Here is a 144,179-nt window from a genome sequence, read left to right on the forward strand (position 1 = left end):
CACCGGGGGGGACATTTGTGATAGTGGATGAACCTACATTGACTCATCATCACCCAAAGTCCATAGCTTACATTCTATGGGTTTGGATGAATGTCGATGACATGTACAACTTTCGTCCTTTCTTTTTTTCTTTTTTTTTTTTTTTTTGAGACAGAGTCTCACTATGTTGCCCTCGGTAGACTACGGTGGCGTCACAGGTCACAGCAACCTCCAACTCCTGGGCTTAAGCGATTCTCTTGCCTCAGCCTCCCAGTAGCTGGGACTACAGGCGCCTGCCACAACGCCCGGCTATTTTTTTGTTGCTGCAGTTGGCCCCAGCCAGGTTCAAACCCGCCAGCCTTGGTGTATGTGGCTGGTGCTGTAACCATTGTGCTACGGGCGCCAAGACAGGATATACAACTTTCTATTTATCCTGTCACCTGTTGGGGGTGTTCATTCCCATGTCCAGGGTTTTGAGGCATCAGGTTCTCTCCAGCAGAGGGGACTGTTGGGTCCCAGCCCCTCCTGCCTATATGGGGAAAGGGCTGCCTTGGGGAAGGTTTACTGGAACGTGGCCTGGCCTTTAGGAGTCACCTGGGCTGTTGCTGAACGGGTGTGTGTATGTGTTGTTTCGGTTTTTTGTTTTTTTGGCCGGGGCTGGGTTAGAACCCGCCACCTCCGGTATATGGGGCCGGCACTCAACTCCTTTGAGCCACAGGCGCCTCCCATTGTTTCAGTTTTTAAATAAATGTATAGACCCTTAGAACCATACTCAGAAAATGAGGAAAATTGAGGGGGAACATCATCCAGATAAATCCCACTTGCCTGTCCTATTTTAGGTTCAAGATTTTAAAATATTAGCATCTATTGGGGGAGATGGAAATGTTTATTACCTAATTGTAGTAATGGTTTCAAAGTGTATACAGGCTCATGCCTGTAATCCCAGCACTCTGGGAGGCTGAGGCAGGCGGATCACTTGAGCTCACAAGTTCAAGACCAGCCTGAGCTACAGCAAGACCCATCTCTAAAAATAGCCGAGAGTTGTGGTGGGTGTCTGTAGTCCCGGTTACTCGGGAGACTGAGGCAAGAGAATCACTTGAACCCAGGAGTCTGAGGTTGCTGTGAGCTATGACCCCACTGCACTCTACCAGGGGCAACAAAGTAAGACTCTGTCTCAAAACAAAAAAAGAAAACAAAACTAAGTGTGTACAGATGCTAAAACTCATCAAATTGCACCCTTTAAATATGTACACTTGAATTATACCTCCACAAAGCTGTAAAAAATAAAAACAAAAATAACAGCTATTGGTTGTTCTAAATTGTAAGATAGACATTTTCATTATAGAGAATTAAGAAAAGCATAATGATCAAGAAAATAAATGCCACCCACTGCTTGGAGATAGCCGTGGAGCCCTTGGTGAACCCCCTCCACCTGCTGAACCCGGGGCAGCCTCAGGACCGTACTGCCTCCCGCCTCCACAGTGAAACTCTGGGGCCACCCATCTGATGCCAGAAGCACCCAGTGTCCTTCCATCTGCGGGCACAGCAGTGTCAGCTCAGGGCTCTGCCCTCCTCACTAAGTCCCCTCAGACTCCTGGATCCCTGTCACCTCCCTGGCCAGTCCCTTCTCTGTCTCTCTGCTGCTACTTCCCTCTTAGTCCAGCCTCTGCCCTTTCTCTACCATCCTCTTGCAGGCAGGGAAGAATCTCCTGCCCTGTGGCTATGAACAGCTATTCACTGGCGACACTTCAGTTTCTGTGTGTGGTCTGATTGCTTCTGGGTGAGCCCTAGGTACCTGCAGCCTCGCGTGGGCACACCTCCTCATCCAGGGCAGTCCGCAACCCATGGTCAGCCCTGTAGCTGGCCCTCCCTCGTTCTCGACACCCTCTCCATCTGTAAGCCCCACAGCTCTACTTCCAGAATGGTCCTGGAACTCAACCCTTTCTTTTTTTTTTTTTTTTTAATTTGGCCGGGGCTGGGTTTGAACCCACCACCTCCGGCATATGGGACTGGCGCCCTACCTGCTGAGCCACAGGCGCTGCCCAACTCAACCCTTTCTTTCAGGCACCTTGCTTCTACTCAACTCTGGGTCACCAACACCTGCTACCTGGACAGCTGCCACAGCCCCCAGCTCTTCCCTTGCTCCTGCCTCTCATCTCCACCTCCCCAGAGCCCAGCAGGCTCCCACTGCCTCCCACACAGCCCCACCCAGCAGCCAGCATGGCTATTTAAATTTAAATTCATTTCTTCAGTTGCCCTAGCCACATCTTAGGTGCTGGGTGATCCCACGGGGCAGCTCATGGCTGCAGGGGTGGTTGTGCACATTACAGAACACACCCATCATGCTGGAAAGTTCTATCTGATCGTGTAGGCTTGGGCTTTCCCATGCATTAAGAATAAAACCCAAGCTTCTTACAGGGCTACAGGGCCCTGCCTCACCTCTGATCTCACTTCCAAGCACACACACTGTCCTTCAAACACTCCTACAACCTTGAAGTCTCCTTGTCCTTTAGTCTCCCTGTTTCTTTCCTTTTTTGTTCCTTTTTTTTTTGCAGTTTTTGGCCGGGGCTGGGTTTGAACCAGCCACCTCTGGCATATGGGGCCAGTCCCCTACTCCTTTGAGCCACAGGCGCTGCCCCTTTTCTTTTTCTGAGACAGTCTTAAGCTGTCCCCCTGGGTAGAGTGCTGTGTCATCACAGCTCACAGCAACCTCAAACTCTTGGGTTTAAACGATTGTCTTGCCTCAGCCTCCTAAGTAGTTGGGAATATAGGCACCCACCACAACGCCCAGCTATTTTTTTTGGTTCAGTTGTCGTCGTTGTTTGGCAGGCCTGGGCTGGGTTCGAACCTGCCAGCTCTGGTGTATATGGCTGGTGCCCTATCTTCTGAGCTACAGATGCTGAGCCTGTCTCACTGCTTCTTTTTTTTGTAGAGACAGAGTCTCACTTTATGGCCCTCGGTAGAGTGCCGTGGCCTCACACGGCTCACAGCAACCTCCAACTCCTGGGCTTAAGCGATTCTCTTGCCTCAGCCTCCCGAGTAGCTGGGACTACAGGCACCCGCCACAACGCCTGGCTATTTTTTGGTTGCAGTTTGGCCGGGGCCGGGTTTGAACCCACCACCCTCGGTATATGGGGCCGGAGCCCTACCGACTGAGCCACAGGCGCCGCCCTGTCTGTTTCTTATCCTCAGAACCAGCTTAAGTGTCACTGCAGCACCCCCCTCATCCGCAGCACGGCACACACACCTCTGCTGTGGCCTGGCTCTGACTGCCTTATCATTCCCTTCCCCCACCTGTGTCTCCCTCCTTGGGCTGTGCGCCCTCCAGGCCACACACGGGTTTGCTCCGGTGCCCTTGCACCTTGTAGCACTTGGGGGACATGCAGGAATGAGACAAATAGGTCTGTGTCCTTGCAGAGTTTAGATCTAGCTAAGACAGACACCAAATGTAGGATTACAGAGTTCAATGTATGTCTGTGGACCTTGTGACTCTTCTTGCTCCTCTGGGAGTGGGGTAGATGATAAGACAGCTCTGCAGGAATGGGCCAGAGGCTTAGGGTGGGAGCTCTTTCTGAGGAGTCCTAAGGATGGAGTAACGTCCTTGGGACCAGAAGAGGATGCCCCAAGGGAGAAAAAGCCATTGTCTGGACATGTCCTTGCACCCAACAACCAGCCATTTGTTATGACAAGAGAACAGAGCCTGTAAACTCAAACCAAACAACTTCAGAGTTTCTGAAGTGACTTTGCTTGTGTATAGTATAAAATATTTAAAGTGTGGCTGAGCTGGACTCTATGAACCAGAGAAAGTGACTTCTCACTGACAGATGAACCACCCCTCCAGAGTATGCCCCTTTCTTTCCCAGGCATTTGGTGGTACTGTGAGCCCCGATGAGTCCCCAAATCCCCCTGAAAACTAAGAGGCCTGGTCAGCAAGGGAATAAAACAGTTTGTGTTTTTAGGATTCTTTCTGCTAATGGCCAGCAAATGGGGGTTCTGGAAGCCTGGGTTTTTGCTTTGCCTGGACCACTCACTAGGGGACCTCAGCAGGTCACTGGGAGAAGGCAGCTAATACTAACCATGACCCTGTGAAGTCAGGATTTATTATACCCACTTTAAAAAACAGGCCACTGAGGATGAGAGCTCTGCTCAGAATCACAGTGCTTTCTGCCCCACTGCCCCAAAGTCAGTATCCTCATCTCAGTATCCTCCTCTGCAAAATGGGCATTTTACAGCCTGCCCTGGCAGGGAAGAGGATTGCTTGCTCCAAGACAAAGTGGCAGCAGGTGGGAAAGGCCTGCAGAGGGCAGCAGTGAGCTGTGCAGAGGCCACCCTGCCTAGAAGCCAGGCCTCAGCGTTTCAGCAGCACTCACCTTCTCCTAGGGTGCTAACATTAACAGGCCACCTTATTGGACTGTGTTCTGTGTGTGCCATTTTAAACATGGCACTCACATTTTACAGAGGAGGACAGAACCGAGGCTCACAAACTTGAAATTGGTGAACTGCGTGGCTTTTGAATTATATCTCAATAAAGCTGCTATATTACAAAATAAAAACCGACCAGGAGCAGTGGCTCATGCCTGTAATCCCAGAACTTCAGGAGGCTGAGACAGGAGGGTCACTTGAGACCAGACTGGACAACATAGTGAGTCCCATCACAGGTCACAGACTGATTCCAAGCCTAGCCCTGGGATCTGTTCCTTTAGGCTGTGTAAAAAAGCCTGTGCTCTGGGTGGCACTGGAATTGAGGGCAGGAAATGAACCTTTTACATCCACGCAGGGACAACAGGCCTGGGAGGTGGATGGTCCTATTCTCATTTTAATTCCCAGGAAACCAAGGCAGAGAAAGAAAGGTAGTCAGGAGACTCAAGCCCAGTTCTATTGCCAAATCCTGTTTCCGTTCTTCCCCTTCACTCAGCAGCCTGGTTTGGGTATTTTCAATTTTTGCCCTTTGGGGCTCCCTACACAGTGCTGTCTCCCATGTGTCTCAGATCTCTGGATGTCCCTAGAGAATGACCAATTATTTCACTCCCTGTCACTGGGGGTGTCCAAGTCTCCCACTCAGTCCTGTGGGTCAGGGTGAAGGCTGGTGATTCCCTTAGAGGGAGACTAACCCGGTAAGTTCTGACTTGGGCAGTCCCTGGAAAAGCTACGCTGGTTTCTGAGCTTACGAGAGGCCAGGGCATAAACACACAGCTCAGGACGCAGGTAGGCAGGGGTGGGTGTAGGGTGACCTCGGGAGAAATTCCTATTTGTTATCCAGCATGTCGTGTCTCTACGACAATCCCTTGAGGCGGTGGTTGCTTCATCATCCAACCAGGGATCCAATCCATATCACCAAAGGTCTGTTGGACACAGAGGCTGCTGGCGTTGGTGATCCAACCTGCCGGGTCCCGGCCCCTAGCGTGCCCACCTCTGACGGAAATGAGGAGCCAGGTGTTCCTGTTGCCAGGACCTCTGGCCTGGGAAGGTCTCTCTGTACCAGAGGAGCCGGTTTTATTTTATATGGTGGATTCCTGGGCTGCGAGTTGGAGAGTCGGTGTCGCCGCCGTCGGGGCCTCAGTTTCCCCAAGCGCGCAGGGATGGAGAGAAGGCAGCAGGTCGGTGGGGGAGCGGCCTCCGCGGCGCCCTCGCGGTTCCCGCGGCGCGGCCCCTTTAAGAGGCCCGCCGGCTCCGCCAGTCGCGCCGCGGCCACCGCCCCCCGGCCCACCCCTTCCTGCGGCGCGGAGTGCGGGCCGGGCGGCAGCGCTGCGAGAGCGGTCGGGCCGACCGTAGCGCCGGGGGAGGCGGCGGCCGCGGGGCTGGGGGGGCGTCGCGGGAGCGAGAGGAACGGAGCGCGGGCCGCCGCCGCGGGGTAGCGCTGCGGCCCCGAGCCTGGGACAGCGCCGCCCCGCGCCGCGGAGACCGCACACAATAGCGGCGCGCGCAGCCCCGCGCCCTTCCCCCTGCGCGCCCCGCCCCCTGCGCGCGCCCCGCCCCGCCCCGCCCCGCGCCGCCTCACCTGCCGCCCGGGAGGGGGCGGGCATTGTTCGCTGCCGCCGCCGCCGCTGCTGCCGCCACCGCTGCGCCGGGCCATGGGGGCCGCCGGGCACCCGGGGCCTGGCCTGGCGAGGCCCGCCGCGCCGCCGCTGAGCGCGCAGGTGAGGCCGGCCCCGCCATGGTGGACTCCGTGGGCTTCGCGGAGGCGTGGAAGGCGCAGTTCCCGGACTCGGAACCGCCGCGCATGGAGCCGCCGCACATGGAGCCGCCGCGCATGTCGGTGGGCGACATCGAGCAGGAGCTGGAGCGCTGCAAGGCCTCCATCCGGCGCCTGGAGCAGGAGGTGAACCAGGAGCGCTTCCGCATGATCTGCCTGCAGACGCTGCTGGCCAAGGAGAGGAAGAGCTACGACCGGCAGCGCTGGGGCTTCCGGCGCGCGGCGCAGCCCCCCGACGGCGCCGCCGAGCCCCGCGCGCCCCTGCCGCGCCCGCAGCCCGCGCCCGCGGACGGAGCGGACCCGCCGCCCGCCGAAGAGCCGGAGGCCCGGCCCGACGGAGAGGGCTCCCCGGGCAAGGCCAGGCCCGGCGCAGCCCGCAGGCCCGGGGCCGCCGCGTCGGCGGACCGGGACGACAGGGGGCCCCCCACCAGCGTGGCGGCGCTCAGGTCCAACTTCGAGAGGATCCGCAAGGGCCACGGCCAGCCCGCGGCGACGGACGCCGACAAGCCCTTCTACGTCAACGTGGAGTTTCACCACGAGCGCGGCCTGGTGAAGGTCAACGACAAAGAGGTGTCGGACCGGATCAGCTCCCTGGGCACCCAGGCCATGCAGCTGGAGCGCAAGAAGTCCCAGCAGGGCCCCGGGCAGGGCGCGGGGGACACGCCCAGGCCCGCGTACCGGGGGCGCGCCTCGGAGAGCGGTTGCGGCGTCGACGGCGACTACGAGGACGCCGAGTTGAACCCTCGCTTCCTGAAGGACAACCTGATCAACGCCAATGGCGGAGGCAGACCCCCTTGGCCGCCCCTGGAGTACCAGCCCTACCAGAGCATCTACGTCGGGGGCCTGATGGGGGATGGGGAGGGCAGGGGCCCCCTCCTGCGCAGCCAGAGCACCTCGGAGCAGGAGAAGCGCCTCACCTGGCCGCGCAGGTCCTACTCCCCCCGGAGCTTTGAGGACTGTGGAGGCGGCTACACCCCGGACTGCAGCTCCAACGAGAACCTCACGTCCAGCGAGGAGGACTTCTCCTCCGGCCAGTCCAGCCGCGTGTCTTCCAGCCCCACCACCTACCGCATGTTCCGGGACAAGAGCCGCTCACCCTCGCAGAACTCGCAGCAGTCCTTTGACAGCAGCAGCCCCCCGACGCCGCAGTGCCACAAGCGACACCGGCACTGCCAGATTGTCGTGTCGGAGGCCACCATCGTGGGCGTCCGCAAGACCGGGCAGATCTGGCCCAGCGATGGAGACGGCGCCTTCCATGGAGAGGCAGGTGGGTACTCGGGCCGCCATGTACGGGCGCACCTGTACCAGGGCAGAAAACCACCTGGGGGTGGGGGCGCGAAAGGGGAAGTGGTGGAGAGAGGAGTGGGTGGTACTTTGGGGAGTGATTTTTGTTCAAGTGCTGGTCTGCGCCTGATGGAACTTCAGCACCTCTTCCCTCCTGAATGCAGATTCTCAGTACTTGGAATGGCATTGGGTTGGAGGGGGAAGATGGGAAATGGCTTGTTCCTTTAGTCCGAGGAGGGCGTCTGCTTCTTGCAGGTACAGCCTGTGAGTTAGGTAGAATGCCCTGGGTGGTAATCTCCCTGCCCTGTAAGCAGTGAGGATGGTGTAAAGCTGGAGTCATCTCTGCTGCTTGGATTGGTTGCTTTTAGGAGATCCTGATTGGTATCCTGGGCAGTCCCCCACCACCCAACAATTCCTTTCCTCGATAGCTGCTTCTAGGTCATGAAAGGGTCAGGCTCTCTTGCTAGCTGCCAGCCCAGAAAGCAAGTCATCACAGGTGAAAATAGAAATTAGAAGGAAGTGAGGTGACAGGCAGTTCTGACTCAGTGGTACCCGGAGCTTCAGGGGGGTAAAGATTTTATCCAGAGCTGAAGCAGAGCCACACCCGTTGTGATTCTCCTTGGCTTTCTTTGATGGGAGTCGTCTCTCCCCATCACTTACTCACCCACAGGTTCCTCCATACATGTTAACCCAGCCCTGTTTGCTGAGTCTCCAGTGTGCTTCAAAATGATCACCCACAGGTGCTTATTTGGGGCTCCCAATCCATGATCAGGCCCTGGCCCTAGGATTAAACCTCGGGTGCATACAGACAGCATTTGTCTGTCTGGAGTGCAGGCACCATTTGTGTTTGGGGTAAGAAAAGGGTGGGCAGGCTGGGGTGTGTGAGGCAGTTGGGAATCCCTTGGAGTCCTGGCCCCTGTTGGGCTGATCTGGTTTTCTGCTCCATTGATTTTTCTTTTTCTGCTGATGAAGTTGGATGTGCTCTGTTTGTCAGAATCCTCTTGAAACAAGTGGGGCTGTTTTTGGCTGTGTGGAGCTGCCTTTTAGCGACCAGCACTCTGTCCTGTTTGTATTAGGTACTTCCAGTTTGTAGCTGGGGTTGGCTGGGCTCAGACCTGCAGCCTCATTCCCTAAGTCCCTAGTGGGCGGAGATGGTTGTCATGTTCAGCAGCCTGCTTTGCTGGTACATCAGCTCATTTGGGGGGCTGGAGGACTGCCTTGTGGTTTCTGGGCACCAGCCTTGTCCGGCCAACTGTGGGCCAGCTTGAACTGACCCCTCAGCCCCATGGTGTGAGAGAATGTTGTTAATAAAGAATAAAATGAGAGGTTTTCGTGGAGACCTGCGATCTGAAATGGTATTCTCTTGCTGGTGGGAATTCTGGGTTTCCAGAAAGTTGGGGCCCGGCCTTTCCTCCATAGATGTGGCCATGCTGCCCACCACTTCATCAGACCCCAATGCAAGTCAGCAGGTGAAAATAGGAACCGTGGTTCTCAACCTTCCTAATGCTGAGACCCTTTAATACAGTTCCTCATGTTGTGGTGACTCCCAGCCACAAAATTATTTTCATACACCTGTATTTGTACTGGTGATGTATTTGTGATGGTTTTAGGCGACCCCTGTGAAAGGGTTGTTTGACCCCCAAAGGAGTAGCGACCCACAGGTTGAGAACCACTGAATTAGAAGGAAAGGTGGCCTGGAGCCTGGAGTCACACAGGTTCTCAGGAGTCACACAGGTTCTCGGGAGCTCACTGAGGGGTTAATTTTACCCCTTGGACCCAATTGCAGGACTTTCTGGATCCTTCGCTGAATATCCCGAAGGTTCCATGTTCTCTTTCCTAATAGGTTTTGTCTTTTCCCTAAGACACTTGAGGATTAAGGTTATTTAAACATCATTTAAAAGAGATTACATTTTTCCCCTCAGTTTTTTTATAAAGGCATAATGTTTCGAGGGCACTTACAGGTTCACAGCAAAATTGACAACCGCACAGCCACCAGAGAGGTGCGTTTGTTAGAGCTCATGAACCTGCTTTGACCCATCATTATCACTTCAAGTCCATAGTTGACATTCTGGCTCACCATTGTACAATTCCGCCCCAGTTTGGATCCTGTTAGGTTTTTAAGCTCCTAGTGGTTTTAGCCCTGGGAGCCTTTACACTCTGCCCAGCCATCTCCTCTGATGTTTGACCATGTGTGGCTGGCAGGAAAAGAGGGTTCCCGCGCCGGCTCAGCCATCTGTCTCTGTCCAACTATTTACTGATGTTCTTTAGATGGCTGTGGAGCCTGCTAGGCCGAAAAGGAACAGTGAGGAAAATCCCGCTGGGGTGAGGGGGTGGAAGTCAGCCTAACGCTTTGCAGTGGCAGACCTGGCAGCCTGGCTCCAATCACTTCATAGTTAATCCGTGTCATGAGTGAGCTGTCCTGTTTCTGAGTTGAGGGCCCCTGATATTGAAGGAAAGGAGGTAAAACCATCATATGCTGCTCTTTGCTAGGTGTGGGTGCCTGATGCACGGTCTTTCACGGGATGCCTGCTGACAAAGTGGAGACAAAACTATGATGTGACAGCTGGGATTCCCAGGCCCTGTGTGAATATAGAGCCATTCTTTTTGGAATGTGGTGGTTGTGCAAGCTCTCTTCCCTGCACCGTCCAGGGATCCTTCCAGCTCCTTGCACCCAGGGCTTGCCTATGGGGTAAGACATTTGGCTATGAGCCCTGGTATGTGCAAGCCCTTCTCTTTGGATCGTGTGGGCCCCTTGAAGGGAAAGTGTGGTCCTTGCCTCTTGGGAGCTTATAAGTTAATGGGAGGGATGCGTGTATTCATGTTCAGAGGGGAGTGAAACCTGGGGGGCTTCTGGAAGCATCAGGACTGGACAAGAAAGACCCTTGATCAACCAGCATAAGTCCAAAGTCAGAAATTGGGGTGAGCCTTCCGCCCTGAGGAGCAGTATCAGCAAAGGCTTGGGGGCACCCCCATCTTCCCTGTGATTCTGAATTGTATTTTTTTTTTTTTTTACACATATGATTTCCCATTTTAACCTTTTTTTTTTTTTTTTTTTTTTGTTAGAGACAGAGTCTCACTTTATTGCCCTCGGTAGAGTGCTATGGCATCCCCCAGCTCACAGCAACCTCCAGTTCCTGGTCTTAGGTGATTCTCTTGCCTCAGCCTCCCAAGTAGCTGGGACTACAGGCACCTGCCACAATGCCCAGCTATTTTTTTTTTGTTGTTGCTGTTGCAGTTGTCATTGTTTAGCTGACCCAGGCTGGGTTCGGACCCGCCAGCCTGGGTGTACGTGGCCAGCACTGTAACCACTGTGCTATAGGCACCCGCCACAACACCCGGCTATTTTTTTGTTGCAGTTCAGCTGGGGCCGGGTTTGAACCTGCCACCCTCGGTATATGGGGCCGGCGCCCCATTTTAACCATTTTTAAACATTCACAGAGTTGTGCAGCCATCATCCTCATCCCTCTCTAAAACTTTTTCATCTTCCCCAGCTGAACTCATTAAACAGTAACTTCCGAGCCCTTGACAGCCACCATTCTTCTTTCTGTCTCTGAGTTTTTGATTCCTCTGGGTATTCACCTAAGTGGAATCCTACAGGATTTGTCTCTTTGTGGTTGGTTAATTTCCCCGTACTCATGTCTTCAAACTTCCTGCCAGTGGTAGCCTGGACAGTGTGCTTTTTGAAGGCAGGAATCTCTGGTTCACTTCCAGGTCTCCCACGGAGCCTGGCTCCAAGCCCCACACACAGCATATACAGGAAGGTCCCTTCCTCCTTTTCCTTTTCAAGGCTCATGGGGTCAGGACTGGAAAATTGTGCTGGTCTCTGGGAAGTGACTTGTCAACTCCTCCCAATTTTATCCCTGTATTTTAATTTTCCTTTCATAGGACCTCCGTGAGCCTTTTTGGGGGGGAGAAAGCTAGACAACCCAAGATCCTTTCTCTGTCTCTCTCTCTTTTTTTTCAAGAGGCTTCAGACAACAGCTATTTATTATTTCTCACAGTTCTCCGGTTGGCTAGGCAGTTCTGATCTGAGCTGACTTGGGTGAAACTGTAGCATAGGGAAGCCTCACTCCCATATTCTCTGATGATAGGCTGTTTGGTGAGGGGTGGGGGGCTCTCCTATACATTTGTCCTGTACTTGGCTTGGGGGTCAGGCAATGCACCAGACATTTCTCCTCCTTCTATTATTATTTTTAGTTGGCACCCATAATAATCATGTGTATTTGTGGAGGTAACAGTATGATATTTAGATACATACGTGTAACATATAATGATCAAAGTGGGATATTTTAGCATATTTCTCACCTCAAACATTTGTCGTTTCTTTGTGTTTTAAAGAGACAGGGTCTTGCACTTGTTCAGGCTGGTCTGGAACTCCTGAGCTCACGGGCTCCTCCTGCTTCAGCCTTCTAGAGTGCTAGGATCACAGGCGTGAGCCATTGTGCCCGGCCTTTGTGTTGGCGGTTTGAGGAATTCTCAGTCCAGATGTGTGGCCCTGTGTGCCCCTCTGTCCTTCTCCAGCATCAGCTGTGAGATGTGACCTTCACATCTTCTGTTGCTTCATGCCCTGTGTTTTCGCATTTTATTAAGCAGCTTAATTTGCCCTTTGGAGTCTGGCGGTGTGTTGGCGCCAGAATGACCATTGCTTTGTTTTCCCCTTGGGTGACGGACTGGACTGGCAGCCAGTTTGAGTGAGTAACTGGGCAGTGAAAGGTCACCCAGGGCCAGCGTCAGCTCCTCAGTCATCTCTATAGACCAGAGCCCTGTGGCTGCCTCTATAATGAACACAGGCACCTCTGCGGGAACAGAGGCAGAGTGGGCAGATCTGGGTGGGGCCCGAGACCGCTGACGTCACCAGTGGGATGGCAGCAGAGTCTAGATCACATTCTACGAGGCTTCCCCAGCTCAGGGAGGTTGTCTAGTTTGGGGAACAGAAGGAAGCATCCCGAAACATTTCACTAAAGAAGGACCTGAGGCCTGCTGGGATCGCTCCCGCCTGTAATCCTAGCCTTTGGGAGGCCGAGGTGGGTAGATGGCCTGAGCTCATGAGTCTGAGACCAGCCTGAGCCAGAGCAAGACTTCGTCTCTAAAAACAGCTGGGCGTTGTGGCGGGTGCCTATAGTCCCTGTTGCTTGGGAGGCTGAGGCAAGAGAATTGCTTAAGCCCAAGAGTTTGAGGTGGTTGTGAGCTGTAATGCCAGGGCACTCTACCCAGGGCGACATAGTGAGACTCTGTCTCAAAAAAAAAAAAAAAAAAAAGGAAAGAAAGCTGGGTGGGAGTGCTAGTGATTTGAGTGGGTCCAGTAGAGGGACATCCCTTCCCTATGCCGCCTTTTTTCTTCTGGCTTCTTTTTTTTTTTTTTTTTCAGATTAATGTGAGGGTATAAACAACTAGGTTACAGGGTTTGCATTTGTTACACAGAGTCCTCTGTGTCCTGTCTACACTCAGGAGGCGTGCCATATACCCTTACATTGTTCCCATTAGGTAGGAGCACACCCCTCCCCCTCCCTCCTCCCCTCTCACCCCCTTCTTTCTTCTTCCCCCCAAATTGACTTGAGTTTTTCCCTTATGTGGGTGTGTGTCATTAGATCATCTACTGGCTTCATTTGAGGATTGAGTACATTGGATACTTGCTTTTCTGGTTTTTTTTTTTAATTTAATTTAATTTTTTTTTTGTAGAGACAGAGTCTCACTTTATCACCCTCAGTAGAGTGCTGTGGCATCTCAGCTCACAGCAACCTCCAACTCCCAGGCTTAGACGACTCTCTTGCCTCAGCCTCCCAAGTAGCCGGGACTACAGGCACCTGCCACAACACCTGGCTATTTTTTTTTTTTTTTTTTTTTTTTGCTGCAGTTTGGCCGTGGCCGGGTTTGAACCTGCCACCCTCGGTATATGGGGCTGGCGCCCTACCCACTGAGCCACAGGCGCCACCCGCTTTTCTGTTCTTGTGATACTTTACTGAGAAGAATGTGTTTCAGCTCCATTCAGGTTAATACAAAAGATGTAAAGTCTCTGTCTTTTTATGGCTGAATAGTATTCCATGGCATATATACACATCACAGTTTGTTGGTCCCTTCCTGGGTCAGTGGACATTTAGGTTGTTTCCACATCTTGGCAATTGTGAATTGAGCTGCTGTAAACAGTCTAGTGCAAATGTCCTTATAATAAAATGATTTTTTTCTTCTGGGTAGGTGCCGAATAATGGGATTGTGGTATCTGCTTCTGGCCTTAATAGTCACTTCCTTTCCTTAGTCTGGAGTCCTGCGGCCAGGAGGGCCTGTGTATGGGACTGCAGTTAAGTTGTAAGTTCTCACCCTTCTGGGAGGAGGTAACAGCAGCTTGAGATGTCCCGGCCTGCGGGTCTGCCCTGGGGTTGAGAGGGTTCCCCATCCAGAGTGGATGAATGGGCATTTTAGAAGCCTTCTCAGGTTGCCAAACAATAGGTCTGGATTTTGGCTGAGACTGCTGCTTTTTGGATCAAGGCTCGGGGTGGTGGTGGATTAAATTAACTGAACCCCCGAGGAGTTCTTGACCCTGACTGGAATGCAGCTGTTGTGGTTCAAAGAGGGTTTTTTTCCCTTTGAAAAACGTAGTTATTTTAATTAAAATACGTTATCGACGTAACATGTTATAGGCAGTCATTTTTATTGTGGTAAAATACTATATATACTGGGTGGCCATGAAGTTTGGGTGTAGTTTGTTTGCCTGCCTTTCAAATTGCACACGAACTTTACAGCCACCCTGTAGAGTAGAAAATTTTGCCATTTTATTCTTTTTTAGGTGTGCAGTTCAGTGTGGCATTAACTACGTCACATGGTGGTGCACCCATCATATCACTGTTGATTTCTACAGCTTTTACCTTCTTCTTCCCCAAACCAAACCTCGGCACCTATCCTACACTCCCCATTGCCCCTCACTCCCAGCCCTGGGAGCCGCCACCATTCAACTTTTTGTCTCCGTGAATAGTATTTCATATAGATGAAATCATATAGTATTTGTCTTTCTTTGGCTTATTTCACTCAAGTAGGGTTTGTTTGTTTGCCTGTTTGTTTCCTGAGACAGAGTCTCACTCTGTCACCTGGGCTGGAGTGCAGTGGTATCTTCAGAGCTCACTATAGCCTCCAACTTCTGGATTCAGGTGATCCTCCTGCCTCAGCCTCCCAAGTCGATGAGACTACAGATGCTGGCCACAACACCCAGCTTGTTTTTCTATTTTGTAGTAGAGACAGAGTTGCCCTCTTTCTCCTGACCTCAAGCAATCTTCCGTCCTGGGCCTCCCAGAGTGCTGGGATTATAGGTGTGAGCCACTAAGCCCAGTCTCAAGTAGGTTTTTGAAATTCCTTGGAGCAGCACTCTAATTCTGAATGCCCCATCTCTGATCCTTAACAGGTGTCTTCTCTTTAGGAAAACACCTGTTAGTGACGGCTCTATCTCCTTGGCTTACACACCCACAGTTTTGAAATGTCCCAGGGCAATCTTTTGCTGACACTGAAGCCAAGCCAGGTGTCAAATGCTTCACTGACATGTCACTGTCCTCATCCAAAAAGTCAGGGGTTAGACTGGGTCCCTGCTGAAGCTCTTTGTTTTGATTCTTTCATTTTTTTCTTTATACTTAAAAATTATTGTTACCATTATTATTATTATTATTATTTTTTGAGATAGAGTCTTATTATGTCACCCTCAGTAGAGTGCTGTGGTGTCACAGCTTACAGCAAACTCTTGGGGATAAGCGATTCACTTGCCTCCGCCTCCCAGGTAGCTGGGACTATAGGTGCCAGCCACAATACCAGGCTATGAAAAATTATTATTTTATTTATTTATTTATTATTTAAGACAGATTTTCACCATGTTGCCCTCAGTAGAGTGCCATGACGTCATGGCTCACAGCAACCTCAAACTCTTGGGCTTAAGCGATTCTCTTGCCTCAGCCTCCCAAGTAACTGGGACTGCAGGCACCCGCCACAACGCCTGGATATTTTTTTATTTTTTGGTTGTATTTGCCATTGTTGTTTGGCAGGCCCGGGCCGGGTTCGAACCTGCCAGCTCCGGTGTGTGTGGCTGGCGCCCTAGCCGCTGAGCTACAGGCACTGAGCCTTAAAAATTATTATTAACACAACTTTTCCCATCTCTTTTCTCTTTACCCTGGTTTATGCCTCCCTTTTTTTTTTTTACCAGGCCACCACCTCTCCTCCCTGTCTGATCATTCAGGGGTATTTGTTGAGCGTCTCCTATGTGCCAGGCACGGGCTCCATGGAAATTTTTCTCTTGCCTTTATTCATGGATTTGTCTCCAAAGGCCTTGTCTTTTGAAAAACAACCAAAAAAAAAAACAAACCTTAGTAACTCGAGGCGTCTTTTAAACCTAACCGTATAGCTGCCTTCTTTAACGCTGTGTTTGCAGCTATTTCCTGTTAATCCTGTGTCTGTCTGGCTTCCTTCTTCAGGATGATGGGATCCTTAAAGCAAGCACAGTGTGTCCTGCTGTGGCGTCCTGTGGGCTGTGTGGCTTCAGCAGTATTTGATGTGATGATGATGCATCTGAGCCCATGTGGGTCTGTCAGTGTCTCAGGCCCTGTGGGTGTTGGTGGGTTGAAGATGGGATGTGAAACCACCTCTGAGGTTTTAATTTGCTTAGACTCGGGCGTCCCTGCTCTGGCCCATTGAATCCCATCTACTAAGGGGCAGTGGCTTCTGGGGCCCAGCGACACCTGGTTATGTTTCCTTTTTTGCTAAGGGTTGATCATCTCAGCCTCAGAGAGCTTGTCCATTCTCAGACTGGGGCCTGCAAGTTGCTCTCTTAGCTTGTAGAGCTTGCTGCTGTGCCCTTGCAAAATGACTGTGATGCAGATAGTGGCTGGTGCCTGAGGGAAGGGCAGCTAGGAGTGATGTGCCTGCCAGGGCCTGGGTGGGGAGCCTGGGACACCCCATAACTAATGTGTGGTCAGCCGGGTGAGGTGGCTCAAACCTGTAATCCCAGCACTCTGGGAAGCCGAGGTGGGTGGATTGCCTCAGCTCACAGGTTCGAGATCAGCCTGAGCCAGAGCGAGACCTCGTCTCTAAAAACAGTGGGGTGTGTGGCCAGCGCCTGTAGTCCCAGCTACTTGGGAAGCTGAGGCAAGAGAATCACTTGAGCCCAAGAGATGCCATGGAATGACAGGGAATGACAAAGTGAGACTCTGCCTCAAAAAATGAACAACAACAACAACAAAAAACAGGCCAGCCGTGCTGGCTCACGCCTGTAAACCTACCACTCTGGGAGGCCAAGGCAGGTGGATTGCTGAGCTCACAAGTTCGAGACCAGCCTGGGGAAAAGCGAGACCCCATCTGTACTAAAAATAGAAAATAAAACTGAGGCAGGAAGATCGCTTGACCCCAACAGGTAGAGCTGTGACACCATGGCACTCTACCCAGGGCGATAGCTTGAGGCTCTATCTGAAAAAAAAAAAAAATGTGTGGTAAATAGGACTTCCGTGGAGGTAACTTTGTGGGCCCTCAAAACATTCTTGTAAAGTCCCTGGGGCAAGATTATTGTTGTAATCACATGCTCTCTACTGATGGGGTCTGAGACAAACACACAGGCCTAGGATAACCCACCCAAGGGCAGGACGCAGAGGAAGCAGCGCTGGCCTCACTCTTCAGACTGAGCCGATTCACGAGAGCAGACGGCGTGACATGCAGAGGTAAAGAAGACCTCAGTCAGCAGCTCAGCACACACGTTTTAGGCACCTGCTGTGTCAGGCACAAGACGGTGCTGAGTAAGTACCATGACACAGCCCTCCCAGCCTGTCATCTTCAGTCTGACAGGAGACAGCCACGTAAGCCTAAGTGCCACGAGAATCATCTGATCCCAGTCTTTTTTTTTTTTTTTTTTTTGAGACAGAGTCTTACTTTATTGCCCTCGGTAGAGTGCGGTGGCGTCACAGCTCACAGCAACCACCAACTCCTAGGCTTAGGCGATTCCCTTGCCTCAGCCTCCCAAGTAGCTGGAACTACAGGCACCCGCCACAACGCCCGGCTATTTTTTGTTGCAGTTTGGCCGAGGCCGGGTTCGAACCTGCCACCTTTGGTATATGGGGCCCATGCCCTATCCACTGAGCCACAGGCACCACCCACTGATCCCAGACTTTATGCAGGTCCTGGAAAGCTTCAGCCATCTAGGGACTTGAACTCCTTTTCCTTTTTTTGCAAATCTCCCGAGACACAGATTTCCTAACTCCTGATACCTGTTTCTGGGGCATTTTGCTGAAGCTCCTCCAGCAAGCTGTGCGTCCGGGGCCCAAGAAGACAGACCTTGGAAGGGCACTACCTGCCTATCCACCTTTTCCCATCCAACAATCAAGGGCCGCGAATGTCGACCTGCTGCTGACTGTGGTCTGGCGTGAACAGGTTCTGGGAGGTTGAGGTCTGGCTGGGGAGATGCTGTGGGGATGCATAGAGACAGTCAGCTGTGTGCCCTGGGAGCCAGGTGTGTGACCAGGGAGTATCAGGAAGGAGCCATCTCTAGGCAGGCCGGGAGATAGCTGAGGGTACCCGGGAAGAAGAGAGGGAGACTGGGCAGCAGTCACAGTGGGAGGCAGCTAGGGGAGCCAGGAACAGAGCAGCCCGAGGGCCTTCTGGATTCACTGGCTGTTGGCCAGAGAAGAGCTTTTGAAGATTCACTTCACTCCGAAGGCCTGACACGTTCCCTCTCTGAAAGTGCTGCTGTGGTCACCTGGTCAGCCTGTAGAGTAGAGGGAGATTCTCTGCACAGTTGGTCAGCCTGTAGAGTAGAGGCAGATTCTCTGCACTCAGCAAGGCACCAGTGAACATTCTTGACTCAGCCTAGAGGCAACATAGGTTGACCCAGTCTGGGGAAGGAACGTAGACTCTGAAGGCAACCGATCTGGGCTTGCCTGGGAGTCCCGGCTCTTGCTGCCACATGGGCTTGCAAAGGGGCTTGGCCCTCCCTTGGCCTCTGTAAGCTGGAGAGGACGGCTCCCTCCTTGGGGGGCTTCGTGGGAGCAGTGAGCGTCAGGCCTTAGCCGCCTCTTGCCAGGTCTCACGGAGTCTTCTGCTCACACGTCTAACGTCAGTTGATAACACCATTTAGCAAGACATTTTAAGGAGAAGCCTAATTTCGTGTAGACATTTCACCTACGGCCAGTGCCTGCCCAGTGGGAGCTCCGGGGAGTCCCATGGGGCTGCCGTGGGCCTCTCACCGCCTCCCTTCTCTCTTGCCTGTCCTCGTCCTGGACTTTTCGTGGAGTGCTTACATTTTATTTATTTTGTTTTTTGAGACTTCATGGATGTGGAAAGATGTAGACAATGAGCCCACCTGCTGCTCAGCTGTGTTCTGCACTCAGCAGGGTCTCTTCTCTCTCCCTCGTTTTCACTTTTTTTTTTTAATTGTGCGAAAATCCACAACATAAAATTTCCTTTCTTAGCCACGTTTTTTTTTTTTGGAGACAGTCTCACTATGTCGCCCTCGGGAGAGTGCTGTGGTGTCACAGCTCACAGCAACCTCAAACTCCTGGGCTCAAGGGATTCTCTTGCCTCAGCCTCCCAAGTAGCTGGGACTACAGGCACCTGCCATAACGCCCTGCTATTTTTTTGTTGTTGCTGTTGCAGTTGTCATTGTTTCGCTGACCCAGGCTGGGTTCGGACCCGGCAGCCTGGGTGTACATGGCCAGCACTGTAACCACTGTGCTACAGGCGCCAAGCCTATTTTTTATTTTTTGGAGAGAGAGTCTTACTTTGTCGCCCTTGGTAGAGTGCCATGGCATCATAGCTCACAGCAACCTCAAATTCTTGGGCTCAAGTGATCCTCTCATCTCAGCCTCCCAAGTAGCTGAGACTATAGGTGCCCGCCACAACACCCAGCTATTTTTAGAGATGGGTTCTGGCTCTTACTCAGGCTGATCTCAAACTTTTGAGCTCAAGCAGTCCACCCACATCAGCCTCCCAGAGTGCTAGTATTACAGATGTGCACCACCATGCCCCGCCTTAACCACTTGTAAGTGTACAGTTCAGCAGTGCTCGGCATCTATTGTTTGTTTGTTTTTTTTTTTTTTTGCAGTTTTTGGCTGGGGCTGGGTCTGAACCTCCCACCTCTGGCATATGAGGCCAGCGCCCTACTCCTTTGAGCCACAGGCGCTGCCCCATCTATTGTTTTTTTTTAAAGGCAGAATTGGGCTGGGCTCAGTGGCTCATGCCTATAATCCTAACACTCTGGAAGGCCAAGACAGGTGGATCACTTGAACTCAGGTGTTCAAGACCAGCCTGATCCAAAGGGAAGCCCCATCTCTACTAAAAATAGAAAAACTATCTGGACATTGTAGTGGGTGCCTATGATCCCAGCTACTTGGGAGGCTGAGGCAAGAGAATCTCTTGAGCCTGAAAGACTGAGGTTGCTGTGAGCTATGGTAGCACCGTGGCACTCTAGCCTGGGTGACATAATGGGACTCTGTCTCAACAACAACAGCAATGACAACAATAAAAAGACAGAACTGATGAGAAAACACTGCTTTTCTTCAGGAGGAGTTTGTCCAGTGCTGACGTCCTACCAGATGTCCAGGGAGATAGGAGGATGGTTCAGACTCAGCCCTTGACCGGGGCGTGAGGAGCCTGTAGCCCTGGGTGAGAACAGGGACATACAGGTACCTAAAATAATCTTAACTGGGCAGATTTTGAGGCTCTGTGGAGGGGTCAGTGCCGTGGAACATGGGAAACCTCCTGTCTGTCCTGCTTCTTAGGGGAAGGGGCTGTGGAGGGTCAGCCAGCTGCCCCCTGACAGTCGTTGCTCTGTGTCTGTGGGGGACTGGTTCCAGGACCCTCCCTCAGCCCCCATGGATACCAAAATCTTTGGTTGCTCAAGTCCCTTACATCAAATGGTGTTGTATCTGCATAATGTATACCCTTCTATCTACTTTATTTATTTATTTTATTTTATTTATTTATTTATTTATTTTGCAGTTTTTTTTGCCTGGGGCTGTGTTTGAACCCACCACCTCAGGCATATGGGGCTGGCGCCCTACCCCTTTGAGCCACAGGCTCCACCCTCTACTTTATTTTTTCTAGAGACAAGGTCTTACTCTACCCAGGGCAGAGTACGGTCGCACAATCACAGCTCAAGCTCACTGCTCCTGGAACTCCGGAGCTCAAGTGATCCTCCTGCCTCAGCTCCCCAAGTTGCCGAGACTGTAGGTGTACACCACCATGCCTGGCTAATTGTTAAATTTTTTATTTTTATTTTTTTAGAGATTGGGTCTTTTGGTATTGCCCAAGCTGGTCTCGAACTCTTGGCCTCAGGTGACCCTCTCCTCTCAGCTCCCCATGTACTTTAAATAATTAAAGTAGATTACTTTAAGTAATCTAGCACTCTAGATTACTTAATGTAGTTGAGTGACCCAGAACAATGTTTCTGTTGGTTGACAGACCGCATATATAAAAGTGATTCCATTAAGACTGTATTTTTACTGTTCTTTTCTCTGTTTAGATATGCAGATATTTAACAGTGTGTTACAGTTGCCTACAGTATTCAATACAGTACATTCAATAATGTACGGGCTTATCGCCCAGGAGCAGTAGGCCACCCCATACAGCCTAGTAGGCAGCAGCACATGCCGTGGTGTTCCTAATGACGAATTTACGAATTTCTCAGAACATAATCCTGTTATTGACTGTATCTAATACAATGTAAATGCTACATAAATAGTTGTTACATTGTGTTATTGGTATTTTTTTTTTAATTGCTGATTGTTATTTTTTCCCAATAGTTTTGATTCAAGGTTGAATCTACATGTGTAGAACTATATGTGTGCTCAGAAAAGAATAGACCCCGAGGCCCGGCACGGTGGCTAACTCTGGGAGGCCCAGGTGTGTGGATACTTGAGCTCAGGAGTTTGAGACCAGCTTGAGCAAGAGCAAAACCCCATCTCTACTAAAAATAGAAAAACTAACCTGGCGTTGTGGCGGGCACCTGTAGTCCTAACCTCTTGGGAGGCTGAGACCAGAGGATCGCTTGAGCCCAGGAGTTTGAGGTTGCTGTGAGCTATCATGACGCCATGGCACTCTGCCCAGGGTGACAGAGTGAGACCCTCCCCCCCCCAAAAAAAAAAGAAAAAAAGAAAAGAATAAAAGATAGCAGACTGTGGTTGGAGAATTGGTGTATGATGTAGACAACAGAGAAGGTGAGGGTGGGTAGGAGGCTTGGGGTCATCCAGTGTAGCGTTCAGAAGACAGCTGAGGGCGCTGTGTAGGACATCACTGAAGGTCATTGAGCAGGGGAGGGGATGCCTTTGGAGTTTTACCCAAGGAAGGGGAATTTGGCATAGTGTGTGTGATTGTCCAGTGGGAGTTAGGAACCTGGGCTCGTCGTCTTGAAGGGAGATGGGAGGAGAGGGCTGGAGCTGACCAGGAGAGTGAGCTGACTGTGGGGTGGGGGTGACAGAAGAGGTGAGGCTGTTTGAGCATGGGAGGGGGCTGTGCTGGGTCTTGGAGAGAGAAGCCAAGACTGGAGAGGAAGGATAGGAACACAGCAGGGGTGGAGACAGGTGGCCCCGAGCAGGCCCAGAGGCTTTCTGTATTTGGGGGTCACACAAGAGAGAGGTGGGGGAGCTTGTGTTCCAGAAAGGCTAAAAGGAAGAGACCACTAGGAAGTCATGGTGGTAAGCGCAGAGGCCAGGTTGCAGTGGGTGAGAAGTAGCCAGTGCTGCGTGTGGCCAGCTGTGTCCAGACACCCAGCGGCAGGGAGGAGAGGGGTGTTTGTGTGATTAGTGTGTGAGGATTGGGGTCTGAGTGCTCCCTGAATGCCCAGAGGCCACGACACTGTCTGTATGCTGAGGAGAGGCCTGGGCCAGAGCCCCAGGGAGACGGTGGTCTGAGTGGGGGCTGTGGGGAGGTCGGTAGCTCCCGCAGAGAAATGGCCAAGCTGCGACAGAACAGCGGTCTTGGGTCTAAGGGCCTGGTGTGCATGTGGTAGTGGCTTGAAGATGTTGGCCTGGTGAGAGGCGAGTGAAAGGGAGTGAAAGGGTGGCCGCCAATCCCCGTAGCTGGTGGCTGAGGGCGTGTGGGGAAGAATGTGCCCAGCGCTGAGGGTGCAGTCTGGCCTCACGGTGCCGTGCAGTTGGGGTACAGCTGTGGGGTCTGGGACTGTGGTGCCCGCCAGGCCTGTGCCCACTGGCATCTTGTCGGGAAGCATTTAGACAAGCCCACTCTTGTGCCCCAGACCAGCTGAGGAGATGCTTTAACAAATACAGGTTGTGGTTATTAACCTGAATCTGGTCCTCCTCTGTGGCCATTTCTTCAGCGGCCAGATGGTGTGAGTCTCAGTGGCAGACGCTGCTGTTGGAGGGGCCGGGGGAGTCGGAGGAAATGTTGGAGACCCAGTCGGGTATGGCACGCCTGTGTCGTCACTGGGCTTCCCTGGCCGCATCAGCCCCGTGGTTGCTTGTTTGTCCCTCCCAGTCTGCTGCACTCTCAGGTTCCAGAAACTGGCAAGGAAGTCGCGGAAGGTACATGGGCTGGGACTTGGCCTGCCATCCGTCTGGGAGAAGCACTTTGTCCTGACTACTCAGGAAGCACGGGGCTCCTCCAGGAAACATCTGCTGCTTTGGGCTGGGCCCCCAGAAGGCCAGGCAGGGGTCTGTTCCCTAATCCAGGGCTGGAAACCATCTTGCTCATAAATCCGAGAGTACAGTGAAAAATGGATGTTTCTATCCTCTGTCCTTTCTCCCTGCCCCCCAACTCACTCAGATATGGGGATTAATCACTCGTTCCTAAGGGAGGAGAGTCACTTCATGCTTAATGAATTTTAAGACCAGGCATGACAGGCATGGTTGTGATCGAGACCTTGGACATCAAAGGGGACTTCCCGTGGGGAACATCCTCGCATCTGCAGGCGCCCACGCTGGCCCAGAGCAGGTGTTCTGTCCCTGGCTATTCCCTTTCCAGAGCTGTTTTGGTTTGAAGGTCCAAGGGTGCCTTTTCAAGGCAGGCTGTGGTTCATTTGGAAAAGGTCTGGGGGTTTTCATTTGGCCAGGACATCCTCAAGTCAATGCCACAATGCCCAGAGTGGTTGCAAAAAATGAGGGCATTTAGCCCAGTGGTGAGCTGGGGTAGTAGGTTCCCACCCTGGCTGCCTGTGTAGTTAAAAAGCTTCGCGCTCTCTCACCTACACACAGCTTGTCGCCCCCAGAGTCTGATTCTTGACTTTGTTCTCTTTTTTGATGTCACGGTTTCTGGACATGGCGTTGGCTCCTCCGTCCAGGTTCTCCTAAAGCTGGAGTCAGGCTGCTGGCCAGGGCTGATTCCCATCTGGGGCTCGGATCCTCCCAACTCACCCGGGTTGTTGGCAGAAGTTGTTTCCTGGTGGTTGTAGGACCAAGGTTCTGTTTCCTTTCTAGCATCAGCTGAGGGCTACTCCCAGAGCCCCCCCTTTTCATGGGCAGTTCACACTCCACCGCTTACCTCGCTCCTCCCAGTGGGTCTGGGTTTTTTGAAAAGCTCCGTGGGTCATTTTACTGTGTAGATTCAGGCTCTGCAGCCCTCTTGGAATCCACACGCATAAGCTGTAAGGTTTGTCCTGGCTTGTCAGGACACTAGGTTTTTCAGGGTCTGGAAGGTTCAGGAGACAGGTCTCTGCTTGGTGTTAAGAAGATTTAATTTTCTTTCTAACTTTATATGTGTATAATTGTGTTTAAAATTCTTTTATAGAGCTGAGATTTGGGTGTGCGGTTGGGTGTCCTACCTTTGTTAGTGAATATATTCTCTCATATTGCTGTTTTGTAACCTTTATTTTTAAGGGCTCTGTAATAGGGCTATGATTTAATTTATATAATTTTAATGAACTTTGGACTAATAGTGGTTACTGTATGTAGCTAGTTGTTAGAATGTTTCAGTGAACATCTTTTGTTTTTTTTTAACAGCTTGATTGAGATATAATTCCTATACCATATAATTAACTCATTTCAAGTAAACAATTACATTGTTAACTTCTGGTATGTTACATTATTATTTTGGTATATTATGTTTAAAATTTTGACATTGAAAAACATTTTAAGGGTGGCGCCTGTGGCTCAAAGGAGTAGGGCGCCGGCCCCATAGGCCAGAGGTGGCGGGTTCAAGCCCAGCCCCAGCCAAAAACTGCAAAAAAAAAAAAAATTTTTTTTTCAAGGAATTGCAGTGAAATACACGTAACATAAAATTTATCATTTTAGTCATTTTTTAGTATACAGTTGAGTGGTATTGAGTATATTCACTTAATTGGGCAACTGTCATCACCATCCATTTCCAAAACTGTTTCATCTTGCAGAACTGAAATTCTGTGCTCATATATTCACATTCAACAATAACTATCCATTCCCCGCCCTCTAGCCCCTGGCATTCACCTTTCTACTTTCTGTCTTTAGGAATTTAACTAGTCTGGGTACCTCAATAACTAGAATCACACAGTTTTTGTCTTTTAGTGACTGATTTTTTTTTTCCATATAATCCCCTCAAGGATCATTCGTGTTTTAGTATGTTAGAATTTCCTTTCTAAGGCTGAATAATATTCCATTGTTTGTATATAACACATTCTTTTTATTTTATTTTATTTTTTTTGTAGAGACAGAGTCTCACTGTACCGCCCTCAGGTAGTCACACGGCTCACAGCAACCTCTAGCTCTTGGGCTTACGTGATTCTCTTGCCTCAGCCTCCCAAGCAGCTGGGACTACAGGCGCCCGCCACAACGCCCAGCTATTTTTTTTTTGTTGTTGCAGTTTGGCCGGGGCTGGGTCTGAACCCGCCACCCTCGGTATATGGGGCCGGCGCCCTGCTCACTGAGCCACAGGCGCCGCCCTTTAACACATTCTTTTTATCCATCCACCTGTTGATGGGCACTTGGGTCTTTTAACCATTTTTTTTTTTTTTTTGTAGAGACAGAGTCTCACTGTACTGCCCTCGGGTAGAGTGTCGTGGCGTCACACGGCTCACAGTAACCTCTAACTCTTGGGCTTACGTGATTCTCTTGCCTCAGCCTCCCGAGCAGCTGGGACTACAGGTGCCCACCACCATAACCATTTTTTTTTAAAGATAGGTTTTCACTTTGTCACCTGGGCTAGAGTGCAGTGGCATTAACATAGCTGTCAGCAACCTCAAACTCCCAGGCATAAGTGTCCTCCTGGGTGGCACCTATGGCTCAGTGAGTAAGGCAGCAGCCCCATATACCGACGGTGGCAGGTTTGAACCCAGCCCCGGCCAAACTGCAACAACAACAACAATAGCCAGGCATTGTGGCGGGCGCCTGTAGTCCCAGCTACTTGGGAGGCTGAGGCAAGAGAATCACCTAAGCCCAAAAGCTAGAGGTTGCTGTGAGCTGTGATGCCATGGCACTCTACCAAGGGCGACAAAGTGAGACTATGTCTCTTAAAAAAAAAAATAAAACAAGTGATCCTTCTGCCTCAGCCTCCCAAGCAGATGGGACTACAGATGTACACTGCTACACTGGCTAATTTTTTCGTATGCTCTGAGACAGGGTCTTGCTTTGTTGTCCAGGCTGGCCTTGAACTCATGGTCTCAATCAGTCCTCCCACCTTAGCCTCTCAAAGTGTGAGGGTTACAAGTGCGAGCCACCATGCCCGGCCACTTTAGCCATTTTAAAGTTCTGTCACGTTACCACATACGGTAAGTATCTTTTTGTGTGTGGGATTCCACCATGACAGGGTAGACACCTGTTACTGGGTTTGCCAGGTCAGAGGATGTGGATGGTTTTAAGACTCTTGATATCTGCTGCCAGATTACCGTCTAGAAATGCTGTTCAGTTTGCCCTTGGCTTTGAGGTTAATGGTCTACTCTCCTTTAACTTCTTTCTTGTGCTTATTCTTTTTCCAGGATTTTACTGAAGCAGTTCCATTGGATGGTAAGAGGCCCAGCTGGGTGGGTCCTTGGCCTCTAATAATGCAAAATTGTGATGTGGGGCTTTCATCGTGGAAGCAGAATCTGAGGTTAGGGTTTGCTTTAGGTCACAGGGAGTCTGTGCTAGGCTGGGCCTCGCAGTAACTCCTGATTTCTTGATGACCTTTATAAACAGCCAGTCCTGGATAGGGAGGGACCCTGAGCAGGGGCCTCACTGAGGCCGCTGGCACTTAGTTGTCAGCTCCATGGTCCATGGCAGGGAAAGAACTCGCCGTCCCCTTGTCCGTTGTAAAACTTGCTAGTTTATTGCTGTTCTGGACTGAGTGTCACTGACTCTGAAAAGCAATTTGGCATCTCTTCTGTGAGCCCCGGCAGTGGGATAGGTCTGCCAGAGACCTACTGTCCAGTTAATTCTGGCTTATGGAGTTCCTGCTTGGCTTTAATTAAAGCTCCAAGGAAACAGAACAGTGTGGTAGAAAAGGGATTTTACAAAGGGAGAGAAACAAGCGTGGCTGTGCATGAACTGGGCAGCAGGGTAGACACCTGCCTGTGTGAGCACTCGTGGGGGTTCACAGGGTCCTGCAGAACTCGGACTGGGGAGGGGCAGGTACAGTGAGGCCGTATTAGGAGGGAGCACAGCATGGTGACAGGGGTTTGGGGAGGAAAGGGACGGAACGGCCACTTCTCAGCACCGGCTGGTGGACCCGCACCGTGGAGGGCACTCTGTCTTGTTTCGGACCTCGCTGCAGCCGAGAGCTCGCAGCTCAGGTTCAGCTGTCCTGGCTCGAGGCTTATAGAGTTGGGTCTCGCCCTTGCTTTCCTCCTCCGCCTCGCCCATCTTAGCGGCATCGGTGGCTGCTGTTCTGATTCTGAGAAGGCCCTGAAACTTGTGGGGCCTCTCAGTTGCCGACTGTAAGGGAGGAAGCTGAATGGGAGCAGCTTTAGGATCCCTTTAGTTTGGTGAGTCCAAGTAAAATTAAGTCGTGCTTCTCAGAGTTCCCTGCAAATTATTTGGAAACTCCCATTGGTGGGTATCCCGAAGCAGCTTCTGTGTAAGATCCTGGTTGCAGCTGGCTTCCTTCAGTGCCCACAGTGGGTCAGGAGAGCCCAGGGCGGGTCAGGAGAGCCCACGGCGGGTCAGGGGTAGTTTTGGCTCTCTGTGCAGGTTTAACAGGATCCAGGGGCTTCTTTGCCGGACGATGTGTTATCTTCCCTCACTGCCCACTGGATAGTCAGTGACTCAACTGCCAGGACTGGAACAGGTGTTCTGAGGCCTGCAGGTGTCACTTGGACCAGGGTGCTGAAATGTAGAGTGTGAGCAGCAGGGAGGCCCCACCGGCAGTATAGGAGGGGGAGAGGGCAGCATGGGGGTGTTTGGCAGGGCAGAGGCAATGGCGTCTGGCAGGTGGTCGGCAGCGGGAAGCCTGGTCGTGCCAGCTGGTGTCTTGCCAGCTGGAGCATGACTCCGTGTGGTCGGGAATGCTCATGAGAAAGGCCAGCACTGAGATGGGTAGACGCGCATGTGTGGGCCCCCATCTCGACCCCAGAGTGCGCGTGTGTGGGGCCCCCATCTCGACCCCAGAGTGCGCGTGTGTGGGGCCCCCATCTCGACCCCAGAGTGCGCGTGTGTGGGGCCCCCATCTCGACCCCAGAGGGCGCATGTGTGGGGCCCCCATCTCGACCCCAGAGGGCGTGTGTGTGGGGCCCCCATCTCGACCCCAGAGGGCGCATCTGGGGCCCCCATCTCGACCCCAGAGGGCGCATGTGGGGCCCCGATCTCAACCCCAGAGTGCGCGTGTGTGGGGTCCCCATCTCGACCCCAGAGTGTGGGAGGCACAGCAGGTACTTTGGGGCCATCGTTTCCCTTCATCGTGTGGACCCCACCTGGGATCGGAACCTAAGGCTCCCTTCCTGCAGGGAAAGCTCTCTGTCTGGGCCCTGTTAGACTTTTGTGAGCATTCTCAGTACCAGCTGGCATGGGGGCTGTCCCAGAATTGAATTGACAGCCCTGTGGGTGAGCTGGTCCGTCCAGAGGTGTGAGGGCAGGAGGGACAGCACTCCATAGGGTGCAGGAGCTTCCATGGAAGTCACCACTCTCCTGTAGAGATGTCTTGTTTGGCAGCCTTGGCCTGAGGCGGACCTCCACCACCCTGAGTTTGCCTGTGTTCCCCACTGTGGGGAGGATACGAAGAAACCGCAGCAGAGCCTGGATCTGAACCCAGGGTGGCTATTTAAGCCTCTGCTCTTTACTCCGCGGTATTGGGGTTGGCCGACCTTTTCTCAAAGGGCCGGGTTATAACTAATCTTGTCTTTGAGGCTGGAGAGGCCAAATGGAGGCTACTTTGTAGGTACTTATGTAACCATTTAGACTATAATCATTTAAAACTGTAAAAACCATTCTGAGATCCTGGGTCACATGATAACAGGTGGGGCAGTGGGCAGATTTAGCCTGTGGGCTGCATTTGACCAACTGTGTTCTACAGAGGGCTGCCTTCTAATGCCTGGGGATTAGGAAATGGATGACAAAGCTGTGTGTGGGCATTTCACGCCTGTGTTCAGGACCTTGCACAAGCTTCTCTACTGGAACCTGGGAGGCCGGTAGGTTTGGCCTTCCTGGTCCCCATGAGGACTCTTTCCTCAGTGAAATTGCTGAAGGTAGAAAAGCAGAGATGGGAGACGGTTGCTTGGTTTCCAGCTCCCACTTCTCTGCCCTGTTTCCTGCTGCTTCCCAGGTCTGCCATTCACTCCCTAAAACCAGGCCGGCCATGAGTTTAACAATCCTTGAAGCTAAACGATGGGGCTTCGTGGGCATTTATGATACTGTTCTCTACTTTTGTATTTGTTTGACATTTTCCAGGATAGAAAGTTAAGGAAATAATCATTTATTGGTCAAAGGAATTAAAAAAAAAAAGAAAGAAAGAAATCCTCCACATTTGAGAGAACAGGGTGTTGGAATCCTGAATCTTTCATAAGCCCCAAGATGAGTAAACTCTCACTCCTCTGTTTCCTGAGCTGTTCCTGAGAAAGTGGCAGCCATGCCTGAGGTGTTCCGTTATCCAGCCAGCCAGCAGTCCAGCCTCCCATTCCTCTATTCTTTATTTGTCTGCCATTCATCCAAATTGTCCATAATTCATCCATCCATCCCTCTGACATCTAATCATCCATCCGTCATTCCAGCTGTCCATTCATCTATTCTTCATTCATCCAGCCAGCCATCCGTTCATTTGTTCTTTTTTTTTATTTTTCTATTTTTTGAAACGGAGTTTTACTATGTCGCTCTCAGTAGAGTGCTGTGACGTCACAGCTCACAGCAACCTCCAACTCTTGGGCTTAAGTGATTCTCTGGCCTCAGCCTCCCAAGGTGCCACCACAACATCCGGCTGTTCTTTTGTTGCAGTTGTCATTGTTGCTTAGCTGGCCCAGGCCAGGTTAGAACCTACCAGCCTCAGTGTATGTGGCTGGTGCCATAACCACTGAGCTACGGGCGCTGAGCCACGTTCATCTATTCTTTATTCATCCCTCCATCATCCATCTAGCCGTCCACTCATCTGTCATTCATACACCGTTCATCCAAACTTCTGTCCATCATCCATCCACCAATCCATCTGTCTAACATCAGTCATCCAGCCAGCCAGCCAGCCAGCCATTCATCTATTCTTTATCTGTCATCATCCACTCATTTGTCCATCATCCATCTATCCATTCATTTGTCTGTTTGTATAATATACAGTCAACTATCCATCCATTCGTCTATTCTTTATTCATCTATCATTCATCTAAATATCTGTCCATAATCCATCCATCCATCTAACATCCAGTCATCCATCCAACCAGCCATCCATTCATCTACTCTTTAACCATCCATCCATCCAACCAGCCATCCATTCATCTGCTCTTTATTCATCTATCCATCCAACCAGCCATCCATTCATCTATTCTTTATCCATCCATCCAACCAGCCATCTAGTCATCTATTCTTTATCCATCCATCCAACCAGCCATCCATTCATCTCTTTATCCATCCATCCATCCATCCAACCAGCCATCCATTCATCTACTCTTTTATCTATCCATCCATCCAACAAGCCATCCATTCATCTACTCTTTATCTATCCATCCAACCAGCTATCCATTCATCTACTCTTTATCCATCCATCCAACAAGCCATTCATTCATCTACTCTTTATCCATTCATCCATCCAACCAGCCGTCATTCATCTACTCTTTATCCATCCATCCATCCAACCAGCCATCCTTTCATCTACTCTTTATCCATCCATCCAACCAGCTATCCATTCATCTACTCTTTATCCATTCATCTATCCAACCAGCCATCCATTCATCTACTCTTTATCTATCCATCCGTCCAACAAGCCATCCATTATTCTACTCTTTATCCATCCATCCAACCAGCTATCCATTCATCTATTCTTTATCCATCTATCCATCCAACCAGCCATCCATTCATCTACTCTTTATCCATTTATCCATCCGACCAGCCATCCATTCATCTACTCTTTATCTATCCATCCATCCAACCAGCTATCCATTCATCTATTCTTTATCGATTCATCCATCCAATTAGCCATCCATTCATCTACTCTTTATCCATCCATCCATCCATCCATCTACTCTTTATCCATCCATCCAACCATACATCCATTCATCTATTCTTCATCCATCCATCCAACCATCTATCCATTCATCTACTCTTTATCCATCCATCCATGCAACCAGCCATCCATTCATCTACTCTTTTTTTTTTTTTTTTTCAGTTTTTGGCCGGGGCTAGGTTTGAACCCACCACCTCCAGTATATGGGGCTGGTGCCTTACTCCGCTGAGCCACAGGTGCCGCCCCCATTCATCTACTCTTTATCCATCCATCCATTCGGCCATCCATCCATCCATCCATCCATCCATCCATCCATCCATCCATAACCTGTTCATCATCCATCCATCTGTCCATTCATTTCTCTATCGGTATAACATCCAGTCAACCACTTATCCATCCTCCAACTCTCCATCTGTTCATTTGAAGTTTATGTAGCACCTGCTGGGGTCTAAGCTGGACGCTGAGACCTTCACTTCATCTTTAACCCCACGGGAATCCATAGACACATAGCAACTGATAAATGGGGGCTGGGAATGAAGGTCAGAACCAAGCAGACCCTGAGAAGGGACTGACTGCTGGGTCAGTGTGAGGAGGGTTTCTTGATAGGAGTGGCCCATGAGTTGTGTCTTGAATGGACTCAGATGGAAAGGAGTGTGTTAGACCATTGTGGGGGAGGGGGAGAGGCTTTCTGAGCAGAGGCAGCACACAGGAGCGGGGTAGTGTAATGGCCTGGCCTGCCACAGGGTTCTATAGGCTGGGATAGCTGGCACATAGCTCAGGGTGAGACTGCTGGCAGTGAAGTGGAGTGGTCTAGTGTGCCCCACCCCACGGGACTGAGAGGGCTTGGCGTGGAGAATGGAAGGATCGTGGGCTATGTAGCTGCCAAAAGCCCTGCTCTGTGCACCCCACACTGTATGTTTGTGACATCTCATGGCTCATGGGCACTTTCTGGACAGCTCCTCCCCCAGCTGGGCAGCAGACAACCTGCCATTGCTCACCTTTGCCTGGATCCCTGGCTCCCAGCCTCTTGTTGGCAAGCACCTATCCAGATGGCGTGGTATTTTGGGTCTGCATGCAAAACAGACATGCTAGAACTTCAGTGTCAGTGGAGCTTCATATGTCAGCCAGCTCTTTGCAAGGCACATGGGGGCGGCTGTCCAGAAACCTCCATCAGGCCCTCTGGAATTCGTGAGAACGTGGGGCTGGAACCTGTTGGCTGGCAGGGCAGAGAGCCTCAGTCTGCTGTGGGTTAAAGGCTATGAGTCAAAGGCTGTGGGTCGAAAGCTGTGGGCTGAAGGTTGTGGGTGGAAGGCTGTGGGTCGAAGGCTATGGGTTGAAGGCTGTGGGTTGAAGGTTGTGGGTTGAAGGCTGTGGGCTGGGCTCGTCAGCCCAGAGTGCACATGGCAGACTGGGAAAGAGTCACTGGGGCTTTGTTTGTTTGTTTTGGTTTTGTTGTGTGTGTGGTAAGATACACATACCGTAAAATTTGCTCTCTTGACCAATTTAAATATACAGTTCAGTGGTGTGAAGTCCCTTCACGTTGTCGTGCAGTCATCACAAACACCCATCTCTAGAATTTTTCATCTTGTGTGATCAACACTCGGATCTGTTAACTACCCCCTCTCTTTTCCCTTCCCCCAGCCCCTGGAAACCTCAGTTCCACTTTCTGTCTCTGTGGACCTGACTATGTTCAGGACCTCGTGTGAGTGGAATAGACAGCGTTTGTCTTTTTAGCATCTGGCTTACTTTACATAGCAAAATGTCCCCAAGATGCATCATTCATTCATCATTCATTCATGTTGTACCATGTGTCAGAATTCCTTTCTTTTTACGACTGAGTAACATTCCTTTATACGTGTAAACACCACATTTTGTTTATCGGTCCATCTGCTGATGGACACTGAGATTGCCCCACCTTTGTTTGGTATCATTGGCATCGTGAGTATGAGGAACATGGGTCTACAAATTCAGTGATTTTTTTTTTTTTTTTAACATCAGAGTTTTACATTTATTTCCCCTCTCCCACCTCTAGCTATTTGTTTTCCAAACAACTCTCCTTCCTCTTTTTAACAGATTTTCTTTTCTTTTCTTTTTTTTTTTTTTTTTTTTGTAGAGACAGAGTCTCACTTTACCGCCCTCGGTAGAGTGCCATGACGTCACACGGCTCACAGCAACCTCCAGCTTTTGGGCTTATGCAATTCTCTTGCCTCAGACTCCCGAGCAGCTGGGACTATAGGCACCTGCCACAACGCCCGGCTATTTTTTGGTTGCAGTTTGGCCGAGGCCAGGTTTGAACCCGCCACCCTCGGTATATGGGGCTGGTGCCCTACTCACTGAGCCACAGGCACCACCCCCTTTTTTTTTTTGAGACAGAGTCTCACTATGTCGCCCTCAGTAGAGTGCTGTGGTGTCACAGCTCACAGCAACCTCAAACTCTTGGGCTTAAACGATCCTCTTGCCTCAGCCTCCCAAGTAGCTGGGACCACAGGTGCCCGCCACAACGCCCAGCTATTTTATTGTTGCAGTTGTCATTGGTGTTTTAGCTGGCCTGGGGCGGGGTTGAACCCGCCACTCTCGGTGTATATGGCCAGCGCCCTACCCACTGAGCTATAGGCACCGCCACAGATTTTCAATTATAGGAATTTCTGTCCACATTAGGAAAAAGAAATTTAGCGTCAAAGGTGAGAAATACATATGCATTTCTTGTAAATTATTTGTTCCTTTTGAAAAATATTAAAGACTTGAAAGATGTCATAATGTCATTTTAGGTTTGTGTGTGTGTGTATGTACACATATGTGAAAGTGTCATTTACAGACCGTGAAAGTCACTCTTTTTGTTATACGGGTCTGCTCAGTGAGTTATGACAGAGTTGTGCAACTGTAGTCAAAATACGTAGCAGATGGCCGGGCATAGCGGCTCACGCCTGTAATCCCAGGCCTCTGGGAGGCCAAAGTGGGAGGATTGCTTGAGCTCAGGAGTTTAGGGGCCAGCCTGAGCACGAGCGAGACCCTGTCTCTACTAAAAATAGAAAAATTAGGTGGGCATGATGGTACATACCTGGAGTCCCAGGTACTGGGGAGGCTGAGGCAAGAGGATTGCTGAAGAGTTTGACGTTGCTGTGAGCTCTGACTGAGAGCACTGTACCCAATGCAACAGAGTGAGACTCTGTCTCAGAAAAGGAAAAAAAATAGACAGCAGGTCCAAACCTTCCCTGGCCCGTGTTCCTTGTCGAACACCTTCCCACCTGCAGCCCGTGGCAGCCACGGATGCGCTGTCTCTCTTTTTGCTTTTGCCTGTCCCTGGACGTTGTGTGAATGGAATCGTGCATTATGTATGATTTTGGCCTCTGTCACTTGGACAGTGTATGTGGCATTTACCCCCATTGTGTGTACTAATCCTGGATGGCATGTTTCATTTCATCCCCAGAGAGGTCAGTCCTGTCCTGTCCTTTCGTGTCCTCTATTAACAGCTTTGTTGAGGTTGGACTCACACACTGTATAGCTCACCATCTAACATGCACCACCCCGTGGGGGTCAGTGTAGCCACCGACTTGTGCAGCCCTCACCACTGTCTGATCTAGAAATTCCCATCACCCCCTTAGAAAGACCCTCTGCCTGCTGCAGTGTGCACCATCCCCAACCCTAGTCCCAATACCCCCGATCTGCTTTCTGTCTCTGGATTGGACTTTTCTAGACATTTCCTACAAAGGGATCACATGGCATGTGGCTTTTGGTGGACATTGTTCCTTTTTTTTTTTTTTTTTTGCAGTTTTGGCCAGGGCTGTGTTTGAACCCGCCACCTCCGGTATATGGGGCCAGCGCCCTACTCCTTGAGACACAGGTGCCACCCGACATTGTCCTTTTCTTAGAGTTTCTTACTGCAGTCCCACCTTCCAGGCCACACCGGGTCCTTGGGATGGGGGTCGTGGAGCAGTTCTTGTCCAGTGCATCCCTAGACTGGCTCAAGGGTCCTCACCTCCAGGTTTGGGCTCCTCTTCTCAGTACCAGGGAACAACCCCCCCTGTCTTCTGGTTCTCCTCCCTGCCCTGTGATCAGGGTTCTGCCCTTCGCCTCCCCCAGGGATTTGGAGCCCAGAGAGGAAGCGTGGATGGGAGGCCTGACCCTCCTGTCTCTGAAGGGAGCCTGCCACTTTCCCAAACACGGCTCTCTTTTCTCATCCCTGGTTCTCCTTTACTGGTATGACCAGGCCTGGGAAGGGAGCTGAAGAAGAGAAACCTTCAGGGCACATGGTCAAAGGTCACTTACAGCCTGGAATCTGAGCTACGATAGGATTGGCAGGTGCTTTGGCTTGTACAGGGTCAAGACCTCACAGGGTAGGTTCTGTTCAGAGATGGATTCCTTCACTGTTCCTAGTCCTTGGGCTGAAAACTGCTGACAGGTATCCCTGGGAACTGCTGTGATATTTGGCATCTGTAGGGACACACCTACCTTGCTGTGGACTCCAGGGCCTTAGCAGGGAGTGCAGGAGTGTCTGGGAAGCTCCATACATTTGTTGCAGTGTAGATGCAGAAAACCCTCAGGCCTGCCAGGGCCTAGAGTAAGTTCCCTCTGGGCCTTTTGCCATCTGGGCCAGCCTCTCTGTAGCAGGGCTGCCAGTCTCTCCAGTGGAAGCACAGTTCTTGTCCTAGACACACAGGGAGCTTTTGGAATGAGCACCACAGACTTGCCTCTGTGGATCGTGACCTTCTGTGAGCACGGCTCTGTGTCTCCTGATACACGTAATCTCCCTGGGCCACCTGCTCTCTCGTCCTGGCAGAGAGGGGCATTTGTGACTTTGTCCTTTGGTGTGTTTCCTCATTGAAGAGGAAAATATGTGCACCTGCTTTTTGGCCAAGAGATGTGACAGCTGCATGCTGCATGCCCTGTTCTGAATAGTTACTGGACCAGGGGTGTGAATTATATTGTCATAAATCAGGATCTTGTTCGTAGAGCGCTTGGACATGTGAGGAATGGCATTTATCTGAATTGCTAGGATGGCGCCGACCTCAGGAGGGACAAGGACTGGCAGAACGGTGAGTGTTCTCTCTAACTGGGAGGCTTTCAGGCTTCTTGGTGAAAGGGAAACTTCCCAAGGAAACTTCCTTTGTCAGGTTTCGTTCTGACCGTTGGGCTCACCTGCCTGGCTGTCCTTGCTCACCTGGGTTTTGTGGCAGCCCTCCCTCTAGACAGCTGACCCCTACAGACTGCCAAGCGTCCTGTAGTTCCTCTGTGGGGAACACTCCCGGCCCTGGGTATGGCCATCGTCAGCAGGAATCTCCAGGACTCAGCCTGCCAGCCTGGGCGCTGGCTAGGCCGTGAATGACACTGATGTTGACCTGTGCTCCTGCCTGATGGTTCCAAGTGAGCACAGTGCAGGAGGCCAGCGGCTGGGCCGAGAGGTGTGAGGAGCTCTTCCCTTGAAGAATGGTTGGGCACAGGGATTCAGGGGTCCTACTTCTAGGGGACAAAGCTGGGTTCCAGACTGTGCTCTGTACATTTCCCTCACTCTAAGACTCGCTTGTCAGGCAAGGTCCCCTCACAATCCCAGTTATCATTGTATGAGGCAGAGATGCGAAATCCCGTTTTGAATTACATTGAATTTGGGGGAAATGCATGTCTGAGAATGGATGAGATACGGTAAGTTCCCTCCTCTGTAAAATAAAAACCTGAGTAGTCCTTGACTCGGGGCCTTGCCACAGAGATTAAATGAGCCGGTACGTGCGGCAAAAGCACTTAGCACAGCTCCTGGCACGCCCTGAGTGCTTAATCACTCTTTTCATCCTCATTTTATTGTTGTTATCATAGTTGCTGTTATGACAGATAGCGGGAGAGGATGTTGGCTGCTTCATGAGCTGGCTGGATGTTTGTTTTGTTTTGTTTTAAGAGGCTGAAGTGAAAGATGAAAAGCCGCTTTTTTCCACCCAAGGTGGAAAAGCCCAGTGTGTCCATTTCCAGGCAGTGATTTTTTCCATAGGGTTTTGTTTTAAGGGTAGAACTCTTCTTTTCGATTGATACTTTAGATGATATCCTAGCATGAGAAATAGAGAAAGAGGACTCACAGGTCACAAAGCTGGGCCCTACTCCACCTGCTGGGCTCTGAGGCCCCAGGTGGGAGCTGCTGCTGTTCTTGGGGTCCTGACCCAGGCCTCCTTCAGCCCCTTGGCCTGTCCTGTGTCCAACAGGATCCACGTTTTCTTCCAGCTCTCTCTCTGCTCAGGCTGATTCCCTCAAGCTCCGTATGCCCTCCCACGGCGGGGACAGGGCAGCTGTGAGGATGTTCCTTCCAGGGACAGGGGCCCTTTGTCTCAGGTGGAGTGGGCCGGGCAGGGAGCTGTCAGCCTCCCCCTCAGAGTTGTTTCTGGCAGTAAGCGTGGGGCGCCCTGAGAGGGCTTGGATCCTGCATCTGTCTCTGAGTGTGTGTTGTCCAAACTTTTTTGGAAGGGGTTAAATTAGGTGGGGGCTTTGGCTTTTTTTCAAAAACGAAACTGTGCATGATGTGAAATTTACCGCTTTAGCCATTTCTGAGTGTACAGTCAGTGGTGTAAGGACATTGCCAGTGCTGGGAGCCATCACTGCTGTCCGTCTCCAGAATCTTTTCATCTTCCCCAAACTGAAGTTCAATACCAGCAAACAATAACTGCCCCCTCCGTTCCCTAGCCCCCAGTGACCACCTTCCTGGTTTCTGTTGCCATGACTCTGCAGACCTCACCTGAGCGGAATCATACAGAACGTCTCCTTTCATGTCAAACTTACTTCACTAAGTGTGATCCCTTTGGGGTTCATCCACCTTGTAGCATGTGTTAGAATTTCCTTCCCTTTTAAGGCTGAGTAAATGTTCAGTGTATGTGTGCAGCACATTTTTTTTTTTAATCCATCTGTCAGTCGATGGACTCTTGGCTTCTGCCCTGTGGCTGATGTGAACGTAGGTCTGGGTCGGTCTGGGTCAACACACTTTCTCTCTTGCAAACAGGTCCTTGCATGAATGCCTCGGGCACGTCCAGCCCTCTGCTTGTTGGTGGGAGAGGGGAACTGTTCTCTTGCTGTAACTGGAGTGAGTAGAGCTTTCTGGAATGTAGCAGGACACTGATAAAGAGGGCAGGAGTTCTTGGAAAGGGGAGTTTCTGGCTACAAGCCCCATCTCTGTTTTCTTCCACCGTCTGTGCCAGGGGAGGTTGAGCCAGCCATTCCCCGGAAATGGTGAACCTCAGATGTCCCTCTGGGGAGATGGGGAGGTGTTTCCATGTACAGACCTGGGGGCTGGCCGTAGTTGGCCAAGTCAGTGATGAAATGAGTGGTTATATGACAGGGACCCTGTTGGGTATGACGCTGCTTTCTGAGGGGAACGACCTGGGCCGGTCGGGTCCCAGCTTTGGGGTGGGACTATGGTTCTGCATACCCTCCTTACCCCACCCCCAGTGGTTCAGGAATTGAGGCTAGAGTGTGCCTTGAGGGGATGGGCCCAGTGGAGGAGGGATGTGGGACCAGTTAGTCAAGGAGTTAGCCAGTGACTGAAACTCCAGGAATTTCACCTTTTCTGTAAACCTGGAGCATTTTCTAGAATTACCACATCCCTTTAATTTGCCGTGTTTAGGAAATCTGGCTGAGCTGGTAGTGATAAAGTCTAACTGAGAAATGTCTTCTACGTAACCTTCTGTTTCCCTCTAGAGTTGGGGAGGGGCTCCAAGTCCTTTCCTCTTTGGTCAGGCCTGAGTGGCCCCATAATTGCCGCAGTACCGTTCTGGGTCTGGGGCGGGCCTGGCCTTACCCACAGGTTCCTCTGCTTCTGCAAGACTGAGTTTACTCACAGCACCCCCCCACCCCCCCTTTTAAATCATGCTTGAAGGGTGTCTTTCTTTCTAAGTTCTGTGCCGACATTGTTCAAGAACCATTCCCGTGTTTGTAACCTCAGACCCAATAATCCCCCACCCTGGGGTATTTTCCTAAGGAAATCTCTTCCCCCTCCTTTCCTTTTTGGTGCCATTATATGAAGCTGTTCATTGTATTCATGACAGTAAATAAAGAAAAAATCTCAGAGACCTCTAACTCCTCTTTTTAAATTAAATTTAATTAATTAATTATTATTATTTTGAGACATAGTCTCTCTCTTTTACCTGGGCTATAGTGTCATGGCCTCAGCCGAGTTGGCAACCTTAAATTCCTGAGTTCAAGCGATCCTCCTGCCTCAGCTCCCAAGGAGTTGGGACTACAGGCACCTGCCACAATGTCAGGTTAATTTTTTTCTTTTTTTAGTTGGGACAGGATCTTGCTCTTACTTGAGTCTGGAACTCCTGAGCTCAAGTGATGCTCCTGCCGTGGCCTCTCAGAGACCTAGGATTATAGGCACGAGCCATGATACCTAGCCTCTAACTCCTCTTACAATCACCTCCAAATCCTGTTTCATTTCCACCGAGATTACCTTTTTTTATGTTTGGGCATGAGGCTCAAGTTTCTGCATTTCTAACTGCAGCCTGAGCTAACACGGCTGTTCTGCAAACCACACTTCATTAGAACTTACTAACACTGTGACGTGTGCCACTTGTTGTAGCAAGTCTGCGTTCTGCTGCGAACATTCGTTCTAAGCACACTTCGTCATTCTCCTCCGATTCTCCATCTGTCCCATCATTTCTCCTACTTGCGTTTTCACAATAACCTCTTTGATGTTTTATCTTTATACCCTCAAATCCTAGGAAGGCTTTTGAAAATGACGACAACAACAAAAACCCAACTAAATCTATCTTTTGTAGGGATTTCCTTCCACTGAAAACTTCTAAAATACTTGTTCTCCCTAGTATACTCATAATAAAAAAGGAAAGGTGGTACGCACATGTGAAAATGCTTGAGGACAAGCCACAAAGTTACGTTTACAGGGAGGAAAAAATCTAGTCAAAAGAAGAATTCACTTTCTTCCACATATATGAGTACCAACAACCTTTTCTAGGAAATACCAAAGTTTGGGTGTAAATAAACAAATCTTGCACCCAAAATAATCTGACATATTGCTAGACTTAATTATTTTTGTGACTATAATGCTTATGAATGAATACAAAGTGTTGTATTTGTAATGATAAACCTTAGCAGTATTTTTCTTCTCAAATCAATGAGAACATCCCTTATGATTGATAAATAACATTAGTGCAGTACATTCTCTAATATTAAGCACAATTTAATATTCCTCTTTTACTGATGCATTAAAGAAACACAGATTCTTCCATAACATGCTTAAGTACCTGGGCTTCCCGCTCCCAGGTCCAGTCTGTGATGGGGTGAGGAGCACCAGCGCTTTTCCAGGACATGCGCTACGTCTCCTTGTGTTTGCGTCTGAGAAGAGGGCATGAGCGGTGAAGGAGCATAATCCAGAGGGAAGGAGAAGTGGAGGACAACTCTAGTGCCATGAACCCCGTCTATTGGGATACAATACACAGAGGCCCAAGTAGCAGAAAAACACAAAAAGAAAAGGAAAAGGAAAAAATATGCATATGTTTCATTCATGCAAGTAGCCAATTTCCATTCAGTAAACTGGAATTAAATGTATGATTAATTTACTTCTCTATATAATTTTCGAATGCCTGATGACCCTTGTTTGCTGTTTTTTCCTGATAAATATACTTTTAAGGATTAATGACATAATACAGGTAAAGTTTATTTTTAAACGATTATTTTTGTTGACACCTAGACTTATGAATCACTCGGAACCTGTAGTCAATTGTTCTTAATGAATGAAAAATAAAACACATAATTAATGGATTTTCATGATAGATGGTAGTGAGCAAACTATTTGTAATGGTAATTAATTATCCCTCCTGCATTTCTAATGAACAGAACACATGGTGCATTTTAATTGCTTTAATGAATAGTTATCAGGTATTTTTTTTAAACTTAATTTATACCACAATTTAGATGTAATGAAAGACAAATCTATCATCAATTTAAATTAGCCATGAACAGGTTATTGTACCATTCAAATATTCAAAATAGTTGTTTCTTTCTAAAGATATATACACAAACACACAATGCATCAAATTATCAATGAATCTTTCTTTTTTTTCCTTAAAGTCCCCTCGTTTAAAGCAAATTGTTACTATTTCTTCTTATTTATATAGTCTAAAAAAAAATCAGAGTATTTACAAGGTCTTGGATAGCAACTTCAAACCTTCAAAATCCTAAGAAATAATAAACCATGTACAATCTTTCATTACACCTTTATTTTATTTGTCATAAAAGACATCAAAATTCTTCATTCTCTGTAGAGATAAAAAAGAAAACTACTTAGCCATGAATGCAGCTTTGAATTTAATGTAGGAGAGTACAGATGAGTACAACTCCACCTGACTTGTTAAACAAAACACAGCAGTTCTTTCTGCTACTGGGCCTGTCTCTCATCCCATTTGCCCATGTACACAAAAAATTAACACCAAAAATAACGGTGTTTGGCTTCCAACAGAATTTATCATATAAAATATGATGTATGAAATACGGATATACTGACAATAATAACCTTATGGAAAAAAAAGAGCATCGCAGCCCATCCTCATCCCCATCGCATGCCCCACCAGGGGCATGAGTTCTCAAAATTCACTTCCAAAACTCCCTCATATACAGAACCAAAGTCAAGATCTTGCATGACTTTGAAAATCAAAACAGCTTCATGTCATCAGCTCGATAAACCAAAACTCTTTTTTTTTTTTTTTCCTTGTGGTTTTTGGCTGGGGCTGGGTTTGAACCCACCACCTACGGCATATGGGACCGGCGCCCTACTCCTTGAGCCACAGGCGCCGCCAAAACTCTTGAATTATACCCAACAGACTTGACACACCATTTTCTTCACACACTCAATCCTATATTCCAACTCAAGAAAAAGTGTATAATTTTAATTGTGATCTCAGAGCATTCAACAAGTGGTTGGAGAAAAACGAACACAAACCCCGGCAACAAAAGGCAAAATGCAACAAAAGAAAGGGCTCAGGAAATTCAATCAGCACAGTGCACACTCTCAACTCAATTCACTATATAAAAGTAATGGCTGGGATTCTTTGATTTGGTACTATAGTTATATTATTTCTGGTAAATGCTTTTATAATCTATGGGGCAGTTTGAACGGCCAAGTCAAAGATAATTGTACACAAATGAATAAGAGGTTACCTATAGATAATGTTGGAAAATACAAAAACGTCAAACAAATTTAGAAAGCAGTCATGAAAAAATAGATATAATTTGTTTTTAAAGAATTTTTGGAGCGTCAAATTTTACATGAAATGAAAATTCCTCTCCCTGGTAGTGAAATGAGGAACAGCAGAAGTCTCCTAAATATGTACAGTGGTATCTGAAGTTGAAATATTGAACTAGTACTAAAAAGTGATTTCTTTGAATACTAGTCACAATTGCTAGGTGTGATTCAAGAAAATAGCTAAAATTCTGAATTGGGGTGGGAGTTGCATAAAGAAGTAAAATAAAAATCAGTCACTGAAGAAGTAAAACATATTCAAGTATTTCCAGGCGGTAAAAAGCAACCTCACGTAGGGCGAGTCCTGACTGCTCTAAAGAAATGTTGTATAATCTGTTATCCGTGGAAAAACCAGCATAGGTCATTTACAAAGCCTGAGGGAGATTCGAAGTACATTGATATATAAGCAGATGGGAAATACTCATGAACATGAAAATAGATCTATCAATAGTTATAACTTAATGGAAATCTAGTGAAAGTTTTTTTTTATATAGAACAATAGTAATTAAAAACATAATATAAGAAGACTCTTGAACATACGTCATGTTAGCAGGATTTTCAAGAAGCTATTGCTGGTACATAAATTCAGATTTTATTTTATGGTCATTACTATAAAAATATCTGAGATTAGAAGGAAGATAGATAAGCCATCAGCAACAGGTCATGTTTAATTTAGAGATTTGGTATTACGCAGTCTCACTCTCACTGCAGAATATTTTTTATAGAATTGTTTGATATTTTCACATGCAAATGTTTCTGTCATTGGTGTTAGGACAATTTTTCACAAATAGGGACTCACTGCTGCTACCTCTAAACGGCTAACATGGTTTAACTTATTTTTTTTAAGTGGGTAAATAAATGATACTGAAATGCACTTCAAATGATAAGATGATTAATTTTGGGAAATATCTTTTTAGGAAGTTCAGAAGAATTTGACTAGTTGGTAAATATACAACATGTACTTTGTTTAACCGATTGATATAATTTCAAAACATGAAGGACCACAAACTAGGTAAAGAAACAAGCACTTCCAACTGTTCCAGATTTTTTTTAATGTTGCCAATATATTTTATTTTATATCTCTGACCCTGATACTTCAGGTCTAAAGGAACTCTTAGAAAATATTATCCTACATCTCTTTAATTTTTTTAGTTTTTTTCTAGTAATTTTTTTCTTTTTTTGTTGAATCGTAAACACATAGATCATATATACATTAGAGCATTTATGGGGCACAACATGCTGATTTCATATAGAATTAGGAATGCTTACATCACGCTGGTTAATATACGCAAGCCTGTGTGCCTCACTTATCACTATTATTTAGACAATAAACTTTTATAGCAGAACAGGTGCACCAATATTAAGTTAAATTGAATTCAGCCATGACGTTTCATGGTTCTGGAAGCATGGCTCTGGCATACAATCAAGTAAAACTTTTCAATTATCAATGAAGAACACATTGATTATGTCATATGGGTGATGGTGTAGAGGTCTCTCTCCTAAAAAATATACATTGCTAAACATGGTTATTATTCCAAATATATTTTATTTCTGTAGCCTTTTGAGAAGAGACAGATCTGGATGCTCAGGAAGCTCATTCCCTCTTCCCTCCTCCTCGAACACGTAAACACACAGACACGATGGGTTGGGGAACTTAGAAAACCTCGGTTCATCTGCTTTGAGTTAGCTCAGTAGGACAGGCTGATTCTGTTATTTTAAAATCTTTTTTTTTTTTTAATTGTTGGAGATTCGTTGTGCATTTGTTAGGTAAAGTCCCTCTGAAAGAGGCTCACTGTATCAGAGAACTTCCATCATTACACAATTACATGCAAGTTTTTATTCACCAACTTTATAAATAGGTAAGGTTTATTTATTAAGGTTTATTAAGGTTTATTTTTTTTCAATTGAAAAGTGGACCCTAATCCAGATAGTCCGTCTCTGATTAGAATAAACTACCTAATAATACAGGTTTGGGAAATATGGTATCTTACTATATCTTTTGCTGGGAAACTTTTCCCCAGTAAACTTTACATTTGCACAAATGGCACTAGTTGTAAGTAGCTGTAACGCCTAAATAGGACAGGTGATGGCAATACAAGGATACAGACCAGTTCAATGTGCCTGGTTTTGAAAAGAGTCTCCATTTAACCCCCACACATCAAACTCTGGAGGAAATCATCCCTTCCAGGGGCTGTAGCAGATCATAGAGGAGGCTGGTGGTGAGTTTCTGCTAGTTTCCAAGTGACAACTAGAAAATCCCCCAGCTTGGAATCTTCCACAAGGGCTGTTGAGGAACCCGCCCCACACCCTGAACAGGACAGCATATGTACAATGGCTGTGAGCTCCAGAACAAGTTAGTCAGACGTACCTTACAGAGCTGGGGACCTGCCAAGGGACCAGACTCTGGGGCAGCAGCACAGAAGTCTGTCAGTCACCAAAACCCCAAGGCAAGAGGCAATTAGAAAAGGGGGGGGGGGGGGTTTCAGCAATGTCTCCAAAGCATGCAGATCGTTGAAAAACAGGTGTGTTTGCTACCAAATGAAAACCCCAGGTAGGAAGAACAGGAGAGAAGAAAAGGAGGCCAGACTATTTGGAGTTCAGAGCATTCCTGCAAGAACAGATGCGCTTTATGGCTGACCGTGGGAGGATTATAAAACCAACCGGATCAGCAATGGATTTCACAGAGAGGAGGAGGTGGAGTTTCTCAGTCTCCGCACTACTGACGTTTTGGAATAGACAATTATTTCTTTGGGTGGGCCGTTATGGGTATTACATACTTCTAAAATATTTTTATTTATTTTTAAATTAGTTTGGGTAGATAGTAGTTGTGTACATTGAAGGGCTGCACATGAGTTTTTTGTAGTTTCCTAAAGCTTTATTGTTCTGAACACTCCTAATAACCTGCTGGGGCCAGACACTGCAGGATCAAATACAGGCTGACCATGATCAAAGCTCCACTGTCCTGAGCCTCAACTGCCCCTGTGGGCTGGAGCACGGCAGACCGCATGGTAGTTATTAGAACTTTCTGAGAGGAGCAAGGGACCTGGGGATCAAAAAACAACCAAACCATACCTACCAGTAAATAAGAGTGCCCAAACCGACTAATGTCATTAGCGCTCAGAATCCCCCCTGCCAGGAAGTAATAACCTTCAGGACGATTGAACAAAACAGGATTTCGCTGCTCAGATGCTTTGAGTTTGGGAGGTGCTGGTTTCATTGACAACTCTGGTCAGGCTTTTGTTTTGTTTTGTTTTGTTTCAATCTTCTCAGGCACTTCTGCCTGACACTTCTCTGCTGCAGGACAGAGCTTCACGGGAACGGAGGCGAGCCCCGCAGCAGGCCCTTCCCGGGGGCCATGGCCACGCAGCCCGTTCTGTCGTCCACGTGTCCAGCAGTCTGCTGTGCTTCCAGCCTTCCCTCGCCGCCTCTTGTCCTCATCCAGCTCTGGCTTTGCTCCTCTGCATCTGCCTTCCTGCCTTTGTCCTTGTTCTGAAGTGCCCTTCTATCCCTTACGCCCTGCTTCTCTGCTGCCAGAGCTCCTTTTAAACAGGGAACTCCGGACCTTGGTCCACTCCATGGCCGAGAGCCCCTGTCGGGCACTGAGCCTCTTGGCTTCCCTCTCCTTGCAGAATGCCGGCAGGCCTCCCTGCTGACCCCGCCAGGGTGGGGATGGGCTGGGTCCTCGGGCGGGCCACGGCCACCGCGCAGGCCCAGCCTCCTCCCAGGCTTTCTTGTACAGCCACCGCCTTGGGACGAATGTGTCGCTTCAGGCTGTAAGTGGGAAGTTTTGATACACGCACACAATGTGTATGAATCAAATCAGGGGAATGGGGGTGTCCGTCACCCCAGGCATTTATTCCTTTGTGCTAGGAACATTCCAGTCCCGTGCTTTTATTCATTTTAAGTGTACCCTAAGTTGTTTTTGATTATATAGAATAAAACACTATTAGATGTGTGTGTGTGCTATGAAATATTGTTCATCCTCCCTATCGTACAAACTTTTCTGCTTTTCTAACTTTTTCTGCTTATTAATGATCCCCCTGTGACTCCCTGCCACCACTCCCAGCCTCTGGTAACTAGCATTCTACTCTCTTCATCATAACATCAGTTGCATTAATATTTAGCTCCCACACACGAGTGAGAACATGTGAGATTTGTTCTTCTGTGCTGGCTTACTTCCCTTACCAGAACGTCTTCCGCAGCAGCCTGGCCTCTACCTGCCAGACGCCGGTAGCATTCCTCAGGGCTGCTAACTGCGACTACCAGAAACATTTCCAGACACTGCCATGTGTCCCTACAGCAAAATCATCCCCGTTTTAGAACAACCACTACAGAACATCACTCTTCAAAAGTGACAAAAATGCATCTTTACATAGCTTTTGGGTTTTGTGGAACGTGTGTTAGAGGGTTCGGCATTTGGTACTAATGGTTTATCTAAGTAACATTATTGGTCTACCCAGGGCTAATATGCTGAAGTATTCGGTTCATTTCCTCTAGAAATACAAGCAAGAACTTTCTCACAAATTTGATCTTCCTATGACACTTCCAAATGCCTGTATGAAGTGATGTATGAAGGAAAAACATCTGGACTGACAAAGCCAGTAAAGCACCTTACCCAGCATTTCCTCTGCAAATCACTAAATCCACGTTGTAAACCACCAAGGTAATGAAACCACCAAAAAAACCCCCTGAAATAACCAACATAATTCTTTTTCTGGCTTACGAAACTACCAACTCGGCCAGCCTTTTCAGTGATAACCATGTAAGATCAGCCAGTCCCTTCTATTCAGCTATTGTAAAATGCACATGAATATACACGCTTTGCTGCGTTCTTAGGCACCCACGAGTGTTTTTTTGTCTTTTGTTTTCAGTTTTTGGCTGGGGCCAGGTTTGAACCCACCACCTCTGGTATATGGGGCCGGCACCCTACTCCTCTGAGCCACAGGCGCCACCCCGGCACCCAAGAGTGTTAAAGGAAGGATCAAGGCAACTTTTTAATTATTTTTTTTTCTTTAACCTCAGCAGATAGCTGGCTGTCATTGCTCAGACGGTGTGCACCAGGGTAAACATGACAGAGGACACAGACTTTCCTTTAGGTGACAGCTGATATCCTTGGTCTGCAGATGGTAAGCATGGGAACTACATAATAATGATTGTATTTCTGTGCAACTTACTCCTCCAGAAAAAGTCAAAGTAATAACACGTCTCATTCCTGAGACAGCACGTCATGTAATCATGGAGAAGTTAGGAGGCTGGGGGAGGGGGTAAATGTATCCCTTCCTTGCGAGTCTGCACAAAAATCTCCAGTCAGCTTCCTGTCGTCTTCCCAGGATGTAGGTCCTACCGTTACCTTCTCACCATGTTACGTATGTCACTGCCCATGTTATCCGCTGGAGGAGATATCATTGATCTCACATCCCCCAAATGTCTCAGAACCTCTTTGATCTGGAATGAAGCAGAGATGAACAGAGAAACGTGGAATTGTTCTATGAGAACTGAAGTCTGGACTCCGGACAGCTGGGTCTGTACAGTCCTGGAGGGTCATTTCTTCTCTTCTTGGCAGATTATTAAACCGCTGATTCAGCAGGTCGGGGGTGGCCGGGCAGGGACAGGCTGACCCGGTGGCTGCTCCTGGAGCACTCCTTCTTGCTCAGGCCACTTTCTCAGACGGAGAACTTCTAGTTTCACGTGTTTGCATGACTCTTCCCTGTTTGTGGACCCCATAATGTGAATCATTGTAAAAGTGGGGACTTATAAACTGGAAAGTCGGCTATCGTGGATGCAGCCCATCCGTGATAGCCTAAGTTGTGAGCTCAAGGATAACCTTTTGATATTGTTGTGTTCCTCTACTTAAACTTCACTGAAGTACTTTCCCAACAAAGTTTATTTTAAATCTACACTGCGTGTGACTATTGCTATCTAGCTGTAACTCTTTCATATCACAGGTTTATTCTAGAACCTCCTATAATGCTTATAATTCTTACCATGTTACATATATTTATTTTTTTATTCAAATATTTTATTATTAATGATTTCTTTTTGCTTGTTTAGATATTCCTTCTGTTATAACTAGAGTTATTGTCTTTCTAGGGATATTGGTCTATCAGATAGCAAATTCAGTTTGCTCTGGGGGTTTGGAGGGATGGTAGCAAACAGCTGGCCCACTGAGAGGTGCACATATCTGATATTGGGTGTTGTTATATATGCAAATACCTTCGGGCTTTCCTGTAGATTCATAATCACACAATTGTGACAGTTTGTCTAGTTTATGTTATTCAGTTAACTCTCAAAATGCTCATGGACTTTTTAACAATATATTCTTGATAATTAAGATTCTGCCAGTAAGAAAACCTTGGAAAACGAAACACCATCCAACAATGAGTTGAACTGCAAATTCAAATTCAATTTCTTCATGTTTGTCATTTAATAAAACTATTATTCCCAAAATTGTTTCTGTCACTAGTATAATTTTAGGATATTTTTGTTTCCATGTAGTTTCAAGGTTTTTTTGCCTTAACAAATGTAGTAGAATGTAATGAGTTTTCAGGAAGTTTCTATTTACATATTTTTCCTTCCTTCCTTCCTTCCTTCCTTCCTTCCTTCCTTCCTTCCTCCCTCCCTCCCTCCCTCCTTCCTTCCTTCCTTCCTTCCTTCCTTTTTGAGACAGAGTCTCACTATGTCATCCCCTGGTAGAGTGCCATGGCATCACAGCTCACAGAAACCTCAGACTCTTGGGCTTAAGTGATTCTCTTGCCTCAGCCTCCCAAGTAGCTCTATGTACATATTTTCATAATGAAAGTTGTGCCTGCTATTTAAATGCAATGACATCTGACATGGGTAAGAAGCCTTACTCAAAAGAGCTCATACATTGTACAATTCCATTAACATGAAGTTTTAGAATGGACACACATATTAGAACAGTGGAAAACTAAAATTGGGATTGATGTGGAAAGCGCATGGATTTGCTTTCAAGAATAAGGTAATATTTTATCTATGGACAGAGGATTTGATTATACAAGTAGAATCATTTATCAAAATTTAGGCAAAGTACACTTAGATTTATGGATTTTATTTTATCTCGAAAGAAAGAAATGAAATGCTGACTTCTAGTATTTAAAGAAAATATGCTAATGTCTGCACTTTACCTTGGAAGGCATCCAAAAATAAAATGAATTGATAGATAGGCATGTTAATGATAAAATCTAGGCAGTGGACATATAGGTGTTTTTTGCAATACTTTTTAACTTTGCTACACTTGTGGAAGTTTTTATTATAAAATATTACAAAATAAGTAAGCATAATATACTTTTATAAGTACTCAAATAATGAAGATATAATGAAATAAATTATTATACATACAATAAAGGTATAATGAAATAAGATAAGGTACATGTTAGAATTGCCAGCTACATACGCAGCATACTGACAGTTAATCATAATACCAACTAATAACACAAGAAGCCCTGAGAACACATTAGTCAGGACAGTATTGTTAATCCCTCGAAATATGAGTAGAGCATAATTATCACATGCAATATGAAAACAATTATTATAATGAGAATAATTTGATGTGAAAAGCCCTGAGATTTTTGAATTGTATGTTTCAATTTTTCCAGTACAAAACTTTCCTCAGAATTAATTACAGGAAAGCAATTATTATGTAATGTGAAGAATTCTACTAATGAAAAGAAAATGATTTATGTGAAATCTAAGAGGATGCAGAGCAAGTGTAAAATTAGCTTTCTGAAAATTGGACTCATCCCTTATCCCATTCTCTTTAGAAGATCATCTCCTTTCAATGCGAAGTATTTCATAGATCCTTGAAATTTTTCAGAAATGTATTGAAATGAAATGATCAGGCACTCCTCAAGTTTCCACTCTGAAGACCGCTGGTTGTAATTCATGGTTTTTCCTTCCTCTGAAATGACTGTGTCATATTGTTCACCAGTTACATAGTTAATTTCGTAAAATAATTAATGTATATCATATCAACACCCTTCTTACAAATCTCTTTATGTTCAGCTTTTTTATCCCTTCAATAAAATCAACATAGGTAGTATATCTTATTTTTAAGCCTTGTATTTCAATCTGTCTCCAAAATATTCCTATGGGTCCAGAGAGTACATCTCAAACTGATTTTTCAAATTGTGATTAAAGATCTTGATGAAATAATTAGATCTCACTTGGTAACTATTAAAAATACGATAAATGTGTGCTATTTCTTGAAATTACCTTTTAATAATTTTAGCTTGAAGGACCTAGTGATTTATATTTCAAGCATGCCTTCTAGATAATTCTAATAAACCTAAAATGTGGAATGATTATTTAATTTTAATTCAATTATATTTTTAATTTTTTTAGAGTATTACTGGGTTCTATTTTTAATTTTTTATTAATTTTAGAGTATAATTTGCATTTGTACATTTGAAGTCGATATTATAAGTGTGCCCTTTACCCAGAATAAGTGTGCTGACCAGTTAGGGGTGAGGTTACCCTACCTCTCCTCCCCATACCCCGTTAGATTTTCACTGAGTTTTACTTCCGTAAGTGCTTATAAGTATTGATTCACTAGTTCCCTTTTAGGATTGAACACATGTGTTTGTTTTTCCATTCTTGCAATATTTCACTTAGAAGAATGGCGTCCAGTTCCATTCAAGTGCACATGTCTTTTTAACAGAATGACTTTGTTTTCCTTTGAGTAAATACACAGCAGTGGGATTGGCAGGTCCAAAAGTGAGTCTACTTTTTGTTCTTTGAAGATACATCCATCCTACTTTCCATAGAGACTGTACAGTTGGGTCTAGAGACTATTTCATTTTATTTTTTTAGAGATAATGTGAAAGAAATCAGTTTATGTTAACATAAGTGATTTTTTTTTCCTTTTTTCCTCCTGAGGTTTTAAATATTCTTTCCATTGCTGCATTTCTCTCCATCTTATAATAGATTAGATTTATGCTTCAAGAGTTTGTGTCAGATTTTGGGAACATAAGAATTTTGTTGTGTCTTGGGTTCAATTGGTCTCTGGCTTTCGTTTCTCATATTATTCTAGTGAGAATGATTGCCTAATAAAATTTTGATAATAAATATGTGAAATTATAACTATTTACATGATTGAATTTTAAAAACTGGTTTACTTCAGTAAGGTAAAGTATCTGTGCTACTCACCCTCTGTTTAACTTAAATATCACAGAAAGCAGGATTAAAATTTGTGGATGAAATTGAATTGGTATTAGCCAGTGCATTCATGAGTGAATGAAAAGAAAGAGTGAATAAAAGAAATAATACTCATGATATTTCATCAAATAGAAAGTGAATATGAAATGAGCCATTAAGTTATGCATACAAACTGTATGCATTATAATATAATCCCATTTATCTGGGATGAAAGAATGAATTGACTACTTTAAAATGTATTAACCAGGTTGGAAGGTAGTTCACGCAGAAAAGTTATCACAGTTATTCTCTCATGGTAGGACAATTAGATTCCCATGACCTTAAAGGAGATAATCTGAATTATTCTCTTTTGTATAAGATTTTCAGTAACTGTGCGTCTGAGTGGCACACTTCAACAGGAATTCTAAAATATTACAGGAAACACTTAAACAAGAGAGATGGTATAGAATGGTGGGAAGGTTATAAACTCTGTCATATAAAAAGAGTGTTGGTGACGGCGCCCGTAGCTCAGTGGGTAGAGTGCCAGCCACGTGCACCTGGGCTGGAGGGTTCAAATCCATCCCTGGCCAGCTGGACAGAAACAACAACTGCAACAACAACAAAAAAATGTTGTGGGTGTTACGGGAGGCACCTGCAATTCCAGCTGCTTGGGAGGCTGAGGCAAGAGAATTGCTTGAGCCCAGGAGTTTGTGAGGTTGCTGTGAGGGTGACATAGTGAGACTCTGTCTCAAAAAAAAATAGGCTGTTGGAACTAGAGTTATTTAACAGAAAGCAAAGAAGGAAAGTGAGGGAAGGGAATTATCTCAGTGTTAATATTCTCACACTGCTGAAGTTCATTACTATTCAGTGCACCGATAACTATTTCTATAATTATTTGATAACACACGCAATATTTCTGTTCAAGTTGTCTGGGAATCATTGATCCTAACATCAAAGTGTAGAAGGTTTTGAAGGGGCTGTCATGGGAAAGAAGATGTCTTGTCTTTTAATTCCAGAAGGCACAAACAGAGTAAATGGCAAGACGAATCAAAGAGATAGACCTTGAACTCCATATATCGAATTAATATCTAACTATTTCGTGCATTATCAGTAGTATTCAAGCAAAGGATATAAACATGACCATTTTCAATCATGTGATGTATATTGGATTTTTGTTTCAGGTGGTATCCATTCAAAATGTTAAGATTGCAACATTTTAATTTAGTAAGGAAAAACAATTTGCCAGATGTGGAGGGCCCTTATACAATGTGTCGATCAGGCACAAAAACAGGATGGCGGAGGCGTACTTTAGGAAACCTGCTCGCCGGCTGCACCCTGGCAACAACCTTGCTGCCCGTGCCCTTTGCGTTCATTGGAGAGATATCTAGGTCAAGAAACCGACAACAGGAAGTGTCCTAGAGTATAAATATAGAGTGCTGTAAACAAGGTTAAGGGCTTTTCCATCCTGCTCTCCCCGGACAAGCTGCTTGCCCCCGATAATAAACCTGCTGAAAGCTGTTTGCGTTGGTGTGTTCGTCCCTGCTGGTCAGCGGCCGAGCGACACCGACAGCCAGATGTTTTGTCTACCTTAAAATAGTTTATGAATCAAATAAACACTCTAACAGGCTTTTTGGTAAATCCTTTATCAATCTTTATTTTCTTTTTTTTTTTTTTTTTTTTTTTTAATTTGGCCGGGGCTGGGTTTGAACCCACCACCTCCGGCATATGGGACCGGCGCCCTACCCGCTGAGCCACAGGCGCCGCCCATCAATCTTTATTTTCTATTTAATCTGTGTGTCATCCAGGAAGCAACTACATATTAAAATTGATGATAGTAGTCTCTGTATCACTAATGCCTGGTACATAGCGCACACAGGTACAAAATGCTCCATTGAATAGAGATGTCAAACAAACAAACAACAAAAAAAAAAAACACCTTCATACCCTCAAGAGTAACCTAAAGTCCTGGAAATCTGACCGGTAGCATCATTAGATGTCAAACAAACAAACAAACAAAAAAAACACCTTCATACCCTCAAGAGTAACCTAAAGTCCTGGAAATCTGACCAGTAGCATCATTAGATGTCAAACAAACAAACAAACAAAAAAAACACCTTCATACCCTCAAGAGTAACCTAAAGTCCTGGAAATATGACCAGTAGCATCATTAGATGTCAAACAAACAAACAAAAAGAAAAACAAAAACAAAAAAAAAACACCTTCATATCCTCAAGAGTAACCTAAAGTCCTGGAAATCTGACCGGTAACATCATTTTAAATAAGGTACTTCCCAGGCAGTCATGACAAAATGCCTGTTTGGTCCAGAAAGTGAAGCATGTAGACTCATTATTCATTAGTTAATTCAGTACTTAGCAGAAATTTAAGGCCAGGAGGAAGTTAGCTGAATTTTAAGGGCCTGCAGTAGGGAGGACGCATTCTTCCGTGAGTTGGGCTCTGGCATTATAATGATGTGGCGGGTCTCAAACTGGCTTGGGCATTGTTAAAGTTATGTATCAATTATAGAAAAAGAAGGCAAGCTTACATTACTCCATAACTTTGCTCCAGGCATGCTTGTAAAAATTAAGAAAAATGATATTTATTTTGCAGTAAGAACACTTAACATGATGAATGTCTAAGTGCACAATATTGTATTCTTAATTACACTGATGATGTCATTCTATAGGTGTCTATAACATGATAATTTTTTGTAATTAAAAGTTCATGACCATTGAACAGAAACTCCTTATTTTCCCCTCTCCCTATCCCCTGGCAACCACCATTCTATCCACAAGGTCTATTAGCATGACTAGTTCAGACAAATCCTATCAGGGACATAACGCATCATTTGTCATTGTGTCACTTAGCGTCATGTCCTCCAGGTGCGTAGGTGGTGTTGTCTGTGGTGCATCGTCTTTCTTTTTAAGTCTGAATGACATCCCATTTGGCACAGAGGGTGCCAAAAATGCATATGCCTTTTAAGATAGGAAAAAAAAAAACTGTATTAAAATCATAATACTCAGTATATGCCAAAAACAATGCAAGGTTTTTTTTTCTATTAAATCATAGCTGTGTACATTAATGGGGCACAACGTGCTGGTTTTATATATAATTTGAAATACTTTCATGAAACTGGTTAACATAGCCTCCATACAATGCAATATTATTAAGCAATAAAAAGGAATAGAGGACTGATACCTGCTACAACATATATGAGCTTTGAAAACATGATGGTAAATAAAAGAAGCTGGACATAGAAGGCCATATAGATTATGATTCTGTTTGTATCAGGTGTCCACAAAAGGCAAATTCATAGAAACAGAAAGTAAAGCAGCGGTTACCAAGGGTTTGGGCAATGATAGTTAATGGGTACGTGGATTCTTTTTGGCATTATGAAAGTGTTCTAAAATTAGATAGTGGTGATGGTTGTACAACTGGGAAAACACTAAAACTAAATTGTAGAATTTAAAAGGGTAAATTTTATCCCAATAAAGCTATTGTTTTTAAAAGCTGAGATGAACAACAGTCTGCAAATCTTTGTATGGACATACACTTCCATTTGGGGGGGCAGAAAATAATTAGTAGTAAAAAAGCTGGGTCATACGATAAGTGCATGTTGAACTTTTAAAGAAACTGACGCTGTTCTGCAAAGTGGACCATTTTATATTCCCAGTAGTAGTATATGAGAGTTCCACTTGCTCTGCAGGCCCACTCACATTTGGCACAACCAAACAAGCTTAAAATTTCAGCGGGGAAGTTGACTTATGGTGGCACCTGCAGAGTGATAAGGAAAAGGACCGAGTATATGCCAAAAACAAAAGATGAATACAAGGCACGTTTGAATTCTGCAGTCACAAGAGGTGCTCAAAGTGGTCACCGTCAGTGTCCAGACACTTCTGGTTACAAGAACTACTGCTTGAGCAACATTGACCAAAGTCTCCACTTGCATTCCTGGGCAATCCTTTTCACAACACCGTTTGTCTCAAACTGATCAGGAGTGTCAGCAGGAGTGAGGTGTGTCAGAGGTTGTGTTGAATACTCACGCCTCCATTGTCACTGCCCTTCACAGTGTTTTCAGATTTCAAGTACCACTCCCAAATTCTTGCACTCCTCCAAGGGCAGCTATCACTCTGCCATTTGACTGTCCTGCCTGTCATATAGTTACACTAGAGTTCAATTGATTGACCCTATCTTTTGACCCAGCATCATACTACACATTGCTACTATAATTCAATTCAACTTTAAAAAGTAATATATACGTAACATCTCTTAAAATGCAAATGCATTTTTGCCCCTCCAAAATATACCACATTTTCTTTATTGGTTCATCCACTCATGTAGGTTTTTTTCCATATCTTGGCAATAAACATGGAGTACAGATCTGTTTGAGATACTGGGGTTTTAAAATTATTTTGGATATATACCCAGAAGGGAGATTCAGAGGTCCTATAGTGAATCTACTTTTAACTTTGTGTAACGTCCTTACTGTTTCCCACAGCTTTGAACCATATATATTCCCACCAACAATGTACAAAGGTTCTAATTTTTCCACATCTTAACCAATACTTTTTTTTTTTTGCAGTTTTTGGCCGGAGGGCAGGTTTGAACCCACCACTTCTAGTATATGGGACCGGAGCTCTACTCCTTTGAGCCACAGGTGCCACCCTTGAGCAATACTTTTAATTTGGGGCTATTTGAGATACATTTATGTATATAAAATTAACTGATCTTTGGCAGGAATACATAATAGGGAAATGATATTCTCTTCAACAAAGGGAGGTTGGAAAATAGGTATCCAAAATCAACTCAAAACAGATTAAAGATTTAACTGTAAGACTTGAGACTGTAAAACTCCTAGAAGAAACATTGGGGAAAAAATTAATGATTAAAGTTTCTTCTTTAAAATTTTGTATTAATATGAGAGTAAATGCAATTAGATTATATTATTTGTGTTTGTAAAGTCTGAGTACCAGCTGAGTCCTTCAGCCTGGATATGTGACATACACCTCTGCATGGTACCCTCAGCTGGGAACCTGGATATGTGACACACCCCTGCATGGTACCCCCAGCTGGGAACCTGGATATGTGACACACCCCTGTGTGGTACCCCAGCTGGGAACCTGGATATGTGACACACCCCTGCGTGGTACCCCCAGCTGGGAACCTGGATATGTGACACACCCCTGCGTGGTACCCCCAGCTGGGAACCTGGATATGTGACACACCCCTGTGTGGTACCCCAGCTGGGAACCTGGATATGTGACACACCCCTGCGTGGTACCCCCAGCTGGGAACCTGGATATGTGACACACCCCTGCGTGGTACCCCCAGCTTGGAACCTGGATATGTGACACACCCCTGCGTGGTACCCCCAGCTGGGAACCTGGATATGTGGTACCCCCAGCTTGGAACCTGGATATGTGACACACCCCTGTGTGGTACCCCAGCTGGGAACCTGGATATGTGACACACCCCTGCGTGGTACCCCCAGCTGGGAACCTGGATATGTGACACACCCCTGTGTGGTACCCCAGCTGGGAACCTGGATATGTGACACACCCCTGCGTGGTACCCCCAGCTGGGAACCTGGATATGTGACACACCCCTGCGTGGTACCCCCAGCTTGGAACCTGGATATGTGACACACCCCTGCGTGGTACCCCCAGCTGGGAACCTGGATATGTGACACACCCCTGCGTGGTACCCCCAGCTTGGAACCTGGATATGTGACACACCCCTGCGTGGTACCCCCAGCTGGGAACCTGGATATGTGACACACCCCTGCGTGGTACCCCCAGCTTGGAACCTGGATATGTGACACACCCCTGCGTGGTACCCCCAGCTTGGAACCTGGATATGTGACACACCCCTGCGTGGTACCCCCAGCTTGGAACCTGGATATGTGACACACCCCTGCGTGGTACCCCCAGCTGGGAACCTGGATATGTGACACACCCCTGCGTGGTACCCCCAGCTGGGAACCTGGATATGTGACACACCCCTGCATGGTACCACAGCTGGGAACCTGGATATGGGACACACCCCTGCATGGTACCCCCAGCTGGGAACCTGGATATGGGACACACCCCTGCATGGTACCCCCAGCTGGGAACTTAATGGACCTCTTTGCTCCCTGCCCCTCCTCTCTTCTTGAGTTCATTATGTTTTTCTAAATCAGGCCTGTAGTGACTGATCGGCTAGTTTCAACATAGTATTGGGTACATGGGATGGTTGCTTTCCATTCATTTTTTTCCTCAGATTAAAAGGAGGGTACGAAAGATTAGGTTCCACTGTTTGCATTTGTTAGGTAACATTCAAGCTGTAGTTAAACCCTTTCCCCAGGGGGTGTGCTGTGCACCCTGCATTGCGCCCATGAGGGGAGAGTCTGGCAATCCCCCACCCTCCTGCCCTCTCCCCTTCCCATTTTTAAGATATTTTACTTAGGACAATGTTTTCCAAATCCATCCAGGTAAATATAAAAGACACAAAGTCTCCATCTTTCGTGGCTACATAGAACTTCTTGGTATACACATACCACATTTGATTAATCCAGACATGTATGGACGGGCACTTGGGCTTCTTCCACATCTCTGCAATTGTGTATGGAGCTTCTATAAACATATGAGTTTAAATGTCTTTATGATAAAATAATTTTTTTCTTCTGGGTAGATACCTGGTCATGGGATTGCAGGATCAAATGGGAAGTGTACTTTGAGTTCTTTGGTGATTCTCGGCACTTTTTTCCTAAAGGTTCACAGTCATACCAACCTTGCATAAGCCACTAGCCCATTGTTCAATTGAGAGAATGCCAGTATCTTCTCTCACTGTAAGATTGTCTGTTTGCTTCGATGATGGTGTCCTTATCTGTGCAGAAGCTTTTTAACTTGTTCAGATACCATGTCTTTACTTTCGTTGTTGCTGGAATTACCAATAGTGTCTTCTTCCCCATTCCCCCCCGCCCCAAGGCAGATATTGTAAATAGTTTTCCCCATAGTTTCTTCCTAGCGTTTCCATTGTTTTGTGTCTTGGATTTAAATCTTTTATATAGCATGGGTTAATTTTTGTAGATTTCATTGGCTACTTCTTTATTTATTTATTTTTTCTAGTTCCATATGAAAGAAAAACTATTTTACCCAGTTCTTCTAAGTATGACATTGGTCTTCTCAGGGGGATTGTGTTGAATTTGTAGATTGCTTTGGGTTGTATAGACATTTTAACTATGTTGATTCTTCCCAGTCACAAGCATAGTATGACAATGATTTCTTGAAAATGACACCACAAGCTTAAACAACAAAAACAGAATGAAATATGAGGGATTTTATTAAAGTAAAGAGCTTCTGTACAGCAAACTATTTGCAGAAGGAAAAGGCAACCTATAAGAATGGGAGAAAATATTTGCAAATGAAACATGTGATGTGGGCTCAACAGCTTACAACTTAGCAATGATTTAACACAGAATTTGAAATGTGGGCAAAGGACTGGAATAGAAATTACTTCAAAAAAGACATACAGATGGCAGACAAATATAAGATGCTTTACATAAGTAATGATCCTCAAAATGTAAATTATAACCATGAGATACCGCCTTTTAGGATGTCTATTAAGAAAAAACTTTTTGTTTCAATTAGGACTTTTTCGTCACTACTAAACAATGAAAAAACTGAACATTTCCTTTTTCTAGTAATATTCACCCTTCTGATTATTGCTATTCTAGTCCATTTTCTCTATAAATTCAAAACTTGCGTAGGTATTAACATTTGTCCATGTCACGATGGATCTGAAGCCTCTTAGAATAAAAAGAACATGGCACAGTATTTAAGAGCAGATTATCTGGAGCCAGAAGACCCCTTAATCAATGTTGACTAAATTTCACCATTCTTTATCATGCTTTAGCTGGTAGCTAACAAGGGACAATTCGAGGTTAGAGTTTCTAAATATGTTGTCAACTGAAGAAGGTCAATGTGAATTTTGAAAATAAAAGAAGAAAAACCCATAATTAAGATCACTGAACCAAAAAATAATTCTCATGAGAAAGAAATATTATTGTTTTTGACATAAAAATATATGTGAGTAATAAAATTAATACACTAATTTACCTGTGGTTTATTTTTAAATGAGTTAAAAGGACTGCAGGTGCTATTCAGATAACTTCATGTGTACTATGCAACATAACAAGATTTACATAAATAACATGCATAACATAATAAAACAAAAACTTCATCAGCCTGTGGCTGAAGAGAAAGTAACGTGGTAAGTGGAGGAGCCGGGATATGAAACCAAGCAAACTGTCTGCATGGTCCTTGCCCCACATCACAGACATTGCAACTGCTTTTCAGGTTTGAAAACAAGAGCAGCAGACTCCACAGTGAGCTTTGCATGTCCATCTCCCAAATACTCAGTGAATGAAAGATTTTTGGGTCACTTAGGAGCCTTCAGAATCTGTTTCCCACACAACTTTGTAGAGTCACCAGGAACAGGCATCTTATAGGCTTTGAAAAGGTCCTGAACCAAAGAATCCCCTTAAATGTGTTTGTAGCCACATTTCCCAAACATTAGTCTACAGAACATCTGGAATCAAAGATACCAACTTTCAGGAGAGTCTTCTGCCATTTCCAAAATTATACATGGACACACTCTTATGTGTGAGAGTTGAGAACATATTTTTGAGTGAGTTAGACATTGCATCAATGGAAACTTGTGTAACTCAAGGAAAAACTTTCTTATCATTTTGTTCTTATAATTCAAGAAAATTATTCTCACTGCAAACTTGAGGGGAAAATATTCTTTCCCCTTTTTTATACCTGAGGAGGGCACAACCAGAGTCCCACAGCCTTTTACACGTACTTATTCATAGAATTGCATATCATTCGTACAATTAGGATACTTCTTTTTTTTTTTTATCTAAAATGAGTAATATCTTTTAACCACAACCCTCTTCTATGGAAGTGTTGACATTTCAACGCTGCTCTGGTTCACACACGCTCTCTGCATTCTCTCCATTTTCTCCAGTTAGTCTGACAACACCTGTCGTCTCAGTAGTCTGGTTGTCTTACAATCACTGATCACAGACCAGTGGCTAAGGACTGTTGATCTTCAAACCAGCGATCAGAACGGCTTGCCTAATTATAGTTGCCTTCTTTTCATCTGTATGACACAAACATACTCTAAAAACTTCTGCCTAGAAGCTGCTGTCATTCCTCATTAGCATTTCACATCTGAAAGGTGTAAACAAGTCTTCTGATTTCCATCTTTAGACTAAAACGCCTTAGGAACAATTTATTTTTTCACATTGCTCAATTTAATATTGTCTTTGCCATTTAATTTAGTAGTTCACAGTGTGTTTTCTTTCAAACAGAAAATTAGAGTTTTTTTCCTAAAGTTTTAATCATTTTCTACAGGTTTCTTACGTACATTTTTGTTCTTCTGTGTAGGATGACACCATCCAATTAGGAATGATTATAAAATGATGATGACATTAATCTCCAACAGGTGTGAAACACCACTAAATGCCTCATTGCAATGTAATTGCATGTAGTTCTAAGTAATTAAATAGGAAATAAACGTGTGCTGAAATGTTGGCGTCTTTCTGGTTGTTACATACTCAGATTTAGTTACTAAATTGCACATGGATTTAGATTACTTGGTAGGTTAAAATTGAAGAGCTATGAATGCCTTCTCAGGAATAAGATAATGAGTCTACCCGCTTCCCAGATATGCACAGTTCTCCAGCTCAGCAGATTATTAGCATGTTATTATTTCTCTCTCCTGTTGTCTGACTTTTGGCCTTTTTAATGCTTCTTCACACCACTAATAAATGAACAGAAGAGATATTAAACTTAAATTAGTCTACTTGTTAGTCACCCACTAAGTCAGAAAGGACAGCTGGGAGTCTGTGGCATTCAAATTGCAACGATTTGACAGGTTTCGGACTAGGAGCAAGATGGCAGCCGAGTAACAGCTTCCTTGCATCTGGGCACCGTGAGTCTGGGGATATAGGACTCCAGGCATCTCTGGCTGGTGGGATCTGCCTATCATCACCCCTGAGAGGATACAGGGAGTCAGCGAGAGACTTCTGGACCCCAAGAGGAGGACTAAAACAGTGGAAAACTGGCAAGTGGTCGCGTGTGTTCAATCCGCCTAAACCCGCCCGCAACTGTAAGTTCAGTAGCAGCGAGACTGCAAACCAGAAAGGCCTTACCTGTGAACTGTTTTGGTGTCTTTGGACTTGGCACTCAGCTGAACTGCCTTGGGGAGAGCCTGAGCGGGAGTGCGGAGAACTTTGGCCATTGTCCAGGGCCCCAGTCTGAGCCGCTGAGCCAGACGGAGCTAATAGAGTTTGGCTCTGGGTCACAGGCAGACATTGTGAGCGATCTGCCCTGGCAAGCTCCGCCCTCAGGGTCGCAGAGCTGGAATTGGGTGGGAGCTGGTAACCCAGCGACCAAGTAGCCTAAGGGCGGGGTCTGAGCCGCCTTGCAGCCCTAACCCTCGGGGGCAGAGGGAGACCAGTTTTGACACACAGGGTAAGTGGATAGCCACTTCAGCAGTGATTCCAGCAACAAGCACTTCCCTGAGAAAGCTTCTGCTCAGTAAGTGAACAAGTTCAAATTGCAACGATTTTCTTTTGGGTCATCTCTTTTTAGTCAGAGGGAAGCTCAATTTTTTTTTTTTTAAATATACTGCACTCGTTATGCTTTTTATAGATTTCAAGCATGTATATTCCCTTTTATTTCAGGGTATACTAGTTATTATTAATTTTTATTTATATTAAAGTATGTTCATATTTAATTTTACTCAAGAAAAGTATAATGCTATGGAATTCTAAATATATTAATTTACACATAAACATTATGTCAGACTAGGAATGTTTTACATACCCCCACATTGTTTGCTGTAAAAACACTGATAATTTTTTTTTAAACTTAAAACTTCACTGGAATCCAAAGAAAATAGTCTATAATTTACGTAAGTATTGAAGTTCTTTTTGGTAATGACTGCAATCAGAAATACTCTGATTCAGAATATAATTATTGACATAGGCACTTTTCACTTGGGGGCACAAAATATTGAGTAGCTGGGAAAGATGTGGAAATGTCTTTTAACCACAACCCTCTTCTATGGAAGTGTTGTTAGTCTTGACTCTTGGATAAAATATCTTTACCTTAATTTTATTTTTAATTAAAAATATCTGATTAGACTCTTGAAAAATAGTTGAAAAGAGCAAAGATCTTTGTTTATTTGAGTTATTCATTATATTGAGTATATTATAAATCATGCCATAAATTTTAAAATGTATTTAATTCATTTTTAAATAATGACATGTTAACATGTTAACATTAATAAACTGTCCATTGCCTTATGCCCCTCCCCCGCTGCTCTTGCTCTCTGGAAGTACTGTAAGTAGTGACCTGAAAATCCAAACCCCAGGCCTCCAGAGACTCCAAGACGCCAGAGACACATCTTGCTTATTTAGACAAACGTGAAGGACTTTATGTGCATGTAACAAGAACACAGTGGGGTTCAGTGGAACACATAGTTTCTTCATACGAAAGACAAGAAGAGTCCAAGGAATAGGACACATATTTCTAAGCCATATAATTGAAGAAGAATTTCCTCCTGACTAAGAGCAACTGGGATAAAAGCTGCCCTTCCAGAAGTCCCCAAACTCTTTAAACAGGGGGCCAGTTCACTGTCCCTTAGACAGTTGGAGGGCCGGACTATAGTTAAAAAAAAACAAACTATGAACAAATTCCTATGCACACTGCATATATCTTATTTTGAAGTAAAAAAACAAAACGGGAACAAATACAATCACACCGCCTCATGTGGCCCGTGGGCCACAGTTTGAGGACCCCTGGAGAAAACCCTATTTCGGTTTACACAGTCGTATTAGCTAACTATATGCTAGACACCGTAAAATGCAGAAGCATATCATTTTGCAACCACCTTTCAACATCTTTTAAAAGAAAAAAAATTCTTTCTCCACCCACCTAAACAGTTAAGAAGGGAAAAATAATTACAAGGCATATTTATTTACAAATGCCAAGTATGGATAGAATTTGTCCTCATGAAACATACTAAGAATATTAAATACAAATAAATATAACATTAGTCTATGGATAAATATCAAAAAAATCTCTTCTATCTCAGAAGTTTCTATATCTCTATCTACAAGATCTATATAACTATAGAACATAGTGAATCATTGTCCTCCACTCAGCAGGAAAATATCATAAGCTAGTAATTAGAAACAAACCCGTGCCTCATTCCCTAAATGGTAAACAAAAATATTTTTTTCTATGACTGAAGAATAAGAGATCTTAAAAAGAAAGTTCAGGGGTTTCGGGCAGGGTTTCTACAAGTTGGTCTGCAAAGGTCTGACAGCAAGGAAGTTATGTATAATCAAGCTGTCCGCAGACAACATTTTTATTGTCTGTTTTTAAGAGGATGATGTCATAAAATTATTTTGCATATATAATTTTCAAATACAGATTGCAATGTTTTATTTCTAAACTTTCACCCTGTAGGTATAGAGATGTAGGCGGAGAGCACTCCGCCTGTGTAACACAGGTGTCAGTCACTACCAGGTGACTTAGAAGAAGAAGCATGTTTACTGAAGCACATAGTTGTTTTCTTTTTCCTTTTGTCAACATGCAAAAAAAAAAAACAAAAAAGAGATTTTATATAAAGATCTAGATTATCCATCTTTCTTAAAAAATGGGAGTATCTGGCAGTGGCCCTGCCAGGCCTGCCTCGCCATGGGCAGCCATCTGCTGGGGTGGACCCGGATGCTACCCCAGCTCAATCACACACATGCTTTGCTCACGACCCTCTTCCCCAGTCCCCGAGTCTCCATGTGTTTTGCTCATTACCAGACCCAGATAATTTGAATTTCTAATCTTTATCATAACTGAACGTATTTTCACGACAAATAGGTACACATTACTAAACCTGCAGTTCTTTTTTTCCTACCATGTATTTCCAATTCATAAAAACAGATTGACAGTTTAAATGGTTTACTGAGGTATAAACTTCTGAAGAACTTGTAAAGCATAAGCCCTGTTAAGTAAGAATTTATTTTTTATTTTTTAGAAGATTTCTAAAAGCATTGTAAAATGTGAAGCTAGTGAATACCTAAAGGAATCCTATCGCCTCTGATGGATTTTTATAAACACAGTGAAGTTAACAGCAGTTAATAACTGTATGGTACTTCTCAGGTTGAAAATTGACCTAAGAAGCGTGACTTACACTTTAAAAATTAAACAGTGTCCAAATTCACTGACTTCATCACACTTTCACCCTGTGTAATCTTGGGATAAGTTTTATTTTTCCTAATTAGAATTTTCTATATTCCACAAATTTTTGCAAGTTCTTGTTTATTATGCAATCATATATATTATTTTAAAATTTCATTACTATATACAGTATGTTGCAGCATTGTTGTAAAACTATGTAATCAATTTTTTTAATTATTTTTATTAACTGTGTACATTAAGGCAATCATGGGGTACAATGTGCTGGTTTTATATACAACTTGAAATATTTTCATCACACTGGTTAACATAGCCTTCACAGCATTTTCTTAGTTATTGTGTTAAGACATTTATATTCTACATTTAGTAAGTTTCACATGTACCCTTGTAAGATGTCTCATAGGTGTGGTCCCACCAATCACTCTCTCTTCACCCAACCTCCCCCCTCCTCTCCTCTCCCACTTCCCCATATTCTTAGGTTATAACTGGGTTATAGCTTTCATATGAAAACCATAAATTAGTTTCATAGTAGGGCTGAGTACATTGGATACTTTCTCATCCATTCTTGAGATACTTTGCTAAGAAGAAGATGTAATCAAATGTTATTATCTAAAAATGCAGTAGTATTTGCTTCATATTTGATATTTGAAATTAGCATTGAAACTAGATAATCATACTTATTTGTAATGGTGTAATTAATCTGACCTCCTCGTTACAGGTCAATAGCTAAATAGAATTTTTTGAAGCTTTGTAAAGATCCTAATATAAAGGTCAGACAGAGAAAGACATTTGGGATTATAATGTATAAATATGTTCTACTGTTTTTATAATTTTTTTAATGGGATAAAATATTTGTGTTTGTTAACAATGTGATTCAACATAATTTTTTTTATCACCAAAGCATCATGTGTAAGAGAAAATATTTGGTTTTCTTTTATTAAATGAGTGACTTAAAATTTTATTCTAAACATAATTTTAATATGTCTAAATGATAATGTATTTAATTGCACTAATACTGAAAAAAATAACCAGAATAGATTCTTACATGTATCATAATTCCAGTTGTCTGGAATGTGTATCATTATTATGTATCATAATTCCAGTTGTCTTTAAATGTTAGTTTTTAAATATTTTTAAGATGTCGACATGCTACTAAGTTTATTATAATTAAATAAGCATTGTTAGTTAGAAATGTATGGATACAGACTTTACAAATATAAACCACACCCAAAATGTTGAAAAATATAAATATGTCATAAATAATGCAAGACATTTTCTCACAAATGTACTAGTAAAATTTTGTGAATATAAATGCATATTGAATATATTGAATACAAAGAAACACCTTTTTTTTTTTTTTTTGTAGAGACAAAATCTCACTTTATTGCCCCTGGTAGAGTGCCGTGGCATTACACAGCCCACAGCAACCTCCAACTCCTGGGCTTAGACAATTCTCTTGCCTCACCCTCCTGAGTAGCTGGGACTACAGGTGCCCACCACAACACCTGGCTATTTTTTTTGTTGCAGTTCAGCCAGGGCCAGGTTTGAACCACTACTCTCAGTATATGGGGCCTGGGGCCCTACCCACTGAGCCACAGGCACCACCCAGAAACACTCTTCTTAACAACAGACAGTTAATCATCCCTGAAAGGACGTACCAGTGACTTTCCATGGCCTTTTCAATGATAATTGTGTTATTGTAGAAACTTGTGAAAACAGCAGAAAATAAGGTCATCTGAAATAATGCCTGCCAGGATGGCAGAAATGTAGGGCAGAGGTGATTAACTCTTTCCTCATTTAACCCTGTTTGCTCCTTTCTCTGGTGTCCATATTTATGAGAAATATCTTTCTTTTCTCCATTTCTCCTAGTGGTTTTACTGTGATTAGTCCTAAGTTTTTAGTCCCTAGTAGTTAGCCTTGACTCTTAGATAAAATATCTTTACCTTAATTTTATTTTTATATGTCATTAGACTCTGGAAAAATAGTTGAAAAGAGCAAAGAACTTTGTTGTTTTGAGTTATCTATTCATATCTAGTATATTATAAATCATGTCATACATTTTAAAATGTATTTAATTTATGTTTAAATAATGACATGTGAACATTAATAACATAGACTATGAAAAAGAACAAGAAGTTTGTTTTGTAAACTAGATGAGATGCATTGTTTTACTTTTCTAGAAAATGCTTCAATGCTGGATTTTGTAAATAACAGCTGGATTCTCACTCACATTTACATCTGTGTTCCATCCATCGCTGTCTCAAATGTCTTGCAGTCTGTGGAGAACACCACTTTATACTTGCAAAAAAACCAGAGAGTGAAAAGGTTAAAACCATCTGAGTAGTCTTACGGAAATAGATTGACCTTGAAAACCTTCTGAAGAGTCTTATGGGCTATTAAGCCTATTCACACTGTGCTCTAAAACCACGCATTGCCTATCTAGACAATTTGGTCTTAATGGCTATCAGAGGATCAAAATATATGTAATATGCTATAACTATATAAATTATACTCTCTTGAAATTTCAACTCCAGAAAATATAATTATCCTCTTCCATAGAATAACATGAGGACTGGGAAGGAAGAAAAAGTTCTCCAATTCCTTCAATAGTAACTAGGATCATTTTTTTGCCATCATCAAAAGTACAAAATGTCAGCCACCTTTTTTATAAGAATGCAGACAGAATACTTGAATTTACTGACAAATGGATAATAGCCACTACTAATTGTTGGTCGGGAGAGACGATGTTCTATGCACTAAAAAAATAAGCTCAAAGCCAGGAGTGGTGTTCACACCTGTAATCCTGGCACTCTCAGAGGCCAAGGTGGGTGGTTGCTCAGGAGTTGGAGACAAGACTGAGCAAGGAGAAGATATTATTTTTACTAAAAGTAGAGAAACTAGCTGGGTGTTGTGGCGGGCACCTATAGCCCAGCTACTTGGGAGGCTGATGCAAGAGGATGGCCTGAGCCCAGGATTTGAGGTTGCCATGAGCTAAGACACCAGGGCCCTATAGCCTGAGACAATAGTGTGAGACTTTATCTCACAACATGCCCCAAATAACAGTGAGGTAACAACTTCAGAGATAAAGCTTGCTAACAAACAGTAGAACTCAGATTTGCACCTCAAATGAGCCTGACTCTAAATTGTGCCATCTCTAAGAGATCGTGCACCAAGCTTGTGGAAGCAGTCACCGGTTCTTGAAGAAGGCACTGGGAATGAGACAGTCTCCTAGCTAGCACGGAGATGTTTGGCCACCTGGAGGCAAGCCCTCAGGCAGCTGCCAGTGTTAATGAGATAAGATCGGTAGCTCATTAACAAGCAGGTGTTATACATTGAACATTCCTGGTGCACAGGGTGGGAGTCAAGCCCACTGGGGAAGAGCACTTAGTGACCATTAAGCATGTGATCCTAGTACATGGGCCGCACACCTGTTGTGTAATGTGTCAATAAAAGGCGATGACAGAGGTTATTCAGGGCTCTCCCTGAATGTATGGGCAGCTCACCTCTTACAGACATTTGTACCTTCAATCCCTATTCCCAGCTATTTTTATTCACATGGAGACGGGTGCCCACAGCAGGCACCATCCATTCAGGGTAGTTGTATCATTTATTCATGTTCATGCAGATCTGGCTGATCCTTGTGTAATAGCAGTAATGACATGCTAATGAATTTTCACTTAGTGCAACACATATCAAGTCATAGTCTTATAAAAATAATTCATTAAAGTTTTTTTTTTTTGTAGAGACAGAGTATCACTTTATGGCCCTCGGTAGAGTACCGTGGCCTCACACAGCTCACAGCAACCTCCAGCTCCTGGGCTTAAGTGATTCTCTTGCCTCAGCCTCCCGAGTAGCTGGGACTACAGGTGCCCGCCACAACGCCCGGCTATTTTTTTGTTGCAGTTCAGCCGGGGCCGGGTTTGACGGCGCCCCACCGACTGAGCCACAGGCGCCGCCCTTCATTAAAGTTTTTAATAGGTATAAAATTAAACCAACACTTTAAAAAACTATACAGCAAGATTTCCAGACTTTTGGTGAATAGTGAAAAAAGTAAGGGTTTGATTTAAGTTCACAAAAACTAGACAGGCTCACAAGTAACCACAAAAACGAGGAAATAGCAGAACCGAAGGCCTATATAGATATAACAATGACATAGATGTAAGAAAAAAATCCAAGAGCTGAAGTCAGGAAAAAGAAGGGAGGGTTATAGCCCCAAATCAGCTATGCATACCATGTCTTTTCACTTTAAATAAAATTACTTCAATCTTCAATCCACATTAGATGGAAGTCCAGACCTTTCTCTGCAACTATCAACAATTTATATAAACCTATATTATGTATAACCATTCCTGGTTCTGAGTTACTAATAAAGAAAAATATTTTTTTTTTACCTAAAGCTTAAACTTTTAGGTTGAATAGCTAAAAACTTAACATGAAAAAATCAAATGTATCTGTTATATGTTGTCTTTTTAATAAAAGCCATTCTAACTGGGGTAGGATGACAGCTCATGATTTTGACTTCATCTCCCTGATGAGTAAGGATATTGAACATTTTTTCATATATCTGTTGGAAAAATTAATATGTTTTGTTTTGAGAAGTAAATATTCATGTCCTTTACTCATTTTTAAGTGAAATTATTATTATTTTTGTTGGTGGTGGTGTTTCCCATTTAATTAAGTTTCCTTCTATGTGCTGGATATTGGTTCAATGTCACATAAATAGTTTGCAAATATTTTCTCCCATTTAAAAGGTTGTCTCCTCACTTTGTTGATTGTTTCCTTCTTTGTGTAGAAATATTGTAGTTTAATTTAATGTCATTTATCTGCTTTTGTTTTTGTTGCCTGTGCTTTTGAAGTCTCAGTCATAAAATCTGGCCTAAACCAATATTCTTTAGTATTTCCTTTATATTTTCTTCTAGGTTGGGTCTTACATTTGTTAACCCATTTTGAATTGGCTTTTGTATGTGGTAGGAGAAAAGGGTCTAGATTCATTTGTCTTTTTTTGGATGTCCAGTTTTATCACACCATTTATTGAACAGGGTACCCTTTCCCTAATGCATGTTCTTGACAGCTTTATCCAAATAATAGCTGCTTTTATGGCAGATTCATTTTTGGGTCTCTGTTACATTTCATTGATCTGTATGTCTGTTTTTATACTGATACCATCTTGTTTTGGTTACTATAGCCTTAAATATGTTTTTGAAGTCAGGTGCTGTGATGCCTTCAACTATGTTATTTTTTGTGATTGTTTTTGTTTGTTTATTAGTTATACTCAATATTGCTTTGGCTGTTTGGGCATTATTCCCTTTGAGAAGAGTGAGAATGAAGCCCCAATCACTTGTGCCTGTAAGGTCTCTCTTAAGAAGTCTGCGGTTAGCCTGATGGCTCTTCCTTTGTAAGTTACCTGAGTTCTTGCCGACAGCATCCTGAGTTCCTCCTCCTGTTAACTTTGGCTAGTCTGAGGACTCTGTGTGGCAGTGATTGTCTATTGGTGATTAATCTCTCTTATAACTAAATGTCTCATTTTCTAGCACAATCAAGAAAGTTTTCCTCAATTATTGCCTAAATGAGGCTGTCTAACTTTTGTGCATTTTTCTTCTTTACATTCAGGGATGTCTATGATCCTTCTGTTAGGCCTTACCTCTGAGTTTATTCTGCTCCACTATTTTGTCCCTTCTCCTTTCTCAGGTTCCCAGTTTTCCTCTGCAGGTGTCCACAGCCATTTCTCTGTCATCTCTGTGATCTATACCTGAGCTGGAACTCCTCTCTTCCCTCCTCATTCCGACAGTCTACCTTCCCGCCGGGGGGGGGGGGGTCCCACAACCAGTGTCCTGGGCTACCCCTCTCCAACAGTCTTCATAGTTACTAATAAGCACAGATAGTAAATTTTTAAAATAATATGTATAATTCTAGATCTGTTTGCCTGATGATCATCATTGATATTAAAACTGATGTGTTACCAAACATAGATTTGCTTCTCAAAAAATAAATAAATAAATAATCTTTCTCAGAAAACTAGTACAAGTAATCAAGTCGATGGGGTTACTCTATAAGCTTGTGAAGCTCATGATTCATTACGCATCCTTCTCTGTCTTTGATATTCCCTTTGATTTGGCATTTAATGTGTATTTGAAAGGAAATAATGACTTAAAGAAGATTATATCTCTGAAACGTTCTCATAATTATGGTAGAAAATGTTGAAATATAAATTATGAATTCAATTTTAGTGGAATAAGTTTCTATATTAAATATTTAGAACATCATAACTTTCTTAATTGGTTAAATATAAACCCTATATCTTAAAAAAGACTATATTTTGAAATGGAAAAAATTTAAGAACAGATTAATTCAAACTAACTAGGAATGGTAAGGTAATAAGAAATATTAGTCTTGTCAAATGCTATTCTAATGCCAAATAAAATTAGAAACCATTCACAGGATGACTGTTGAATGGTAAATCATAATTAAAAAGCTTGTGCAATATTCTAGGTAAAGCAAGTAGTCTGCAAATTACCCTCAGAGAAAAGTATAATTTATATCAAATTCAGGTCTATGAGAGATTCAAGACAAAGGTCACCAGAAGGCGGGATCTGGAGCCACTTCACCAGGTCATCCTGGCAGGTGTTCCCCTTTCTTAAATATCAGAGGGAGGGAAGTTTTCTGGAAGTTTTGATAACTAGGTCAATATTAACATTTATCTTAAAACTTGTGATGAGAGTTCAAGAAAGAAATTAAATACACAAAATGGTTTCCATCAAATCATCACTTGGTCTTAAACATCAGCAGACATTAATGCTTAATATAAAATGTGAGTTTTTATATAGTAGGCTTTGAAAACAACAAATTTAATCAACAACATAAAGATTACAAGACAAAATACAGCTCTCTTACATTCAATGTCTAAATGAAGTTCACGAGTCAATACTAGGAACAGACAAGTTGAATCTCAAAGTAAAAAACGATTACTCAGGATAAATAATTTTATTATCTAAAGCCTCCTTACCATGATAATCCTAAATTGTTATGCATTTAATATAGTTCCAAATGTATTTGCTACTGCCTATCATAAAATATATACTAGATTTTTACAAATAATACTAGATTTTTATGAACATATACATATGTCCATATATATATAAATACTGTGTGCTTGAACAATGAAATTTAATGAAGGAAAATGCAATGTGGATTGCAGGTTTCAGTGAGGTGTTAAATTTGATCTGGTTAAAACTTAGTGGCCATAAGACTTGGATGTGTTTAAAATTTTTGTAAAGAATAGGAAGAAAACATTTACTGAATGCCTCCATTGTGCTAGTTCATTAATTTAATCACTAACATTTCATGCCACCTTACTGAGAAATGTGTGCAAAGAACTCTTTGTGGATGAGCTGTCATAATTCTCAAAACGATTTTTATTATTTTATTGATGATAAAAGATTTTGCTAAGAGCAAACCACATTTACACTCTTGTCATTACAGATCTTCAGGCTAAGGACCATTAATTAGCACAGAGTTCAAGCAAACTGATCAAAACACATGGTAGCAGGTAGAGGAACCAATACCCTTTGGAGATCTTACTGTAACATCTTCATGCTGTTTTTATTTGTGCCGCATTCAGAAGTAAAACTGAGCAGGGAAGGTAAGGGGTAGTGAGGGAATCATTCATGTGAAAAGGCTACTTTCCGAGAGGGATACTGAAGTAACACTGTAAATGTGAATAGGAAATGAAATATTTTGAAACTTAACCTTAGTCTTTTCAGTGTGCTTTTAATTTTATTGTATTACCAAATTAAACTATTATGTCTTAAAACGTCAAAGTTTCCGTGTTAAAATTAAAATTGGCTCAGAGAGATAAACCAATAATCTTCCATAAGAAGGTACAATTAACTTTAAAATTATAGTTAATTTATGATGTAACTGGATTTTTGAACAAATTCCAAAGGCAGAGATTCTTGAATGTTTTGATTTTAGGATGCAATTATACTTTTAAACGTGAGAATCTCAAAGAGAGTTGTTTATATAGGTAAATACATACAGTAGGACCTCCATGTTGACCACCTCCCTACACTGACGGCTACTTAAGTTGACCTAATTTTCACACACTGACATGCACCACATGTACATATCAGTCCGGCAGGCCTAGTTCTTTACATTGGCCACCTCCGTATGTTGACCAGCTTGTTACAGTCCCCTGGGTGGTCAATTTATGGAGGTTCTACTGAATGTACGTATATACACACAAATATTTAAATGTATATCATATTAGACATTTTAAAAATAAGACATTCTGAAAGCATTTATTAATCATTATTTAAACTATTACAAATTAACTATACTATTATTATAGTATCTTATTACAATAACTTTCTAAAATAAGAAAAATAGTAATAAGAGTGTTATTGCTTTCTATTTTACCAAAACTCTCAAATGTTTGGCTTGATAGCAAACAACTGAACTCTCTGCTTCTACCTTCAATTTGCTGTAATATCAGACATGATGGAGCCTATGGAAAAATGTACAGTCCATTTTTGAAAATATGAGAATAAAAAATGCAAATAACATTTTAATTTCATTTAAAAAACCATTTGTCCTTCGGGACCCCTGAAAATATCACGTTTTCATGTGTGTGAGGGTGATTGCTTTGAAAGATGGCATACCAAACAGTGAATTTTGATGAAGAGAGAAAAAGTCAGCTCAGGGAAGGCTTGTTAGTAAGATGGATCTCACGGAAGCTCAGAAGAAAGTTTTCAGTAAGAGGAAACTATAAACGGTGGAAGTATACCCCCACCTGCACACACACAAACACACACACACACACACACACACTGGGGCGGAGAGCAAAACTAAACCATTATTTTGAAGGTTTTCTAACTGGAGCATTATCTACTATTCTAGAATTGTATTAAACTATGGAATCTACTGACTCGTACTCTGGCTTAGACTCTGAAATTCCTATCAGACCCCAAATGAAACCTTCACATCCAGGACTTTTTAAAATACAGAGTATAGGAAGCAATGGTTGCAGCAGGCAGAATAATCAATACCTACTATGTCCACCTTGTCATCCTGAAGCCTGCAAGAATGTTACTTTACCCAGCAAAAGAACTTTGTGGATGTGATTAAGCCGAAGCCCTGATTCCTCCAGCTTCTGGAGACCACCATAGTCATGGGCTTCTAGCTCTTTTCTCTGAGAGATGCAGATGGACAAAGAGGGTCTTCTCCGAGAATCTCCAGAAAAGAACATGGCTTTGCTGACACCTTAATTTTAACCCACTGACACCCATGTCATTTTTCTAACCTAAAAAATAATTGCCAGGAAATGCTTTTGTAGTGTAAAGTAGTGTAAAAGCATTTGGGTGGTGGTAATTTGTGACAGCAGCAGTAGAAAACTATACAGTGGTAAAGGCATTGCGTGATGTTCTCTGTTCCAAAGCTATCTGTTGATAAATGGTGAGTAGGCCAGTCAAGGGTGCAGGCCCTGGAGACAATTCTGGGTTTAGACGCTGACCTGTGAAGCTGCTGAGGCTGTGCCCTTGAGCAAGACACATATATCTCTGTCATCCAGCTTCCTCACTTATAATATGGGCCTGACAATAACAGTGTCTTCCTTACAGGGTTGCATAATGTGTTGATATTTTATTAAAAATTTAAAATAACACTTGATACATAGCACTATATGATGATTGATAAATAAATGAAGAAAAAACATAAAACAGGATGCATGAAGTCATTTACGGCACAGATGAAATTTTATGGTAAAGAATCAATACCAAAAGCAGTAGTGACATTTAATATTTACAGGAAAATACTGTTGATTTATTCATCTTATTCTATTATACAGTCTTTCTTTTTTTTTTTTTTTTGGATTTTTGGCCGGGGCTAGGTTTGAACCCGCCACCTCTGGCATATGGGACCAGCGCCCTACTCCTTGAGCCACAGGCGCCACCCCTATTATACAGTCTTAATTACATACATAAAAACTGGTAAAAATTTGTTATTAAAGTCAAAACAAAACAGAAATAGAACACTAGTTCTAAGAGATACTGAAGCTTAATGCTCTAATATAGCTAATGAAGAGAAAAAGATAAAACCATTATTAACACACCTGAGGTGAAAGACTCCAAAGATGACAAGTTGATACGTGGCGCACTAGATACGACCGTCCTGAAAATGTCTTTAGACATTTTTGGGTTATCTTTTATGTTAGCAAACTAAGAATTTTAATTTTGTCAATCCACGTACACAAACATAACTTCCTTCATTTCAACTGGGAAATATTCACAACAAAATTCGATTTGCCGAGATGGAGTATAGCAGTCTTTTTTCATTGATTAAAACTCAGTTTTACAAAAGGAAAAGACAAATTTAGCAAAAACCATGATATCTTCTTAGCACTGATAAAGAAAAATTAATAAAACTTCTTAGTTGAGGTTTCTGATGTTCCCGCCTCCAGCCTTTACTCACAGTGGAGATCACCTTCGTTCCTTTGTATTTGCACACCACTTTGTGTGTGGCATTTATTTTCTACCTTGTAATAAAGTGTTTAAATATAAAAAATGACACGTCTTCTATCACAAAGGGGCCTTGAGAAGCAGAACTAGCACCCCCAGCAGAGCTACGGACACAGTGGGCACTTAAACTATTTATAATAAGAGAATTAAAACCCTTGGTTAAAAATAGCTTCTATAAAACTGCTGGAAATAATGTCTCACTGATAGTCATTGTACTGTTTTCTGAGGAAAACTTTGTTGGGCAAAGAGAAAAAATGTCTTAAGATGTTAGATGAATGTGTTCTGTTCAGTTTTGATGTAATTTTTCTGTTCCTTTTGGAACTTTACCATTTACTGCGTAATGAGACATAGACTTTATAACAAGCACTACATTTGCTTTTCTATATCTATTTCATATAAATATAATCGTGTGCATTTTATTTAAATGTTTAATATAAAAAATCAAATGCAACATTCTTTAGGACAATATTCTTCACAGAAAACTCAATGTCATTTTAAAAGACAGTATAAACTCACAGAAGAAGGACTTTATATCACCAATGAATATGCTTTTTGGTTAAAAATATATTAGCTAATCATTTAATAGCTATAAATTATTATCTCTAACAAGTAAAAAAATATGTAACAGTAGATGGTTATGTGTCATTGAGACGTTTTGAACGTATGCTGTTTATTTTCTGAGTTCCAATACTCAAATATCATGAAACCCCATGAAATAAGCTATGTACTATAATTAGGAAAAAATAACTTCAAAATGCACATACTGATATAAAGCATATATTCAATAGCTTGTACTCTAATTTCTTCATCCTCTCTTCCTGTTAAGGCTGTGTTCTTAGAAATTAATCCTAGGCTCAGCACTTGTGGCACCAGCCACATACACCTGAGCTGGTGGATTCAAATCCGGGCCCAGCCTGCCAAACACAATGATGGCTGCAACCAAAAAAAAAAAAAAATAGCGAGGCATTGTGGCGGGCGCCTGTAGTCCCAGCTACTTGGGAGGTGGAGGCAGGAGAATCGCTTGAGCCCAGGAGTTGGAGGTTGCTGTGAGCTGTGATGCCACAGTACTCTACCCAGGGCGACAGCTTGAGGCTCTGTTTCAAAGAAAGAAAAAAAGGAAATTATATCCTAATTAGCCAAAATGAAGTTAATATATTGAACTCAAGTTTGAATGCAAAATGTGTTGGCAACTAGGAGAAAAGGGTATGGTAAAAAGACGTTGGTAAAAAAATGAAAACTTGTTGAGAGGTAATATAGGATGAGAAATCCACTTGAAAACGTAAGGTTTGAAATCTTGAGCTAAGCTTTTCCTGCTGTCTGAACTTGATAAATAAAATCAATTGGGCATTTGTGCTTCATTCTAGTTGGCGTAAATGACCGTAATCATGGGGCCCATGTGTTTGTTACTTTCTTTGTCAGAAGCGATACTTCTACATGCAAGAGATTTACTGTAAATCATTGATTTTAGATTTTATGAATTTTATTGAAGGACATTTACACAGTTAGCTCACATTAAAAAGAAATTATTGTCTTAGTTACTGGTATGATTGAACACTATGCACCAAGGCATGAATAAAAAATAACTTGCAAAATCCTTTCCCCAATTAACATTGTGAATGAATAAGCCGATTGATAAATAATAAATGCAAAGAATATGCTTTAAAACATTTCTCATTTAGTGAAACTTTCAATGGTAGTTTATGAACCAATTTGAATAAAATTTATTATCATCTATTTTAACAGAAACATGATTGGTTGTTTCCATGAGTCCCTCAAGCTATAACTCTGAAAATATAATACAATTATAAATATAAATGAGATGATACCCCTGTTTTTGTAATTAATTCTATAATAATAATCTAAATAATATTGTGTATTTTCTGCATTCTTTATCCTTAATAAACATTTCTTTATACATGTAAAATTACTTCTTATGTAATTTTAATATGAATACATAGCATATTTAAAGTGTATCATACAGATGTCCAATCATGTCCAATTGAAACATAGTACCATTTTTCCTGTTATAAATTATCTGGTAATGAAAAAAATTATATTTCAGAATTTTTTGTGGGTGAGTATATATATGTTCTTACATATATGAATTTATGTCTATGTGTACATATAAGTATGCTATAATATTTGTTTATTTTTAGGTAAACATTATGCAATTTTTATCCTTTTATGTTATTACAAAAAATGAGAATGTTCAAATTTATAGAGTTATTTCCTTCTTTCTACATATTTAGAAGGTAATTTTGTCTTTCCAAATTTCCTATAAGGGAAAGATAATGCATTAGTGGCTCCTAAAAAGGCATAATATCCTAACAAAAATATTTAGGTGAATATTTCAAAATGATCTAATTAATAATAGAGACATAGGGCGGCGCCTGTGGCTCAGTGAGTAGGGCGCCAGCCCCATATGCTGAGGGTGGCGGGTTCAAACCCTGCCCCGGCCAAACTGCAACAAAAAAATAGCCGGGCGTTGTGGCGGGCGCCTGTAGTCCCAGCTGCTCAGGAGGCTGAGGCAAGAGAATCGCATAAGCCTAAGAGTTAGAGGTTGCTGTGAGCTGTGTGACGCCACGGCACCCTACCCGAGGGCGGTACAGTGAGACTCTGTCTCTACAAAAAAAAAAATAATAATAGAGACATAATTTATCTCTTGACTTCTAAGTCCAAGCATTTTGAAATTCATCATATAATTCTTTTTGGTAGACAGAATTTATTCACAGGGCTTCCTGAGTATCTGTCCCCTGATAAATCTGGGCACTGCCAGGTCTCTAGTTTATCTGGAGCAAGGCAGATAAACTTTTAGCCATAAAAAACATGTAGAGAAAATCACTTAGTGCTCAAAGCTAAAAATGTTTCTTCTTGGTTCAACATATGGGACAAAGTTACAGGAGAAAATATGAAACATTTTATGAATCATAAATATAAAGTAGGTAAACTGAGAAAAATTACATTTCAAAAATTATTTTTTTAAGACAGAGTCTCAAAGCTGTCACCCTGGATAGAGTGCTGTTGTGTCACAGCTCACAGCAACCTCAAACTCTTGGGCTTAAGCGATTCTCTTGCCTCAGCTTCCCAAGTCGCTGGGACTACAGGCGCCCGCCACAATGCCCAGCTATTTTTTTTTTTTATTAAGTCATGTACACATAGGTCATGAATACATTTATGCATATGTGGGGTACAACGTGTTGATTTTTTAATACAATCTGACGTGTTTACATCAAACCATTTGTTATAGTTGTCATTGTTTTTAGCTGGCTCCAGGCCGGGTTCAAACCCACTAGCCTCAGTGTATGGCCAGGGTTCTACCCACTGAGCTATGGGTGCCGCTTTACATTTCAAATATTAAGTATTTGAGGTGATGTCAATCATCTTTCAGGACTAACCTGAAATGAAGAGAATACTCATTGCTGATCACTTGAAGGCAAGTAAAAAAGTCAGTACTTCCTAAAGCAATCTACCGATTCAATGCCATCCCTATTAAAATACCAACATTGTACTTTCAAGACTGGGCAAAAATAATTCTGTGTTTTGTATGGAACCAGAAAAAAACCTGTATAGCTAAGGAAGTTTTTAGTAATAAAAACAAAGCCGGGGCATCAGCATACCAGACTTTAGGCTGTAACATGAGGCCATAGTGGTCAAAACTGCATGGTACTGGCACAAAAATAGAGACATATACATTTGAAATAGAATAGAAAACCAGGAAATGAAACTAATATCTTACAGCCACCTAATCTTCAATGAAGCGAACAAGAACATACACTGGGGGAAAGACTCCCTATTCAATAAATGATGCTAGGAGAACTGGATATCCACATGTAAAAGACTGAAACTGGACCCGCACCTTTCTCCACCTTTCTCTGTTAACCTGGATGGAAGTGGAACACAAGATGGGTAGAAGACCTAAATTTAAGGCATGAAATGATAAAAATCCTCAAAGCATAGGAAAAACACTGGAAGATATTGGCCTGGGGAAAGACTTCATGAAGAAGACTTCCATGGCAATTGCAACAATAACAAAAATAAACAGATGGGACTTAATGAAACTGAAAAGCTTCTGTACAGCTAAGGAGACAGCAACCAAAACCAAGAGACAGCCTACACAATGGGAAAGGATATTTGCATATTTTGAATCAGATAAAAGCTTGATAAGTAGGATCTATAGAGAACTCAAATTAATCCACATGAAAAAAGTCAACAATCCCATATATCAATGGGCAGGAGACAGGAATAGAACCTCTTCTAAAGAAGGCAGATATGAAAAAGTGCTCATTGTGCCTAATTATTCGAGAAATGCAAACCAAAACAACCCTGAGATATCATCTAACCCCAGTGAGAATGGCCCACATCACAAAATCTCAAAACTGCAGATGCTGGCGTGGATGTGGAGAGAAGGGAACACTTTTACACTGCTGGTGGGACTGCAAACTAGTACAACCTTTCTGGAAGGAAGTATGGAGAAAACTCAAAGCACTCAAGCTAGACCTCCCATTTGATCCTGCAATCCCATTACTGGGCATCTACCCAGAAGGAAAAAACATCCTTTCATCATAAGGACATTTGCACTAGACTGTTTATTGCAGCTCAATTTAAAATCGCCAAAATGTGGAAACAGCCTAAATGCCCACCAACCCAGGGATGAATTAACACGCTGTGGTCTATGTCCACCATGGAATACTATTCAGCCATTAAAAAAATGGAGACTTTACATCTTTTGTATTAACGTGGATGGAAGTGGAACACATTATTCTTTTTTTTTTTTTTTTTTGGTAGAGACAGAGTCTCACTTTATGGCCCTCGGTAGAGTGCCGTGGCCTCACTCAGCTCACAGCAACCTCCAACTCCTGGGCTTAAGCGATTCTCTTGCCTCAGCCTCCTGAGTAGCTGGGACTACAGGCGCCCGCTAGAATGCCCGGCTATTTTTTTTTTTTTTGGTTGCAGTTTGGCTGGGGCCGGGTTTGTACCCGCCACCCTCGGTATATGGGGCTGGCGCCTTACCGGCTGAGCCACAGGCGCCTCCCGGAACACATTATTCTTAGTAAGGTACCACAAGAATAGAGAAGCATGTATCCTATGTATTCAATTTTGATATGAGGACATTGACACAGTGGGGTGGGAGAAGGGGAGAGCAGAGAGAGAAAGGAGGAGGGAAGGGTGTGGGAAAGGAAGACAGAGAGAGGGAAGGAGGAGGGGTGGGGTCTTGGTGTGTGACACACCTTTTTGGGGCAAGACACAATTGTAAGAGGGACTTTGCCTAACAAATGCTACCCTCAATGAATCCCCAACAATAAAAACAAAAATTAAAAAAAAAATTATTCCTGTGAATTATCAAAATTTTTCCAAATCCAAGATGGGTTGCAGGCACCAATTACCTATAATTCTGATGTGTATGAATTTCTCCCATGTTTTAAAATTGCAAATGCAATCATACAGAGTGGTTTATTTTAGGATTATAAGCAAAGCTTTAAGTGTATCATTTATATCAGAAGAAACATTACCACTTACAAATGATGAAAAAATCTTATAATAAGGCTGTGAAATTAGTACATTAGTTTAAATTTAATGTAATACTAATTAAACATTACTTTCTTTTTTTTTTGTAGAGACAGAGTCTCACTGTACCGCCTGGGTAGAGTGCCGTGGCCTCACACAGCTCACAGCAACCTCCAACTCCTGGGCTTAAGCGATTCTCTTGCCTCAGCCTCCCGAATAGCTGGGACTACAGGCGCCCGCCACAACGCCCGGCTATTTTTTGGTTGCAGTTCAGCCGGGGCCGGGTTTGAACCCGCCACCCCCGGTATATGGGGCCGGTGCCTTACCGACTGAGCCACAGGCGCCACCCTAAACATTACTTTCATACGAAAGAAAAAATAATATAAAGATTGGTGGGGCTGGGTTTTATTTTTAAATTTTTTTTTTATTTTGAGACAGAGTCACTCTGTTGCCTGGGCTAGAGTGAAGTGGCGTCAGTCCAGTTCACGGCAAGCTCAACCTCCTGGTCTTAAGCAATCCTCCAGCATAAGTCTCCCAGGTATCTGGGCCTACAGGCACCTACCACCATGCCTGGCTAATATTTTCTATTTTTGTAGATGGGGGTTTCCTCTTGCTCAAGCTAGTCTTAAAATCCCAAGTTCAAGCAATCCTTCTACCTCAGCCTCCCAGAGTTCTGGGATTACAGGTGTGAGCCAGTGTGCCTGGCCTTTACTGTCATGATGAAGGATTTTTACTAAGGTTACGGGGGTAACTGGAGATAGATCACCAATGAAAACCCCATTATCTACTATAATGAAATCAAAATCTGATTAGGTTGAGGGGGGCATGGCAGGGTGTGAGGAGGGAGGGAAGGATAATCTCAACCATAAAAGGCCCCGGTGTGTTCATTCCCCAGAAGACTTGAGCTACCTGTGGGAGCAGCTGGAGGATAGAGGAGATTCTAGTGCAGAGGAAGTGAGTCCACCCTTATGTGTTTGGCTTTTCCTTCTTAGATGCCAAGAAATGGTGGTTATGACATAGGGGGATGAAAGAAATACAGTTAGTGATTAATGAATTCAACAAATGCTGTCCAAGTGCCCACTGAGTGTTGACAACCAGACACACTGGATGCCCGTGGAGTGGTGGGCAGTCTGGTTTTCAGTTCCAAGGCTGCAGAAAGGATGACTTTCTCCTTTACATAATCAATTTGTTGCTTAGGTTCCCCCAGGTGAAATGACACCAGCATAGGGGTGCAATAACCGCTTTTCAGATAGATGCTCAGGCACCTCTGTTGGTGCAGCTAGGCTGGGGGAAAGGGTTGCATGGGCCCTTCCTCCACCACGGTTCAAAACACAATGTCTATTTGTGACTTTCTTTCCAGAGAGAACTTCAACTGCCTGACGGTAGGGTATGTGGTTAGGTCATTGTACTGTCACAGTCTTGTTTTGGGGATGACAAATTCGGAACACAATAACTTGGTGCATGTAAAAGTTGTCACGTGCCACTAATAAGTATTCATCGCATTGAAATTCACCCTGCCATGTGTGTTCCCCCAACAGTGGACGTGGCTGGACTGTTACAAGAAGCAAGCAAATGCCCCATCTGCTCAGCCTATCTTGAAAAGCCAATATACATGGAATGTGGATGCATCTTCTGCCTTAACTGCATCTATTCACTGCAGACAGAGCCACATGGGGAGGATTTATTTTGCTATTTGTGCCCCATGATCTCTCAGAAAAACAACCTCAGGCCCAACTGGCAGCTGGGAAAGCTGGTTTCCAAGATCAAGGAGCTGGAGCCCCATCTGACAACTATTCTATAGATGAACCCAAGGATGCAGAAATTCCAAGGTAAGGACTCTGTGACCCCTGCCCCCTTCCCACTACAGGTCCAGGAAGACTCATCTGTGGGATGGGCTCTCCTTTCCATGTAGGGATCAGCTGATGCCTGATGCTAAAAATGAGATGCTCCTCTGGCTTCAGTGGTTCTCAGCCCTGACAATACATAGAATCATCTGATCTTTAACAAAACGTTCCTATATTTATGTCATGGATTGGACAAGAGAGTCTCAAAATGTAGCTTGCTCAGATTACCTGAGGATCTTGTTAGAATTTGGATTCTGAACTAGGAGATTTCAGATTTGATGACCCTGCTGTCTTGGGGGATCACATCAAACTTAGAGTAGCAAAACGTTGAGCAATTGAATCTGAATTTCTCTCTGGCTGTAGTGCTCCTGAGTCTAATGCTAATACCCCCTGGTAATTCTAATGAACAGTGAATGTTGGCACCATTGCACTGAATGGGCTTTCCCCAGCCTTGGGACGAGTTTGGTATGGAGCACCGCGGATGGGGGTGGTGTTTCAATGGGTGTGGGGAGAGCTGCAGAATCTGGTCTCCTCATCTGAGCACCATGGGCTTCAACAGGGGCCTTTGCTACAGAAAATACTATCCGACTCCATGACTCTGGAGGGAAAGCACATTTAAATGAAGAGATTATGGACTGCCTGGGCAAAGAATTGCAACGATAAAGAAAGGCGGGTTCCTGTGAAATTCCCCACGCTGTTGAGTTCTGTGCAGTATCCTGTCTGATACCCACAATTTCCAGTCATTTACCTACCAACATCTGGCCTTCTGCTTGAAACATAGAGCACAGATTCACTCTGTCCAAGCCAGTTTTCTAACTCTCTTCCTCCTTCCTTGTCAATGTCCACTCATCTTATTTAATCTACTAATTCATCATCAGAGATCAGTCACCCAATGTGTTGTTTTAACCTATGAAATCTACATTGGTGATTGCATTTGTCTTTTGACTTGAAAGATAATGTGTTCTGTTGGTTTTTTTTTCATAATTTTCCAGTGTATTAATTTCTGTAGGCCAGATCACACCCTTTCTTTTCTTCCTCCATTAAAATTGGCAGCTTCACCTTTCAGTCACATACCCATCCCTCAAAATGTTCATTCATTTTCATCTGCTGCACTTACACCAGACAATAGATAAATTATGTCTACTAACTTTTAAATACCTGTTTGTTTCTTTCTTAAATTTGTTCCCATTACCAATGTTTTGCTTAAGGCTTCATCTCCCAGAGTATGGAAAATCATCTCCCATCTAGGTCCCCATTCCTTCTTGTGGCCATGGGTCCTTTTAACGTGCAGGAATGGTACTTCTGCCCGCATATTTTCATCTGCAGGGATATCCCATCTCCTGTCAGAACTGTGAATGATGTCTAAACCAATTTGTTTAGAAACATGGAGAACGAAAGCCTGGAATCCTGCTCTAGATACTATTTTTAAAATTAGATCATAACTGTGTACAGTACTGCATTTGTGGGGTACAATGTGCTGATTTTATATACCATTTGGAATGTTTACATCAAACAGGTTAACATAGCATTCACCTCACTTATTTAATTGTTGTGTTTAGACATTTATATTCTACCATTAATATATTTGACATGTACACTTGCAATATGCACAGTAGGTGAGATTCCACTGATTACTCTCCTTCCACCCGTCCACCCCCTCCCTTGCCCTCCTCTTCTCTCCTTCTCTCTGGGCTATAATTGTGTTTTATCTTTTGTATGAAAGTGTGGGTGATTACATATTGATTTCATAATAGTATTGAGTATCTTGGGATTTTTTTTTTCCATTTTTGAGATGCTTTCCTAAGAAGAATATGCTCTAGCTCCATCCAGGTACACATAAAAGAGGGAAAGTCTCCATCTTTTTTATGGCTGCATAATATTCCATGGTACATATACCAATACATATACCAATTGTGGTACATATACCACAATTTGTTAATCCATTTATGGCTCGATGGGCACTTGGACTGATTCCAGGACTTAGAAATTATGCATTGGGCTGCAATAAACATTCTTGTGCAAATGTCTTTGTTGTAAAGTGAGTTTGGGTCATCTGGATGTATACCTGGTAGAGGAACGGCAGGATGGAATGGCAGGTCTACTTTTAGTTCTCTTTTGAATTGGAATAGTAAAATGTGGAAACAGAAGCATCATTAAATATTGTTAACTGGAATTTTCTTAATATCATTCTTTTTCGTTCATTAGTGTGGTAGGAGAGTCAGGGTGTCTAACTCAGAGACTTTCCACTATACAGGGAACAAAAGTTTAATTAATAAACACATATCACATAATGGAAAAAGAAGCACTACTATTATGAGTGAGTCTCATATTGCTACAAAGCATGCCTATGCTAATTTGATCTAGTCAGGGCAGCCAGGGAATTTCTGTCCTAAAAAGTTCTGATGTAAAGCAGATGAAAGAAACTAAAGGGAATGAGATATTTGGGACTTTGTAGTAGCCACGAAACATCAGCCTGGATTTTGTGCATTTATAGAGATAATTTGCTTTTGTTTTTACAGTGGATGTGACCTTGGATATTGACACAGCCAACAAGTTCCTCCTCATTTCTGAGGATCTCAGGAGTGTCCGCTGTGTGTGCATCACACAGAGTCGACAGGACCTTGCTGAGAGATTGCAGTTGCCACTTTGTGTCCTGGGTACCCCTCACTTCACTTCTGGCTGCCATTACTGGCAGGTGGATGTGGGAATGAGCACACAATGGGACCTGGGAGTTTGTAAAGAATCTGTTCAACTGGAAAGGAAAGATCCAACTGACTACAGATCTTGGATTCCGGACTGTGAGTCTGAAGGCTGGAGGCTACTCATTTGCCAACACAATGCCTCAGACTGCCCTCTGCTCAGATACCAAGGTACAGAGATTGGGGATTTTTCTGGATATGGATATGGGCAATATTTCCTTTTTTGATGTAGACAATGGATCCCACATCTTTACGTTCACCAAAGTGTTTGCTGAGGAGCCACTGTGCCCATTTTTTGCTCCTTCAATTCCACCTAATAGTGATCAGGGTTTCCTGAGAATCTGTCCTGTGATGAGCCAAGTCACTGCTGATCCTCTAGCCCATCCTGGGGAGCATGAATAGACCCCCACGGCAAAGAAATACTCACAGAAAGTTACTTTGTGGTTAGGCCTAGGCACCTTCTTCTTGGTAAAAGTATTATATAAAAGTCATAGTAGAAAATATGGAGCATTTCATGAATGTAATTAATGTAGTGTATAAATTGAGTGCTAAGTACTAATCAGATAATTTAATTAGTGTGTATCTATCTATCTATCTATCTATCTATATATTTTTTTTAGACAGAGTCTCACTTTTGTCCACTTTGGGAGAGTGCCGTGGTGTCATAGCTCACAGCAACCTCAAACTCTTGGGCTCAAGTGATTCTCTTGCCTCAGCCTCCCGAGTAGCTAGGACTACAGGCACCTGCCACAACACCTGGCTATTTATTTTTAGAGATGGGATCTCTCTCTTGCTCAGGCTGATCTCCAACCCATGAGCTCAGGCAATCCATCCGCCTCAGCCTCCCAGAGTGCTAGGATTATAGGGCGTGAGCCTCCACACCCAGCCTACCCCACCACAATCCACTGTAGTTTTAGATGACTCAAGGATGATTGAGTTTTCTGAGTAAAAATGCAAAACCATGACTCCTTGGGGGTGGGCTGGGATGGGATTAGGTTCTATATTTAAGTGATTGGATTAAGTGCTCTCTTTTCCTGGGGAACCATTTTTTGGTTATTGCTGGTTACTCTGATGATTTTAAATCTAAGCAAAACATTCTGAATTCTCAAGTCCTGTTTTCTTTTTTTTTTAATTTATTTTTATTTTTACATATACATGTGTTAATTAGGTTTCCATTTTTTTTTTTGCCTGCACGAAATTAAAAAGACTTAAAGTTTCATAACAATAACAATAACAATGTTTAAGATGAGGACTAGAAACAAAAACCTCGTAATGACGAACAAACAAATACATTCAGAAAAGGAATCAGACAATTGCTACATCGAAATCTTAAGCAATAATAATAATAATGATGATGATGATGCAAAGAAAGTGACAGTCACATTGTCAAATAAGAGCATGTCTATTATAGAATGCTTTGACTCTGAGATTCAGTATGGAGTCATCAGTTAACTTCTTATTATTTTTTTTAAGCATCAAAGAATAGACAACTAATATTTATAAATAAAAGTAAAAGATAATTTTAAAAAACAGATCATGCTAAATCTTATAGGCAACAGAAAAAGAAGAAATACACCAAAATCATTCTACTTCATTGGGGTACACCTGTTATTACAGTTGGAGAAAATATATTATCATAAAGGAGAAATTACAAACATATGTCACTTATAAATGAGGATATAATGTCCTAAACAACATATTAACATCTTGGGTTAAAAATTAATATTTAAGTAATATACTTTGGTCAAAATTAAAACCAATTTATGTGAAAATTAGTCACTATTTTCTTGTTCTTTTTTTTCTTCTTCCTTTCCTTTCCCTCACCCCTTCCCTCCTTCTCTGTCTGCTTTCCCCTTCCCCCACGCCCCACCATGTCACTAATTGTCTTCAAATAAAGATTGAGTACATAGGATTCATACTTCTCCATTCCTGTGATGCTTCACTAAGAATGATGTGTTCCACCTCCATCCAGGTTAGTACAAATGCTGCAAAATGTCCACTTTTTATGGCTGAATAATATTCCATGGTATACATATTCCTTACTGATCCATTCCTCGGTTGAAGGATACTTAGGTTGTTTCCACATTTTGGCAATTGTAAATTGGGCTGCGATAAACAGCCTAGTACAAGTGTCTTCATAATAAAAGTTTTTTTTTTTTTTTCTTCCTTCTGGATAGATGCCCAGGAATGGGATTGCAGGATCAAATGGGAGGTCGAGCTTGAGTTCTTTGAGGTTTCTCCAAACATCCTTCCAAAAAGGTTGTATTAGTTTGCAGTCCCACCAACAGTGTAAAAGTGTTCCTTTCTCTCCACAACCGCGCCAGCATCTGCAGTTTTGAGATTTTGCGATATAGGCCATTCTCGCTGGGGTTAGGTGATATCTCAGGGTTGTTTTAATCTGCATTTCTCTAATAATTAGGGATGGTGAGCAGTTTTTCATATGATTGCTGGCCATTCGTCTGTCATCTTTGGAGAAGATTCTATTCATCTCTCTTTCTCCATTGATGTATGAGATTGTTGGTTTTTTTCTTGTGAATTAGTTGAAGTTCTGTATAGATCCTTGTCATTAAGTGTTTGTCTTTGAATCAGACAATATGCAAATATCCTGTCCCATTGGGTAGGATGTCTATTTGCTTTGTTTGTTGTCTCCTTGGCTGTACAGAAGCTTTTCAATTTAATTAAATCCCATTTGTTTATTATTGCTGTTGTCGCTATTGCCATGCAGTCTTCTTCATAAAATCTTTCCCCAGGCCGATACCTTCCAGTGTTTTTACTATTCTTTCTTTGAGGATATTTATTGTTTCATGCCTTAAATTTAAGTCCTTTATCCATCTTAAATCAATTTTTGTGAGTGGAGAAAGGTGTGGGTCCAGTTTCAGTCTTTACATGTGGATATCCAATTCTCCGAGCACCATTTATTGAGTAGGGAATCTTTCCCCCTGTGGACACTCTTGTTTGGTTTATCAAAGATTAGGTGGCTGTAAGTTGTTGATTTCATTTCCTGGTTTTCTATTTGATTCCAAATATCTATGTCTCTATTTTTGTGCCAGTACCATGCTGTTTTGACCACCATGGCCTTGTAATACATAAAATCCAGTATGGTGATACCCCCAGCTTTGTTTTTATTACTAAGAACTGCCTTAGCAATATGAGGGTTTTTTGGTTCCATACAAAAGGCAGAATCATTTTTTTTCAAGTCTTGAAAATAGGATGTTGGTATTTTAAGAGGGATGGCATTGACTCAGTAAATTGCTCTGGGAAGTATAGACATTTTAACAATGTTGATTCTTCCCAGTGTATGTTCTTCATTTGTTAAAGTCCTCTGCTATTTCCTTTCTTAAGGTTACATAATTTTCTTTATAGAGGTCCTTCACCTCTTTTGTTAGGTATATTCCTAAGTATTTCATTTTCTTTGGGGCTATGGTGAAGGCAGTTGTGTCTTTAATTAACATCTCGTCTTGGCTGTTGTTGGTGTATACAAAAGCAACTGACTTGTGGACATTGATTTTATATCCAGAAACATTACTGTATTTTTTAATGACTTATAAGAGTCTTGTGGTTGAGTCTTTAGGGTGCTCTAAGGATAAGATCATATCATCAGCAAAGAGGGAGAATTTAACCTCCTCTGCTCCAATTTGGATGCCCTTTATTTTCTTGTCTTGTCTAATTGTATTGGCTAGAACTTCCAGCACTATGTTGAATAGTAATGGTAACAGAGGACAACCTTGTCCAGTTCCAGTTCTAAGAGGAAAAGCTTTCAGTTTTACTCCATTCAGTAAAATATTAACTGTGGGTTTGTCATAAATAGCTTCAATCGGTTTTAGAAATGTGCCACCTATGCCTATACTCCTCAGTGTTCTAATTAGAAAAGGATGCTGGATTTTGTGGAATGCTTTTTCTGCATCTATTGAGAGGATCATATAGTTTTGGGTTTTACTTCTCTTGATACGGTGAATAGCGTTTATAGACTTGCGTATATTAAACCAGCCTTGCATCCCTGGGATGAAACCTACTTGATCATGATGTATGACTTTTTTGATGATAAGCTATAATCTGTTAGCTAAGATTTTGTTGAGAATTTTTGCATCTATATTCATTAGTGAAATTGGTCTGAATTGGTCTGAAATTCTCCTTTTCAGCTGGGTCTTTCCCTGGCTTTGGTATCAGAGTAATGTTTACTTCGTAGAATGTGTTGGGGAAGATTCCTTCCTTCTCAATTTTTTGGAATAATTTCTGCAATATAGGAATAAACTCTTCTTTTAAGGTTTGATAAAATTCTGGGGTAAAGCCATCTGGACCAGGGCATTTTTTGCTGGAAGATTTTTTATTGTTTCTTTGATCTCAGTGATTAAAATTGGTCTGTTCAGGAGATCTATTTCATCTGGGGTAAGTCTAGGGAGAGAGTGTGATTCCAAATATTGATCCATTTCCTTCACATTGTCAAATTTCTGGGCATAAATTTTCTGGTAGTATTCAGAGATGATCTCTTGTATTTCTGTGGCATCAGTTGTTATTTCCCCTTTATCATTTCTGATTGAGGTTACTAGAGATTTTACTTTTTTATTTCTAGTTAGTCTAACCAAAGGTTTATCTATTTTATTTATTTGTTCAAAAACCAACTCTTTGTTTCATTAATTTTCTGAATGGTTCTTTTGTTTTCAATTTCATTAATCTCTGATTTAATTTTGAATATTCTTTTCTAATTCTGGGTTTAGGCTTAGATTGTTCTTCTTTTTCCAATTCCATCAGATGGCTTGTGAGTTTGTTGATGCGTTCTCTTTCTGTTTTTCAAATGTAGGCTTCTAAAGAGATAAATTTTCCTCTCAGGACTGCTTTTGCTGAATCCCATAGGTTTTGGTAACTTGTGTCTTCATTGTTGTTATACTCGAGGAAGTCAATGATTTCCTTTTTTATTTCTTCCCACACCCAACTGTCATTCAGCATAAGTTTGTTTAACTTCCATGACTTTGTGTGAGGTTGTGCATTTTTTTTGGAGTTGAGTTCCACTTTTAGTGCCTTGTGGTCTGAGAAGATGCAAGGTAGAATTTCAATTCTTTCGATTCTGTTGAGGTTTGTTTTGTGACCTAGGATATGATCAATTTTGGAGAATGTTCCATGGGATGATGAGAAGAATGTATATTCTTTATCTTTGGGATGGAGTGTTCTATATACATCTATAAAGCACAGTTGTTCTAGGGTCTCATTTAAATCTCTAACATTGAAGATGGCGGCTGAGTAACAGCTTCCCTGCAACTGGGCATGGTGAGTCTGGGGAGATAAGACTCCAGGCATCTCTGGCTGGTGGGATCTGCCTATAATCATCCCTTTGAGGATACAGGGAGTCAGCAAGTGACTTCTGGAACCCAAGAGGAGGACCAAAACAGTGGAAAACTGGCAAGCGGTTGCGTGTGTTTGATTGACGTAATCCCGCCAGCAACCATAAGTACAAGCAGCAGTGAGACTGCAAACTGGAAAGGCCTTACCTGAGAACTGTTTCAGTGTTTTTGGACATGGCACTCAGTTGAACTGCCTTGGGGAGAGCTTGAGCAGGAGTGCAGAGAACTTTGGGCATTTTCTAGGGCCCCGGACTGAGCTGCTAAGCCGGACAGAGCTAATAGTATTTGGCTGTGGGCCGCAGGGAGCCATTGTGAGAGAACTGCCCTGGCAAGCGCAGGCCTCAGGGTCGCAGAGCAAGTATTGAGCGGGAGCTAGTAACCTAGTGACTGAGTAGCCTAAATGTGGGGACTGAGCTGCCTTACAGCCTTAATCCTCAGGGGCAGAGTGAGACCGGTTTTGGCACACTGGAGCCTCAGGCAGTTGCCCTGGGTAGAGGGCTGTGGCATCACAGCTCATAGCAACCTCAAACTTCTGGGCTTGGCACCGCCCAGACCTCCATTAGAGCTGCACCAGCTGGGCCTCTGCATGCCCTGATCAGGAACTGCGGGAACTGCACAACCCCGCCTCCTCCCTCCTGTACCCTCCCTGTCTCCACACCGGCTCGCTCATCTGGCTCATCTGGTAGCTGCGTGTCCTCCAGAGCCCTCCCTGTCTCTGTGCAGAGCCCTTCTCCTGGCCAGAGACTGCTGGAGCCTTGGGATCTCTGTGCCAAACTCACTGGGTGCCAGGCACCCTACTCCTTTGAGCCACAGGCACTGCCCTAAAGCACAATTCTTAATAACTAAATTGTTTGAGGGATTGTGTTCCTGCATTTCTCTTAGAGCTTTTGAGCTAAGTGTTCCTAGGGTATGTTTTAAATCTGAATACGCTATGAGGTCTCTGGTATCCACACAGGCTGAGAGAAGTGGGAGACCTGATTCTCTGCAGCCTATTCACCCAGCCCCCAATGAAAGAAACAGAGAAAAAACAATAATAACAACAACACAAAAGCCGCCCATCAGTGGACTCATGGCAGCTGTCAGTGTTCTCAAACACGTTTGTACATTTGACATATCTCAGTTGCTGTTTACAAAGAACAATATCTGGAATCCTCTACCATGCAATCCTGACTTAATTAGTCAATCTTGAGGATCAATGATCTAGATTTGAAATCTCACTTTGTATTTTTACCTATTACGGATGCTGCTATCAGAACCTCATTTAAAACAGTGCAGCGAGGATGTATGGTCCTCTCACCTTGGTGTGCCAAATACATCATGGTAAGAAGGAATCCTCAGAGGGCTGCAAACATGCTGGATATTTCAAACCTGAGAGGTTACTATTGCTGCCAAAAGAAAGTTCTGAGGCCATAGGATGAAATTTTAAGCATAGATTATTTTTGTTCTGAAGACCACACAAACAAATGCCACTTCAATAACATGTCTTTTCATTTTAAGGTTTTTTGTTTATTTGTTTTTGTTTTTCAGTAGCGGTAATGGATGAAAATATTCCCAGAGGATAACTTTGCAAATGGGCAGTAGTGACTACATTGTATATGGCCACTTGTTTAAAGGTGAGTAACCCGGCGGAAGAAGAGTAGAAGAAACTTTTGCATTTGTTCTCATAATTTATACATATAGGAGGGTCATATCTTGGGGTGTATTTTCTAAAAAGACCTTATATTTTTATATGCTTTTTCTAGACTTTTGAGGATGCTATTACTCATGTTGTTAAGATTGTGTCAAAATGATTTAAGGAAAGGCCAGTAGGAATAGCTAGTTTTGGACTGGTTCCTTCAAAAGATATTCATTTGGCTATTTGGTTTGCAGTTCACATGATAACATGACTTTTGTTAACAAATCTCTGTAAGGCGACTGTAGAGAAATACTTTTTCTCCCCCACATCTTTGGTTTGTACTTTGGAATGCACCAGCTCTTAGAGCTAACATACTTAAGATGGGTGATGTGTGATGGAGAACATTGTGTTCCCAAGTTCAGAACTGCCACCCACTATCTCAGAAAGTAAAACAGTACAGCAATTTCTTAGAAAAAAAGAATACAAGCTAGAAAGCAAGTGTGTTTACAGGTGACACTGGGTACATAAGAATACATTTTGTGAGACATGCATGATGTTAATAGGGATCTGTCTTAGTTTGAGTTGCTGTAAAGGAATTCAGAGTTTGGGTTATTTGGGAGGTTAATTTGGCTAATGATTCTGCTGCTGGAAGACTGGGCATCTGCTGAATGCTGTCTCCACTCATGGCAGAAGGCAGAAGGGAGCCAGTGTGTTAAGCAGAGAGGAAGTGAGACGGAGTGGGAAGGTGCCAGGCTCTTTTTAAGACCCAGCTCTCAGGAGAACTAACGGAGTGAGAATTCCCTCATTACTGCCATGATGCAGCTGAGCCCTCCATGATGGATCAGCCCCCATGACCCAAACACCCTCTCATTAGGCCCCCACACCCAACATTGGGGACCACATTTGAACATGAGGTTTGGAGGGGTCGGATATCCAAACCATACCAGGACCCGTCTGTACTTGAGTGACATTGACATTTTCACATATATAATAAGAATTAGAAAGTCAATATTTTAAAAAGGGAATTTGCTTTGCTGAGTTACAGTATTTTAAAGTATACTTGACATATTTCAAAAACATAATCTTTTGGGGAAAGGGACTTTTGAGAAAAATATTACCAAATAAGTAGGTGAGTCCCCTTGCCCTTTTATCATGCTATCATTTAAAAATATCAGTCTTTGTACTGAATTCAACTAACATTCTAACTAATGCCCTGGCTATTGAACCTCTGTGCTTCATAGGTGGGCAGACTGGGGTTCACTGAGCTTCCCAGGGCTTTCTTTAAAAAAAAAAAAAAAAATCTGATTAATAGGACACTACAGAGGATTAGGTGACATTATTTGCTTTCTTAAGGTTAAAGACTGAGCTGCAATTGTATCCTTCACCCAGCTGGTATGCCAAATACTTTCTCAATGAACCTGTTGGGTGGGAATTCACCCAACCCCTTTCCCACTTCCTTCTACTTGAATTTAAGTTAAGTTTTTCTCTTATATGAGAATGTAGTTGTTAATCTACTATTTTTAATTTAGTACTGAATGTATTCGATGCTTGTTTTTCCATTCTTGTGATACTTGCCTTAGGAGAATGTTGTCCGAATCCATCCAGGTTGTTGTAAGTTTGTTGTTGTTGTTGTTGTTTTATAGCTGTAGCACTCCATAATATTCATATACCATAGTTTATTAATCCATTCATATGTCAAGATCTCTTGGGTTGTTTTCACATCTTTGCAACTGTGAATTGAACTGCTATAAATATTTGAATGCAAATGTCCTTATGATCAAATGATTTTTTTATTTCTTCTGGGTAGATACCTGATAGTGGAATTGCAGGATTAGATCGTAGGTTTACATTTAGCTCTTTGAGGATTTTCTGAGCTTCTCTCCCTAGAGGCTGCCCGCGTTTGCAGTCCCACCCACAGTGTGCCAACACTCCCTTCTCTCCACACCCTCACCAGCGTCTGTGGCTTTGGGGCCTTGTGCTGTGGGCCATTCTCACTGGGTTAGGTGATATTTCTTTTTTTTTTTTGTAGAGACAGAGTCTCACTGTACCGTCCTCAGGTAGAGTGCTGTGGCATCACACGGCTCACAGCAACCTCTAACTCTTGGGCTTATGCGATTCTCTTGCCTCAGCCTCCCGAGCACCTGGGACTACAGGCGCCCGCCACAACGCCCGGCTATTTTTTGGTTGCAGTTTGGCCGGGGCTGGGTTTGAACCCGCCACCCTCGGTATATGGGGCCGGCGCCCTACTCACTGAGCCACAGGCGCCGCCCCTGGGTTAGGTGATATTTCAAAGTGGTTTTGATTTGCATTTCTTGGTCTATTAGGGGTGATAAGCATCTATTTACGCATTTGTTGATCTGTCCTTATCAGAAAAGATTCAGTTCATCGTGTCTTGTCCAGTTTAAAGGGGTTGTCTCCTCATTTCTTACTGATTTTCTTGAGTTCTCTGTAGTTCTGGTTATTAGCCTTTCAGATGTGTAGCACACAAATATTTTCTCCCATTCTGAATGTTGTTACCTACTGATTGTGTCCTTAGCTATGCAGAGATGTTTTAAGTAGATAAACTCGGTTATTTTTATTATTGCTGTGATTACCAATGGGGTCTTCTTAATAAATTATTTCCCTAGACTGATAAGATTAAGAGTTATTTCCACACTTTCTTCTAAGGTTTTTTAGTTTTGTGTATTATTTTTAAATCTTTTACCATCATGAGTTAATTTTTGTAAGTGATGAGAGCCATCGATCCAGTTTCAGTCTTTTACAGGAAGCCAACACGTTCTCTCAACACTATTTGTTGAATAGGGATTCTTTTCCCCAGTGTACGCTTTTGTTGGCTTGGTCAAAGGTAAGGAGGCTACATGAGATGAAACCCACCTCTAGATTCTCTGTCATGTTGCACAGATCTGTCTCTATTCTTATGACAACACTGTGCTGTTTTGATCACTACAGAACCTGAAATGTGGTTCAGTAACACCTCCACATTTGTTCTCATTTTCTAGAATTGTGTTATCTATTAAGGTTTTTTCTTTCCTTGTTCCATAGAAAACACAGAATTTCTTTTTCAAGATATTCAAAGTATGACATTGGTATTTCATGGGGATTACAACCCAATGCTTTTTGACAATTTTACATTAATATTGCATTATAAACTCTCATGCCCCTTCTCTCTTCATAATTATTTCAGTTTCTCCCTGTTGTTCTTAAGCCTGCAGTTACTTCATTTATCTGTCCTTTTCTGCAGGTATTCTTGCTATGAGTTCATACTTTCTATTTGTATTCACCATCGTGTTTTTTTTCTTGTTTTCCATTTATTATAGTGCACAGGAAGGTGGTTCACACTAAGAGCCTCCCTTACACCTGTATTCTGATGCCTGTTTTTTCTAGCACACATAAGGGACCTTGTCTACAAATGCCTCAGCATACATGGAATGGTCTCCGGGCCTCTATGACGGAGAAACACATGGTTTTTACATGTAATACACAGAGTCACCTTCCATTACAGTATCAGTAATGATGATTAGTAGTGACGATTTTGCCAGAGATTTTTTACAGGAAGTGAGGGATAAATAACTTATGTCAAAAGTTGAGTAGAATTTCAGTCAGAAATCCAATGTAAAGTGTCAAGTAACAATTCCTCAGTCTCTTTAGATTTTTGCCAGAATTCTGTTCTTGTTCTTTCCTACATAAAAAGCCCAGCAATCCTGGTGTCTGCTTTTTCCACTGATACATATTCCCCATTAAATCATAATCTCTCCCTTTTTTTTCACTTAGGTAAAGCAAGCTAAGTCAATCTAATTGTTTAATCATTTCACTGCTTGAAACTCATTTCAACTATGGGAAAAGTTAATCTATTGACCATAGTGTGACCTGTTTCCAATAGATTACCAGAAATCACCATTCTTAAAATAAAGGGATAATTACACATACCCCGCCCCCCCCAAAAAAAATTGTTCAGCTATGAATTTATTTCTTTTCAGTCCCACATCGTCAATATTTCAACCACTGGCTCTATTTCAGCATGAAATGCTTTCATGTCAGGGAATAAAGAAGCAAAATTTAAACCTTCACCCACGAGCATACATCCAACCCAGAGGCCCAGTGACCACATGTGAATAGAACAATCCCCAAGTCTAGCCTCTAATGCTTAATGGACAACTCATATTCCTCAAACTAAAAAGGTCCAAAATCACACATTTATTTTTTTTTCACGAGCTTGTCTGTTCTTTGAGTTTTTCTATATCATTAAATACCCTATAATTACTCCCCCTTGAAAATACCTGGGATTTTGTGCTCCTTTTGCCATTACATCTGACAATCACTGAGTCTGGTTGGTTAATTCCACCTCTTCAATGTCTGAAATAGCACGCTGCTCTCAAAGCATATCCCCAAATGAAACTGAAGTTCCTTCTTAGACCCGTGTCACCCTTCCCTGTACCCAGCCATTCTAGAATTCTCACAGTGCATGGATACGTCCCATTCCCCCACAGTCCAGTACTTTGCACAGGCCACAGCCTCTGCCTACACTGCCTTGCAGCTTCACTCCAGCGATGTCCACTTTTTATCAGAATCTGAGCTCAATGTCATGTTTACCAGGAAGTCTCCCCTAGTATGTTCTCTTACACCACACATCATTGTCCCTCCTGCAATCACACATACAGGTGCTCAGTCTCACTGATCTAGGCCATGAGGGCTGCTAATTTGTCGTAGTATTTCCCATTGTACTCCAGTGCTCATGACACATTTTCATCAGTAAATGACTTAGAAAATTAATTATATTGAATCCACAAAGCCTGAACATGTAGTTTACTGCAGATCGAATCCCTTCAGTGGTACATGAAAGGCACACGTTTATTTGGTGAAAATCAGATACACAAATCATCTAAGGAAGCATCGGTCACTGCAATGAGCTCCTCTTGGTTGGGCAAACTCGAACGGAAGGTGAAGTTAGTGCCCTGAGATTTTGCCGTGTTTCACGGTGCCTTGTGTTAGATGTTGGGACGACCCCTTGAAACATTTATCACCATTGGTCACATATTCTAATGTGATTGTGATGTGAGTAATTTATTCACTTATGATTTTAGACTATAGCTATCCTAAATAATGGACCCTCCCAGCTGAAAATCATAGTCCTCCCCTGAACAGACATTGGCTCAATTTTGTTTTCACTCCCAGTAGTAAGTGCTGGGAAGACGGGCTTCCTTACACAAATAGATCATTGAGACCTAGAGACTGAAAGTAGAGCATTTGATAAGTTACCTTTGGAATAAAATAAGGGTACATGAAAGTACTTCAGCGTCCAGATATCATCTAAGAAAAGGGATTGAAAAGTGTGTGGAAGTGAATGCCTTTCGAGAGATCATATTCATCTTTTTTTTTTTCTCTTCTTCCTTTTTCTCCCCTGTGACATATTTAAGAGGGAATACCCTCTTAGCCAGGGGTTCATTTGCAATGTGATTCAGTGTGAGTTCTTTGTGACCTGAATCCTATTATTAGATTTGTAACAAAGGAAGAAGAGGAAAGAGTATTCAGTCACCTTGGAGACTGAGGGAGCTACAATAACTACTCTCCCCAAATACTGACAATCCCTGCAGGAAAGAAATTAATTACAATTGCAAGTCAAATCTAAGAAGAAGGCAGGAAAGTCTTAGCACTGGTCTATAAACTTCTGAGAGAATTTTGCTTTGACACTTGGTCCCAGTTAATAAACAACATTCGCATCCTTTGACTGCAACACTTAACGCTTGCCATCTGAGACAAAAGCAAATACCTATGATGTGGGAGAGAATAATTACAAATATTCAGGCACCGAAGGGCACCGAAGGGGCAAGTCACATATATCAGGAAGGTCCCAGACATGCGATGTTCCTGGCTCTGCCAAATTTGTTTCACAACGCCTAGTGCCCTAGAGTTGGGGAAGCCTCACTGGAGAAGGATTTCATGCAGAAGCACTAAGAAATCTACTAATAGTGAAGAGCGAGTTGTGAGTGACCACATATTCAAGTTATTTTATGAAGTGTCTCCCATGGCATGTACTGGCTGTGCGATTCTTATGAAGATCCAATGTTGAAGTCTGTCCTCAGCTCAGGCACATGGTAAGGAAAGATGGCAAGTAACACAGAGTGTGGTAGAGCTCATCAGGACACGCCCCAACTTGTGAGAAGCTCTCCCCCAGCACGTCAGGCAGCATTTGGGTGTTAAATGACTTAGAGGTCATTTCTCCACACATTCTCTATCAGAATGCAAAAGGATAACAACTACGACAAAAATCTTTGGTCTCTCCTAGATGCATACCAAGTAAAGCTCCCCAGACTCCCCAATCCAGAGAAATTTTATTTTCAGAATACCTGAGAGGAAGAGGTCACAGAAGATTCTGTCACATCCTGTATCGTGCCCAGAGCAAGTGATGTAGAGGCAGCCTGCATGGTGCTTGGCCCTTTAGGAGAATATTTTGCTTGTTGAAATCAATCATTAGTGAACATACAGAAATCACGCTGTCAACCGCATATTCTCCTAGTTCCACGGACCCTGTGCATCTTCATTATAGAAGTTCACTAAAAAATCAAGAATTACATGGCCGTGAGTAGACCATGGTACTCTGAATAGGGTTAGTAACAAATGGTCAGAATATATACTGAATGCATCAGCCCCGGAATGGTTAAAAACAGCTGTCGATTTTCAGCACAAGATTTGAAGAAAAGATATAATTAAATATTGTGGCTAATGAGAATAGAGAAAAATGCCTTTGTTGTCTCAAAATGTTTTATTATTTTGACAGGATGCTTCAAGGTGGTGCTTCCTGATCTTCACAGAGTGATATACACAGAAAGTGATAACCTTGGAATGGGACTCACGAGTAATTGGGTACTTTTCAAAGTAACAAGTTCATCAGGCCAGGTGGCTCTAGAAGCCACAGGTGCTCCCCCCGCCCGGCCCTGCAGGCAGCCTCCCTGGGGCCCTGACTGCACAGCTCCAGCCCCAAGCTTTTCAGGGTGGCTGCTGCTACTCATCTTGACTGAAAGTGTCATAAGGGATGTGATTTATTCAGAAAGCTAGTTTCATTTAAGTTTTCAAATGTATTTTGTCTCAATCTATAATATACTGTGTTATGATTATTTTTAAATTACCTTCTATTTATTTAAATTTAATTTATTAATAAATATAATTTATTTAAATTATTTTTTAAATCAGCAGTCTCCTGTTCAAACATTTTACTTGAATTGAATGAAAAAATAAATAATCTTTTCACTCAATACTTTATTTTCATCTTTTCTCTCTCTCTCTCTTTTTTATGGTCTATCTTGTCATACTAATCTAACTTAGTTAATCTTTCAAAGGTCAAGGTTTTGTTTCGTTTAATTTTCAATAGTATATATCTTATTCACTGTTTCATTGATTTCTACCATTACTTTTATTGTTTAATTTGTTATTGTTTCTTTAGATGTATTCTGTGCTTTTTAAATAACTTTTTTTTACTTGAAAGCATTGCTCATTTTAAAAACCATTGTTAAGGTATGATGCACATATAGTAAATTGCCCTTGTTTGTGTAGAATTCTGCAGGTTTTTTGTTTGTTTGTTTTTTGGTTTGTTTTTTGCAGTTTTTGACTGGGGCCAGGTTTGAACCCGCTACCTCCGGTATATAGGGCCGGCGCCCTACTCCTTTGAGCCACAGGTGCCACCCAAATTCTGCAGGTTTTTGATAAATGCAGAGCTATGTAACCATGACCACAATCAAGATCAATGACAATCCCATCACCACTAATTTCTCGGGTGTTTTTCTGTGGACAGCACTTTTCCCACTTAATTTGTCTTCTGTCTGTGTTGTTTTATCATTTTGGGTTTTTTTTTTTTTCCAGATTGTTATGTATGTAAGCTTTTTGATATGGCTTCTTTTACTTAGCATATTTAGATTATGTGTGATAAACTAGCAAATAATGAGACAAGGTGTCTTGGGCAAAAATCAAATAATGTAGATGTTCTTATTGACAACGTGAATGTTACTTTCTTTGCATCATTATTATTATTACTTAATATTTTGATGTAGCAATTGTCTGATTCCTTTTCTGAATGTATTTATGTTCATTCATTCTTTATGAGGTTTTTGTTTCTAGTCCTAATCTTAAACATTTTTATTATTAAATTTTAAGCCTTTTTAATTTTGTGAGGGCAAAAAAATGGAAATCTTATAAACACATGTATATGTAAAAATAAAAAATAAATAATGTGGATGTTCAAATTCCCTTCCTCTGTGAATTGAAAATGGGATAATTAGCTAGATGACAAAATTGGTTTTAATTGGGTCTTGGAGGAATATGGAATCTTTGGGTTCTGGACAGCATGAAAACACTAGAATTGAAGTTGGATTTTGATAAATTGTGGCCAAATCTAGGTAAAATATGAGTAGCATAAAGTAATTTAAATAAAACAATTCATAAAGCCACCTGCTCTTGATTCTATGATTCCAGTGTGAAAGTACTTTAATGCCGTATGTACTTAACTTGAATTTATTAAGTGTAATGTGAAAGTTGAGACAGTTCGAAGAAAAATTAAGCAAAGTTGTATATGGTTTTAAAGAGATTTTGACATGGAGGAGACATTTTTCATAAAACATTTAAAGCTTAAGTCGTTTGTTTAGGTCAGTTTTCAACTGTTCTTAATTTTTAATTATTATGAGTACATTGCATTCTCTAACCCTAATGGCCTTCTCATTATCCACAAAAATACGTGATTGCAGGGTCTTAAAGTACCAGGAAGAGGCCTATTCTTTCATTATCAGGGATCAGCTGTTAGTGAATATTGCAAGTTAGCTTTTTAAAAGTTGAATTATTTATTTTTGTAATTTTCTATCACAGAAAAATTCACCAGAACTTACAAACACTTCCTGTATGCTTCCTGTTCCCCTCTCCCTCAGGAATTCTCACTATCAACGTCCCTAACCAGATGGTGGGTGTGACAGTCCAGGAACCAATATTGACACATTGTGATCAACCAGAGTACACAGTTCATGTCGGGTGCACTACTGATCTTGTACCTCCTATGGATTTGAACCAATGTTCAGTGTCTATCAGCGTAATATCCTACAGTATACCTGCACCGTCCCAAAACATTTCTGTGTTTTTTCTATTATTCCATCCCTCCCCTCAACCCAAGACAACCACTGATTTTTTTTTTTTTTAGTGTCTTCATGATGTTGTGTTCCCTGCAATGTCATACAGTGAAATTATACATTACGTAGACTCTTTTAATTGGATTCTTTAATATTTCTTAGCAGTATGCACTTAATGTTTCTCATGTCTTTTGTGGCTCAAAAGAACACTCTTTTTAGCACTAAGACTGCATTGTATGGTCATCCACAGCTTACCTATCCACTCACCTGCCAAAGGATCTGTTGGTTACTTCCAAGATTTTGCATTCATGGGTAGAACTTCCATGAATATCTGTGTGCAGACATTTGTGTGGAAATAATTTTTCAACTGAGTTAAGTAAATACCTAAGGATAAGAGTGCTGATTTCCATGGTATAAGTGTGTTTATACTTGTGAGAAACAGCCAAACTGTCTTTCAAAGGCGCTTTGTCATTTTTGATTCCCACCAACAATGAATGAAAATCCTTGTTGATCAACACCTTCGCCAGTCTATGGCACTGTCAGTGCTTTGGGGTTTTGCCATTCTAATAGGTATATGGTGGTATCTCATTCCTGTTTTATTCGAAGTCTTTTAGTGACACGTGAGACTGAACATAATTTCATAATTCTTATTTACTAACTGTATATCTTCTTTGGTGAAGTGTCTGCTCATAGCCTTTTGCCAGTTTGTTAATTGTCCTGTTCATTTTCTGATCATTGGGTTTTAAGATGGTAACTTACCTTTGATTTAAAATTGGTGAGATCATAAATAGACTACCAAATTGTTATGGGGAAAATCATTGCATGTGATGACCTTTTAATTACTGTCTATCCAAACCCTACTTACCCATGTGCTTACTGTCCATTGTGAAATAGAGTGCTGAATCTCTAGGAATATATAATTGCAAAATATATTAGAGATTCCATCTTTATCAAAAGTCATGTATACTTCTTCAGGAAGAAATCCAGGTCTTTCTGAAGAAAAAGTATAAGATGTACTTGTCAAGAAAACATAATCATATTTATGGTGCTACTTATGAGGTTTAAGAAGAAGACTGTGTCCATTCAGGCTGAACAGTGTCCCGGGATCCTGTCCCGGTTATGGCCTCTAGTCTCAGCCCCTCTACTGCTATCCATGCCTAAGGCGGTGACTAGGTTGGGGGGGTGGAATGTCCAGCACAGTGGATGCAAAAATAATCTGGGAAATGCCTAGATGGAGATCAACAGCTTAGAGAGAGGATATAAATAAAGCTAGAAAGTAACTGATAACTTCCCTGCAGATGCCCTGCAGCTGCAGCCACCCTGACCTGTGGCTGTAACTTTCCCTCATTAAATCCTATCCAAAGTATCTTTGATACGTTGTTCAGTGCTCCTCTGTCCTTCAGCCTGACAGCTTTCTTCCTTGAATAAAGGAGTGACTGCTTAATTAACATGAAACCATTACATTCTTACTTTTCACCTTGTGCACGTATGCCCCCAAATCCCTAATAAAAAGCCTTGAATATTCTGCTCAAGATGGTGCCTGTCAGCCTCACTTGTGGCTGTTACAGTGTCATCTCTCATGGGTTCAAACACTGTGTGTGTGTAAATTTTGCAACATCTTCTCTCCCTTTGTCTGCCAGACCCCAGGTGGTTGGATAAAGTCCCTGCATAAGGAGACTCCCAGTTCACTACACTGTGGCTGGATTCTTGAGACACAACATAGGTCCTTTGAGAAAGCAGATGCAAAAATGTTATATATTATTATCTGTCCCAGAAATTTATTGGTGAAAATTAGTATGAAAAATGTACAGGAGAAGAAGCATTAGGTGGGGAAGATGTAAATATGGTCCCTATAAAAAGAGAGGGGAGTAAAGAGAAATTGGTGAGAAAAGACAGATTGTGGTCTAACTTTGAGAATCTTTTTAAGCCAAATGGAAAGCTCTGGAACAAAAGATGCCCTTTAGTGAGCTCTAAGATGAGAATAAATGGCTAGGGCCTAACCCCTTGCCATGTTTGGGCACTGACTGAGATTTCTGGGAATACCACCATTTCAGACCCAATGCTGGGATTATTACAAAGGCACGGCAGCTGGAGGTCAGTGGGTAACTTCACATGTGTGGTAGGTTCTGTCTTGAAGAGATGTCTGCATTTCTTATTTGCATACCTCCCATGATCTATGGCTTGTAAGGAAATTCACTTCTCCATCATAAGGAAAGTAGCTCTCCCATGGTTCTCCAGACTCTTCCTCTGGAAAGGAAACTCAAAAAAGTCATGGCATATAAAACATCCTGACTGATCTTAGGACTGTGGTGTGTACTCATCCTTTCCATCCTTTACCTTCCATTCTAAATCTTCCTCACCTTCACCTGTTGTATCTTCAGGTCTTGGCGATCCAACCTAATTCCTGAGGAATCTGATGTGATCCGAACTGTAAGATTTTGATGCCATCCAGTGGTCCTTTCTAAAGAATCAGAGCACCTTGTGTCCATTCCCCTCTGAAGCCAGCATTTATTCATTTATAGTTACAACTGAGCAGGGAAAATCAAAAGGCACCCAAATGAATTACTTGAGCTCCCCACATACTCTCCTTTCGGGAATGTCCAAACTGTGGCCTGCAGGCTGAATGCTGACTTTGCGAGAATTTTGTTTGCTTATCTGCAGTGTTGGCTGTTCCTAACATTTGATTTGTGCTCATCAGCTTTCATTAGCATTTGTGTATTAATGTGTGGCCTAAGACAACTCTTATTCTTTCCATGTGCAACAGAGAAAAAAAAGAAAGAAAAGGGTTGGACACTCCTGCCAGAAGCTGTATCTCCTCTTGCCAATCAGTGTCACTGACCTCAGTCTCACAGGGACCGCTTCTGTTTCTCAGCCTTTGTTCCTGTCTTTCCTTTGCACCAGCCAACACCATCTCACTGCGGCATCACAGTCAGAACTCACCTGCCTAATGAGCCTCCTTTCTCCGTCTCTTTTCTTAGGGATCCAGCCTGCTTCATGACCTGGATGCTTTTTGTTCTATCCCACTCTCTTCCCTCTTTCTCTTTCTGAACCTCCCCACCTCCACCCCAAGAAATATCCGGCACTATTAACTGCCTCTTGGTATTTGTTTCCCAGGGAACATAAACTGACATAAGAAAGCCTGGCGAAGGGAAACAGAATAATTCTGCTTGAAATTTTCAGAGTTCCCATCTGTTGGTATACAATTAATGTAAACTTTCTAATGCTGTTTTTATTATCTTTCTTCCCTGCTTTATAATCAAGTGATTGGCAGTTTAAAAAAACTGTTAGATCAAAATGGGCCTAATCACTCTTTTTTGGAGGCATCAAATGAAAAGGTCTTGAGGATGTTCAGTCATGATTTGCAATCTCAAGAAGAGCAAGTTAAAGTCATAAAATGCAGCACAAAGAAAATAGAAGGGGCCTTGGAGGCTGTTTTCCCTTAAAAATACTGTTGAATATTGAACTCATATACTTTGTTTTCCATGTTAATTTCTTTCCTTCCCTCTGGTACAGAACCTTTCTTCTATTAGTCTATTATCTTTACCTAACCTTTTCTACAATGCCAAAGAATGCTGAAAAATCTTTTATTTCTAAGTACATTTTAATTCAGTCAGAATATAATGATACCTCAAAGTCACTTTTATTTTCATCCTAAAAGACAAATCTAGTTTCTGCTTATACAAATATATATTCTAGGGTTTTTTTAATACATACTTTTTCTTCTTTAAAAAGAGAGTTCCAATTAAGTTTTCTACTCTGAGGCAGATATTGAATTTAATTTAGCTTTTCAATTATAGAAAATATATAATATCTCCAAAGTCATATCTGCAAAATAAGATCTATCCAGGGAGCGCTAGTTTCTATTTCTGTCCCTACGTGTTGCCTCCTTTCATATAAATAGAATTTTTTTTTTTAGTTTTTAAACTTAGCTTTTCCAGTTTTATAGAAGCAAGTGCGCTTCTACTTTAGTATTTTTCCACTTTTCGTAGATGTTTTCCACTTTACTATGTTACTTTTTCCCAATTTGCTTTTCAAATTTAACAATCGATCCTGAAGTTTTCCAAAATGAAGTGTAAATTGTTACAGGAAAATAAATCTACAAATAATCATTCATAACGTTTTGTTTTTGTTTTGAGACGGAGTTTGACTATGTCGCCCTGCATAGAGTGTTGTGGCATCACAGCTCACAGCAACCTCAAACTCTTGGACTTCAGCTGTTCTCTTGCCTCAGCCTCCCAAGTAGCTGGGACTACTGGAGCTCGCCACAACTCCCGGCTATTTTTGTCATTGTTGTTGTTGTAGTTGTCCTTATTGTTTGGCAGGCCCAGGCTGGGTTCAAACCTGCTGGCTCTGGTGTAGGTGGCTGGTGCCCTAGCCGCTGAGCTACAGGCACTGAGCCCAGAAAGTTTTTATTAAATAAAAATACATGTTCTTACTTAAAATATTTTTATATTGCAAGATATTCGTTCTTGACAACTTCTTTACTATTGTACTTGGGTTCCTCTATAAAGAAATAGCCAAACCAGAAGAAAGAACACACCTAAAATAAAAACAAAGACTAAATGGTGTAATAAATCGGGGAAGACTTGAACAGAAAGACATACTGTGTTAATGGATTGGAAAACTGACATAGTAAAGATGCCAGTTTTCCCCAAATTGACGTAGACAAGATTATTTTAAAATTTATATGGAAAGCCAAAGATACTGGAATGGTTTTAAAAATGAAGAAAAATAAGGTGAAAAGAATTATTTAATATGATGTTAAGGCTTAGTCAATAGCTACAGTAATCAAGATATGTTGGTATTTCAGGAATAGACACATGGATCAATGGAACAGATAAGAGCACCCCCAAAACAGCCCCTCGCAAGTACACCCAGCTGGCATTTCACAAAGTGCAAAGGAAATTCACTGGATAAAGACTGTTCTTATCACTCAGAGCCAGTGCAGCTAAACAGGCATAGGAAAATCATGATCTTGGCCTAAACTTCACACTTTATGCTAAATTTAACTTAAATTGCATTATAAACTTGTGTAAAGTGCCAAACTATGAAACTTAAAAAAACATATAAATTATAATAAAATTATATCTATAATTTTCTGAAAAAAACAGCTCTGTCTGATCATTAGCTGACCACTCACATAATAAAGCAGAGACTTCAGTGGCCGCCTCTGACCGAAAGAACAAGCTTTACAGGAGTAGTTTGAAAAAGTCACTAAACAAACAAATAACTAAAAAAAAAATTAACATCAATAATAAACCCTGGTTTGGGAGGAAAATCTGATTTCCAGAGTTGTTGCATTATACTATGTTAATGGTTATTTTTCACAAAAAAATATGACATACATAAAAACAAACTGGAACATATAACCTGTCTGGGGTGGGCTGGAGGAAGGTCCACAAGGAACTGCTCCTGAGGAAGATCCAATGACTGGGCAGAAACTTCAGTCAGGTGTTTTTTTATATTATGTAAGAAGGAAAGGAAGTCATATCTAAACAACTAAAGGAAAACAGGAGAATGCTCTCGCACCAATTCAGAATGTCAAAAAAAAGAGAAAAAATTAAAAAGAAATTGTGGGTTTAGAAAGTTAAAGGTCATGGGAAAAAAAAAAAAAAAAAAGAAAGTTAAAGGTCTAAAACAGGAAAGTCATTGGAGAAGCAAAACAACGGATTTCAGTAGGCAAAGAAAAAAATGGTCAAACTTGATAGTCAATCAGAATTATCCAGTCTGGAAACAGAATAAAAAAATAAGGAAGAAACAAATGAACAGAGTCAGAGACCATAAACATACAAAAATGGAGTAATTAGACTTCATTAAAATTAAAATACTTCATGTATTAAATGACACTACTAAGAATGTGAAAAGATAATTCACAAAATGGGAAAAAATATTGTAAAATATACATATTATAAGTCTCCTGTATCCAAAATACATATCCTTAGAGCTTGGTAATAAAAACGTCAATTGACCTTACTGAAAATGGGCAAAAGAACTAAATAGAAATTTTTCCAAAGAAAACATACAAATGGCCGAGCATAAAAAAAATGTTCAACATCATTAATTATAAAGAAAAATACAAGTTAACACCACAATGAAATACCATTTCACCCTGATAACAATAATTTCTTTAAAATAACAGGTATTAGTAAAGTTGTGTTAAAAGTTGGAATACTCTTACATCACAGGAGGGAATGTAAAATGTCACAGCTATTATAAAAAAAAACAGTTTGACTTCATCAAATAGTTAAGTATGGAATTTTCATATGACACATCAATTCTACTGCTAAAATATCTCAAGATATTTTAAAACATATGTACACAAAAACATATTATGTGTAAGGACACGTTGATATGTGCATTCTTCATAATAATTAAAACTGGAAATGAATCAAATGTACCTTGGAGTTACAATAAACAGAAGATGACTCACCCATATGAACATTGCTGTGTCACAGACGTGAAGGAAGCACTAATTAATACATCCGTAACTCAAATAAGTCTCAAAAATGTTATGGTGAATATAAAACACCAGTGACCAAAGCACACATATTGTAACATCCTATTTACAGGAAATGTCAAGGATAGGTAAGTGCCAGACACAAAATAGCCTAGTGGTTGCCAAGGGCTTGGAATGAAGTTGGAAAAGGAGTGACTGCTATAGGGAGAGGGCTTTTCTTTGGAGGGAGGAAAACACTCTGAAACTAGAGTGATAATTATTGAATTACCTCGTATCTACTAAAATGCACTAAATGCAACATATACATTTTTTTTTTTAATTTTTTGAGACAGATTCTCACTTTGTCTACAGTAGAGTGTAGTGGCGTCACAGCTTACAGCAACCTCCAGCTCTTGGCTTAGGTGATTACCTTGCCTCAGCCTCCCAAGTAGCTAGGAGCACAGGCACCCACCACAATGCCTGGCTATTTTTTTTTTTTGCAGTTCAGCCAGGGCTGGGTTCAGACCTGCCACCCTCTTTATATGGGGCCAGCACCCTACTCACCATAGGGTGACCCATATTTTTTTCTAAATGGTATATTTTTTAAACAGAAATTTTATGTTGTGCAAATTATACTTTTAAAGAGGAATTGAACATTCACATTGGAATAGAATTAAGACTTAATGTGGCTCAGTGGTTTCCAAACAGGCTCATTATTTAAATTACAGGAAGCATTTTCTGTACAATACACATTTTCTAAGCAACTTTATTTCATAGGTGTGAGGTAAGACACAAAAATGTTTTATTTTAAAAGAAAGTATGAGATTATGACTAATGTTTACATTTCAGAAATTTTAAGAAAATAAAGATCAAAGAAGTAGTGACATGTGCAGACTCAAAGAGTTTGATCAAGTCTCAGTAGTGTATTTTGAAGCTGCTTCAATTGCCTGGGGGGTCCTCCTCATAAAATACTCGCCCAGACCAATTTCTTCAAGGGTTTTCCCTGCACTCTCCTCTAGTATTTTTATAGTTTCATGTCATAAGTTTAAATCTTTAATCCAGTGAGAGTCTATCTTGGTTAATGGTAAAAGGTGTGGGTCCACTTTCAGTCTTCTACAGATCGCCAGCCAGTTCACCCAGCACTATTTGTTAAATAGGGAATCTTTTCCCCACTGAATGTTTTTAATTGGCTTGTCAAAGATTAAATAATGGTAAGTACTGGATTCATCTCTTGGTTCTCTATTCTGTTCCAGACATCTACTTCCCGGTTTTTGTGCCAGTACCATGATGTTTTGATCATTATCAATTTATAGTATAGTCTGAGGTCTGGTAGCGTGATTTCTCCTGCTTTGTTTTTATTTCTGAGTAATGTCTTGGCTATTCGAGGTTTTTTCCAATTCCGTATAAAACAAAGTATTATTTTTTCAAGATATTTAAAGTATGACAATGGAGCTTTAATAGGGATTGCATTAAAATTGTATATTGCTTTGGGTAGTATGGACATTTTAACAATGTTGATTCTTCCCAGCAATGAGCATGGTATGTATTTCCATTTGTTAACATTTTCAGCTATTTCTTTTCTTAGAGTTTCATAGTTTCTTTATAGAGATCTTTCACATCCTTTGTTAGATAAACTCCCAAATATTTCATCCTCTTTGGCACTACTGTGAATGGAATAGAGAGTCCTTAACTGTTTTTTCAGCTAGACTACTGTTGGTATATATAAAGGCTACCGATTTATGAGTGTTGATTTTGTAACCTGAGACGCTGCTGTATTCCTTGATCACTTCTTAGAGTTTTGTAGTAGAATCCCTGGTGTTTCCAGATATACAATCATATCATCTGCGAAGAGTGAAAGTTTGATCTCTTCTGACCCTTTATGGATACCCTTGATCGCCTTTTCTTCCCTAATTGCAATGGCTAAAACTTTCATTACAATGTTGAAGAGCAATGGAGACAATGGGCAGCCTTGTCTGGTTCCTGATCTGAGTGGAAATGACTTCAATTTAACTCCATTTGATACGATATTGGCTGTGGACTTGTTGTAGATGGCCTCTATCAGTTTAAGAAATGTCCCTTCTGGGTGGCGCCTGTGGCTCAGTGAGTAGGGTGCCGGCCCCATATACCGAGGGTGTCGGGTTCAAACCCAGCCCCGGCTGAATTGCAACCAAAAAATAGCCGGGCGTTGTGGCGGGTGCCTGTAGTCCCAGCTGCTCGGGAGGCTGAGGCAAGAGAATCGCGGAAGCCCAAGAGCTAGAGGTTGCTGTGAGTCCTGTGACATCATGGCACTCTACTGAAAGCGGTAAAGTGAGACGCTGTCACTACAAAAAAAAAAAAAAAGGTCCCTTCTATACCAATTTTCTTAAGTGTTCTGATCATGAAGCGATGCTGGAAATTATCAGAAGCTTTTTCTGCATCAGTTGAGAGAATCATATGGTCTTTGTTTTTTAATTTGTTTATGTGCTGATTTATGTTTATAGATTTACGTATATTGAACCAGTCTTGAGACCCTGGGGTGAAACCAACTTGGTCATGATGTATAATTTGTTTGATGTGTTGCTGGATTCGGTTTGTTAGGATCTTGTTGAATATTTTTGCATCTATATTCATTAGTGATATATGTGTATAATTTTCCTTTCTTGTTGGGTCTTTTCCTGGTTAGGGGATCAGGGTGATTTTTGCTTCACAGAACATGTTGGGTAGTCTTCCTTCTTTTTCTACATTTTGTAAAAGGTAGAATTCTGACATGAAGCCATCTGGTCCTGGGCTTTTCTTTTTAGGGAGATTTTGTGTGATTGATGCTATTTCAGAACATGATATTGGCCTGTTCTATATTTCCACTTGATTCTGGCCAATTCTTGGAAGGTGCCGTGTTTCCCAGAATTGGTCAATTTCCTTCAGATTTTCATATTTCTGATAATAAAATTTCTTGTAATATTCATTAAGAGTTTTTTGAATTTCTGAGGAGTCTGTTGTTATTTTGTCTTTGTCATTTCTGATTGATGAGATTAGAGATTTTACTTTTTTCCTGGTTAGGTTTGCCCAAGGTTTATCTATTTTATTGACCTTTTCAAAAAACCAACTTTTTGATTTATTGATCTGTTGTATAATTCTTTTGTTTTCAATTTCATTTAATTCTACTCTAATTTTGGTTATTTATTTTCTTGTACTGGGATTGGGGTTGGAATGTTCTTCCTTTTCCAGTTGCTTGAGATGTTCCATTAAATTGTTAACTTCCTCTCTTTCCGTTCTCTTGAGAAAGGCTTGCAGTGCTATAAATTTCCCTCTTAGGATTGCCTTTGCAGTATCCCAGAGGTTATGATAATTCAAGTCTTCACTGTCATTTTGTTCCAAAAATTTGGCAGTTTTCTTCTTAATCTCATCTCTGACCCAGCTATCATTCAGCATAAAGTTATTTAAGTTCCATGTTTTTGTATGAGTATGCAGATTCCTGTTGTTACTGAGTTAACCTTTTATTTCATGGTGGTCCGAGAAGATGCTAGGAATAATTTCTATTCCTTGAAATTTACTGAGGTTAGACATATGAACTAAAATGTGATTTTTGGAGTATGTTCCGTGGACTGATGAGAAGTATGTGTATTCATTTTTGTTGGGATGAAATGTTCTGTAGATGTCTGATAAATCCAAATTTGGATGGTTAGGTTTAAATCTAAAATATGTTTGCTAAGCTTCTTATTGGAGGATCTATCTAACACTGCCAAAGGAATTTTGAAATCTCTGACTATTACGGATCTAGAAGAAATCAAAGTGCTCATGTCTGTTGGATTTTTCTCTTATAAATTGAGGTGCATTCTGGTTGGGTGCATAGATATTCATAATTGAAATCTCATCATATTGAGTATTACCCTTAACAAATATGAAGTGACCATTCTTATCCTTCCTTACTTTTGTTGGTTTAAAGCCTATTGTATCTGCAAATAGAATTGCAACACCTGCTTTATTGTGATTACCATTTGTCTGAAATATGGATGACCATCCTTTCACCCTGAGTCTATATTTATCTTTAAAGCTAAGATGTGACTCTTGTATGGAGCTAATATCTGGCCTGAGTTTTTGTATCCAGTCAGCCAACCTGTGACTCTTTAGAGAACAGTTTAAGCTGTTCACATTAATGGAGAATATAGATAAGTCTCTTAAAATTTTGGGTATCAAGTTTTTTGAAAGTCCAGTGAACATTTTTAATCCTTTCACCACTGTAGAAGTTGGAGTTTGATCAAAAGTTTCTGATTGGGTTTACTTTTGTGGTAGAGGATTGGGCTGGTCATTGTGGAGGATAGGTCTAAGAATATCCTGAAGAGCTGGTTTAGTTATGGCAAATTTCTTCATCATGTGAATGTCATTAAAGTATTTAATTTCTCCATCATAAATGAAACTCAGTTTAGCTGGATACAGGATCCTGGGTTGAATGTTATTTTGCTTTAGGAGATTAAAAGCCAATGACCAACCTCTTCTGTCTTGAAAAGTTTCAGCAAAGAGATCTGGAGTCATTCTAATATTCTTTCCTTTTTAGGTAATGGATTTCTTACGTCTGGCTGCTTTCTGAATTTTCTCCTTCATATTAACTTTAGTGAAGTTAACTATGATATGCCTGAGGGATGTCTGATTCAGATTGAGTTGTGCTGGGGTTCTGAAACTGTCTGCTATCTGAATTTCAGAATTTCTTGGCATGTCTGGAAAATTCTCTTTCATAATTTCATGGACAAGGGCCTCTGTGCCTTGCGAGGCCACTTCATCACTTTCAGGGATTCCAGTGAGGCAAATATTAGCCTTCTTCGAATTATCTCAGAGCTCTCTGAGAGAATGATCCATTTTTGCTCTCCATTTCTCTTCCTTTTTGAGAGTTTGGAAGCCTTCAAAACCTTTGTGTTCAATGTCAGAAATCCTTTCTTCTGCTTGCTCCACTCTGTTACTGAGGGATTCTACTGTATTTTTTCAGATCTTTGAGGGCTGCAAATTCTTGCTTCAGTGCATCAAAATCTTTGGTGTTTTTTTCTTAAAATTTGTTAAATTCCTTAGACAATTTTTGAATTGCTTCTCGAATTTCTAATTCCATCTTTTGAATTGCTCCTCGAATTTCTAATTCCAAATTTTCCTCCATTCTATTAATCTTGTTTGCAATCCAAATTCTGAATTCAATTTCTGACATCTCGGCCAGCTGTTTATGAATGGGATCTTCAGTTACACCTGCCATATCTTTCCTTGGGTGTTGATCTATTCTGGTTATTCATGTTACCAGAGTTTTTCCACTGATTCCGCCCATGATTGGTTTACACCATTTGATTTTTCCCCTGGAGCTTTGTTGAGGACCTGTAAAGTGCTATGGCCTTAGAAACTGGGGACCTATTTGGTGTGGTGGGTCCAAGTGGTTCTGTCTTATTTTCAGCTGGTCTCTGTCTGACCCTAGTGAAACAGTTACTCTGGGTTTCAGTCTCAGCTGTGGAAAAATACCAGCAATTAAGTCACCCCACCCCCCACAGGCAACAATTGGAAAAGGAAAATCAAACCTTCCTACAACCACCCACCCAGGGCACCACTTGAATCATCCTTGGGTGATTGGCTCAGTTCAATGTCCAAATCAATTGTCTCAGTCAGCACCTGTCTCAGGTGGGAGAGTTTAAAAGGTCTCTGGCAACTGGATCACAGGGGTCTGGTGACAACTCAGACATGACTTGCTCCGGTGCTCCGTGAAGTCAGGAGGACCCACCCAGCAAATAGATTAGTCTGGGAAGATTGCTGCCTCCTACCCCACCTTGCACCTCTGTCACACCCAGTCACTGATAGCCCCGCAGGGCTGTGACCCAGTTGCTTATAGTGAACAGATACTCCAGGGGTTTGCAACCTGCCTGAATCACAAGGAAATTTATATCTGCTCAGCCAGGCCACTACGCTCTGGCTCTATCTATCAGGGGGAGGTGATGCCTGACAACCTCAAGTGCTTGATGTAGGCTGGGGGGATGTTCACTCATTTCCAGCCCCATCCCTGATTGATGGTACTGACAGAACAATACAGAACAACTTTGCAAAAATTTGTTTCTGTTCTTGCTAAATTCCCTTGCAGAAGAGTAGCTGTTTTGAGTTCCCAGAGCATGCGCCTCAGGCCCTGTCTTTGCTCTTGCAGGTTTCTATTTGGTTAGCTGTCAGTTCTAGCCTCCTGCCTTCCATTGTCTATAGGCTGACGATCCCCTGAGGGCCGGGTGCGTCTTAGGCTCAGTAAAACAATCCTCTGGGTCAGCCTCACACTGGGAATTTCCTGGCTCTGCACATATGTTTTCTAGTCCCCACGCTCCACCCAGGCTGGTACCACCTCAGGCAAACCCTTTAGTCACAGGGCCTGTGTTTCAATCCGAGATCTGTTCCATGGTGGTTGGCACCTGAGAAGATGCCCAGCCTCCTCTGGTTGCCCAGGGAGACAGGGATTGTGGCTTCAGAATATATTGTTGCCAAAAATGCCTATTGTTTTGCGCCTCGGGGCACCGCCACTCAGGTGTGGTTCCCTCTCAGCCGACCATCCTCTCCTCACTCCCATGCTGCAGAATCAGCACTGATCAGCTGCAGTCCATGCCCTATCCACACCCCATGAGAAATCACCCAAGAATCTGGACTCCTGGGGGACAGGCCTCTAGACCTCAGAATGAGAGTGGACGGGAGTGCTGAGAGCTCAGAATTGCAGGCAGAGAATATATACAGTTTGATACAGTTTCATGCCTGGCAGGAAAACGCCGTGGCACTCTAGTAGGGGCGGTAGGTCCAGTTTTTAGAGGGTGTCTCCCATGGAATGTAGTGGGAGGACCTTTGAACCCTGATCATTTGTTTGTGGGGCACTCTGAGCCGTTCTCATGGGAGAGGGGACACCCATCCACTTGGTGATGGATTTTGTACATTTTGTTTATATCCTTGGGGTCACAGCTCACCTCAGCAGGGTTGATGTGCATCCTTCAACCTTCTCTCTTGGTGCAGCTCTAATCCAGCAGGTTACTTGCTAAATTTTTGTCCTTTAAGTCTCCTTCTGGGCAGGAGCCTCTGTTAAAAGCTGGCTTTAATCAGCCATCTTGTCTCCGCCCCCCCGACTCTATTCATATCTTTGTTTTTGTGCCAGTATCATGCTGTTTTGATCACTATCAATTTATAGTATAGTCTGAGGTCCAGTAGCATAATTTCTCCTGATTTGTTTTTATTTATGAGTACTGTCTTTGCTATTCATTTTTTTTTCTGATTCAATATAAAACAAAGTGTTATTTTTTCGAGATCTTTAAAGTATGACAGTGGAGCGTTAATAGGGAATGCATTAAAAATGTAGTTGCTTTGGGTAGAATGGACATTTTAACAATGTTGATTCTTTCCAGCCATGAGTATGGTATGTTTTTCCATTTGTTAACATCTTTAACTATTTCTTTTCTTAGAGTTTCATAGTTCTCTTTATAGAGATCTTTCATATCCTTAGTAGGTAAACTCCCAAATATTTCATCTTCTTTGGCACTACTGTGAATGAAATAGGGTCCTTGACTGTTATTTTAGCTTGACTATTGTTGGTATATATAAAGGCTACCAATTTATGAGCATTGATTTTGTAACCTGAGATGCTGCTATATTCCTTGATCACTTCTTAGAGTTTTGTAGTAGAATCCCTGGTGTTTTCCAGATATACGATCATATCATCTGTGAAGAGTGAAAGTTTGATCTCTTCTGACCCTGTATGGATACCCTTGATTGCCTTTTCTTCCCTAATTGTGATGGCTAAAACTCCTATTACAATGTTAAAGAGCAGTGGAGACACAGGCAACCTTTCCTGGTTCCTGATCTGAGTGGAAATGATTTCAATTTAACTCCATTCAATACAATTTTGGCTGTGGGTTTGCTGTAGATGTCCTCTATCAGCTTAAGAAATGTCCCCTTTATACCAATTTTCTTAAGTATTCTGATCATGAAGGAATTCTAGATATTATCAAAAGAATTTTCTGCATCAATGAGAGAATCATTGTTTTTTAATTTGTTTATGTGCTGAATTATATAATATATATATGTGTATATATATATATATATATATATATATATGTTTTATTTTTTTTTTTTTTTTGGTAGGTTTTGGCCAGGGCTGGGTTTGAACCCACCACCTCTGGCATACGGGGCCAGCACCCTACTCCTTTGAGCCACAGGCTTTTCTTTTTCTTTTTAGGGAGATTTTGTATAGTTGATGCTATTTCAGAACTTGATATAGGCCTGTTCAACATTTCCACTTCATTCTAAGTCTTAGAAGGTGGCATGTTTACAAGTATTGGTCAATTTCCTTCATATTTTCATATTTCTAAGAATAAAGTTTCTTGTAATATTCATTAAGGATTTTTTCAATTTCTGAGGAGTCTGTTGTTATTTCGTCTTTACCATTTCTGATTAATGAAATTAGAGATTTTACTCTTTTTTTTTCCTGGTTAGGTTAGCCAAAGGTTTATCTATTTTATTGATCTCTTTCAAAAAAGATCAAACTAAAAAGTTTCTGCACAGTCAAGAACATAGTAAGCAAAGCAAGCAGACAGCCCTCAGAATGGGAGAAGATATTTGCAAATTATGTCTCCAACAAAGGTTTAATAACCAGAATCCACAGAGAATTCAAATGTATTAGCAGGAAAAGAATAAGTGATCCCATCTCAGGGTGGGCAAGAGACTTGAAGAGAAACTTCTCTGAAGAAGAGAGGTGCACGGCTTACAGACAGATGATAAAATGCTCATCATCTTTAATCAGCAGAGAAATTCAAATCAAAACTACTTTGAGATATCATCTAACTCCAGTAAGATTAGCCCATATCACAAAATCCCAAGACCAGAGATGTTGGCGTGTATGTGGAGAAAAGGGAACACTTCTACATTGCTGGTGGGAATGCAAACTAATACGTTCCTTTTTGAAAGATGTTTGGAGAACACTTAGAGATCTAAAAATAGACCTGCCATTCGATCCTACAATTCCTCTACTAGGTGTATATCTAGAAGACCAAAAATCACATTATAACAAAGATATTTGTACCAGAATGTTTTTGTAGCCCAATTCATAATTGCTAAGTCATGGAAGAAGCCCAAGTGTCCATCAACCCATGAATGCATGAATAAATTGTGGTATATGTATGCCATGGAATATTATGCTGCCTTAAAGAAAGATGGAGACTTTACCTCTTTCATGTTTACATAGATGGAGCTGGAACATATTCTTAGCAAAGTATCTCAAGAATGGAAGAAAATGTATCCAATGTACTCAGCCCTACTTTGAAACTAATTTATGGCTTTCACGTGAAAGCTATAACCCAGGTATAACCTAAGAATAGGGGGAAGGGGGAAAGGGAGAAAAGGGGAGAGGGGAGGATGAGTGGAGGGAGGGTGATTATTGGGACCTTCTTACAAGGGTACCTGTGAAACTTACTAAATGTAGAGTACAAATGTCTTAACACAATAAGTAAGAAAATGCCATGAAGGCTATGTTAACCAGTTTCATGAAAATATTTCAAATTGTATATAAAACTTTTTACTTTTTTATACTTACTTACAATTTGAAAATATTTCAAATTGTATATAAAACTTACTAAATGTAGAATACAAATGTCTTAACACAATAAGTAAGAAAATGCCATGAAGGCTATGTTAACCAGTTTCATGAAAATATTTCAAATTGTATATAAAACCAGCACATTGTACTCCATGATTGAATTAATGTACACAGCTATGATGTAATAATAATAAATAATAAAATCTGAAAGCATTCAGTATAGATAATATGCAAATACATATACATAAAACAAATACATAAAGAAACAAAATCTCTTACTAGGTCCTACAGTTTTAGAAGCATTGACAATTGAGAGAGAAAATTTGGCAACATTCACATAGACAAATATTTTTGTCTCATTAAAACTTATTATTGAAACTAGATACTCTGCATGACCCTTTAACTGAAACAATTAAAGGCAAATGAAGTTTTTAAAAAAGTCATCATAAAATTGAAAAGTTCAGATAAAATAAAATACTAAAAATGCTAAACAAAAAAAAGAAAAAAAAATCATAGGAAGCAACAGAGACTATCACCTTGATAAAATAGGAGTGCCCTAAAGATATGAAATTAATTATATCTTTTCAGAATTATCGATGTGCTTACTGTTGACTCTATAAATTTTACTACGGTCATTGCTTTCAGGATCATAATTTTCCAAACTAGAATACTGGCATGTAACGTTTGTACTTTAGGACTTTGCAGTTTGAGGTTAGAAAAGGGATTTTATGAGTAGTTCAAATACATTTTGAAGTACCCTTTTATACCACATATGATAAAATCTATCAAAAGCAGGAGGAAAAAAAGTAAAAATAGGCCCAGTAAAGAGACTAATGCAGCTCTCTTCCTACAAAAAATGTAATTGAACAAATATTTTTTCCTTCTTTCTTCAGACAACATTATAGGCGTCCCTAACACTGGCTGTTGTTTTGCAAGATGGAGAAGAAAAGCCACTTCTCTCTCATTTTCCACCCACTTCATGTTCATGTCACTTTGCCTGAGCCAGGGAAGTACAGGAACATCTTGTGTCATTTCAACACATAGGGGGACTGGGGACAAATGCCAAATAAATCATCCAAACGCATTTGGGGTCATCACTAGGCTTTTCTTCCTATGTTTCATTTGATGCTGCTGCAGAAGTGACAGAGTTAAGAACACGGTACAGAGTCAGACTTCCCAAATTCAAATCCTGATTTTTTTCACTCTTGTGTAAAGAGGGGAAATCATAATACCTAACCCTTATGAGGGCTGAAAAGAATGTAATCCACATGAAAGACTTAGCACATGTGCTATTAAACTTTAGTACATGTTTGGCCTACCAGTTGCTTTATAACAACACTCTCACAAAACTCTTGTTTATGAAATTTAGCACCTTAAAACATAAATCACATTTTCCATGAATTCGTGTGTTGTGAATTTGAAAGCCCTCAGCAGGATGGGACAACTCTATTCTAGATGGCATCCCCTGGGGCAGCTCAGGCCAGTGGAGCCCACATATGGCCTTCTTCAGTCACACGCCTGGTGTCTGGGTGCATGTTGACCTCTTTTCCCCCCCTCCCAGGGTTATCTTACTCCTGGGGCATTTCTATGTAGCTTTTTCTCTCAGGCTGGCTGGCTCAGGTAGTCCTGGATGATTATTAGCTTTCAAGAGGCAGAAAGAGGACACTTTGAGTATGGTTTAAGGACTAAGATTGAGCCTTGCAGAGCAATCACAGAGATCAACCAGAATCTGTGGGTTGAGAAATAGATTCCCCTCCCTGATGGGAGCCCCCAGTCCCACTGGGGAAAGCATGATGGGAGGGGGTTTGGGGACCATGCTCGTTGGAAATGAAATCTTCTACAATCTTCTACACTTATTGTATTTACTGCTGTCACTACTTCAGTGAGTTTATACTTGTTATGTATCCAAAATGAAATTAGGTCATTTTGCCTAAATTCTGTTCCTCTTGGTTCATTCCTTCTTTTATTCTTTAAGTATTGGTTGGCACCTATTGTGTGGGGAGACATCTCAAGGAAGTGTGGCTACAGACATAAACATGGCAGACAAACTCTCTGCTCTTGTTACTATTTCTACAAAATCCCCTGGGTATGATAAAAAGTGACTGGCCTCACAGATGGTGAACAGGGGAGAGCATGATTTAATGGTGCCCTTTATTGAAGAGGTAACATGTCATATAACATCTAATTGGCAAAAAGCCCCATAAAAACTTGGTCAAGAGTATTCCTGGCCGAATGAACAGCAAATACCAATGTCAGCAGGCATGAGCAACAGAAAGAAAGCTATTGTGTTGGGAGACGAGTAAACAAGACCAGGCATTGCGTGAGATGGAAGCATGGTCAAGAAAAATTATGGCGTTCCTAGCTTCTTCACTGTGGTACACAGTAGAATTATATGGAGCATTGTTATAAATGTTAACACCTGGGTGTGATTTCACATACATTAAAGACACATATTGGGCATATGGCCTGAGCATCATTTTTTTTTAATTATCACTAGACAATTCTAATGTGTAATATTAAGAAACATTCATGTAGCAAGTTTTGAACTCTGATAAAGAATAAAAACGTTCAGGATATTACTGTAGTTTGGGGTTACAGACCCTGCCCTAAAAACACCATTTTTACTTGTAGGAGCTGAGATTCAAACCCTTGGGAATCGTATTGAACACCTTAGCATGGTTCTCTCTGTCTTTCTCTGTCGTAGGTTCCTCTGTGCCCTTGAGCTACGCACGACCTCATTATACTTTGATTCTCTAAGTTAAAAGTAGAAGTAATAATAGCATTTTGCTGAGCTAGGTTGTAAGTCTGATGTGACAATCAAAAAATGTAAAAAAGAAAATATGCTTTGAAATGTTAAAAACACATTATTGTTAAAAACACGTTATTAAACTTTTGTACATTTAATGGGAAACCATGAAACAATGTTGAACTGGTGTGGTGATGGATAAGGGATATACCCGTTATTCAGGTCTTCAAAATATTTTGTGGGCTCCTGAGGTTAGAATGGATTACAGGGTTATAGTACAACCAGGTCAGAGTCAGAAAGAGTCTGTCGTGATTTAGGCTGGCTGGATAGCAGGAGAAAAGGGGGAAAAAAATGGATGGAAAGGGGTAATATTTCAAAAAATGCTTTCACCTCAGATTATATCTCATTCTATAATACTACGGTCTTAAATATGACAGCAGCTAAATTATCCAACTTTCCCAGCCCCAGCCACACTAGGGACATTGTTGTAAGTTTTTTACCCACTCTGTAGTTTCTTTCCTTTCCCTACATTTTAATTTGAGATTTCCACTTATGAGCCACTCAGCCACGTTTCACATCTAGTGATAACTTCTTTTTTTTTTTTTTTTTGTAGAGACAGAGTCTCACTTCACTGCCCTCGGTAGAGTGCCGTGGTGTCACACGGCTCACAGCAACCTCCAACTCTTGGGCTTACGCGATTCTCCTGCCTCAGCCTCCCGAGTAGCTGGGACTACAGGCGCCCGCCACAACGCCCGGCTGTTTTTTGGTTGCAGTTTGGCCGGGGCTGGGTTTGAACCCACCACCCTCGGCATATGGGGCCGGCGCCCTACCGACTGAGCCACAGGCGCCGCCCGATAACTTCTAAGACTCAAATCCAGTGAAAAGAAATAGAAATATTATTCAGAAGGAAAGAAGATGAAGTAAAAATGAGGGTCTGTTTGCATACATCAGTGTTATTTAATGCAAGAAAAATGTCTTTGTAGGAAATCACTTATTAAAAAATGCTAATACCACTGCAATGTTTATTTCATATGTAAACATGTTAAATTCAACTTTAGCAAATAGGTATCACACACCATAAGCCTTGAACCACAATATAATTTTTAAATAACATGCATTATTTTATTTTAATAGCTTTATGGAAAATTTAGGAAAATGCACAGATGTAGAAAAATAATTAAAATCACCTGTGCTTCTGCCACATGGAAATTTGTTAACATTTTCTAAAAAATTTTTTATAAAAATCTTTTATAAATTATAAATTATAAACAATGTGTACATGATAAAAGTTCTATATTGTATGATTCTCTTAGAAGTCATGTAAGATAATTAATCTTTCCTATTTTCTTTTATCTATAAGTATTCTATGATAAAAAAATGGTAAAGATAATTAGCTATAAGAATATATTTCAAAAATATTAAAGTGTATGGCATTAGTGCCAGTAATAAATATCATAGCAACACATCCATCAAAAATGGATGAGGGTGACAAATATAGCACCAAACATTTAAATATGAATATCTCAAGGCCGGGAGCTGTGGCTCACACCTGTAATCTTAGCATTCTGGGAGGCAGAGGTGGGTGGGTTGCCCTAGCTCATAGGTTCGAGACCAGCCTGAGCCAGAGTGAGACTCCATCTCGTAAAAAAAAAAAAAAAAGATAGCTGGGTATTCTGGTGGGCGCCTGTAGTCCCAGCTACTCAGGAGGCTGAGGCAAGAAGATCGCTTGAGCCCAAGAGTTTGAGGTTACTGTGAGCTGTGATGCCACAGCACTCTACCAAGGGTGACAGAGTGACTCTGTCTCAAAGAAAAAATAAAATAATAAATAAATGAAAGAATAAGAATATCTCTCTAGGGCGGCGCCTGTGGCTCAGTGAGTAGGGCGCCAGCCCCATATGCCGAGGGTGGTGGGTTCAAACCCAGCCCCGGCCAAACTGCAACAAAAAAATAGCTGGGCGTTGTGGCGGGCGCCTGTAGTCCCAGCTGCTCCGGAGGCTGAGGCAAGAGAATCGCCTAAGCCCAAGAGTTAGAGGTTACTGTGAGCCGTGTGACGCCACGGCACTCTACCCGAGGGCAGTACAGTGAGACTCTGTCTCTACAAAAAAAAAAAAAAAAAAAAAAGAATATCTCTCTATGTTAATATTTAAATTTTCCAAATTAGCTCAAATGTATGTCAATTTTATTTGCATTTTTAAGTTGAATATCATGTATGTTGAGAATGCATATTTGTTTTTGAATATTTCTTTTTTTTTTTTTTTTTTTGTAGAGACAGAGTCTCACTTTATGGCCCTCGGTAGAGTGCCGTGGCATCACACAGTTCACAGCAACCTCCAACTCCCGGGCCTAAGCGATTCTCCTGCCTCAGCCTCCCCAGGAGCTGGGACCACAGGCGCCCGCCACAACGCCCGGCTATTTTTTGGTTGCAGTTTGGCCGGGGCTGGGTTTGAACCCGCCACCCTCGGTACATGGGGCCGGCGCCCTACTGACTGAGCCACAGGCGCCGCAGGCAATCATGCACTTTACACAAACATTCTCTGGCTTTTTTTTTTTTTTTTTTTTGTAGAGACAGAGTCTCACTTTATGGCCCTCGGTAGACTGCCGTGGCCTCACACAGCTCACAGCAACCTCCAATTCATGGGCTTAAGCGATTCTCTTGCCTCAGCCTCCCGAGCGGCTGGGACTACATGCGCCCGCCACAACGCCCGGCTATTTTTTTGTTGCAGTTTGGCCGGGGCTGGGTTTGAACCCGCCACCCTCGGCATATGGGGCCGGCGCCCTACTCACTGAGCCACAGGCGCTGCCCCATTCTCTGGCTTTTGATCTGGAACCATATAACTTTAACAAGGGATTTTAGTTATTTAAGCCAGAATTGTTTAGTCCCTGTGGCAGGTAGATTAATGCCCTGGGTTCCCCAGCCCCAAGATGTCTACATTCTTATCATTGGAACATTGTCTTACAAGGCAAAAGGGGAGAAGGGACTCTGAAGATGCAGTTAACTTAAGGATTTTGAGATGAGGAGTTTATGCTGCATCCTGTAGATGGGTCCTGTGTAATCCAAAGGGTCCTCTCACATGAAAGAGGGAAGCAGCAAAGTCTGAGCCAGGGACGACTTTGAAGTTATGATACTGTTGACTTTGAAAATGGAGACAGAAGGCAGGCAGCCTGTAGGATGTGGAAACAGCAAGGAAACGGGGTGCCCCTCAACACCCACACACAGGAGTGGTTTGCCAACATCTGGACTTTAGACTCATTTAGACTTTAGACCTTTAGACTTATGAGACAACAACGTTGTTTTTAATGTTTTCAGTTGGGGGTAATTCCTTAGAGGAGCACTGGGAAACTGATGGACCTCCCCATGCCTCTGGCTTCACTGCCATCCGAAGTTGTAGCAGTCAGGCTGAACTAGAAATGTTATTGGGGGAAAGGAACACCATGGCCAGCAGCCACCAGGAAAGAATTCCAAATTTTCAGAATAGGTTTGTATTACTCAGTTTTTCATCATGATCATTACCTAGTGAATGTGCAAATGGATGTGATCCCTTCCTGGGACTGGGTGCATTTAGTTATCACACCACGCTCCTCGGTGTGTGGACTGAAGGACCTGAGAGAGATGGTGTCAGAAATTCCAATTGACTGAGTTTTAAGCAGAGTGCTCCACTCAACACTATCAGATTCCTGTGGCTACTGGGATTATAGGTGAGTCATCAACTCCCCGACTACCAGGCTATCATTCAGTAGCTTTTGCAATAAAAAGTGCACAATTATCAGGGTTATAATAGTTATGAGCTGGTTAACATCGGGAATATGTTCTGGAAACTGCATCGTGAGGCACTGTCCTCATGTTGCGAACATCACAGCATGTACCCTCACAAGCCTGTCAGGGACCGGGGGATCTGTCACGCAAGGCTACAGGCAGCCCTCCACATTCTCCAGGGCGGCCCTCAACTGAATCCAAACCTCACAGAACAAATCTCTCTGTTAAAAGAAGGAAGTATTCTGTGAAATTTGGATTCACTCAGAAGACCACACTCAAGCATCTGGAAGGGCACCTTGTCCCCAGGGCTGCGCATCTGTACAACATGTTACTGAACTGAATACCAGAGGTCATTATAGCACAATGGTATTTGTGTTTGCAAACATATATAAAGACAGAAAAGGTACCATAGAAAGTACTATAAAAAACATAAAAAATGGTATACACGTATAGGGCACTTACATGGAGGGAGCTTACAGGACTGTCCTGGGTAGGTCAGTGAGTGGTGAGTGAACGGATAGGGGTAATCATGTAAGTTTACCAGCACACTCATCAACACAAATATCTGAATCATGTGTGGCACTTGTGACATTATGACAGCCATGATATTATTAGGCAAAAGGAATTTCTCAACTTCATTATAATCATATGGGGCCATGATCATATATGTGTTCTGTCATTGACCAAAACGTCACGATGGGTGAATGATTGTATGATGATGCATATAATAAATATATAATACATGAATGCATAATTTATGTATATTTAAATATAAAAAACTGATACATAATTATGAAATTACAAAATTAATTATATGTAATTTTAAGTATTTGTAAGCAAAATAGCTGTTAGCATGTCTTACCTTATTCAAATCTTTCCAGGAAAGAAAGCATAGCAGAGTCATGATAACGGGACTGAAGAGTGGCTCACTGCCCAGACGGGGCAATTAGAGCATCAGAATGACGGATTTCACCAGATATGTGAAAACCATGAGTTCTATGTATTATTTGAAAAGACAGGGTGGTGCCTGTGGCTCAAGGAGTAGGGCACCGGTCCCATATGCCGGAGGTGGCGGGTTCAAACCTAGCCCCGGCCAAAAGAAAAAAAAAAAACAATTGTGACCCCTTTTGAAGAAACCAAAGGCAATCAACTAATTATTTTGACAAGTGATAAATATAAGGGAATAAAGATGCATTCTACATTTTCTTTAAGGGACTGTGAGTTATGGTAATGGTAATAAAATAGTTAATGAAGGACTGTTTGTGTTTGTGGAAGTGATCCAGATAGTAAATAAAGAAAAATCTTAACATAAAGTGTGTAAAGGTATCTTGAGACAAAAAAAAAAAAAAAAAAGAGAACTTCTTAAACAGAGAACATGGAACATGAAACACGGATGATATTGTGTGATCTTAGAGGTGATGAAGGACCCTGGGGGTTCTTGTGATAGATAACTTAAGGTGAAAGGGCATGGTGAGGTAGTCCTGGTATTTTCAAAAGCAGTTAGTAGTAGTAAGGTAAAAAGAGGGGGTGTCCCAGGGACCCCTGAATTATGGAATTATGAAGCCTGACAAAGGTGTAACATCCATTGACCACTGGTTTTATCTTGCTCATTGAAGGTAAAATATAGTCTTACTTCGGTCCGTGTCCTCTGTCTTGACTCTCCTTGATGAATCTCAGAGTTTCTGGGGAGGCCAGAGGTGCTGTGAGCCTCCCTGTCTTCCCCGCCTCCTTTGAATCTGGTGAGGTCTCTTCCCATTGCATCGGGTCATTCTTAAACCTCTTGAGAGAGTTTTGAACTTTAGAGTGTGTGTTATCCACCCTCATCCAGGTGACAGAATTAAGAACTTCTGTCATATTGTTTAATTCTACAGGAAAATTCCAAAATAATTTCTGATGCCAAAAATTTGAAAGTAAGGTTAAGACAGAGTGTCATTTATTTAGGATAATTCCTCCCTTAAAGAAAATCAGGTGATTATAATATAGAGTTTCCTTATATTCTCTGTATGTTTGCTGGTAAATTATATAAATAGATATATTTGAGAATTACACAAGTGTATAGAATATTAATTTGCCTGTTTAGGAATCATTTGAACCTTCCTTTTTTTTTTTTTTAGAGACAGAGTCTCATTTTGTTGCCCTTGGTAAGTGCCATGGCATCACAGATCACAGCAACCTCCAGCTCTTGGGCTTAGACAATTCTCTTGCCTCAGTTTCCCAAGTAGCTGGGACCACAAGCGCCTGCCACAATGCCCGGCTATTTTTTTGGTGGTTGTTGAAGTTTGGCCGAGGCTGGGTTTGAACCTGCCACCCTCAGTACAGGGCTGCTACTCTACTCCCTGAGCCACAGGCACCGCCCATTTGAACCATTTTTATATGGAGTGTGCCAAAATTCACTCCTAAAGTCCCCATACATAGGGAAAATGAGAAATTGTAGCTAAATATACCTTTGTTTACAAAATATTCATTACAAAATATTTACAAAATATTCTCTACCAATTGCCATCTCTTTGTAAAATTTTTAATGAATATTTTGTAAATAAAGGTACATTTAGCTATAATTTCCCATTTTAGGGGAGACTTTTGGGAAACCTTCTACTATTAAAATAATGGACTAAATTTATGAGATAGTTACTCTTATAGGTTTTGTTTACCCTTTTCATGTCATTATCACTAATTACAATTCTTGTAACTTGGAACAATTACAAAAATATTTGCTTATCTATGACATATTTATTGCAAATGTTAGTGCTCATCATAGGAAAAGTATTTATATAATAAACAAAAATACAATAAGTAAGTTTTAGCTTTTGGTATTACAACAATTGTGTATCCTGAATTGAGAAAAGTGTAATGATAGCTTTGTTTCAATACATTTTATTACTTAACATAGATTTACCATATGTACTTGATCATGACCTCATGATGTCAAATAAAAATACTGTTATTTTACAAGAGATATCAAATATATTTCCACAGCAAGTCTGTTGAGATTAATGTTTTTGAAATAATATCATTTTCAGGTCATACTTTCTGTATGAAACAAGTAACATCTTTCTTATATGTATTTTATTTTATGAAGGATGGTTTTGTCCAATACCGAACATGTTGAAAAAAAATCTGTCGTTCCAAATTTGACTTAAAAAAAAATAAATTTCTTTCCAATATATGAAAGACTTTAAAGAGGTATCTGAGTAATGAGGGCAACAGTAGAAATTAAATAAACCTGATAGCTTGTATTTCTTTTATTGCTAACATATTTTATGACTCAATAGCATTTCAGGGTTTTTTTTTTTCCTAATTTTTGCTACAAAGGGGAAGTAAAATAACAGTTTATTGTGGCAATACTTCATACTGCCCTACTTCTGTAAATTGTCTTTAAGCTCTAGGGTAAAAAGAAGAACATTCATGCTTTTAAATTGGATACAAAAGCAGTTTTTATCCTGTAGCTGTTGTAGCATAAATTGTCAAATACAGACTATTAGATGTGTCTAAATGTATTCCTGCTCAGCTAATTATAAACATTTTTTTTTGCATACTTTACCTGGGGTGAGCTTATTTAGATTTTTGTTGAATATTTTAGAGCTGTAATATAAGTAATTAAACATTTTCAATTTCCAATAACATGGTTTCCGAGATAATATGATGAAACCTCGATGCTGTTTCTTCAACCTATAAAGTCTTTATAGGATGCAATATAGACTCATTCCTCATCTGGAAAAAAGAAAAAGAAACTGGGAAAAGGGAAAAAAAGAAATAAGTAAGCAATCTTGAAAAATTATGTTGAAAATAAGTGGAGATACAGGCAGACATTTAAAACATTAAAATAATGTTAGCAACATAATTAAATACCTTGAAGATGCTGCATGTGGTTTCATAAAGGCAGCTTACAGGAGGGTTTGGGGCATTGTTTCACTCTACAGTGTACCCTCAAACTCCTCTTGCCTTGGTTACAGTTCACTTTTTGATAAATATTAATATTTAGTGAAATGAGGAAAACAGCTATAGAGTTCTCTGTGTTAAAATGTTAATTAAGAATTTTTTCATTTTATATTTTATCTTTCAGAAAAGCAGACTTAAGTTTACTTTAATATTTCTACTTTAGAAGCCAAAATGAGGAAAAGTTCCTTTTTGTTTTATTTATAAAACTGGTCTCTGTATTTTTTTGCTAAAATTACAATAACTAAAACTATGATCTTCTTATTAGTTTGGTTAATTAAGAAATTAAGATTAGAATAAAAAGAATCACCAAAGGTTCTTTGCACTATGTTCAATGTAACGATTAAGCACCCTACTTTGGCACCTAAGTTCTCGTGCACTATTTTGTGTAGTTATACAAAGTTAGTTGCCTTCCATCCTATGTGAATTAATGGCTCAACTTCTAATTGTAATTGTAGAATTACCCTCACAATTTTATCATACTGATAATTCTTTAGCTACTCTAAATTACCATATCTGATTTTAATTTTTCTCTAAGTTATGAGTCATCTCATTATTGTAAAACGTAATGAGAATACTGTTGGTTTTATTGTCTAAATTAAAGACAACTAAACTTTCAAGTCTAGGAAGAACGTTTGCTCTGCCAGGAACCAATATATCTCTGAAGAAAAACCTTATTGGTGTTTTTCTTGAACTTGATACTCTCACCTCCCATAAGTTTTCCTTGTATTTTCTTTTTCTTCTGGAAACATGGGACATGCAGCTCTTGACGATCAATGGTAATGTGCTGTCTTCAGATATCAGCCACCACAGGTGGGTTACCTGCTATAAAATTACATTTGTTACAGTATTAACACAAATAGTCCCACACTTGCTTGCTAGTTTCATAATCCAGTTCAGATTCATATGTTCTCATCAGAGCTCCTCCTGGAGGCCATGGGGAAAGAGCACGTGTCTCTCTTCATCATGAAACCTTCATAAACTCAGTTGTTGATCAATGTATCAAGGCTCTTCCTAAAGGAAATCTCATGCATGACACAAATATGTGCATAGGTTTCTCCTTAATAATACGTGTGTCAAATGGAGAGGGGCAGGTCTCTTCACAGTCATAACAGTCTGTGCTCTGAGAAAGTACAGCCTAATCAAACTCAACAAGTTAAAAAAAAATACTTAAAATGCTCCAGATCTAAGATAATTATTTTAATCCTATTGTACTGCTGTGCCCGTGGTCTTAACCATTGGAGATTGGCCCTACTTATAGGATTTCCATGTTAGTAATCTAAATTCTATTCTTAGATGACAGCAATCCAAAAGATCAAATATGAAAAATTTTAAGGCTCACACATGCGTGGGAAATATATCTTTGTATTCTAACTGTGTCAATTCTTATTTTTTGTTTACATTAAAACTTCTAATGTGTAAAGGGAATTCTCTTTTCCTTGGCTAAGCATAAGTTGTCCGTGGGTGACTGTGAATGAATCATCCCAGTTTTCCCATCTCTATACTTTGACAGATTTATCTGAATACCTGTCGTTTCCGTGAAGCTTTCTCTGAATCATCCACATTTTCTGAAGAGCCGCCTTAGTCTTTCACTCACATTCCCTCTCTCCCTCTGTTTTATTTATCTTAACAAATTTTTCCAAAATTCAAAACTTTTATTGTTCTTTCCTTGACACCCAACAGATAAAAAGGCAAAGTAGGTATAGTGAGTCTTTATAGGCTTTTCTCCCTGGTAAAATAAATGCAGCATTTCACAGTTAGAGGTTGCAAATTCAAACCGACTAATAGAGCACTGGCAGGTGAAAAGAAGTTGAAGTGTTTTCACAAATAAAGCTTGTAATTAAGCCCCGTATCTAAAAGTACCTAAATACAAGATATTATCATCACACTTAGTGATAGTAGTATTTAAATTGCTGCTAGTCAAACAACAACAGAGCTTTCTGTAAACTGAAATCTGCTCTCAGCCAATGCATTAGCACCCGGGGCATCACGGTGAAACATCATAGTCCGGGTGGCTCGGACAACAGACATTTCTTTCTTCCCAAGGCTAGAGGCTGGGAGGAAACACCACAGAACTGCTGTCTAGCGAGGCTTGTTTGCTGGTTTGCAGGCCTCCGGCTCACTATCCTCATCTGGCCTTTCCTCCGTGTCAAGCCTGGAAAGTGGAAAATAGCTAACGCCTTCATCTCAAAGCACACCAATCCTATTAGATTATGGTCAATTACATTTAGCCTTGATTACAATTCGGTCCATGGAAGCTGTCAGCCAAGAATGAGCTGACATGCACGTTTCCTTTCTGAATGCTTTCATCAATTGCATTTTAGGCAAAATGACTTCTTACGTTTTTTAGCAGGTGATTCCAGGGGCCTTGAAAAAAGAGTGGGATCCAGTGGTAGTCTATGAAATGTTCTCAGAGTGAGATTAAAAGGTATCCCTATTGTAAAATTTGATTTAAAAGTAATGGCGTGCCATAAAATATAATGAGCCACCGCTGAATCTTGTTTATCAATTAGAATCCTCTTTATTTCAGGATCAAAGGTCTGATTCCAACTCCATCACTGGAATCAGTGTGGAAAGTGGGTGAGAACCAGGTTTTAAAATGTTGCTAAGCTACGTTGTTCTGAAGCAAATACTAAAGAGCACAAGGCCTAATCCGTAAATTAATTCTTCTAAGTGTTTGTGAATTTCTTGACTCTTTCCCCCTAAATCTTAGTCTATCACTTGATGGAACATGATAAAATGACAGTTATTGGCTGATGTGTTTAAGGGTGAATTAAAGGTTTTAGTGGCTTTAAGGTTTCTCCTGTGCAAACCGTAATGTACCCATAGACACATTCAGGCTAGCCAGCAATTTGAAGCACTTTGCTGAATCTGAAAATTGTTATATAAGCAGTTAAATTCTTTTGCATATATTTTATTCCTCTTTAGTAAGCCCAAAGCAATTGTTATAAATAATCAGTCCTGGTAAAACTGTAAAAATTGGTTTAATTTTCTTGGCTACTTACCAATAGTCATGTTCTCTCTGTACCTACTTACATCACTCCCAGATGCCCAATGTTTATCTCCTTAAATCTGTCTTCTGAGGTCACTGTTTTGGAGGATAACCAGGTCTCTAATCTTCTGCCCATCACTCTATCATTTGCATATTTACACAGTATTGAAATGCATGAGCTTTGGAATGAGACAGAACTGGATTTACATCATAACACTTAGTTGTTATGTGTTCTTGGGTTAAGTCTCAGTTTTTCTCTGAGAAAAATAAGTATCTTAACAGCTATGTTATAAGGGCTTAATATACTGGTTTATGCAAAGGGTTCAAGATAGCGTTTCCAGACAGTAAATACAAAAGGAACAGAATGCGAGCCCTGCAGAAACACTTTTAAAATGGTGGATTGAGGTCTGGAAACAATCATCATCGGTGAACACTATAAAATGTAACTACCACTTTAAGGCTTCAGAAATTGTTCCAAGGGCATATAGAAAAATAGAAACATTTATTTAAGAAAATGTAATATATCAAGAGCAATGAGAATCTTTGGCAGTCTGGTCCCCAGTCCCCTCAGGCAGTGTGTGGACGGTCTACCTGGACAGCTACTACCCAGAACACCAGACTCTGTCTCCCACCAACTCCCAGCTGAGAGCTACAATATCTCTCAAGATGTAGGTTACTAGTGTCGCAACCCCTATGGCCCTGGTCTCTATCACAGCAGGAAGGAACCAGGCATAATGTGGATTAGAAGTACAAGCTTGCAGGAGGTGGGCTAACCTTGACTGCAGGGTAGCCCTGAGCAACCTCTGCAGTAGCGTTTTATTGAGACGGTACCTGACAGGTGAAGGGAGTATCAGACAATGACTGTGTGCCTAAGGATCGCCATGGGCTCAGGCTCTTTCTCCATAAGAGCACCTGTGGACGAATTGCCCGAGGGTCCGCCCCCCAGCTGCAAATCACCTTACTAAGAGGTGGTCTGGCTCTTGGTGTCTTCTAAGACTAGTACTTCTTTCTTTCTCAACTTCTGCGTTGAAGAAATTCTCTACTTCTGTGTTGCAGAAAGCATCTGTGTGGCTCTCATTGACCACTCAGTGTCCACCTTTGAGGCCGAAGTTCTCAGATAAAGCAGGCCAAGAGTACAGGGCCTCAGATGACCTCAGCCAGCTCACCCATGTGTCAAAGATCTGAAGCTGAGGAAGAAACGCAGAGAAGAATGAAGGCTACTGCTCCTGCCAGAGGCCTGACGCAGGGCCTCCCTCTGAGAGAAGCAGACCACGGCCCACAAACACCCTGCTCATCGGTGCCCCGAGATTCTACCCACGCCATAGGGACACGGTGAGAAGATAGTTTCTAACTCTCCCCGAGGAACCTGACTTTATTAGGAATAGAGTGTGAGAATATTCAAGATGGAAAAAACAATGGAGATTATATTGTCAATAACTAAGAAGAAACTGGCTACATAATAGTGGTAAACAAAGCCGCAGACCAGAGAGAACTTTAATAGCAAGACATGGGAAAAAAGGCGTGTAACAAAAGGCCTCACTTGATACAGGAAGCCTCAAGGATTGACCTCAAATACTGCCATTGGAGAGAGGTCCTACATTAACTGGATTATGTGGGGAGCACGTTATTCCCTGGAGAGATGTCCAAACAATACCACAACCAGATAGTAGTTAATGCATGCTGTGTGCAACAGCAGCAGAGGAAGTTTAGTTAGAGGGTTACAGGGAAAACAGAGAAAATGACACCAGGCAGGTATCTCGAGGGATTGAGGGCGACTGCATTCATGTCCATGTTGATGCCCTCCAAAAACTGACAGCAAAGTCTGTAGACACCGCCAAAACTATAGCCCATTAAAACAAACTAATCAAACAAAAGGAAAAATAAGCATGATAAATAAATATCCAAAGAAACAATAACAACAGCTATCTTTGCTGCAGGTGTGGGAACAGTTATACAGATTGGGTAAAATTTGAATCCAAAATTTCTAATTTTTTTAGCAAAATATAAGTCATGCATACAAAAACAAAGTGAGATCCATGCAAAAGGAGAAAAGCAGGTAAGAAAATCTGTCTTGAAGAAATTTGAGATGTTTGAGACAAAGATTTAAAGGCAGCTATCATAAACATATTTTTAAAAAAATGAAGGTAACTCTTATTTAAAAATTAAGATGCTACTCGGGGGTGGCGCCTGTGGCTCAGTGAGTAGGGCGTCCCATATACCGAGGGTGGCGGATTCAAACCCAGCCCCGGCTGAACTGCAACCAAATAATAGCTGGGCGTTGTGGCGGGCGCCTGTAGTCCCAGCTGCTCGGGAGGCTGAGGCAGGAGAATCACAGACGCCCAAGAGCTGGAGGTTGCTGTGAGTCCTGTGACGTCGTGGCACTCTACCTAGGGCGGTAAAGTGAGACTCTGTCTCTACAAAAAAAAAAAAAAAAAAAAAAAAGATACTCGGGAGGCGGAGGCAAGAGAATCTCCCAAGCCCAGGAGTTGTACATTGCTGTAGCTGTGTGATGCCACAGCACTCTATTGAGGGCGATAAAGTGAGACTCTGTCTCTACAAAAAAATAAAGAAATAAAAAAGTAAAAAATAAAAATAAAAATTGAGATAATGTTTTACCAAATGTATATAAGTATCAATAAAAATATAGAAATTATAATAAAAGAACCAAATGACCATTCTAGTATCAAAGAGAACAAACACTAAAATTAAAAAAAAAAATCAAAGCAAATTAAAGGGGCTTATTAGTAGTTAAGACCTGGGAGAATAGGGGCAGTGAATTAAAAAAAAAATAGCTTTTTGGACATGTACTCTTATAACTTTTTTCTATTCACTATTTTAGTTGTATATCATATACCATACATATCAGTACCTTTTACTTAATCTCAAAATACTTTTTAATATTAAGAACAAAGAAACAAAAAAGAAATAATAAAGAACAGAGGAACAAAAATTAAAAGAAAAGAAACAGAGCCTCAAATAAATGAAGAATGTTACTAAGCATACTAACTTAGAAGTTATAGGAGCACCAGAAATAGAGAAGAGAGAAAAAGAATAAAAAATCAGATAAAATAACAGCATACAACCTTCCAAATGTATTGAAAGGCATTCATCTATACACCAAGAACCTCAAGAAAATTCAGGAGAAATAAACACAAAGAGATTCACATCCAGAAAAGTCATGGAAAAAATGTTGGGCAATAAAGAACAAGAGAAAATCTTGAAAGCAGCAAGAGGAAAAAAAATGACTTGTCATATTAAAACAGCAAAAACGCAACCCTGACAGAATTGATAGGAAGCAGACAATTCAGTGATGATACTCAGATTTTTTGATGCCAAAAGTTCAAAATGGTACAGCACAACTAGTCAGAAGATCATTAAGAAAATAGAAGACTTGGATAACTGTACAAAAATCAGTCCTGACCACATCTATGGAACAGTTCACCCAGCAGAAAGGAGTATTCATTTTTCTCGAGTACTTGTGAAATCTATTAAAACATATGTAAGGCCATAGAGTGAGCATTAATACTTTACAAAGGCTGAAATCACACAAACTATACCCAAATTACAATGGAATGAAATTAGAACTCGGTAACACAAGGACAGTTGGAAAATTGACAAATATTTGGAAATTAAACAACACATTTCTAAATAATTAAGAGGTTCAGGAACAAGTCACAAGGGAAATTAGAAAGTATTTTGAGATTAAGTAAAATAAGAGGTACTGATATTTATGGTACATGGTATACAACTAAAACAGTGAATAAAGAAAAATGTATAACTATAAATGCCTCTATACTTGAGTATTTAACATAGTAACTATGGAGAACCATATGGAAGCACCTCAAAAAATGGAAAATATAGCTGCTAATACTATACAATTAGCTATCCTACTTCTTACTATATTTAAATCTAAAAGAAAGGAAATCAGTACATTGAACAGATAACTACACTCAGAATTATTGCACTATTCATAATGGCCAAGCGATGGACTCGGACCAGTGTCCATAAGGGAATGAATGGTTTTTACATATGGTCTATAATTGCATTTACACAATGAAGTACTATGTAGTCAGAAAAAATGAATGCAATCCTATCATTTGCAGCAACATGGATGGAATTGGAGGATGTTGCATTATGTGAAGTAAGCCAGACATAGAAAGGTGTATATTGAATGTTCTGGTTCATATGTGGAGGCTAAAAAACAGAAAAATCTCCTGGAGGTAGTAAGCAGAATTGTGTTTAATGGAAGTGGGTGGGGGAAGAGAAAGAGGGATGGATAATAATAAGTATAATACCATGTTTAGAAGAAGTATGTTCCAATTTTAGAAAGCACAGGAGGGTTACTATGGTGAAGAATTTATAGTACATTCCAAATTACCTAGAAGAAAAGACCTGGAATGTTCTCAACATGCACAAAAAATTATAAATGTTTGAGGTAATGGATATCCCGATCGCCCTGATTGGATTAGACATTACACGTGTGTATGAAAAAGCTCAAGTACTCCATGAATGTATGCAACTATTATATTTCAACAAAAAATAAAATTTTCATGTCAATGATCTACCTTCTCATCTACAACACCAAGGAATGTGAAACAAAATATATCTAAAGCAAGAAGAATGTAATGAATATTAGGCATACAACAGAAATTCATGCAGTAGGACCCCCTTCCCCTAAAATTAACAGAACTGAAAACTAGTTCTGTTAGTTGCACATGAGCAGGGTGGGCAGCGGAAGTGGTCAGGCTATTTCGGCTATTTTGGACTGGCTTGGTCAGGCTGGCCTGAGGTGTTATGGGAATGAGGCTAATCAAGACCTCGAAGGTGGGTTGTTTAGGGGAGATGACTGTTTTGGGGGACTGATTAATGTCCCAGGGACTTTCTAACATGGACAGACAGCCATAAGTTGTTATGAGAACATGTTATTGGAACCAGACCTTGGGCAGCTTCCAAGAAGCAGCTGACATTCCTCAAATTTTGAATAAACTCCAGCACTGCACTCTGCATGATGCCTGTGGTAGTTCAGACAGGGCGCAGTTCGTGGTCCAGACATTTAAAATAAGCTTCCTTTCTTGCTACAATTCTTTCACTCGCTTTCTTCAATTCTTTGGTGACCACCTCAAGCCATCACTGCACGGCCCTACCATTGTGGCAAGCCAGCCAGAGGAGGCATTGTCTACCTACCTGCCAAACAGTTCCGAAAAGATCGATAAAATGGACATAATTTCAAATTTTTTCATTAAGACAAGCACAGGAAAGAAGGCTTCCCTGGTGAATTCTACCGAACATTTAAAGAAGAGTTACTACTAATCCTTTTATAGCTCACCCTGCAACCTGAGGGTTAAGTCTAACAGGGCCCAGGTGGTTGTGCAGTCTTGGCAATGAATGGAGCCCTGCTCACAATTTGGTTCTCGTGCTCAGACAGATGATGCCACGTGCCTGCGTGCACACACACACCTAGGAGAGGGTGAAAAGTGTATTTCTCACATAATGAAGCATTCTGCAGAGGTGAACAAGGATGCAAAGCAGATTTGAAAATGGATTGAGAGCAAGGGAAAGGGGGCTGGAGTTTTTGTTGTGGTTAAACAATGGAGCCAGGATGAGGGTTCTTGTTTGTGTCAAAGGACAGGATACCTGAACTTCTTATCAGCGTCCCTACTCATGAAGAATAGGAAGGGATAAGTCTTAAAATCTGTCAGCAAATGACAGACTTGCTATCAGGACCCATGAGTCTAAATGGAGTTAGACTCCCTATCACGGGTCACAATAGCAGAGTCTGATGCCAGGGCCCCTCAATCTCTCCTAGCACCCCAGCATACCAAGAGCTTTGTTTCAAATGGTGCACTAACTGTGTTTTAATGTTTGCTGAGGACATTACCTTGCTTAAACCCTAAAGGCCTACGTTTGCCCATTACGGATTCTCCTGGTGGGGCTGCCCATAAACCCCACATGGTGTATATTTTCTTTCCATGGGAACCGTTAGTGATGCAAGGTTGGATCTGCTGAGTCTGATGGTCAAAAGGCTGATTTGCACTACAGCCTGAACCTTCTGCAAAGAACCTTTTTATCTTCTGATACTATTTAAAAGTACTAGTGTTTTGTGTCATCCCAGAAATGAGTTGCAATACGAACCCAAATCTGCAATACACAGCTCATAAGCCTCAAAGACTCCTCCAGGCCTTAAAACCCCTTCTTCATGTTGGGAAGTGCCAAGTGACGTAAGTTCTTTGGTTTTTGGCATGTGATGCATATGAGACCTCTCAACGTCTTCAGTGCCACGAGACAGTATTTATTTCCTTCTAGAGCCCTGTGTGTTACCACGACCTCTATCATACCTGCCCTTTTTGGTTCATTTATTCTGATTAAGTTAGTATCTTTATGTAGTGGAGAGCAGACCGTACATTTGGTCAGGAAGTAATGTGTGCTGCTTTCCATTGCACACAGCCAAGCTACTTTCGATCTTTCTTATTTACAGGAATGCAAAGAATGAGCTGGTTAAATAATGGCTGCAAACCACATACCTGCGGCCGCATTAACTTCTCTAAGGAACGCACCACATAACACACCTCACCCTGGAGACTGTTCCTAGACTGTTGAGATGGGGTATCCGCTTTTATCCTCCAGGACCCGTCTATGTTCCAACAAGACCCTGAACTACAGATTACTGAATTTAACTTTCGAGATGTTACTTTGTAACATCGGCCTTAATAGCACCTTTCACAAGTTATTAAATTCGTTAGACATGTGTTTCAATTTGATCTAATAAGAATGTATGGTGTTCTAACATGGCTGCTGTAATTAACTATAAAAACCAATTAAGAAAATAAATTGGAAAGTAACTTAAATTCAACTTCCAAATGAACCAATGTAGACAGCATAAACAAAAATACCCGTTTCTTATAATAACGATAATGTCGAGCAAAGTAAATGCCTGTTAAAATATTAATATGAATTACTATAATAATTTATCCATTGTAAGCAGCCATAATGATGATTTTAGGTAGTTTCTTAGCAAAATAAGTAACAATTTATTTGTTATTATGAAAATATTGTGAAATATGCTTTGAATTCTAATGTTAGTTATAATTCTAATAAACAAAAGCATCAGGGCTACATAGGAAAGTTATGATAGGAATTTCAATAATCACACTAATTCACCAGTTATTATTCTATAAAAAATACACTTAGCTCTTGAAATGGGATTCTGTCCCATTATCACATCAATGCTTGATTTTTTTTCTTTGAGAAACTTGAAACTTTCATTATAAGCTTAACAAAGTAAAGATATATCTTTTGAACTTTCATCCTATATTATAGGTTCTGCATAGCTTCCTAAGGATAATGCCACCAGTGGAGAAAACATTCTTCAAAGAAAAAAGCTCAGAAATTTCTTTCAATTTTCTACTCCTGTTTGCTGCTACATGAATGTATTCCTCTTATAATATTAGTTTCCTTAATAAAATCCAAGAATAGCCTATATTTCTCTGTACAGACATTTGAAAAAGTTGTAAATATATACACGTAAAGAAATTTTTTTTTTTAATTCTAGAGAGATGCTTATTGGCAACAAAAAATGGTTGAAGTCAAGATTTAGTTCTTTCAGTGCTTCAAGGACACAGTGAGGCTGATGATTGCCAAGTAAGCGTTTGAGAACCAATTAATGGTGCTTTTGGTAAGAAAAATCATTTTACTGCAGATGAAATAGACCTGGAAAGTATTTTTGAAGACAACAAACGAACCACTTTTGAGACGGTAGCCCACAGAGTAAATGAAAACCTGTATTTTTCGTTCAAGTACTGGCAGTCTTTTTCGACCACTCAGAGGTACTTTTTCGACTACTCAGAGGTAAAAGAAATGACTTGGAATTTACTCTTTAGCCCATAATGGTGGGTCTGCTTTCATCATTTACTTTTTCTCCACCTTTGAATAGGTCATCTTTAATTTATTTTTTTGGAGTGCCGATATCATATACGATCAACTTAATTAGCATAGAGTATCTCAAGGAAGCTTCCACTTGACAATATTTAAAATAGTTAAAATAATTCTCATACGCACACTTCCAGTAATATTTGGCTTAAATAAAAATTTAAGTCAGAAACCTACAACATTCAGTTTATATCAGAAATGAATAATGTAGCTAGCCATATGGCAATATAAAAACACATTATTTAATTTAGATGTTAATTAGTGAATAAAGGAAATATTTTTTAACACCTTGAACATAAATTTCTAATTTAATTTACATATAAACTTTTTCCTAAATCTACATCTAGTGTTTCTTAAATACTCCTAAAACAAAACTTTCACATTGCATTGACTTTAGAAAGAGTTCTTTAGGTGGGGAAAGGGATCACGTCATATTATTCATATATATTAATATTCAAGAGAAAAAATATAGTTTAGTTTCTTTTCATGTTAATGGCAGAACAATATCATCATTGCCCAATGAATTAGGTAAATACCGTAATGCTGTGCTTTAGCAGGACAGAAACCTAGGAGTGAACCAAGAGTTTGAGCTTCTAATAACTTCTCTTTGATGACAGCTCCTTGTACACTAATATTAGGTGCCATGTGGTGAATAAAAACCAGAAATACAGAAGGTCTAAATTGTGAATTAGGAAAACTTTAATTATATTTACTGTGAAATATCTTTTAACAATAGAATAATTTCAAGCGTGTGTAGATACTTTTTTTTGTTTTGTTTTGTTTTGGAGGGAGAGGCTCCCTCTGTCTGTGCCAGTGAGCTCACAGAGCTCTCAGCAACCGCAAACTCTCAGCGTTGAGCAATCCTCTTGTCTCAGCATCCTGAGTAGCTGGGACCATAGGCATGAGCCTCCACACCTGTCTAGTTTTCTATTTTTAGTAGAGACAGGCTCCTGCTCTTGTTCAGTCTAGTCTCCAACTCCTGAACTCAAGCAGCTCACTGGGTATCATTCTGAATAGAGATTTACAACTTCCCAAATGCTTTCAGAGTACAAGTTGTTTTAGGAATGTAATTGAGGACTTGAGATACAAGATAAACTGCAATGGAATAAACAGTTGTTTTGAAGTGAAGAATTTATAGTGACAACAGTAAAAATATGTGATATCCTATTTTTGGTTTCTTTTGTTTTTATCCTTAAGAATTTAAGTGGAAGAAAGTATCTGGAAAGGGGGGGAAATGGATTGTTATTTTGTTAAGCCTAAAGTGAATATGGATATAAAATTTAAATTTTTCTCAAGATAATTTTATGAATATTGGTCTGTGGAATAAGCAGACTATATCTTTTGGGATTAATTTAGTCTAGTTGTCCTATAAGCATCAAGCATACTTTTTGATAATATGAACGTATACAATGTTCTCTCAAATTTCTTCCTTTGGTTATCTTTAGACGATGTGAACAAGAGGATTGGGGGCATTCGAGATGTTTGTATTACCATAGAGCTGAGACTCCCACGTGAATTTCCCCAGTTTGTTCATTCATTCATCTGCATTTATTGAGCATCTACTATATGCCAAGCGTGGCTCTAACAAAGACAGAAGTGGGCTCTGCCCCATTAGGGAGCTTCCATTATAAATGGAGTGAGCCAGTGACTGACTGCGATGATTCCAGATGTTAATCAAGTTATGGAGTAGGTAAAATCAGCTAAGGAGAGCAGAGGGGCTGCGGGAGGGGTTATGTGGTCAGTGCTTAGGGAAGGACCCTCTCAGGAGGTGACATTGGTGCTGAGAGCAGAATGACAGGAAGTGAGGCTGTGGGGGTCTGAGGGAAAGACATTCTCGCTGTAGCAGAGCAAATAATAGAAAAGAAACAGAACATGGCAGGGGCCTAGAAATGTTACCAAATGTAAATAGATTTAGTTAATAAAGAATTTTAAAAGATCTCAGTCCACCATCTCAAAAAAAGCTTTGCTGTACATACAATCTTTTTAAAATAAATTCCACCCAATATGACAAATTATTGCAGAATAATTTGGAGACATGTTATATCCCATTTTAACAATCCTTTTTCAATATACCATATAACAAAATAACAATGCATCTTTTGGGAAAACATAATGTACCTTTCTCTGTTCCAATGATTATCTAGAGCAATTATACTATATATAATATAAGAACTTTTGCATCTCAGTACCTGTTGTTCAGTGGTTAGGGTCCTGGCCACATGCACCAGGGCTGGCAAGTTCGAATCCAGCCCAGGCCAGCTAAACAACAATGACAACCACCACCACAACAACAACAAAAAAATAGCTGGGCATTGTGGCGGGCACCTGTAGCCCAGGCTATTTGGGAGACTGAGGCAAGAGAATCGCGTAAGCCCAAGAGTTTGAGGTTGCTGTCACTGTCAGCTGTGATGCCACAGCACTCTACTGAGGGTGACAAAGTGAGACTCTGTCACTATATATATTATCTGAAAAAGTAACCAACTTCATGCATTTTTCCCAGGACTCATTATCAATGAAATTTCAAAAGTACCTCTATGATTCCCCTTTTCTTAGTTACTCTCTTGTATATGATAGTATTATTCTCAGTTTCCTACGTCACTGACCATGCTGGTTTTGTTCTTTAAACTTGAATATTTACCAAAATTTAGTCTGTAGATTTTAGTTTCTTGCCCATATAAGCTGATTAATCTGATTCTTACACCCAGCAGTCCATCAATAGGCTGCTCATATCACATCAGCAGTGACCTGCGCCTTGCACAATCCAAAGATCAATGTTTAATCCTTATTTATTTGAGCTATTGACCATGTAAGATGTAGATAATGACAGTCTTCTCCTGGACCCTGGACCCTTTGGCTTCCAGGATGCCATCCTCCCCTGGTGTTCTTCCTAATTCTCTGAGTACTTGTCCTAACTTTATTCTGAAGAATGCTTCTTATCTCAACGATCTAAAAATATTGGGGAACACCTCACACTCCCTTATGGCTCTTATCGGTCTATGTTTGTTCATATAACAATCTCACAAGACTGTACACTGCATCCTTAGATAAGTGGATGTCTTCCCAAATATAGATCTGATATTCAGCACAAAAGACAGAGTGACCATGTTAAAAACAAATAAGAACATACATACGTATGTGTGTGTATATGTGTGTGTGTGTGTGTGTATGTATGTATGTGTGTGTGCGTGTGTGTGTGTATTCTTAAGTCAAAGCTCTTTAGTCGCTCTTCATTCCAATAGTCCTTAGAATGGTCAGTGTTTACCACACCCAATTTTAAGCATGTTAATTTCTCCCTTGTTACTTGAACATAGCAACACATTCTATGTCAAGACTCAAAATTGAATTTTTTTCCAAAATGTTATCCCTTTGAGGTACTCCCAGAATAAACTTTCACAGTCGATTCAAATGTCACCCTCTCTACAAAACCCTTTACTGACATCCCTGCCTGAAATCAGAATTCCTATCCTAACCAACACTTGTTTTCCCTTTCAATACTTAATTTTCTTTCTAAACACACTTCTGAGTTATTGAGCACACTATATGTTTTTCATGTAAGATTGGAAAACCAGAGCTTTTGTCTTTTTAGCAACCCAGCACACAAGAGTGCTTTGCCAGGTAACAGTTATTGTTGAATCAAAGAATGAACAGGTGATTTTTTTCCCTCAGGCTGCCTCCCTCATGGTTACAAATTAGTTACAGCAGTTTCAGGTCTGTGTAGACAGGAAAACATCTGAAGGGAAAGGATGAGTTTTTGTACATCTCTTGGAACTGAGACTTCTTTCCCCAGAATTTTCCCAACAGACTCATAGTTTGCCAGCCAACCTTCAGTTGCAAGCCTGCTACCAAGATATTTTTTGGAATGATGAAATGGTTGAGAAGATATCACTAAACATTCCTTCTAATAACCACGAAAAACGCATAGCATTATAAATGACAGACAGTGGGTTAAAAGTAGAAATACTTTAAATGGAAAAAAGCAAAACTTCTGGAAATAATTTATAAAACTGAACAAAATTATTTAAAAATACATAAAGATTGGCAGAAATCCTTATGATGCAAAATAATTTTCAAAACACATTTTAATGTAAATATTTTAGGGATCAAATATTGTGCTTGTTATGTAAGTGTCTTTAGATGGGTTATGTGAGCATTATAAGTTATCATATATGTTTAAGATGAAGTTGATTAGTAGCGGGAAATTTACTTCTGCAAGGACGAGTATTTTTTCACTGATAAGTTTTAAAATTGCCAATATAGTGATAAAATGCAAACCATTATTTAGGCGTTGGCTCTTGTTCCTAAAACCTCTGTTGACAATGTTTTTCCTTATTAGCTGCAAAAGAGGACTTCTGACGCTAACGTCTGGCTGCTGGTACACGTGCCTTTTTGGGTTATTGTGAGGAATGGGATTTAATACTTGGGAAACTGGCAACGTAGGAGCTGTATCTTTAGTAACATTTGCTATTGTTAGAAGGATGTTATATTTATGAAAAAATGAATTTCAACCAAATTGCTCTTTTGATTTTGGCTAAATTTTGTGTGTGTGTGTGTGTACGCACAAATGCACATATATGTGTGTGGAATTATATGCTGCTTCTCCAGGGCCTGTGATGTCTCTAAGGAAAAAGTAGAGGTGATAAAAAAAAAAAAATTATGAAGCTGTTATTTTTCTGGAGCTGTTGTTTTCTGAGACTTTCTGTTTTACATAATAATGTTTGAAGTTAATTTCCCATGTGAAAGATATGACAACTGACGTGGACCCTTCTAACATTTGGAGTCACATGTTATTTCTTTTTCTGGCCTCTCTCCCCACCTAAAATGCTAATTGGGAATGATGATGGAGCTCAGAAGAAAAAAAGAAAAAAAAACTAAGACAATCTTCTAATTTCATATAAAATGCTGCCTAGCTCACCAGGATAGAGCCAATAAAGAGATTTGGGATCATACGTCTAACTAAAGATTTGTTCCTGGGGTGAGATGGGTGTAGTTTTATGTCACAGCTCAAGATTTGATTCAAATATTATGTGAGCTTGGGAATTTGCACAATTTTTATGAACTTTTATTGTCAACTGGAAAATAAATAAATAAAATCAATGTCGCATGAGAGCAACTTGGCTCACAGTACACAGTCAATATATGTTGGTATTCATTGTAGTTTTTCACATTTAATGAAATTTCTCCTTCACAAATTTTGGCTCAAACCAAATTTAAGTAACTCTCACCATACTCAGTAGATATCAAAAATTTGATGTTTGGGGAATCTCATCAACATGGATTCATGATTAAATTCTCTTTCTCAGTATGTTACTGAAAAATGAGATCATCAAAAAAAAAAAACTGCAATTAAATATAAGTTTCAAGCAACCACAATCACACGTATAACATGCTGATTGGACAGTTTGACTCCAGGCTAGATAGATGGATGGCTGGATGGATGGATAGATAAATAAATGGATAGAGAGATGATAGGTAACTTTTTAGACTTAAAACACTTTTCTAATACATGTCACATCTTTGGAAAGTGAAGAAAATTTAAATTGTATTTATTATCATCTAGTATGCTGCTCTTCTGAATGTTCAGAGAGTATCGATTCAAATACTTATAAAAAGATCTCTTACCTCTCCTGCATTTATTTATGAAGATGGAATGAACTATAAAGT

General features: G+C 41.6%; 1 protein-coding gene and 1 non-coding gene across 7 annotated transcripts; both read left to right on the forward strand.

The window, feature by feature from the left end:
• Positions 1-6,043: 6,043 nt before the first annotated feature.
• On the forward strand, positions 6,044-99,180 carry LOC128583124 (breakpoint cluster region protein-like). Of its 6 annotated transcripts, none has more exons than XM_053587038.1 (8): positions 6,044-7,439; positions 46,662-46,827; positions 47,187-47,290; positions 82,119-82,409; positions 84,944-85,294; positions 87,021-87,095; positions 91,987-92,072; positions 98,850-99,180. In XM_053587038.1, the coding sequence occupies exons 1-2, from the start codon at positions 6,134-6,136 to the stop codon at positions 46,691-46,693; spliced, it is 1,338 nt and encodes a 445-aa protein (XP_053443013.1). In that variant the 5' UTR covers positions 6,044-6,133; the 3' UTR covers positions 46,694-46,827; positions 47,187-47,290; positions 82,119-82,409; positions 84,944-85,294; positions 87,021-87,095; positions 91,987-92,072; positions 98,850-99,180. The 6 variants fall into 6 exon arrangements, with proteins under 6 accessions (XP_053443013.1, XP_053443014.1, XP_053443015.1 ...); XM_053587039.1 differs by having other exon boundaries at positions 91,990-92,072; XM_053587040.1 differs by having other exon boundaries at positions 47,190-47,290.
• On the forward strand, positions 78,436-78,504 carry LOC128585308 (small nucleolar RNA SNORD2). Its single transcript, XR_008380020.1, has one exon. It is a non-coding gene; the product is annotated as a small nucleolar RNA SNORD2 (small nucleolar RNA).
• Positions 99,181-144,179: the final 44,999 nt, after the last annotated feature.

Source organism: Nycticebus coucang, chromosome 4 (assembly GCF_027406575.1).
Source record: "Nycticebus coucang isolate mNycCou1 chromosome 4, mNycCou1.pri, whole genome shotgun sequence".
Lineage (NCBI taxonomy): Eukaryota > Metazoa > Chordata > Mammalia > Primates > Lorisidae > Nycticebus > Nycticebus coucang.

Coding starts and splice junctions, on each gene's coding strand:
- LOC128583124 (XM_053587038.1), top strand. CDS start 6,134: ATGGTGGACTCCGTGGGCTTCGCGGAGGCGTGGAAGGCGCAGTTCCCG. Junction 7,440..46,661: donor CGCCTTCCATGGAGAGGCAG/GTGGGTACTCGG, acceptor CATTTCCTCTAG/AAATACAAGCAAGAACTTTC.